The sequence below is a fragment of the Ornithodoros turicata genome, chromosome 4 (assembly GCF_037126465.1).
Source record: "Ornithodoros turicata isolate Travis chromosome 4, ASM3712646v1, whole genome shotgun sequence".
In the NCBI taxonomy this organism is placed as follows: domain Eukaryota; kingdom Metazoa; phylum Arthropoda; class Arachnida; order Ixodida; family Argasidae; genus Ornithodoros; species Ornithodoros turicata.
The window spans coordinates 77,096,094-77,240,272 of record NC_088204.1 but is presented as its reverse complement, the minus strand read 5'-3'; the positions used below and the strand labels follow the sequence as shown (position 1 = coordinate 77,240,272).

The 144,179-nt window shown below is 47.5% G+C and overlaps 5 protein-coding genes across 10 annotated transcripts; 4 read left to right on the top strand and 1 right to left on the bottom strand.

Annotated features, from left to right (window-relative positions):
• Positions 1 to 7,150: 7,150 nt before the first annotated feature.
• Positions 7,151 to 15,321, bottom strand: LOC135391968 (ubiquitin domain-containing protein UBFD1-like). 3 transcript variants are annotated; one of them, XM_064622556.1, is made up of 11 exons: positions 15,213 to 15,285; positions 14,720 to 14,737; positions 14,397 to 14,534; positions 11,250 to 11,399; positions 10,597 to 10,632; positions 10,351 to 10,497; positions 9,799 to 9,827; positions 9,032 to 9,097; positions 8,825 to 8,930; positions 8,288 to 8,370; positions 7,151 to 7,371 (listed from the first exon to the last, which is right to left on the bottom strand). In XM_064622556.1, exons 1-11 carry the CDS (start codon positions 15,265 to 15,267, stop codon positions 7,273 to 7,275), a joined length of 927 nt encoding a protein of 308 aa, XP_064478626.1. In that variant the 5' UTR covers positions 15,268 to 15,285; the 3' UTR covers positions 7,151 to 7,272. The 3 variants fall into 3 exon arrangements, with proteins under 3 accessions (XP_064478626.1, XP_064478627.1, XP_064478628.1); XM_064622557.1 differs by lacking the exon at positions 14,720 to 14,737 and having other exon boundaries at positions 15,213 to 15,321; XM_064622558.1 differs by lacking the exons at positions 14,397 to 14,534; positions 14,720 to 14,737 and having other exon boundaries at positions 15,213 to 15,303.
• A 13,001-nt stretch (positions 15,322 to 28,322) lies between these two features.
• Positions 28,323 to 38,794, top strand: LOC135393498 (gamma-aminobutyric acid receptor subunit rho-1-like). Its single transcript, XM_064623908.1, has 7 exons — positions 28,323 to 28,465; positions 29,278 to 29,528; positions 30,464 to 30,546; positions 32,372 to 32,533; positions 33,850 to 34,175; positions 36,596 to 36,828; positions 38,471 to 38,794. The coding sequence occupies exons 1-7, from the start codon at positions 28,433 to 28,435 to the stop codon at positions 38,619 to 38,621; spliced, it is 1,239 nt and encodes a 412-aa protein (XP_064479978.1). The 5' UTR covers positions 28,323 to 28,432; the 3' UTR covers positions 38,622 to 38,794.
• Positions 38,795 to 58,329: 19,535 nt separating this feature from the next.
• LOC135391967 (glycine receptor subunit alphaZ1-like) lies at positions 58,330 to 67,860 on the top strand. Its single transcript, XM_064622555.1, has 8 exons — positions 58,330 to 58,403; positions 62,108 to 62,175; positions 63,083 to 63,309; positions 63,361 to 63,443; positions 64,331 to 64,483; positions 64,672 to 64,856; positions 65,731 to 65,871; positions 67,527 to 67,860. Exons 2-8 carry the CDS (start codon positions 62,119 to 62,121, stop codon positions 67,812 to 67,814), a joined length of 1,134 nt encoding a protein of 377 aa, XP_064478625.1. The 5' UTR covers positions 58,330 to 58,403; positions 62,108 to 62,118; the 3' UTR covers positions 67,815 to 67,860.
• A 2,276-nt stretch (positions 67,861 to 70,136) lies between these two features.
• On the top strand, positions 70,137 to 97,326 carry LOC135391966 (uncharacterized). Its single transcript, XM_064622554.1, has 3 exons — positions 70,137 to 70,185; positions 93,032 to 93,219; positions 96,908 to 97,326. The coding sequence occupies exons 2-3, from the start codon at positions 93,033 to 93,035 to the stop codon at positions 97,171 to 97,173; spliced, it is 453 nt and encodes a 150-aa protein (XP_064478624.1). The 5' UTR covers positions 70,137 to 70,185; position 93,032; the 3' UTR covers positions 97,174 to 97,326.
• Positions 97,327 to 103,039: 5,713 nt separating this feature from the next.
• On the top strand, positions 103,040 to 119,015 carry LOC135391965 (uncharacterized). Of its 4 annotated transcripts, none has more exons than XM_064622552.1 (2): positions 103,040 to 103,187; positions 117,979 to 119,015. In XM_064622552.1, exons 1-2 carry the CDS (start codon positions 103,179 to 103,181, stop codon positions 118,471 to 118,473), a joined length of 504 nt encoding a protein of 167 aa, XP_064478622.1. In that variant the 5' UTR covers positions 103,040 to 103,178; the 3' UTR covers positions 118,474 to 119,015. The 4 variants fall into 4 exon arrangements, 3 of the variants coding, with proteins under 3 accessions (XP_064478622.1, XP_064478623.1, XP_064478621.1); XM_064622553.1 differs by lacking the exon at positions 103,040 to 103,187 and adding an exon at positions 110,717 to 110,923; XR_010422144.1 differs by lacking the exon at positions 103,040 to 103,187 and adding an exon at positions 114,198 to 116,203.
• Positions 119,016 to 144,179: the final 25,164 nt, after the last annotated feature.

The following is a 144,179-nucleotide window of genomic DNA, read 5'->3' as shown; positions in this document are numbered from 1 at the left end:
TTTTAAAATCGGCTATTTCAACAGCGGAGTAGTAGTCCGCTTACATGGCGGTGGCACGGACTCTAGCAGACGACTCGCGTTGTTCGCGTATTCGAGTCGGGCCGAGAATTCAGGGTTAAACGTCACTGACTCGCTGACGTCATGACTCTCGCCCGAAACGCAGTAAACGAAAACAACCGCGGTAATGCTGCGTGACTACTGATGAGGCACTGCTCGGCGAAAATATTATGTACTATGGCTCCTGACAGACTTCTCGATGAATGAAGCAGGGCTTCGTTTTCAGTGCGTTGCTTATAGAAGGTATAAAATGGGTCTATTCGAAGCGTCACTTGCTGAGCAATAAACGAGACGCTTCCGATCCATTGTAAATGAAACAGCGTATCTTATCGTTAAGCGGATCAGGAACGTTACACGACGGTCACGTCAAGACGCCGAAACGTCGGCTTTGAACATATCTTACGACAAAGTGTCCGTTACTCTTTCGGCATAAACTCAGTCTCACTGGGAACCCCATCTTCGGTGCTAGCCGCTGTCGTGAAGGGCTTCCGAGTAACGTCCACCGCGTCCGCCGTGTCGATCACCGTCGCAGGCCCGGTGGTCGACGTCGTCATCTCCGGTGAAGTCTCGCTCGTATCTTTCACGATGTGGGCCGCCGTCGCCGCACCTTCCAACTCCTCGACCGGCTCCATCGTCGAAGAGATGACGAAGAAGGCTGCGACGCCGCCCATGAAGATGATCATGAACGTTCCTGCGAGAACTATGTTTGGATTGGGCCCCGTCGTCCAGCCGGGCGGCGGAGTATGGCGGATCTTGTACGCCGGCTTCCCCTGGACAAGGTCGCCTTCCTCTTCCTCTTCTTCGTATACACCGCGTGGACGAAACCATGTGGGCTTCGCTGCGGGGGAACTCAACGGCGCTGGTGATACAGGTCCGCGCTCCTGGACTATTGGAGACTGTGGTTCTTCGGCTGCCATCATGGAGATGATCCCGGGTAGAACGTTGAAACAGCAGGTGCAGTATAAAGCGAGCCTGCCGGTGAACTGAACGTCCCGTGCTGGATCAGCGCGCTCGCGCGAGAACACGGCACGTGACGATGGCGATAGGAATTACTTTCGAAGTAGATGGCGTTTTGAATCGAAGAAAAAGAACGCGGTGTGCCACCGGATGCGAACTTTTAAAATCAGTAGCACATATAGTTGACATTGACGTTGAGCGTGGACGTGCGGGACATCTCAGTAAGATATCCAAACTATTGTTGGGAATGGACTTACATGTTCAGCTGTGGTGATGTGACTTGGGCACTGACCATAGCAGGAAAATCGGTGCTCGAAAGCAATGTCGATCCTCTCTTCATCTGTCCATGCCATACACGGTCATTCTCCGGTCTCGCACGTATAAGATAATTTGATATTGCTAAATTGATATTGATAAATTGATAATTTGATATTGGATTTTGAACGCACCCGAGAAACGTCATCATGACCTTGGTAGACAGACTGAAAGCGAAACAGATCGGAAGGGGAGGGCTGGGTTCCACGAATGGGCATTTGTTCGCTTCCTCCTACCGAAAGAAAAGTAAGACCGAAGGTCGCGCCCCTTTCAGGGATCATCGTAATCCCCTGAAGGCCGGAACTTTCGGACGCGACCTTGTTCGCCCCTAGCTTTGAGCGTAGTTCAACTCTACCAAATTGGTGGCGCTGTCGAAGGCTATGACGTCATTTGTTTACAAACAAGGAGAGGTCTATTGGACAGATTGAGAGAGGCCAGCAGGAAGGAGTGGGGGGCAGGGTGGGTTAGTATGCTTCCTGGGCAGGCTTCAGGGAGAACTGTGCAGACATCTGCCTGGAAAGACCGCACATCCGGTGATAGTATTCGAACCTCCCAGTCTAAAGCACGAGCTTGGACGAGGCACACTTAATGAGTGTAGTTTCGGTTGCGTTCAACGTAATGTTGCAATTCTTCGTGGCTTTGGAAAAAGCAACGGATGTCAAAGGTAGTAGACTGCCTAAATAGCACAAACATACACATGGTTGCGGAATTTCTTAAGAAATTATTGGAAGCTTATGAAGGGGGAAAAAGATAACTTCGAGAGATCGTATGAGGAACATTTTAAAACTTAGGAAGGGAGTTGCCTCAGGACAGAAGACGCCGATATTTCGAACAGAGACTGTTGTTCTTCTGGGCGTCTTCTGAGAGTCTCTGTTCGAAATATCGGCGGCTTCTGTCCTGAAGCAACTCCCTTCCTACATCTCTACCGGTTCGCTGGATTTCTACCCATTTTAAAACTTAGTTTTGTATTGCTAGCCTCGCGTACTTTTGTTGCCTTACGCATCTTTTAAGCCACTCACCTCTGTACTACTCCGTGTCAATAGGGTAAGGAACGCCCAGAAGGCATTCTTTATTGCTTTAAGCGCGTCTAAAATACAACACATAAGGAATACCAACACAAAGTTCACTTATTCAGCTATTTAGCGCACTTCATCGGATGACCAGAACTCCAACGAAGTACTGTCGTCACTTCCGCCCTACGTAACCTGTGTGTGCAAATATGTAACTAATATGCAAATAATACTATCCCAAAGAGCGTAATGTTGCTCTATATAAAAGTGGCACTCTCGAATGCCTAGGACTGGCTATATGCCTGTGAATGCATCCACACCACTTATTTATATTGTTTCGTACATTCATTCCTAATGAACTGAACCCACAACACACGGGTTTATACGGAGCCGTACAAAACCTCTGAACTCAGCGAACACATCACGTCACCGTCAACGCGTCCGTCTCCGTAGAGTCCTCGCTGCCTTCCCCGAGAAGACGACCGCCACGTCCGGTTGCATTCTTCGCTCCTGTGGTCGATGTCGCGTTCTCGGTTGCTTGAGAGACATCAGGAGGTGACGTTACACCGTCGCCTGTGTCTTCAGGATGCGACGAGACGAAGAGAAAGAAGCACACAACAGCCAGAACTATGACGGCGACAAAAGCCGCTGCGAAAATGACACCGAGCCGGAGTTGGTCGTCTTGAAGCTGGGCGGGCTTTGGAACGGGCTGGACATCGTCGGGTTCATCGTCCTCGTCCTCGTCCGGCTGCCCGCCGATGACAACCTGAACTGGATACCTCGAAGGTGGAGGTACAGCTGACGGCGCTAGTCCTACGGGAGGCGCAGCACGGTTGAGGACTGCGGGCCCTGCCATGATGATAATGACGATATCGCAGCTTGGTCATTGGCTGGGATTGCCGTCCTCTTGTTCTTCTTCTTCATCATCTAACTGGATGGTGTCTGGAGCTATGTGGTCTCCCTGGTGGGCACCTGCAGCTCCATTTCTTTTAAGCTTCAGCGTAGTGTGAAGACGTGCCTCCTGAATATAAGGCCTATATGTCCTGCCACCATATATAAGTCCCGATGCGACCATGCATTCAGAAGTTACTGGACACTGAAAATATGGCAGTGTGAGGAAGGCGGCTTCGCACTCTCCCTCGGTCCCCGCAAGTACGATAATCGTAGAAAATGCGTCTCTTCACGGGAAGGTGCCATGCGTAACCAGCTCCGGTGGCGCAGCGGTAACGCGTGCGTTTGGAGACTGGGAGGTCCGCGGTTCGAATCCGCGGGCCGGCTGTGCCGTCTGGGGTTTTTCCTGGGTTTCCCTCAGATGTGTAATAGGCGTATGCCGGCACAGTTCCCCTGAAGTCGGCCCGTGGACGCAGCTATCCTCCCCCCGAGCGGATTCCACTTCACCCTTTCCTCTCCACCACCTTTCCCTTCCCGAGAAACATGCCGCCTAATCAGGCAGGCAGACCTCTCGGGTTCCTCCCAGCGACACTCCTCATCCTCCTCCTCGTGCCATGCGTATCTTGTTCATATGGTAACTGGCTGCTCCTCCGCAGGAAAATTCCCCGTTTGGCACCGCTGTATCGAACGTTGTAGTGTGCATGTTTCTTTTGTGAATATCATTACACCGAACAAAGTACCATGCTCTTGAGACAATTATGGCTTTGTGTATTGGACATATGGGCGACAATATTATAAACAGCGTATCAGAGGCGGCTTATCGGCCCCTTTAACACATAGGAATATCTTTTCGTTTTCCCTGCCCTCACTTAAACACGAACTCGGACCTGCACAGACTCTCTTTCCTGGATTTGCGTTAGTAGTGACGTTAACGTCTAGCTGGTTTGCGAAGCCAACAGCTGCAAGCAGTTTCATCGCCCCCTTCAGCGCTGAGCACAGAATGTGGGGGTACTGTAGACCCTCGGCACTGGATGTGCTGGGTTGAGTGTTGTGATCAGAAAATGTCGTCACTGTACGATACCCTTCCTCCTCCAGTAGCTTGCCGAAAAGTACGAAAAGTAGCTTGCCGAAAAGTAGCTTGCGAAAAGGGTTATCGCCATCGAAAGCCAAGTCGATCGGTAAGGCACCGACGTGACCACAATCAGGGCCGGCGAGAGAGTGGGGCAGCCAGGGATGGCGCCCCGCGTCACTTGAAGGGCTCGCGGGACCCAAGATTTGTCGTAATCATATCTGCCATCTCATGCCAATCATGTCTGCCGCCTCCTCCCCCGACCGATGTTTCCGTTTAGATTAACTCATCTCGCGTAACAGGGAAACCATGTATATAGCATTTATTTGGGGGCCAACTTGTACCAAAAGCGTCGTCCAACAATTTTTTTTTTTTCAAAGATCATTTCCAAGTCCCCCTTTAAAGGGAATGTTCGCTTCCTGATGTCGTTGAAATAAAGATGTCTAGCAGGAGCACTGGACTCGATACAACTGTTTCCCCCGAGACAGACATATTTCTAGAGTTCCCTTCGAATTGAAACCAGTTCAGCAGCTGCTCAGAGACTGCCATGCCTGGTCCCTTCTGGTCACACGTGAGGTGTCTCGGATTCCATCTTGCGCAGACTTTGCGTAAGTGCTTGTGAATGGTGGTCTCCACACTGCCGACACTAATATTACGCTGGGCTGCAATGTCTCTTAACTGTTACTCTCCGGTTCTGGAGGATGGCTTGCTCAACGCCTGCGATGTTTACTGGCGTGACTGCAGTCGGACGAAAGTAGTCCATGCGGTTCATTCGTCACCTTATCCCGTCCTTCGCAAAACGGTCTGCACCATTCGTACTCTCTTCCCCTTCACATTGTTCTGTGCCTATAATTTACGCAAAATCTCGGCTGGTTTGACGTTTCCTTCACAAGGAACTTGATTACGTAACGCTGTTTCACAGCTACAGACACACACTGCCCGCCGCCATGGTAGCTGCCGCTGACCCGAGGAAGATTGCACGTCCCCCGAAAGTTTTATTCAATTACGCTTACTCAGATTTTTCTAGAGCAAAAGTCTCGGCCGTCAACCTTGAACGACCCTTGTGTAATGCCGACAATAATACATTGTACAGCTTCAGTCGGCAAAAAGTGATGGGGGATTCGGTAAATCAGGGAATACACAACCCGAGGAAACAAATATCTGTGAATTGACGCTCGGAGACCCAGCTCTTTCCTTACCGCAGGAAAAGAGGCCATTTTTGGGTGTGTCGACAAATATATTTTTTTGCGGCTCACATATCACTTCAGAACATGTTGCTATAGAGGAAAATGTAGCTAAATGAATGCCATATCGAATGATAAAAAAATTCAGAAAGGAAGCTATACCTGCATTTCCAAATTTAATTTCGGAACACAAAAAAATCGGCACAAACAACGGGAAACTCGAACAAAATATGAACCTAGAAACTCCAAAATATACAAAATGTGGCGAGTTTTGTCAGAAGTCATGTCTGCAAATATCAACGGCCTGTGTCGAGAAGCTCGTGAGCTGTGGAAACTAACGTCAACACCCGTGCCGTACATGCCATTAGGTGACAGAGTGACAGAGACCGTCATAACTTCTGTCCTCGTTACACATCTTGATATTTCACTGCTTTTTCATTGCTCCCAGTTGGTTTTGAGGCAGGGAGAATTGCAACAGTGCACGTTTGACATATCCTCATGTTCAGGACAAAAATTTGATTGGCCAACATCTTCACAGTTGTTATTATAATGCCATGTTGTTCAGGTTGTTATAGTTGTTATTTGTCTTCTCATCAAATAAATCAACCCCAAATATGCTTAAAACGCGAGTAATACGCACTTGCAAAAGAGGTACACCGCAGGAACCACGGCGCCACAACTAAGATCTCCACACCGCCTCAGTCAGTTTCCGCTACCGCCAGGAAAAAAGCTAGAAGCTAAACCGAAACTGTAGTGTTTATAGTATCCACCAGATGTCGCCATTTGTTGTCCTTTCATCTCTTCGTCTTTATATACTTCTGCACAGTTATTTACACAAAACTGACGTTTTTCGTCGCTTCTACGGAGTATATTGTAATGCTCTTAAGATCTCAATTCATGTATCCAGAAGTTCTGCTAGCACAACCAGTGAAAGTCTGATATAGAGGGGCAAAAAATCCAGCGAACCAGTGAAGAGCCTCGGAAGGAGAGCAGCTGATATTTCAAATATCCAACAGAGACTGTCCTCCTTCTGGGCTTCCATGAACAACAACAAGTCTCTGTCCAAAAAATCGGTGGCTCTCGAACAGAGGTTTGGTGCTTGCAATGCTCGTAGCGAGAATAATAGTACTAGGTGAATTTGTGATGGAATTGCGAATACTACAGGTCGCTGTGGAATTCAGTGAAGAACTGAATGATATTTTGGCAGGACACCACCACTTGCCACATACGAAACAAGGCCGTGCCGCTGGTTCAAATATTTCTTTTTGTGGCATTTCATGTGCAAGAAATTCATTTCAGAGATACTACACATTTGAACAGTCAAACCAGCACTCCACGTGCTAGAAGAAAGAAAGCAAAAAGGAATGAAATCCCACCACCTTACACGGATTTCTTTCATCTTTTGTTGAACAAAGTGATCTTCTCTTTCAAACAAATTTACTGGATGAACAAGTCCCCCCTGAACCTCAGCGCAATAGAGAATTCAGGCAGGACTCTCATAGATGCCTTGTTTGGTCACTGGCTCATGCCGTAACTAATGTTTGCCAGACTCCGAGTCCATTAATCTGAATTGCTGAGCATGCTTCCGTGATTTCTAAGCATTTCACCTCCCAGGATACGAACGCATCCCAAAGAAGACGTGAACTCGTTCACAGAGCTCGACACAATGACTTCTCACCACACTTTTACTTCTTCTCCATTCAGCATATGCACAAGCAGACATCATCGGTGTAAAACTGCAAAAATAATCCACTCTCCTCCCAGTTTTAACTTAATTTGTGCCCCCCCCCTATTTCCCTAGTACAGTTTCCTTGATGGCATCCACGTATTGCGCAGGAACCCAGTAGATCCAGTAACGAGACGCTTCTGTTGTGCCGAGCTGCAGAGCCTATGAAGGGGCAAACAATCTGTTAAAAAGCTTCAGTATGTACAAGGTGTCTCACAGATTGTGGAATGAAATCTGTAAAATATACGCATGTGACACACAAAGCGATGGCTGGTATGAAGTGACCACATCCTTCCGCCCACAAGGCGGGACCCATCCAGGGGAAGCGGAGGTGCTGTCAGTCAACAAATCCTACTCTTTTTGTTTTGCTAAGGCCCTGTGTAGTTGTGTTTCAACTCATACACAAAAGATCTTGTTTTGTTCCTGCGGGTACCTCGTATACAGTAGCCAACCGATTTTTTTTACTTTTTCGATACCTCAGACACCCACGGGGAACCGTGATCTGCGCCGTAGGATTAATACATTTTCACTACAATTATTTCGGTCATTTTGAAGTCCAGAGGCCCGATTGACTAAAACGCTTGCGGAGAAACACCGATACGACTATTTTCGGCGCTACAGCGGCGACTTCGAGACCGCCATCTTGGATTGTGTGCTTGGATTGGATTGGAATCCTAGGCGAGACTGCTCTAAAACTTCCGAACGGTACTGCTAGTAGACTCCACGGCAGTGACGAGCATGTGCCGCGGCTTTTGGCTCTGGCACTTTTGGGTGTTAGGACGCCAGTCCAGTTTCTGTTTGGTGTGCCAGCGCTGTCTTCGATGCGTTGTTGCTATTGTCATATGCGTATGACGAACATAGGAATGCAAGCGGATATCATCACACGCAGGCGCCACGTGCGTCAGGGCACAATTACAGACTCCTTCGTGCGATTGAAGTGAAATAAAGTTTAATTTAGTGATCATTGGATTTTTCAGACTGCTGTATTATTCGGAGATATTTCCAGTCACCGCCAAATCTTATTTATATCTTATACAATATACTGCACAGTACTAATACTATGTAGCGTGCTATTTACCATGATGTGATACTCTTCGTGGCCTTCAATGGGTTCGCTAATGATGTTCTTGATGGTACTCATGTTTACCTTCTCTGTCCGATCTGTTGTAACAAAAAATATAGAAAGACACGCTAATTAATCACCATCACACACTAGGCCAGCAGCGCACAAACTGAATCTAGCTCTTGATCAAAACTTCTAAACCAACTTCTGAAAACTTCTGGGACCAGCAACGCAACAAATATAAATTTGCAAGACCAGTACAGTACGATGCTAAAACCGAATTCCACAAAAACTCTCAAAGTAGGATAACAAATCTGGCTAAAGTGGTCGTGACACCCTACCCCGTGTTATGGTGATGAAAAGCAAAAGACTGTTACTGCCGTTGATGCGAACCAGCATTTCAAGTCGTACACCAAATGGGGTGTAACAGACACACAGAAAATCGTTGCCGCAAATGCGGTACAATGTGTACACGATGTAGTGAACCGCATATATCGAGGCATCACAACCCCGCTAATGGTACACGCGTTATCAAACTGCAATCGCTTTCACCTTTGGTGCCGATCCAAATCTGGTCAAGCTCAAGTTTGAAGGTGAGACGGACTTTCCCTCCTGACCTGTTCACCATGCCCGAGAGCGGCATCACCGGTAGTGCGTCCTGCGACAACGTTTTATTCTGTTACCACACTCGAACAGCGGAACGGCGTTTAGTGCGAGCTCCCCCGTCTTTGCTGGGCTGCCTCTCGGCCGTGTTCTCACCTTAATGTTACGTATGCCTGGGATTGCGTCTTCAGGTACCCCTTTGTCTAAAATCTTCTGATGAATCTTTCGAGAAAGAGACAGACAGTCAAGCATAGAATTCAATTTAATACATGGTTCCCACTGAATTTTGGAACAAAAATTCGAGGGCCTTTCAAGAACCTTTTAAGACACAGTTTGTGACCAGGGCTTCAATATTTCACACCAATATTTATAAGTTACAGATATGACAGCAGAGAGTACCGGGGGCAGGCGCAGATTTAATGGAGGAAGGGGGGGCGACCGCCCCCGCCATACGGCTGTGTTGCCTACGTAAAAAACCTATCTCCTGGATGATACTGTGCTGCAAAGCACGAAATTTCCTTAAGACCGCTCCCCCCATGACAGACCCTTAAATCCGCCCCTGACAGGGGTGACAGGGGTACACAATAGTGATCCGTTCACAAATATAATACTGATGACTCCTTAATGTTAAAGATCATAGGACAGAAAGAAAAAAATCACAATAATAATAATTAATGGATAATAACAGAGGGCGATTCCTATTGCCAAGGTGACTAACTCCTGTACTGTAGTTATGAATCTGGATAAGCAGAATTTATACTAGCAGCTCCACGAGAACAAGAAGAAGATGCGAAATAAAGGGCGTTCGAGGACTGCGAAAAAATTCCAGGTTTTTTTTTAGAGCTTGAAAATGGCATTTTCAAATTCCAGGGTATTCGAGGACCAATGGGAACCACGTTAATATATGTGTCAGTATGCTGTACCTTTTGCCTGCATATGGGCTCTTTTGCAGCTGCAAGAGACAAATAAAACTACTATGAAACGAGAAACACACGCTGGGCTTCAAACTCTGGGCATTTCCAATTCACTTAGTTTCGAACTTTCAGCGTTTCCAATTACATATACAACCGCAACAACAGAGTAAACTGAACAAAAGGGTTAAAGCGACAAGCTTAAAAGACCAATGCAAGCCAACAGTTGAAGCATCTTCTTGGAAAATCCTCACAGAACAACATACCATCAGACCAGACATGAAGACAATCAGGAAGGAAGGATGATGAGTATACAGATGATACCGGGTGTATCGATAACCGAAGATGACATTTACGAAGATTTCAGCGGAAGTAACGCTGACACAAAAGCTTGCCCAGTGAATCCGTTCAACAGAGCTTTTTCAAATAAAAGAAGACAGGAAGTTTTAAGCATGTTAAGTTGGAAACACTGTAAGATCGAAACACCACAGTCGTCTGAGCAGCCAGCTGATGCACAAGCTAGAAACATGTTCGGAGTGGAAATGTAAAATGTGTGACACTTACGCTGTTTCGTTGTTTCTTTGAGTTCCTCCGGTGTGGGTACCTCGAGGTTGAGCACATCGTCCAACGTTGAGCCGACTACCATAACTTTTGTTCCTTTGGTGATGTTGACCTCTTGTAGCGTCTTGCTGTCTTCAACTTTGGGGGCCCCTGCACAGGAAAGAGGGGAAAAAGAGAGAGAGAGAGAGATGCATAGATATAAGTGCCTCACGAGCCGATACGCGAGGATATGGAGCCAGGCAGACATACCTTTGTATATAAGTTTTTGCATCACTGGTGGGACACCTGAAAAATTGTGTGTATTGCAAGATGTGTTAAACAATATAAATAAGGTTAAATTAGGATGTTGAAAAGCTGCAAAAGCTGGACCACAAATAAAAGATAGGGTACGCGGATTGCAAATAAGTGCTGATCAGGATTGTAATGAAGCCAAGAAGTTGTGTAACTCAGTGTTGCCAACTGGGAAAAGGCCAAACAAGCTGAATTTTTCAAAAATCAAATAGGGGGAAAAAACAGAGCAAGGAGAAGAAAATATGTTTTCGTAAGGAGCAATCTCCATATATATATATATATATATATATATAAAACCTGAATTTAGCAAATGGTGAACCTGTGGTTGATTGACAACCTCTCATCAATTAACTCAGTGTTGCCAACCAGTAATGGCTACAGGTTGCTAAGGAAACTCGAAAGCAAACTGATAAATAAGAAAACAAACAGGTAAGTCCGAAACAACTGTAACAAAGAAAAAGGAAATATGTAAAAATGGACACTAAGTTGAAAATCATCTAATAGCAAACATACTAAAAATAAGTTAGTTTAGCAACTCTTCATTACATCTGGCTACGACGACACCCACTCAGCACGACCACACGGTAAGCTGCGGACAACAACTGACACACCTGTAAGTTTCTGAATTTCTTGCTTGAACGTGGACACTTTTTCTGACAATGCGATGCTGAGATCATATTTTTTCTTGTTGAAGATGACTGTCAGTGGCACAGGTTGAGAGGGCTGTTGATCGTCTATGCTATTTGAACTTTTACTGTCTCCTGTAAAAAGAGTATTGCAGTACGGAGTTACCAACAGAGAAAACAAACAGTATTAAATGAGACAAAAAAGAAAAAAAAGGGTACACAACAAACAAGATACACGACAGAACTTGTACAATATTGAGGGCTCTTTCAAGACACGATAAAACACAACTAGAAGTTCGTAACAATAATGTGACAGCAATGGGAGTGATGTCGATAAATTTTAATTATCAATAACTGGCTGCAAATTTCCGTGAAATATTTTGTGCCGCGAATCTGAGCGTTGTAAGAAAACATGTGACAGCACTGTCTTAATTTTGGTTTGGAGTCGAGGTCGTCGCTTTAATGACCAGAAAACGTCACCAACCCTGAAGCAATATTTTTAACGAGTGTCGTAACCATACGGTCAGCGTTGCACAACTGGTGACAGAGTGTTAGCAGACGATACCGGTATGAACGGTAGGCTGGGAACTGGGCACATCGACCGCATCAAGCCCTTTGCGAGCTCAGTAAAATAAACCACCAGTATACCACAATAGACCTCTCTCTGTTTGTAAATAAATGACGTCATAGTGTTCGACAGCGCCACCAATTTGGTAGAGTTGAACTACGCTCGAAGTTAGGGGGCGAACAAGGTCGCGCCCGAAAGCCACGGTCTTGAGGGGATTACGATGGTCCCTCAAAGGGACACGACCTTCGGTCCTACTTTTCTTTCAGTAGGAGGCAGGGAACAAGTGCCCATTCGTGGAACCCAGCCCTCCCCTTCCGATTTTTTTCGGTTTCAGTCTGTCCACCAACGTCATGATGATGTTTCTCCAATAGAGGTCTGTTGCCGTCAGCTCCTCTCTATCGCCGTTTGACGCACCAAGTCGATGTAAACATAGAAAGCAGTAAGTTTCCAAAATAAGACAGACAAATTAGACATTGTTTGGGACCACTATACATTCACAAATTTGTTGTAGAAGTTCATGAAGCAACTAACATTTGTAAGCATAAATTGTAAGAATGGCTCAAATGGACATCATAGATAAACGCCTACTGTTCTCTGCACCTGCTCTAGCTCCCCTCTGCTACCGCTTAAAAATTATCCTCGAATTATAAATTGAAGTAAATGATAAATTATAAATTGAATTAAATTGCCTTGCAAGTTTGCTCATTTTCCCCTCTCTTGCTTATAGGCTTCTTGAATTCGTGGACACCACCATTTGGTTGATACAAGGCTCCATAAAAATTTGCCGATGATGAATTCGACTGATCGATCTGGAGCAAGCATCCGAATCTGCTACAGAGCAACAAAATCTGGCATGGAAAGAATGAATATGAGAAAAAAAACAACTACTATGTTCCTGCAAAGGAGCTGGCGGAGGTAATCGCCCACATATGGCAAACTCAGCGAGTCGGCCCAACGTTTGCAGTCTCGTAATACTCAGATCTGATGACAGTGAATTGTTGGAGTTCCATCTAAATCAGAGCTTTCTTGGAAGAACAAGAAAGAGCAATCCATCGCAGAGCTAGCTGATCTCAACCGACGACTCAAAAACACACCTTCTCCGCCGTGGAGCAAAAAGTGCTGCTCCAAGTCAACCGGCCGAAGAGCAGAGCCCTACACAGGTGGCCTCGCTTGATCCTGCCAGCAAAAGTTTTTATTCCTAAAGTCTGCTCAATGAAAGCAGAACTGAAACCTTAAGAGCCATCAGCGAACATGGTTTTCTACAAGCAGCAACAAAACGCCAGACAAGTCATCCGGTCACTTCACGCGACAGTCGCTATAGCGTCGGATGCAACTGTGATGAAGCTGTGATTTTCTGAACCTGTAGGTTCAGTTTTGAGCCTTTTCTTGCATGGAGCACATGCTGGTACAAAACTCACCCCTGCCAGGGGTGAAACCCACGTCTTGGCTAGTTTTGCGTGTCTTGTATTCACACTGGAAACAAGTAAGGCTGCGCAATTATTCCTATTTATCGAATCCTGAATCAAACAATTCAAAAATTCTATTCAAATTCCTAAGGGAATAGGAAATTCTGTATTCGTATTTTGAATCGAAGCAAACTATCTTTCGCAAGCATAATATATTGGTATAGTACCAAAGCGGCACTCATAAGCCCAAAAACACTGGAAGAGTGGGTATAAAACAAAATGAGTCTCGCTTAATACCATGTATACATGCTGTATGGCTGTTTATGTACAGCACATGCGCTTGGTCCTATATATAAGTATTTGCTTCAGCTACACTACTACTATTCACACTTTGCATTTGCTTTAGTTTTGAAATTACTATTTGCCAGTGATGGCCACTAACTACTTCTACAGTAGTTTAACTATAACTACTAACTACTTTGCGATGGAGTAGTTTAACTAGTAGTTCAACTACTTGTCAGGGGAGGTAGTGAAAACTACTTATTTAACTACTGCAATGTATTTTAACTACATTTATAACTACTTAAAGTTGTCCAGCAACACCAATCCCATTCTATAGTGCTCTTGGACACCTAAATATGAATCACAAGCAGTGATGGTGACATCACTGAATCACAAAAGTGAAGTGATGATGTATCAGTGAATGAAGTGATGAAGTATCAGTGAATCACAAAAGTGAAGGTTTAGTACACATGCACGGCACAATTGCTCTGCACCTCCGTTCTCATCAAACCTGTAGCTCAAGGTAAAAGTCGGAAGCACAATCGTGCCGTAATGCTTGCTGCCAAATCTGAAGTAGTTGGCGCCTGCAGTAACGTAACTACTGTAGTTAACTACTTAAAATAGTAGTTTAACTAGTAGTTGCCACTACATTTCTACAAGTAGTTGATAACTACTTTTTAACTACAATCTGGTAGTTTAACTACATGTAGTTAACTACTGGCCATCACTGCTATTTGCACAGCTCTACAATACAGGGTACCACTGTGCAGGTCGTCCTCCTTAGTCTATGCGCATTATCCCAACAATCGACTTTTGTGCGTTTGAGATCTGTACATGTGAGGTGCTTCCATATCTTAAGAAATGCCAGAAGCTCACCCTGATGTACTTGTGTGTTGTTGAGCAGAGAACCGTTTCGAGTTTCCTCATCACATGCAGTCTTTGCGATTTTTGGTTCAGATTCCCCGCTACCCTTGTCTTCAAGTTTGTTGACGTCGTCTTCTACAGAACTCGGTGCTATGAAAGACGTTGCAGAAGTTGAAGCAAACATTCTTCGGCGAAAGGGGTAACTTTACAAGATGCTTTGAATTGCCAAAGGTTGGTGATGCGACAACAACGAGCATAGACATGAATCGAGCTACAGTGCAAAATGTTTCACAAGTATTCTCAAATAAATACAGAGGTAAACAATTGCTACTTACAGTTTGGACGTTTTAACGCTGGTCAACAATAAAAAAAAAAACATTCGAAAGGAACATGAGCAAATTTACTTGATGTTTGCACGTAAATTACAAACACAGTGCTGCCCAAGGTTTGGGATGAAGGGCAATACGGGAAAAGCTAGAAGACCGAGCTAAGGCTAAGTTGTTTCAGTCAAACCAGAAACGAAACAAATTGTTTTGCTGTCTGTAAAAAACCGTCGCAGATGACCTTATGGTTCAGCATAATTGCTCATGAGGTCATTAACCAGTCATCGACAGATTATTCCCAGAGAAATGCACATGTGACAACAGCGAAAGTGCTTCGTCAGCGAGTTTTTGTTTGTTTCTCTTGCTGGCGTCGTAAACAGAGCATTCTATTGCAGACGACAACTCGCAGATGGTGTTTACATTTGTCACTTCTTTTACGGCAACTTATTTTACGTTAAAAAAATGCTCATCCATAAAACGGCGAAGAGGAATACGGGTAGCATACCGTTGTGAGCGATATTTTCTTCCATACCAGATGTATCGTTGTTTTCAGAAGCCATCTTTCATGACAATTATAGGCCAGCGCTTACGGGAAATAATATTTACATACGTATTCTTCCCTCCCTGCATTAGTCGATTTCAATAATAATAATGTGCTTACATTGCAAACGCGGTGCATTCGAGATTTTTATGGTACGATCAAGGAAGCACTAACATAACGTAAAAAAAGGAAAAAGCATTTGCTGCAGGACGACGCGGAAACGCGCGGGAGGTTCAAATCGTTCATATCAACGTCAACTTGCGTAAAAAAAATAATACCGACTAGGAAATGCGCAATTTTGTGTTGGTATTCTGGAGTCTGGACATCTTTATTTTCTTGGTTTCCTGCGCATAATTTTTCGGAGTCATAACTGCATCAATGATTTATACAGAATTTCAGGAATGTATGGATACTCTGTGCATCAATCGGGGTATTTGGGCAAGTCATTATAGCTTGGCCATCCACAACAATTTGAAGCGTTCCCTACATTTACTCCTCGATCTGCATTTACCGCATCCACCATGGGAGTCGTATTTCTGTATTCACATACTAACTTATTACCTTTCAGCAGGCCGCATCGACATCGCCCCTGGGCCTTTTTGAAATTTTGATCGAAACACGGGAGGAACGCGCATACGAACCAGCGGAGGAGCGACTTAGGGAAGAGGGGAACATGCATGCAATGTCCCTTGTCTGCGATTTCAAGGTTTCGCTTCCCGTCATGGGCCTTTTACAAGTGCCGCTTCTTGTCGGCAATTTACTAATAAATTCACGTTTGCCAGGCGGCCTTCATGTTCACGTGAACTTCATTACACGACAAATGAGGCACGCAGTCATGACGATGACGTCAAAATGAATTACTGAGGGCGATAGGGAAGGTAATCACCATAGAGACTCCCACGTATACAGTCAAAGCGTGCTGCACATTTCGTAGCCCTTTCCTTCGGTGCACCCTCGTCGTGCAAATGTTTACGTTGCGGTCGATTGCAGCGCCGCATTCGATTCGAGCGCCTCTCTGGTGGCTGCATGCTCCGTTCCAATCCAATTTACGGAGCAGACGACACCGCCATGGTCATCGCTGTGGAATAGATCGTCTGCCAATTGCCCGCTGGCTTTGTGACGGCCCGATGTTGGTGGGGGCTGGCTAGTGTCCGCATTTGTCGACAGTGTCCGTCGTGCGCGGGCAGCGGTGTCCCTACGCGCACGACATATCGTCTGTTAACCGTGGTGACCCGTACTCCACTCTCTTGGTGGCTCCTGGTGTATATGGTGACCGTTGGCACCACGTTTGGTGCCACGGTTGCGGAGCCTTCGGATTCATCTACTGCAAGGTGAGGTCCCCTTCAGTTCAGTGCATGTCTTTTGAATCGGTAGGTTTCGTAATAATGCCCTGTAGAATGGTGCATACAACTGGAATAACCTTACGCTACACTCTTAGAAATGAACTTCACCACATAGCACGCTCCTAGCCAACCATCATCCCGAATGACAACGTTCTCGCCCCTGATTTGTTGAAAACGGGAGGAGGAGCCTATTTTGTGCCGTGCATAATGGAGGAGCGTGCGATGTGGTGAAGTTCATTTTTAAGAGTGTAGTGTGCACCCACCGGTTCAATGCAACACGGACACAGAGAAAAACATACTGCACGTTGAACGATGATGTTCCTCGTTTATTAAATAGCACAGGGAATGAAAGATTGTCACCGACTTAACGCGACGGGAAATAACAATTTATTTAGACATTTTCGTCTCCTATGCGGGAGACATCGTAGGAGACGAAACGTCTAAATAAATTGTTATTTCCCGTTGAGTTAAGTCGGTGACAAATTTCATTCTCCAGTTATGACGCCCGGCTTTTGGAATATTTTCGCTTAAATAGCACAGAGAAAATGCGATGGCGTTCTTATGTGTAAGCACCCTTAAAAGTGAAAAAAAAAAAAAAAAAAAGTCCCGAAGGTGGACAAAACGCGTTCACATAGTACTGCGGTTGTCTCCTTTCAAACTCAATTCGAAAGTAGAGAGCCTTTCCTGCATCCCTATAGGCGTTGTTGTCTGGAGAAAGAATGGTAGAGATCATGGGGGCCGTCAAGATTTTTTCCACGCCCGAGGGAGGGGGAGGGGGGGGGAGGCCGTTGCCCCCCTTCCCCCCTTTCCCATGACGGCGTCCATGGCAGAGATCCGTTTTGATTGGGTGGCTCAGTAAACCGTCGCCACAACAGATTATCGGTTGCTCACCAATAAATCGGTTGCTCACCAGCTCCCGTGGCTCAGTGGTTAGCGTGCTGGCCATGTCATGTCGAGACTGGGAGGTACCCGGGTTCGAATCCCGGTGCCGGCTGTGCTGTCTGGGGTTTTTCCTGGGTTTTCCTCAGACGCTTTCAGACATATGTCGGCACAGTTCCCTTAGAAGTGGGCCCAGGACGCACATTCCCCCAGGGCGTGAGTCGTGACGTTGCCCACATACGTGAGGCCGACAACGGCAAGCCCTATCACCACCACCTTATCGGTTGCTCCTTTTTATTAAAAGAGATTAAAAAAAACAGTGGTGGTAGCGTGCTTTTTTTCAATTTCCACCAGTGTATCACGCACATGTTCTGTCATGTTGTTGTCGCCCCCACCATTCGACCGACCGCTGCATTGCAAATCGCACAACTTTACCGTCCACCAATGAGAGGATTCCGTGCTTCACCTGCCGCGTATACTAATCACTGTCGGCGATATCGATTCGTTTTGCGCGACACATGTAGACAGGTCACGAAAGAGTGATTGATTGAAATTTTTGAGCTGATAACGTCTTCATTCTCTATGAATTTCGTTCCTGAGTGTCGCCGGTCAATATAGAGTGGAGCACGAGTGGGACTTCCCTTATTTAACGAAAGCTTAGTTTTTCTTTCATTTTTTTCTTGTTTACGTTTCGTTCGGAACTACACCCAAGCAGCACAATGTACTGGAAGTCGAGTGCAATAGGGGTGGACGGTATGTGTCTTATCAATGTTCTTTAGTTTCACGAGTCTGTTCAAGGCCTTCCACCTCTACCCGTCCACCCCTATTGCACTCGACTTTCAGTGCATTTTGCTGCTTTGGTACAGTCGTGTCTCGCTTATCTCTAACTTAATTAAACCGGGAATCTCGTTATCAGGTGTGCGTGGTCGGGAACGAACTTTCAAACGTTGTATTTTTATCCGGAATCCGTTATCGCGTTCGTGCGTGACGTAAGGGATAGCGTCGGACGCTCCACGCATGCGCAACACATAAACAGAGCTTTGCGCAGAACCACCGCGCTATGTCCCTCACGTACGCAAAGGCGATAACGTATACGTTTTTCTAAAACGCACTAATAGCGAGCCTTAGAAGATCGGAACAACCTTAGAGAAACGATAAGATAAGGGAAGTTATCAAATCCAAGCTCAACAATGTGACGTCACCGCTTTCAAGAAGCGCCGTGATTTGCTTATCGTGTTTTCGGAGCCGTTATCGTGAACACCTTTCGATCTACTCAAACTCCCTGCTAGAAAGTTTTAGTTCATCTGCGCACGCGCAAAACATAAAGGGAGCTTAGTGCGCAGAACCACCATGCTATAGTGCGTCAGCTCTCAGAATATCACTGCGCCGCGGATAGGATGGCTGGACACAGTGACGTCACGCTCCCCGCTTGCGCAAGATAATGTAATCCATCATGCTCACTCTGCAGAAAGTGCGCTCCCTACACTCTTAAAAATGAACTTCACCACATAGCACGCTCCTAGCCAACCATCACCCCGAATGACAACGTTCTCGCCCTAGATTTGTTGAAAACGGGAGGAGGAGCCTATTTTGTGCCCATTATGCACGGCACAAAATAGGCTCCTCCTTCCGTTTTCAACAAATCAGGGGCGAGAACGTTGTCATTCGGGGTGATGGTTGGCTAGGAGCGTGCTATGTGGTGAAGTTCATTTTTAAGAGTGTACTGATGGCGCGTCGTTCCGCGAAGCAACTGTGGCTATAAGCGGCATATACAGACGTGGACAGATGGAGAGAGGACAGCAGGAAGGAGTGGGGAACAGAGGGGTTAGTATGCGTCCTGGGCCGACTTCAGGGGGAACTGTACCGACATTCGTCCGGAACGTCTTCGGAAAACCCAGGGAAAACCTCAGACAGCGCAGACGTACGGTGACAGGATTCGAACCCGTATCACTTCCCAGGCTCTGCGGGGTAAGCGATCATCCTAACCACTATGCCACGGGAGCTGGTGAAACCAGGATATGATCTCGCGATCAAACCCACTCGCCTCTAACACACGACACATGTATTCATGAGCCACACGATCGAAGGCCTTCTTTTAATCAAACGACACTAAAACACAAGGTCGTCGCCGACTATGTGCCCAGAGCAAGTCTAGTAAAGCCTGCGTATGAAGCGTGATGATGGACCGCTCAGGGACAGCACATGCCTGGAAAGAAGGAACTGTACTAAGTTACTAAGTACTAAGAACTGTACTAACTGTACTAAGAACTGGAGAAATGCGTCGCAAAATAACTTTCGATACAATTTTGTTGTCAGTATGAAGCAGTGAAACGGGACGATAGACATTTGGGTCTTCTTTTTTTGGAAGCATCCTTGTACAACAAGTGGACAATGCTCTCCGTCATGGACGGGCAGAGTAGACGTCGTCGTGCCAAGCACTAATTGAAAAAAAAAAAAAAAACTGTCAAAGGCCTCCGAAGAGTGGGCCAGAAGCATTTATAAAACTCAGCTGGGAGGCCATCGAAACCGGCAGACTTTCCAGTGTGAAGAGCTTTGACGGCAGCAGTATATTCGTCCTCGGAGAACGGAGCTGCGCTGTGCTCGATACGTCTTGCGTCCGGCAAAAACGCTCGACCATCGACGTCGGGAGGCTGCACTTAGTGATCGCACTCCATCGGCGTGCCCGTGAGCCGAACCGTCAGTTGCAACAAGTTGCTCGATGACACCGGGACGCCGACGGAGGTAATGGCCACGCAAAAGGAGAGAGTCATGTGCTTCTCGTGACCAGCGCTCGACAGTCTGTGTTGCAGAAAAATGGTCCCAGTGCATCAAAACGGTAATCAGAAGTTTATTGAGAATAATAAACTGTACAACATGTCTGGAGTAGAAAACGTCTTTAGGACAAAATCTTCCAGCGAACAGCACCGCAAGCGATGCTGCCCCGACGAGCGTTCGATAGGCCGCGCATTCAAAGACACGGCCCACCCGGGGGCAGACCGCGTTACCATTGGGCCCTTCCACTTATATGAAGTGTGTATTGTCATCAAGCAGGCGAAAGTCCTATGGAGGTATAGTCCCCTTTGCACTGACACTAACTGGACGTTACAATCCCACAAGCTAGATAACAACAGTCACTAGGAGAGTTTGCTTTTCGTACTGCCCGTACCAAGCGAACAATACAAACACGGGAGAGTCGCTGCGGAGGACAGTATAGTCCTAGCAAGCTGGCTAGAACTTGACTTGCCACTCACCCTGAACGTGACGGAAAAGTCGAGTAGACGTCAGCCAGCGGCGAGAGCACTCCAGAAGGCCGTACAGTGCTTCTTCACGGGCGATGTGGCTACGATGACAGCATGAAATATAGCTGCGTCTCCGAAGTCGGATCCAAATTTGAAAAGTATAGAGGATCGGCTCTAGATCTAAGAAAAGACCTTCCCGGAACAGCACCGCAAGCGGTACTGCCCCGACGACCTTTTTATCGGCGCTATGTATTGGCATCGGAGCGGAAGACCAGCCGGCGCTCAAAGAGAGTGTATTGGCATCAAATGGAAGGCCGGCCACAGGGGCCGGCTTCCTGTAGCAACTCGGACAGACTCGAACAACATTCTGAACACCAACTCTCGCCCAGCGACTAAAGCTGTTTAGAGATTGCTATACGTGTCCGTTTCGCCATGCAACAGTCCATGACACTGGAAAGCCGCTAGTGGGAGAACAACACGAGGACGTGGACACCTCATAGGTTAACATAGAACTTGCCATTGTCCACCCGGAAGAGAATGTCAGAGGTCACCCAGCGGCGGTGAAACTCAACTGCTCCAAGCACCGCTCGCTCTCTGCAAAGAACTCTGCGAATACCGGTGTTAACTAGCTGGATCACCTCCTGCACACTGCGGCTCTGCTGGGCGTGCACTCGTCGACAGCGTGAAATCCACACTTGATAATTTATTTCGACTACCAAGAGCACAAAATGCCGCCTATCCCGCTGCGAGACATGGAGGCGGTACAGACCACGAACGGAGCTCCACTCAACATCCGTCAGGCTATAGAGGCCTGCAACACGATGCCACAGGGCACCCGGCAACAAACATAAACTAAAAGCATGTTCTGCTGACTCTCTGTACTCGTAAAAGGGACAGCCGGGTGACGTTACACCAAAACGCGAAAAACGCTCACGCAGCGGCAACAGGTCACGCGCTAAGCGCCACCGAAGACCTGCACGGCTGGCGTCCAGCCAGCCCGCAGTGGTCGTACGCGACGCTATGAGGCGCTGAATACACGGGGGATGGCCCATCAAGCGCAAGAAGTGTCATGTAAAGGCGCCGCACAGGCCATGATGTTACGTCATCACCCGGAAAAGAAGCTCGCAGACTGCGCATTGCCACGCGGCGTATGCCTTCAGGTGGGGAGTCACGAACTCTAAACATGAGCGTGTGTGTCAGCACAGAGAAAAAAAACAAAAAACGAATGTCGGGCCCTAACAGAAAAGTTATTAGACCCTGAGCAGGATGCTGCTGCTCTCGGAGACTCTGAAAGATCGTGCGCAGACCAAAGGCAAGGCACTTCACTTTGAAATCGGGCACCAATAGGCCGCGCCATCTATGCGAGGCTGATACATTCGACCTCTTGATACCCATTCTACAGACGCCCCCAGATAATCTGAAACGCTGCACGTGTAGCGGGCTGAAGAGCAGTCCGCGGAGGGATGGAAATATTGGCTAGATACCAATATTTGCTCAGAGACCAAGACGCAGCAAGACGCGCTCGGCAGGTATAATGGGGAGTACGAGCTCTTTCAAGTGCCGGAGGACAGGAACATTACGCATATGGGCACGTGACCAGGAGCTGGGAGAAACTCCTGAAGGCAGGAAGTCATACCCAAGTCATACCCAAGGCAGGAAGTCATACTTCGTATTGCCAACTGTAGGATGGGTGTGTATTGTCATCAAGCAGGAGAGCTACCTATGGAGGTAGTCCCCTTTAGACAGACACTAACTTTACAGTCCTACAAGCTAGATAACAACACTCTCTAGGAGAGTTTGCTTTTCGTACTGACCATACCAAGCGAACAATCCAAACACGGGAGAGCCGCTGCAGAGTGCAGGATGGGACGCACGGCATTCTTAAGACAGGCTCAAGGCTTACATGATGATTACTGCATGACACATACTTCCATCATGACGTTACGATTTTCTCATCGTCTGGTTCCGCCGGTGTGCAGTAATACACGCGACAAGTACCAGCATCACTATAGAGTCAAGAATATGTGCTAGCCGGCATGACAGGAACATCAGGAAAGGGTATTTTCGTTTTCAGTTTCCGATACTAGACTTTCAATTGAGTTTCCATTACATTTCCCGTACTGGAACGGATGTTATGCAACTTTCCCTGACACCTTTCTCAGCAGTGTCGGCCCCCATTCTGAAGTGCTTTAGAATACACAAGGCGTACACGCCGCACAAGTAATTTCACTTCGGCGAAACCGTACCTCTTCCAGAATTCAACTGAAAATATGTAGAAACGCGTCTTCACCGTGTAGAGTTCCCTTCTGGAATTCTGCAGGCCTGCTTCAAGGGCCGAACCGACAAAACGAACGTTATCAGCAGAAAACAGTACTCGAAACGTCGTACGCGCGCGCTTCCGTGCTGTGTTCTAGGGCAGTGGTTCCCAAAGTGCGCTTCGCGGGCCCTCGGGAGCCCCCGAGAGTGTTCGTGGGGGTAAGCGACGATCGAAGGCAGCCCGGAGTCCGTCTCGGCGAGCGCTGGTCACGTCATCTCTGAGGGGGACGATATTGATATATGACGATATATGATATTAAAGAAGGCAGAAATATACCACCATCTCATTTCCTGCACGGCGGTGCCTTGTTTGTTTGTTTGCATTTTCTTTCTTCACGTCTCTTATATCGGGTGTCTCAGTTAAATCCCTGGGCTAAATAATTCGTGAACCGGTGCACCAATCGAAGAACTTTCTTTTTTACAAGTATCTGTCCGATACCGCCTACAACCCGCGCACCGTGTGAATGAGTTGGAGCCGCTTATTATTTAAATAAAATTTCAAATGCGTTTCGTGAAAAAACATAACTTCTAAAGCAGGGCGCCGTCGGCATTAAAATGGGTACTACCCCTTTTGGGACCTTCAGTGGACACCTTCTAGAGAAAAATCTGCCACCGAAGCGAGTCATTTGTTGCAGTAATTAATTGGTTTCGGTTTACATATTTTTGTCTCGGCTGGTCGCGGCGAAGCGCAAAGGGACGTAATTCATTGGTGTAATTCATTGGTGGACATGGGAGTGGAAGAGCGTCCTTTTGCGCTTCACCGCGACCAGCCGCGACAAAAATACGTAAACCGAAACCAATTAATTACTGCAACAAATGACCCGCTTTGGTGGCAGATTTTTCTCTAAGAGGTGTCAACTGAAGGTCCCAAAAGGGATATAGTACCCATTTTAATGCCGACGGTGCCCTGCTTTAGAAGTTGGGTGTTTTCACGAAACTCATTTGAATTTTCATTTAAATAATGAGCGCCTCCCACTCATTCACACAGTGCGGAGGTTGTAGGCGGTATAGTACAGATACCTGTAAAAAAGATAGTTCTTCGATTGGTGCACCGTACTTAACGGGGGTCCCCGAATGGATTCTCAGCGGTTTGGGGGGGTCCGATACAACGAGAAGCTTGGGAAACGCTGTCTTAGGGGTGTATTGTGTTTCTTTGCATGTGGTTTCATGAAGGGTTGCGTACAGGCCGGCACAAGCTAGCGACGGATTCGCCCTGAAAATCCTAGGTTCCCACGTCGTCGTGCCCCGTTCAGACCACGTATTATAGCGTATTCCATTGGCAGAGCTGGGTCAAGTTTTCGCCCGGAGAAGGGACAAAAGCTGTTCCATTGGCAGAATCGTGTCAGACGCCGAATGTTTCATTGGCGGAGCAAGGGCAAAACGTTTGATCGAAGGAGCAATAGTTTTTGACCCACAAGACCAAAGCTAACCCGGGAAAGCACGGGCTCACGCGCTATGCGCAGCGCGTGCTTCGTACCTCGAACGATTGTTAGCATTCCATTGACGAACAGGAAGGCGAGAGAGAGAGAGAAAGAAAAAAAAAAATGAACGTCGCATAAAAGATCCATTTCCCTATTTCAATATCAGTCGGTCGTCTTCACTTCCGTTTCCGGTAATGGAGGAACATGGGAGGCGTTCCGGTTCCCTTACCGGTACCGATCCCTGGATAAATGTCCCGTGAGCCGCCTTCAGTTGCACGAACGTTAGGACGCCGGGAAAATATTGTGAGAAGATGTGCGCCTGAGACTGAAGCAAACAATAGGCGCGTTAAGTAGCGACTCTTGCGCTCCAAAGGGAGTTACTCTGTCTAGAGTCGCTAAATAGGGGTACGGAGTAGAGCCCTGCGCGGATGAGATTTTTGGCATCCGCATCCGACCCGCATCCGCAGCATACACAACAGTTTACATCCGCACCCGAACCGCTGACCAAAACGCACCATCCGCATCCGATCCGCAAAATCCGCACGTTTCGGAGGACGCGTAAAGACCGCCGCAAGCATATGATGGCAAGCATGGAGGCACATCCGAAATTATACCAATTTCGGGTATGCCTCCATGCTGTCACGGAAGGACTCATGACGACAAGCGACGGGAAACGTTTCAACAAACGCGATATGGAAAGACTTCTGGAACGCGTGGAACGCTACCTCGTCGGTGCACGTGCGGTTCGAGGCGTCAGAGTACGTTCTCTCCTGTCTTGGCCGTGCATGGTCAAAGGTGAACCCGAGCATGTGCTCGCTGTCGCCGCGCAATGCAAATAAATTGCTAGTGGAACAATTACAGCACGCGGTATACCCGCATCCGATCCGCTACCGATCCGCTGCCTTCGTAACCGCATCCGATCCGCACACCGTTCTAAATTTTCATCCGAATCCGCAAGTATCTTGCGGATATCCGTGGATATCAGCGGATGGTGCAGGGCTCTACTACGGAGTATCGCATTCGTTTTCCGCGCCGGAGCCGCCGTTCGGTGGCCGCGATTGGATGAAGCGTGTCACATGATTCCTCTTTCCAAAACCATGTTGAACCCCTCCATCCAAAACCGGTTTAATCGACAGCGCTCTGTTCTCCGGCGGGGAAAGGGTAGATTTGCGTCCCACTGCTAGGCGACGGAGCCGTGCCGGACCCAAGATGGCGGCCGCGCTCGCCGGCGTGGCTCAGTGTCACTACTCTGCGCACTATTTAGTGACTCTAACCGTGTATTCACACGAGCGACATTCCCCCAGTAGCGGAAGACGTGAAAAACGTCATTACTTTCTGCTGTCACGTGAGCGCGAGCGCTCAACGTCGTGTCTTCACCTACACTGCTTACCCATGGAGAATATCCTGCGACGCAACCACAAGATATTCCGTAGCAGACGACAGGAAAAGACGCTGACGGTGTCGTCTGCTAAGTGTCGTCTGCAAAATGCGCAGTACGTCACTCGCGATATTCCGCACCGTGTGAATACTCAACATAACACGGGACGGAACTTCGGCTCTGTGAGGCAGTGTTTTCGCTTTTTCTTCTACTAGAATATTCCGTGAGGATGTCGCTCGTGTGAATACACGGTAACTGAATGGTCTAGTGGTCTATGGCCTAATCCCACAAGGAGCCTTTGCTTGGCGCTCCAAATCCTCGACTGCATGGGAAGGTCCACGCCTCGGCTCACAGCTATTTCCGCTTCGGGGTCTTAACAAACAATGCAGGCACTCCATTTTTAAAAGCGGAGCATTGAACAAATTGATTTTTCCTAAAAAGCTGAGCCGTCGCGTTCTGCGACTTGGCCCACACGCACGTTGACGAAGGTGATCGGTGATGGTAAGTTTACCGACGTGGATCGATCACATATAGTACTTGTATAGCGCGGCACAATGGACACGTATTAAGAGAAGGGATAACTGCCTCTACCATGCAACTATCCCGCCTTTATCCTTTTTGTGGATCGATCAATTGATTCTTGATCGATCCTTCTCAGCATCGTTAACTGCTGTAGATTCGTGCAGGTTAAACGAGGTATTGCCGTGCAGTGCAGCGCTGGGCAGGCACAAAACATGTCTTCTAGCCTGCGAAACTACGTCAGTTCGCTTCCGACCCCGTCTTTTTGGCTCAGTGACTCCGCTTTTGAGATGGTGTCAGAAATATCGACTCGAGTTACGAGTACCGGAAGTGGTTGGAGTCATGACTCTTCCGGCGCAGGGGCCGCAATTCAACGGGCCCATTGGCGTTCAGTTCTTGAACCGCGGTCACTCAGCATTTCCCACGACCCCGTTTGCTTCAGCGTACTTTAGGGTACCCTCTGGTGGACGTGGTTAAATCCACGGGCCGCCTTTCCCGCTTCCCCTAGCGGAATGTCCTCGCATAACGTTTCAGCAAGCGCGACTTTGACTGGATACCGGGAATGCCAACATGTCGTTATAACGCCCTGCTGTTAGGTCATGGAACTCAGCGAATTTTGGAAGCCGAAACCGAGCCGCGTACCTACTGTAACCTTCGTAACTGCACTCCGATAGAATGATACACATCCACCGCTGACACCAGAATCAGAGATCTGTGCAGAGTTCTCATCTCGGTGGGGGGGACACCCGTAACTGATGACTTTTTGGGCATTTTGCCTATTTTGAGGGGCGTTGTAATATCTTTGGAAGGCATATTAGGGGGTTGACGGGGGTGCTTCGAAAATGCGTGATGAGAAATGCTTTCGTTCTCTTGCAGCTGTCGGGCTGGCGGAGTCCTCAACTCCATCATTCCCGAGGACTATCACAAATCAGAAGCTCCCGTCACAAATGGCAAGTCGCACGTGCATTCTCAGCAAACTAAACGGTAGCTCTGTGCAGGGCGGGCAGTCGGGGATGGCGACCCGGGACCCTGGCTACTTCAGGGGCCCGCACGACCCAAGGCCTGCCGTAATCATACAAAGAAGGAATACTTGCATGACCCATCCCCGGCCCCGTATTTTCTCTCGCCGGCCCTGACTCTGTGGCTAAGAAGTGCTTCTAACTCACGCAGCGCCATTTTTTGTGGTATAGTCTTCAGTGACACAACCCCCGACACCTGACTATAGCGAGTACCAGGAATGGGGCCCTTGCACACGCAGTAACCGGTCACGAAACTATTTGGTCAGAGATACGACAAGTTGGGCGTGATCACTTCTCCTACCAGGCCTCGTTCACATGGCCGGCACAGACACGGTTTCACATTTTCCGTATAGCCACAGCTATCCAGAACGTTTCACGATCGATGTAATGCTAAAAAGAGCTCGCTCAAAGACCTCCTGCACGATTTTTTTTGTTTTTGTTTAGGGACTTTTCTTGTCCACGTTTTTGTCAACAATGGATAGCAAAGACCAACGCCCTGACCCGCAAAGGTTTCGGTTTGGAGCTTGGTGCAAATAGTGGTACCGTGATGTTACACGTAGTCTGCGCAGTGTGGCGACATGTTGAACGTGCCGCAGGGTAGGAATGCAGATAATTTGGACCACCTGGGGTTTTCTTGACGTGCGCCGGAAATCTCTGACACACAGTGTTTACCTCCAACACATTACTACCGCACTCGGTCGGGAACCCGCGCGATCTTGTGCACAGCAAGCCAGTACGCTGCCGACTGAGCTTGGTGCAGGTGTTCCGATAATGGAACCGTGCGCGATTTTCTATACGTAGAGTCGTCCCATACGCGACGCACGATCTTTGCCAAACGGTATGTTGTCATATATCGGTAGGCAAACAGCTCGGTAATATGACCGTACAGCTACTACAACGAAAACAGAACAGCTGGGGCGAGCAAGAGGGCGCTACGTCCCTCGTGTACTTCTGGATCCTTTTGAGTGGTCATCAGTGTGAAAGCGAACAAAAGCTTCTCGATCTTTGTCTGACTCATAGCCTTCCCACTAACAGGGACACCCGTCCAGGTGTACGTGTCTTTCCAGGTCATGGACATCGATGACATTAGTGAAGAAAACATGGTGAGCATTAGACCGCTTTCTCGTGGACGCCGCCATATTGAAAGAGCAGCGCCGTCTAGTGTGCAGAGCACGTTGAAAACTATCTACCGCACACGCAGGAGAGAAGGAAGGCATCACAGTCCGTTTGCTTCCACCCTGGTGTCCCTTTCCTCCTCTCTGGTGTGTGTTAACTGCAAAAGCGCTGGGCTGAGGCTGGCTGGAAAACGGTGTATACTGCGATGCAATGAGTGCGTGAATGTACTTCACTGTACCAAACATGTGCAATAAGCCTTTGCGTATCCCGGGCGCTTCCATGTATAGAAAGCAGAAAAATAGGCGAAACCTCTCTCTCCTCCTTTATGGCGTCAGAACGTCACTGAACTACGTCACACGTTGCCGACCTATCAGAAGCATCTATTTTGCGGCTCGGCACCTTATGGCATTTAGCATTCCCAGCCAGTCCCAGACATCCAATGAGATCAGTTGTGTACCGCGGGGGAAAGCCACAACGTAATCTACCATACATAGTCTAATAGCATCAAAAATGTTCATAAAAATTCAGCAGTGGAAGTGGTGATCGTCATGGAACGTCAAGTTGACATCAACACTTTCGTTGTGAGAAGCCAGGGGGCGCAGAACGCCTGAGAAAATAGCGCACGCCGCTTTTTGTCTTAATTAATTAATCTGTCATTCTGTAATGTTAAATTTATTAAAATTAATTAATCTGTAATTAATCTGTCACTCTGTGCTTGTCGACCTCCGCAATAAGCAAGCATTTTTCGACTTATTTCGACACGACATTTAACGATCGCGTCGCGACTTGTCTTTTCCAGGCGTTCCGCATCCACATGTTCGTGGTGGACCTGTGGCGGGACGACCGGCTTAACCTCACCAACCTCCCCGCCAAGTCGTCGGTGACGTCACGGGGCAACCGGGTGCGCGTGTTGCCAGACGAAGCGCTGGACGCCATCTGGAAACCCGACCTCATATTTGTCAACTCCAAGAACGGCTACCTTTTTCAACATTCCGTGCCCAACACTTTCATCAAGGTTCTCGACACTGGACATTTGTACAGATCATCTAGGTCAGTCTCATCGCGTTTTCATCAGTGCATTGTGCGGGCTTCGATGTGTCCACCATACTTCGATCTCTCAGAGCCGCCATGGTAGACACGGTATCCATGCTTGCGGTATAGGAAGTAATCCAAGTGCACCAGGCAAACACGGCTCGACTTGGATTGGATTAGATTCCAGGAATGCGGTTACTAAACTTCACTAACGTTACGCGACCTAGCGTTGCAGCAGTGTTGGTCGCATCTGTGGTGGCGGCTTTCTAACTCAGTCCAGGCTGTGTTGTATGTGTGTATTGTTATACAGTAGTACTAGATCTACTTGCCGAGGTAGACCGCCTTACTCATCGGGTAACGGTGTGTATTGTCATAAAGTAGGGAACAGCATGTGCTGTCATTAAGTAGGGAGGAAGGAAGGAAGAAAGAGTAGTTTTTAAATACTTCCGAAATGAAGAGTAAACGTTACGTTAACAAGAACGGAACAGAGAAATAGGAGGCAAGGTAGCTGGTAACGATAGTTCACACGCAGAACATCTACGTTGTTATGGTGTTACTTACAAGCAAAGTGTCTTGAGAAGTAACTTGTGTACTTAGATAATTATGTTAAATAAAATATTCTGATCAGGTAGCTGGTGCGAATATGTTGAGGGAAACATCTTCAGTTTGAGGAGTATGCACACGGAGCAGACTGGGGGAAACACGGAAAAACTCGTCCGTTCCTTCCGTGTTCCGTGTCCCTGTACTTACTCCTCAGACATAAGAAGATGATCCCCTCACAACAAGAGTGATCTGAGCTGCAAATATTTTACACTGGAAAAAGCATCGACTGTACTCTGTTCATCTACGTATAGCTCAAACGCTGCACAAAAACTTTAAAGATGAAGGAAAAATGAAATTTGAATAATGTCAGGCGTGGTACCGTTCAAAAAGGTCCACCATTACTATTACAGGTACCTCTTTCAAGTAGACTGTCTCATGGAATTACAGAAGTACCCAATGGACACACAGAAATGCTATCTAAAAGTCGGTCTCAGTAAGTAATCGAAGGTGCTTTGTTGCTTCCACCGCTCGAATTAAAAGAATCGATGGTCCTACGGCGACTTGAACGCCTGGTACGTCTGAGTAATAGTCAGCGCGTAAACGCTCGGGGTAACCTTCCAGACAACAGCGGAAGAATCACGAAATGGACGCGCGTACTGCCCAGCGTTCATGGAGGAAGAATATCTATAAGAACGTTGGTGCTACTACATGTAACTAAGTGAAAAAAAAAAAAAATAGCATCGGCTCTTTGGCTGCACGTTGAACATATGTTTATAAGTCCCAAACGTCGCCACACCAGCATTGGACAGCTGTTTCGGCCTTATTGGGCCTTCATCAGCAATGCGTAGGTGGGCGGTGTTTGAGGGAGTGGGCTTCGGAAGGTCACGTGGAACGTGACGTCCTCCCGTCAGGGTGAGAAACTCACCTCTGAAGGCCCAGAGGTGAGGGCCCAGGGTGAGGGGCCCAGAGGCTCAGAGGTGAGTTTCTCACCCTGACGGGAGGACGTCACGTTCCACGTGACCTTCCGACGCCACTCCCTCAAACGCCGCCCACCTACGCATTGCTGATGAAGGCCCAATAAGGCCGAAACAGCTGTCCAATGCTGGTGTGGCGACGTTTGGGACTTATAAACATACATGTAACTAAGAACGTTGGTATTGACAGCAGCATGGTTCGATATTTTAACTCTGTGCAACGGGGGAAATACGTTGGTTAGAAAACACACAGCACTGTGGCAAAGAAAAATTAGGTGCACCGAAAAAAGAAATGCAGGGGTGGAGGAAGGGGGGTGGGGGACTACAGGGGCTACTGTAGACCCCAAGCGTTTGTGAAGGGGGCGCAAACTTCCCATGGAGGTGAGGCATCAAAGTGTTATCTCAGGTGCCGCATGCGAATAAAATGTCATAAACCCTTTTCCTGAATCGATCAAATTGCCAGCATAAAAAGTCAAGGCTTTGTGGATTCATGCGGTAGAACTCACGGCGACATGACCTGAAAGTGTGCACGGGGTCCAGGGTGTTTTACGCAACTCTCAGTCTCATGTCCATACAAGACAAGAAAGGGGCGCCGGCTGGGATCTGGGATCCCCCTGAATTCAAGACGTTGCGCCGCCCCTGAAGAAAAGTCGATAATGACTCTGCGCCCACAGCGAGCTTTGTTTACTGAACAGGTATTCACGTCTGGAAGATGAGACTGTTCTTCACGATGACCGTGGCGAGTGTATTCAAAAGGGCAAATCCGAATTGGAGTCCCCTTAGGGCAGTGGTTTATCCAGAATTTCGTCTCCGGGGGCGCGTCGGACTCCGCAAGGGGGGGGGGGGGCGGAGGGTGACGCCACAACATCCAGGCTACTCCATTTATTTTCCTTGACGAAATATTGCGTAATCTCACAAAATTATTGGGGCGTGTCTCCCAGATCTTTGGGGTATTAGGGGTGTAGGGAAGGTATGGATAAATCAGTGCCTCAGGGTCTTGGCGTAGAACGCGATCATCTTAACGACGGGAGCTGGCTGACCTGACCAGGAACACCTGACCGACGCTGTGGCTGGGGGTTTTATGCCCATAGAAATACATGTAGGAATCAAACTTGTCCAGGTTATTGCTTTGTCAGATACTCCAACACTCCTTGCTACCGCTAAAATGATCACACTATACGTTGTGCGCAGTTCGTCAGGAGGTTCGTAAACAATACTATAAACCTCACCCCTGGGCTCCCCCATCCTCAAAACTTGAGTAGCTTGTCCAAGTCTTAAACCGCATGACATAAGACACCAAAAGAACTCTCGCATGTGTATCACTTTTGCCGAATTTTCTTGCAGTGTCCACGCCTGAAGACTTAGCCACACTCCACTGGATGGACAGTCCCTCTAGTCCGCACCGGAATTTCTCCGCTTCCATCCGCTTACTAGAAGACATCAAGCCGCTGCAGTTCGACCTCAAGCCTCCTGTCACTCACTCATCTGTGGAACCGTGGATGTTTGGTATGTCGCCGTTTCGCTGAGAACGAGTATGAGACTGTGGGACCCGCGGAAGTCGTCTCTTCCATGGAAGTCGTGCCTTCTCTGCAGGGCAATCCGAACAGCAGATATGTCGAACATAATTGAACTCTACTCGGTGACCACTATGCTACGTATATAGATATCGCACTGCTATCAAAGGAAATGAGCGAAGCCGTTTTCTAGTTACGGAAATGTCTTTCAATTGGTCGACAACAGAGCCGCGTTACATACGGTGTACATATCCTTGGTACGCCTCGTCGATACATATACGTATCGGCTGCTTTGTTTTCGGGACGGCTGGGTCTAGTTAGGACCGGGCCTTTAGTTTCTTTTTTTTTTCGGTAACTGCACTTTCAATGGTGAAACGGGTTGTATTTCTTAGGTTGGTGTTCCCCCTTGTAGTCTTCTGCTGCAAACAGTGTTGTAGAGGTTGAAGAGCAAGGGAATTAACAGGGGAAGGAAAACAGGAGGTTGAAATAAACAGTTCTTGGGGCACGGGTGGCGCATGTAGCTGTTCCTTTACCGAATCTGTTGTACATTATAAGGGCATGTTTCAAGTTTCGAGTCTGTTCGACCCTAATGACTCGATCGGAAGCCCACGCATCCGTACACCCGTACTTCCGACGGAAGAGTTGGTGTCCCGCAAACCCGGTACTGCGCAGTACACGTAGTATATTGTAGAGGGCACTGATTTAACCCGTTCGACCCCCAAATGCTTCGTAGGATATAGTGGTATCTGCTATTCTGTCATGCCGAGCATCTAGACAGAGTTCCCTGTCAGGCCTTTATCACGCCCTACACTCTAAATCTTTTCACACCTTTAAAGACGTAATAGCGTGCATGGCGCACGCCTTTTTAGGTGTAATTTTGGTAACATCATAATGGAGCACGGTTTCGCACAAATTTTCTTTACTCGAGTGTTGTCTGTCCTCCAAAAAAATTCAGTCTTGCAACATCTCAACATTGTTCAACAGTATTGTAGACACTTGCGCGTGCTCGATTATCGATAGCGATGCATATATGCATTAGCTCGTACCTACGATATCCAAAACATAATGAAAGCAAGATTTGCACTGACACTTGATCTTTAGTAATGCTTTCCGAATTTTGTAAAATATCATCCTGGAGATGCAATGTTAAGCAACCAGATTGAATGTGCATAGCGCATACCTTTAAAGGTGTGAAAAAGTTTACAGTGTATCGTGTACACTTTCCCCAGCACAGTCACGCCTCCGATGCCCACGATGCACCGTATCAAATGCTGAAAGCGGCACCGTCTTTGTTGTCCTCTTCTATAGAAAACTACACGTATCTGTACGCCAATTTCACGTTCGTGCGGCGCCTGACGGCATCCATCGTCAATACCTACATCCCAAGCGGTCTGGTGGTCAGCTTGTCTTGGCTCACCTTCTGGCTCGATGTGTCTGCGGTTCCTGCTCGGATCACACTAGGTGTTACCTCTATCCTCACCCTGGCCACTCAAGTAGTGCAATCGAGGTCATCTTTACCACCCGTGGATTACCTCAAGGCTGTGGACGTTTGGCTGTTTGTCTGTCTAGTCATGGTGTTCGCATCACTACTGGAGTACGCCATTGCTTACAACGTGGAGAAGATTCTGGCGATGGTGAGTTTGCCTTTCTAGTTATTTGCTTTACTAGTAAAATTACATTTTCACTGATGCTATTTTAGGCTTACGTCGCAAAATAATGTTGAGAAACGATCGTAACACCACGAAGCTAGGGACAGTAAACAAGAACGACAAAGCAAAACTAACCCGTCGCAGTTAGTTGTGTCCTGTCTTTCTCGGTCAAAGCTAAACCTAACCCTACTTTCCCTACCCCCTAGTAACCCTAACCCTAAAAGTAACCCTAGTTTCGTAGTGCTACAGTACGACACAGTCAGTCATGTACCAACAGGTTGCAATTCTGGAATTGAGCTCGCCGACAAAGTGAATGTCTTTTTGATTTCGGGGCAGTTAATCACTATTGGAAGTCCGTACACATATAGGGGAAAATACGACCTGAATTGGATTGGCAGTCTAATGACTTCACTCATGAATTCATTCGATTGTCCGTCAGGGGCACCCAACGACTAAGATGTGTTTCTGACACGATATGTGTCAGAAATCACGCCCAGACATACAGCGCCGCCTGCAGCTCGCTTTAAATAATGTCCGTACGCACCTCACGCACCTTGGGATGGACCATTCACCCGAAAAGTGTGTCGAGCTGCTTTTCACGCGCAAAGCTATGGTCAGTTTCCCTTTGGGTTGGTGCAAAGAAACTTGAGCCGGTACGCTTCCACCGCTTCCTTGGCGTGGCAATCGACTCGGGCTTGCGCTGGGCTCGGCACATTAAACACCTTGAAACTAAAGAGCAGCGATGGCTCCCAAGCAATTCAACATTTTTCTGGCTCAGGATGGGGCCGAGATCAGCGTTCCCTGCTCGCGTTGGTGAGGGCGACTGTGCTTTACAGCCTTCCTATTCTGCACAGGATATGAACAACATCATTAGATACCCTTCGGTCCCTGTTTGCTCGAAGCCTTCGTCGCTGCCTCGGAGTTCCAAGAATGGCTGAAACACGGCAAGTACTGGCTGAAGCTGGTGAACTCCCGATTGAGGTTCTACGTGAACGTGAAACGGCTCGGCACTTCCTACGTTTGCGTGCTCACATTCCCCGTCACCCGCTCCTCAGGAAAATTCGATACCGCCGTGAAAGCGACTTCTATCGACTAGCGCAGAGGACACGCCAGACTCTCCCTGGCTTCATAACTAAGGACACTATACCGCCGGAAGCCCCCTGGTCTCTACCGGTCCCGCCCACTTTTGTACGCCTCCCAAACCTTCTGGAAAAAAGAGATCAGGTCCCCCCTCAAGTCCTCCGAGCTCATTTTCATGCTCTGGTAGACGAGAAATTTTCTACGTTTACGGCAGCATATACCGATGGCGCATATCCCTAAACAACAAGTCCGCCTCAGCATTCGTCATACCATCCGAAGGCGTAGTGCACGGACGACGCCTTTCACATCCAATCTCCCCCACGGGTGAGGAACTCTATGCCATCCTTTTCTTTCTACAACACATCGCTGATTTTACGCCGCGGGAATGGGCAGTCTTCACAGACTCCAAATCTGCACTTCTAGCTATTGAAAATTCCGGCATACGAGGTCCATCCGCACCCCTAGTCACAGATGTGTTAATGGCTTACCACACTATCTATGCAGCAGGCCACAGGCTAGTTCTCCAGTGGGTTCCAGCCCATTGTGGTGTCGTGGGGAACGAGCAGGCCAACAGCGCCGCAGAAGCAGCACTCTCGTATCGGAAGCGGACCAGTATTGTTCTGCTGAGAGGAGACTGCCGTTCCATTCTGCGACGCCTCGTGACAACCCTGGCTTCCCACCAATGGACAACCGACATCCCCCCCCCCCCCTCTATGTCGAGTAGAGCTGATCCAACGCTGGCTTTCCGCATGCCACGGAACACCTCTCGTCAAGATGCTGCATTAATCCACCGAATGCGCCTCGATGTGGCCTTTACATCTCAGTGGCGTTACCGCTTAAGACAAGTTGACTCTCCCACCTGCTGCCACTGTGGTGCTCTTGAGGATCTGGAGCACATTCTTCTTCATTGCCCCCACTACCAACCTTCCCAAACCGCACTCTCCGAGTCTCTTCGTCAGCTGGACTCTCGCGCCTTCCCCCTTATCGAAATTGCTTGGTCCCTGGCCCAATCCAACCCAGCAACGATCCGCGCTCAAAGCTCTTTTGGCATTTCTGGACACAATCGGACTTCGCTCGTTATCCTGAAGGGGCTCATTATTTTATTCCCCACATCCCCACCAGCAACAATGGGGTAGAGTATCGCCTCTGGTGATGAACCTCCCCACTCTCCAAAGTCGAATAAAGTTGCTGTTCGTCGTTCCCATTGTTGTCTAACCAACCTTCTTCACCCGCCGCGTTCGTTAGATTCGTTCAGTTCGATGTTAAATGAACTGTGCATCACACCAGACAAAGTAATCCGGATATTCCAATTTTCGTATTTGCAGCAACGGAAGCGGCACTCGTCTCCTCCGCCTCCACCGAGCCGCCTTCCAGGCTCCGCACGAGTGACGCCGTACGCCTGGAACAGAGACGGCGTTTCTTCTCCTCCTAAGGCTACAGCTTCGGCACCTGTTGTTGCCAACAACAACCACATGGCAACGCCTTCCGTCGTTTCATTGGCCGTTCCCGGCTACATCGCCGGTGTGGAGAATAACAATATCGCACCCGCTGCGTCCAGGTACGTCACCATGTATAGCTTCATAGATAACGGAGAGTAACCGGCATAGGCCGGCGCAATCATGATCGCAATGCCTTAGCAAAGCCCGATGATCGCGATCGTGAGTGCGATCACGAAGCACTGGCAAAGCTGCCGCGATCATGACCGCGGCGACCTACACTCTTAAAAATGAACTTCACAGCATAGCACGCTCCTAACCAACCATCATCTCGAATGATATCGTTATCTGCCCTGATTTGTTAAAAACGGGAGGCGTACGCCTTTTTGTGGCAATTATGAACAGCATAAGTGTCACAGAAAAGGCGTACGCCTCCCGTTTTCAACAAATCAGGGCAGATAACGATATCATTCGAGATTATGGTTGGCTAGGAGCGTGCTATGCGGTGAAGTTCATTTTTAAGAGTGTATGGTAACCGGTACCAAACCACTGTCAGAGGGTCAGAGAGAGAGAGAGATAAAGAGCCAGAGATAAGGATAAGGAGTTAGGTTCCGGGTATGCGCACTGAGGGCCAGTTCTCACTTGGCGACGCCCGACGCGGCGTCGTGAGCGGGCGGCGGAAATAGACGCGCATTTCCGGAGTCGGGAGAGGAGAGACGTCGAGTCAAAAAAACTGCCATGCCGACCTTCTTTCACGACGTCGGGGAGAGCTGCCGAGAACGACAGCTGGCGACCAATTAGGTGACACAGAAAGGCCACGCCTCCTGATTCTTCGTCTGCTTTGGACGACGAAATGCCTCTGTGGTGGGAACATGAAAATCGTGCGCGCTGACGGGGCGACGGAAATGCGCCTCTACTTCCGCCGCCCGCTCACGACGCCGCGTCGCGCGTCGCCAAGTGAGAACTGACCATGAAGGACCCCTTATCTGAGGACTATCATGGGGCGCGTTAGGTTCGTGCTCCGGGAACATTCCCTCTTTCAGGGGATCACTTAGCCCCTCCAAAGTGACTTCCGGTGCACGTTCCCGGGTGCACCCTGCGCACACCTTTGGTGCTGGGGAGCCAGGGAACGCTGGGGAAGAGCGGGGCCAGTTCCGGAGCGTGACGCACGTTCCGGTGTAGTGCCTTTCGAAATGGCGCAACCGTTGCAACACGTTGCAACCGCCCATGCTCTTTGTGTTTCCGGAATCATCGGATGTCGGCGGTAAATAGTTATAATATGATAGAGGACTGGCTATGGTCTACTGCTATGTTTACTTAAAAGCAGACGACAGAAGAAAGCTCCATAGGTGGCGCGCGCTCACCGGCTCTGGCGCTCGGCTTCCGGATAGCCTCACAAACACCATTAAGTAGAGACACCAAGGGTTTGTCCCCCTGAAAACCCGGGTTATGGCGCTCGGGAGCCTGCTTAACGCGCCCACGGCGGCTTCTGACACCATTTGCTTTCCTCCAGTCCCCTCTTCCCCAATTTTTCTGGTAGCCGTGACTGTTGGGTGGAGCTCCTGTTTTAGAGCTGCAAAATGGCGTCCACACAAACAACCGCGATATTGCATAGTCATGATATGAGAATAATAGTGATATTGTTTTATTGCGTGCTGGAGGACGGGTCAGCCAAAATGATAGTGGAGAATCGTGATTAGCGCTATATAAGAACGCTAACGTCTTATCGGTATCTTCCCTTCTCCCCATCCACACATACATTAGGAGGTCCACGATCCACCGCATCTTTCAGCGTCGCTTCACCCTTGGTCAATTGTGGCAGAAGACCAATGTCCTGGACAAAGTGTCCAGGATCGCCTTTCCCGGTGTTTTCTTTCTCTTTATGATCATCTACTGGCCGCACTACCTAAGCTGAAGAAATCAACCGACTCCAAGTATTTCTCATCGTCATCATCTATTATTCTTGTTGTTGTTGTTGTTGTCATAAGTGCAAATTGTTCTCAAGTCTGTGAAGATTACTCTAAGTGTACTTACTGTTGCTCTTGACCACGACCTAATAGATTATAGCGTCCATGTCATTTGCACCGATACTTTGTTTCTTGCTTCTTCGATTGCAATATAACATTGTACTCTAGCTTACGTTAGGATTTGTACGCAATTTGTGCATGTCCCACAGGGTATGTGTTCTTGCGAAAATTTTAAGTTGGTTGTCGTCATCATTCTTCACACTCTAACGCAAGTTATACTGCTAAAGTCGTGGTGGTGGTGATGGTGGTGGTGGTGGTGACCGTTGTCGACCTAACGGAGGTGGGCAACGTCACGACTGAAGCCCCGGGGAATGTGCATCCTGGGCCGACTTCTAAGGGAACTGCGCCGACATATGTCTGAAAGCGTCTGAGGAATGTCGTCTCGTACGATAGTGTGTCCGCTTCTGCCGTTCAGAATTTCAATTCCAACTATCCAATAATGGGGATCCCGTGGGAAGCCCCCAGCGGATCTTGAGGATGACCCTGCGTAAGAGTTCTACATTTTATGACATGATCGGTATAACCTGAGAGGTCGTAGACGAAACACAACTCTTCTTTACTGTCCGCCAGATCCTCCGGATCTGCTTTCAGAATTTTTTTTTTGCTCTATATAACTTCGTAGATAATTACAAATTACCAATTTTACACTTCAGAAATGTACCCTAGCAAGTCGCCTTCAAATGGAACCCGGTACGATTCTAACGTACGTAGTAACCAACAAAATGCTCATGATCCTGTCTTCTGAGGGGTTCATCAACCATATACGGGTGAGCAGTTCACCACATATATAGAAACGAATGACATCACAGATATTATATTTACAGCGCCGCGTACGCTTCTTTTCCCTTCATATTAATTGTGACTATATACCATACTGTGCCCTGAGTTAGAGTGTATCTTCGGACACATCTTCGTGTTTCCTTCAAAAAGTTCTTGTCAGTTCTTATGCAGCTGTGAATGGTTTTAGAGCTCTGCGAAACAAAAAATAAGAAAGCTTTATCTAATTTGAAGCGTTTCTTTGCCCTCTGGTATGCTTAAACAAAAGTGCAATAAAACCTGTACATGCCTCTTGCACATGCCTCACTGAGTCTTCACGTATACTCGGACCCCGGACACCCCCTGACACCCCCTGACCATGGAACTTCAATGTGCAGCCATGAATCGTCCTCTTTCAGGCAATAGACATTCTGGAGTTATGAAACAGTGTGAGGTGTCTGCGAGAGACCTGACTATAAAGATCTGCTTGTGCGGCATCGTACAGTCAAAATCATACTTGCGCGCAACAGGTTAGCTATGGCCTTTGAACGCGATTTGTGCACCTGATGACGAGATGTGAAGCTGATGGAACAAATCACTGTCTGTTTGTAAGGATGGGTGTATACACATGTACAGGGGACGGGACAGGTGACTTCGTCTAACACTTGCGATAAGAAGATGAGAACCGGAACCGAAACCGAAACCAGTACGGCTCCTGTACGTGTGTGTGTGCTTGGTACGACCGGCTTAATGTCTTGGTGGTCACTAGGTGGCCGAATTGCGTGGAAGATCACAGCTCGCGCGGTGCACAACAGGTGCGACTACACACTCGTGTTTTCGGGTTGTATATATGCGTTTTGAAAATCGGGTTTTATATCAGGAGATGTAAAATAGGTTAAAATTGAATGATATCGGATGGAAAATAATAGTAACAAAGCGCTTCTCGTTGTTTATATGAACACCAGATGCCGAGCAGCTGAGCTGAACGCGCAGTGCATAGCGTTCTCCAGTGCACGTGTTGGTGGCTGAATTTGCATTTTCGGAGTTTTTCGGCTTTTACCCGAAGTGACGATGATGCAAGTCCGGTTTTACAAGGTTTTATCCTAAAGAACAAGGCTCCAAGTATGACTGGGCGCTGTCTATTCGAGTTTTGTGCATCAGCAAATGCACAACGTCATTCAGAAAGGGAGAGAAAGAAAGAAAAAAAGAGGGAGGTAATGATAGCGATGCGAAAGAAGTGTCCAAGTGCTGACCCAAAAGCACGTGAAACAGCTCAGCCGTACAGAACCACCCGCTCATATGATGTACACGTTTAGTCGCAACATTTGCATTCAATCCCCCTAATGCCCCATTCGTGGAGTGACAACCTGCTCCGCTGTCTTCTCCGCAATACGCCCACTTCATTCATCTTTCGGTAGCTGCTCAAAAGTCGGACAGGGGAGGACGTCATTACTTCTCGTCCTGTCATGTCGCTGATGTAAATGAAATATTGACGAGCTGCGAGTGACATTAGCTGCCGTGTTGGGATATTTGGAGCTGGCAACCTTGACCGAGCCGGAAATTGCGCTCTCGACATCGATTTCGTCTGCAGAGAACAAAGGGCACAATCTTTTTAGATGCGGTATCAGATGGCGTATAGTCCTATACGTGCGGTCGACTTGGTGGAACTTTATAACTTCGTCAGTCTTGCAGAGACGCGTATAGGTGCCGTCGTGTTAGGCGAAAATGGTTAGGCGAAATCCTGTTAGGCGAGCATAGATAGATGAGAGGGTTGAATGAAAAATCACATGGTTCGTATCATAACCGTTCCGGCAATACGTACACTGCGGTGCGTAGTCAATCAACCATGGTAGAAGGAATAGAAGCAGGCGCCTCAAAGGAGGGCTCGAAGAAAAAGAAAGAAAAAGAAAACATCAGAAGGAGGAAATTAGGACTACTTGTCCTGGGACACACATTCGATTCGTGCTAAAAGTACGAGAGCGGCGCGCAGTCTTTCCTTATTGGCTGCCGGACTCCGACGTCACGTCATCCGTCCAATAGCAAGGCGCGCGCCTCCTTTTTCCTTTCTTTCTTCCTTACGGTTATATTTAGCGTCGCTCGCTCCGCACGGCAGTCACCCGGTGGCCTTGACTCTCGCGCCGTTGCAGACGATTCTCGGCAGCCAATAAAAGTGTTCGGCTGATCTGACGTCACAACACGCCAGAAGGAGCTGGGAGAGAGATCGGTCCCGCGACGCGAACTCTTTCTCTCAGAAACTGCGCCCTTCTCAAAGGAAATACTTTGCGCAACAGTTCCTGAAGGTATAGCGTGTTTACAGCACAAGAAAAGAATGTTTTGGGGTGCATTCCATGTCCCTTTATAAGGGTTGCGACACCATATCACAACTTATGCCAAATAAATATGAGATACAATCATCTACACCGGCATCGGTGGATTAATTGGCAGCAAGTCCGCCTACTAATCACAAGAGCCGCGTTCACATGAACTCGACAAAGCGGATCGAGTTGGCTCTAAAGTCCAGTTGAACTCGACTCGATGCTGTTTACATGAACTCGCTCTAACGGGAGACGATCGCAGCGACGCGTGGCGTCGCGTCGCGTCGAGCTGCCAGCGCAGTGGGAGCGTCTTCCGGTTCCTGTTTCTAATCCCGCCTGTCGCCACCTGCGTAGAGCGATGGCAGTACTCGATCCCACAGTTCCTCGCGTCTGGCCAACTCGACCCGACGGCGTTTACATACACTTCGCCCGTCAAGTCGAGCGCGGCACCCCCCCCCCCCCCCCTTGCTGTCGGGTTCACTCAACTCGACACGACGCAGAGTCAACTCGACTCGACGCGGCTCACATGAGCGAGTTAACTCGGCAGTTCAACTCAACCCGCTCCAGTCGAGTTCGTGCAAACGCGGCTAGGGTCGATTCGATCCCGGCCGATGATCACAGTCACCAATGAGTGACCGGCGTTTACATGAATGCGACAGAAGCCCGTCGACTTGACTTGTCGCGCTGAATGCGCTCCGGTAAACGGTCAACTCGCTGGAATAGCGCATCGTATTCAATACGCTATAGCCCAGACGGAACACTTTCTCCTGTGGACGTCCGAAACAGATCCCAAAGTTCATCTCCGGAAATCTATATCCTTCGGATATCACTGGGATCCTGATACATGGACGTCCCAGGATCTGCATACACAGGATGTCCGGTCGCAGCTCTTTCAAGAATTGTCCTAGTTAGATCCCTGTCGGGACGTTACACGGATCATTTATTGCGCGCGCGCGAGAGAGAGAAACGGGTGGCAATGTAGCACTGCGAAGTTTGACTTTCGATGTACCAGCTGAATGTCTCTAACCAAAACCAGTAGGAAACACAGACGTCTTGACCGCGAGTTAATACACCGAGCAATTTCTCACTTCGTTGTTGTGTTCGTGCATAATCGAATTAGGCTTAGGCAACTCACCCATCATTTTGATTCACAGGCGAGAAGGTATCTGGAATATGGGGATGCTCGCGAGACAAGCAGTACATAGTATCTGTTCTCTCTTTGGAAGGAAATGCACTGCCTTTCGAAGAGAGCTGGACTGGGTGGTCCTGTCGGAGCTTCTGTATATATTTTTTTCTGATTAAAACGCTGCGTTCGTTCTCTGTCACGGCATGTACGAGAAAGAAAGAGGTTCAACAGAAATTAAAGGGTGCGGAGGCGGGGATTAAAAAAATGGCAGGCAGAAAAATGCTGATTTCTACGAAAACTGAGGATAAATGTCTATCTCCTCTACGGATGTTTGTATTTCCACACAACGTGTGCATGTACATAAGTAGGTCCGTGCAATGTCCAGACATCTCCATGTAACATCCTGTGAGGACAAACGACGGATATTTGTGGGAAGTCCGAACCGTGGCCACTCGGAGATGTGGGAGACGTCCATCGGAAAAATGTCTGCCTCCCAGGGAGATCCGAATTTCCGTGAACGGATATCCACTGGAACACCCCGGGAGGTTTTGTTCTGTTTGGGAGGCTGACGCGGAAGATGCGCATCGAAAACAAAAGAAGGGCGTGCACTGCGGTACGATGAAGATGTCGTTCAGGTGGCTACAGGCCCAGGGTATAGATCTTGTAGACCAAGAAGAAGTGACAATGTGACACATTGGGGCTATGGTCGGGCGCTAGCTTCGATGCGTATCCATGGAAACGGTGGCGTATGCGACTTCCACTCGCTTCCCATTCCCTTCTGTCGCATTCATGTAAACGCGGCTGGGAAAAACTCCTCTGGCTTTGACGTCACTACGGGCGGCTCCGCCAATGAGACAGTGCGGGAGGTGTCACGTGCTCCAGCTGCCAGCACAAACGGCCGTAGCTTTATTCGCTTCTCTCACCTCAGAGCTTGATACGCTAGGGTGTCCGAGTGTTTATATCTCCCGCAAGTACGACACGTCTTCTTTTACTCAATACTATGGCGTGCCGTACAATGCATGTACGATGTAATGAATCGCACGGGCTGTTGCAGCAAAGTTTGCACAGCGCCATTTCGGGCTCAAGCGGCCGCGGATCCAAATACTAGGGAGTTTCGTCAGCGGGCTCTGCGTGGTGTTTCAAGCGGTATGCGTCGAGGACAGCTACAAAACCTGTAGGAAATCCACAGCAAAAGAGGTGCATCGTGCCAAGTGCGAATAACTCCGGGCCATGTAGTTGACAGTGCCACGTCGTCTGCTAAATTACCGCGCGTTTCATATTGTGGGGCGCTGACGTCGCTGCTCACTCGCGCCACCTGGCCGTCAGACATAAACAAAAAATTCAAAAGCAATAACACCATATTTCACCAGAATTCTTGCTCGAAATATAGGCTGAATCACTCTCTACTCTATATAGCTCATAAAATATTACCGAGCCATTCTGTGTATGCACTAATGAACAAACAGCTCTTCTCAGCCAGTGTACTCTTTTTGACACCCTAAGGTCATTAACAATAACAAACGACGCCTCCAGGCTATTTTTTGCCACGCAAGTGTATCAGGTGCGTGCCTCACTGTTGCCAGCCGTCGTCACGCATACCATTCCGTCGATAGGGGAGAAAATCAGTGCAGAAAAATATGATGTACCGCTATTTTTCTATATAAACATTGCATGTCACGTCGTTGGATCGTTAAACAGTGCTTACCGGAGCTGCCATGAATGTGACACCGGCACGTGTATGTTATCGACACAAGTAGCTGCGTTCACAGGAAGGCCACACGAGTCGACTTAACTGAATAATTCGATTTATCGTCTGTATGTAAATCGATGTATATCGACTTAATAGAAAAGTCGACACAGCAAAGTTAAGTCGCTACGCTTGGGTTGATCAGACAATTGTCGACTGAACTCCACCGTGTAAACCGCGTCACCTATCAGCCACTTCCCATAGGGTGTGTTCACATGACGTCAAACGAACGCGTTTGGCCGAAATGGTGGTGATCACCTTTTCGGCGCAGCTGCCAAGATTATCTAGCATTAGCTCGAAAACGAAGCCTTGAATGGTGTTTTGAAATCCGGTCGCGTTCGTACCCTTCTTTTACATCCCGAACACACTTCGTCATTGTCGTTCTCACGTTTTCTTCTATGAAAACTATGGTTGTCGCATTGAAAAATAGCAAACTTTCTCATCTTTGAATGCCGCTAGCACGGAAAGTGACCACCAGTGGGAGGAGCTTATGATCATGCCACGTCACTGCCACGTCACAATGTGACGTAGGTGGGAACTCCCTATACGTCGCTGCCGGATGCCTAGTTTTCCCTCGCCTGTAATAGCGAATTCGGGTGGTCATTTCGTAGCAAAACGGCCGAGCGCTCGGAAATTGCTAGGTCGGCGATCGAGCTGGATCACGTGACCGTTGCCACCCGAACGTGATTGCTAGGAATCTAGCGGTTTTAGGTACTTGGATCACGCTAGGGGCGTCGCGGTCGCAAGTCTTCGAGTTCTGTCGTCTGCTAAACCACGTGATTTCAACATGCGGGCCAATGAGGGCACTCGCCACCGTTGCAGTGCAGATGTGACGACACCGGATACAGTTGAGCAATCGGCTGCTCGATCGTTTTGAGACCGGGCAAAAAAAGTGCTAGCTAGCAAATTCCGAGCGTTCGGAAAGCGCCACGCGAACATGCGAGATTTGCTTCATTTTGACCAAGCGAACATGACTGCTCGAGATCTGGCAAAAAAAGTTGCTCCAAAATGACCACCCGAATTCGCCGTAAATAGAATAGGTGAACAGAGACAGAAGAAGAAGAGGATTTCTACGCAGTGTGTCCAAAATAATAAAAGTGACGGTTGACGCCATTCTTTTTGTAGTTACCCACGAAAAGAATGGCATGCCGAAAGACTTCGAAAGTATTTGAGAAATAAAAGAAAGCGATGACGAAGTTGTGTGTAACCGTATCTAAATTTCAATGTTACAACTCAAAAATGAGGGCGTCGCTTCAGTGGAGGATGCGTTGACCGAATCTAGGGCCAACACCGCCTAGATACAGAAAGCCTGCGCACTCGTCGACGTGACGTAACAACTAAGAGTCAGCCAATCAGGATCGTGTTTTCAACGGCCGCAGCCTATCACGAAGGTGCTTTCAGCGGCCGTGGTCATGGAGAAGAACCACCGTCGTCTGCGAGTTATGAACTTATGATTGAACGTCCCGGCGTACCAAATGGGAAAAATTGGAAATAAATCGCAAACCGGAACCGTACTCTCCGGATCTGGACTCTCGCCCCCTCTCGCTCACAAAATTGATTGGTCCCTGGCCACATCCAGCCCACCAACGCTCTCTTCACCTCTCTCAACGCCCCTCTCACCTCTCAACGCCCTCAAAGCTGTCTTCACCTTTCTGGATACCACAGGACTTCGATCCTTATTGTGCAGGGGCTCATTATTTCATTCCCCTCATCACCACCAGTAATGGGGTAGAGCATCGCCCCTGGCGATGAAACTCCCCATCCATCATCTCACACAATAAAGTTGTTGTTATTGTTGTTGTTGTAATATTCTTGCTGCAGGTGGTATACTGCATGTCTCTACTCTGTATGCGTGGTGTGTGCAAGCACGCGATAACTGATTAAAAATCACTGCTCCGCTTCAGAAACATTGATCAGAAGTTGCTTACTATCGGAATATGTATCGATTAAAAAAAACATTTGGTCTGGTTTACTGAAGAATTACCTTACCAGCAGATATCAGTATGTACAGCTTGGCGAAGCAGAGTCACTAAATAAGCTATGGCGAAGCAGTCACCTAGGTTGGCAATAAATAGTGGTGTTCCGAAAGGATTATCAGCCCCTATTCCTCTTCTTTATCGGAGAATTAGTCGATCTAGTGGAGTATTTACAAGCGACTTGTATATTATACGAGGACGACACAAATATCTTTGTCGAGGCCAATGATACACGACCACTGTCTTCTAAAGCTAACGCAGTTGTTCTTCCGAGATATTCGACATCGTTACCTGCAAAACAGAGTTGTAGCAGATGCTAGTAAATCCAGCTACCATTATATTTCATCCTTATCAGCAAGTAATTGCAACTACCCATTTTAAACTGCATTTTGAGGACGATGAGATAAATAGAGCCTTCTCTACAAAGTCTGGGTGTTTTTCCGCATGAACACCTCGACTGGAAGCCACATACTCTGGATCGTCAGGCCAAGATTGCTCCTGGTGTACAATTGTTGAACATTGAATGCCTAGGCGCCAAACAGTGAAGAACGAAACATACTGTATTCTGCTGGCAGCATAATAGACGATTTTGAAAAGATGCGCGCGCCAACAAGCGCGCGCAAAGCAGCATGGGAACTTTGAGGGATACTGCTCCGTCTTCTGCTTCGGTTATGGTTTATCACGGCTGACGCTGTTGCTGCGCACACCGGAAATGTTGTTGTTGTTCTTCTTCTACCTCCGCCTCTGTCCGTCTCGTGATGCTTGAAGGCGCTCTAAGTTCCCGTGAGCCCTTGCGTGCCTCAGGTGAAACGTAGTTCCCACGAGCCCCCACAGGTGGCGCTTGCTTTGCCGCAGGTGGCGCTTTATTTTTGAAGCGTGATGTGGGCAAGCTTACGCTTGTCCCATCCTACAGTTGGCAATACAAGAAAAATGATACGTTGCTTCCCAGAATTTTCATTTTCATTGTTCGTCGACACTTTATGCAAGGTACTTTTGGGAGCAAAGTTGGTGTCTTACAAACACTTTTCAAGTATATCTCAATCAAATACTTTTAGGAAGCAGGTATAACGTGTATTCATTCCTTACGTTACTCCTAAGATGCTTCCTTTCTTTTTTCCGGAAAACGGCATGGCAGAGAAAAATAAGATATGAAAAGAAAAGGTAGAGAAAAAGACGAGGATCCTGAAAGGTTTGTGGTACGGACAATGAAGAACCGCACGTTCCAGATTTTCCAGATGTACGAATGTTTGAAGCAAAATACGCAGATTTTATAGTTCTACAAATGTGGATCTGTCTACCACATAGCTCCTATGGAGATGGCTATACTCAGCGACCACTTGAGATTGAAGAAGGAACGAAGGACAAAAAAAAAAAAAAAAGGTAAAATGAAAAGGTAAAGAAAACAGTGAAATTACTGTCGCTCGACTGTGCGAAACCATAAAGTGACCAAGCCGCATACACTCTTAGAAATGAACTTCACCGCATAGCACGCTCCTAGCCAACCATCATCTCAAACGATATCGTTATCTTCCCTGATTTGTTGAAAACGGGAGGCGTACGCCTTTTTTGTGACAATTATGAACGGCATAAGTGTCACAAAAAAAGGCGTACGCCTCCCGTTTTCAACAAATCAGGGCAGATAACGATATCATTCGAGATGATAGTTGGCTAGGAGCGTGCTATGCGGTGAAGTTCATTTTTAAGAGTGTAGGTTTCTTCTTTGCTTACTGAGGTTCTTCAGCATTACAACCTTGTTTGTGCGTCTGTGTCCAAACAAATCCACCACAAATATAACGGCGGACGGCAACGCCTACCGCGAAAATGGAGTGGCACAACCGTTCAGCGAATGTTTAGTAAATCAATTTAAGAGCTCCCTCCTCTTAATGACACGCTGTCACGCTTTTCCGTTATGGGATCCGAGGTTCTCTGTCCACATCGTATCTATCGAGCTGTAATCACAAAGCCGTTATAGATTGCTACTTTTCTTCCCTCCGTAGGGTTAACTGTGGCGTCCCACAGGCTAGGCCTGCTTGGGCAGCTATACTTTTCTGCATATTTAGATAAATGACAAGTGGATTTTTGTGCCACTTTTTTGGCCATCCCTCATGTACATGGCACTTCGCCTAACAATAAATAAAACTGAAACATAATACACATAACAAATCAGGAAGATTTTATTATCTATGCTGGTGATACAAGCTTGTTCTTTACAGGTTCAGCTCCCGAACACGATTACCAGTAATGCAGACCAAATACTTCACAAGGTTGTGTCATGGGCCGATGCCAACGAACAACAATAAAACGAAAGCAATCGTGACTCCTCTCAAGACCCATTGCCTATGTCATTGTCTATTGCTTATGTAGAACATAGCTTATGGCAAAGTGTATATATACTAGTACAACATATATTCTCACGTGATTGTGTACTAGTAAATGGTACAACAACAACAACAATAAATGATGGAGAAGCGATGATGACATGGAATGTATGCACTCTTAAAAATGAACTTCACCGCATAGCACGCTCCTAGCCAACCATAACCTCGAATGATATCGTTATCTGCCCTGATTTGTTGAAAACGGGAGGCGTACGCCATTTTTGTGACAATTATGAACCGCATAAGTGTCACAGAAAAGGCGTACGCCTACCGCTTTGAACAAATCAGGGCACATAGCGATATCATTCGAGATAATGGTTGGCTAAGAGCGTGCTATGCGGTGAAGTTCATTTTTAAGAGTGTGGTACGTAAATGGTAACTTAATTTCTGTCATACAAATTGCGTAAAGTCAGCTTGTGAAATACATGCGTTCTGTCAGACAGTTTCTCCTCCCCTGTCCAATGCCACGTATATGCCTGATTTGTGTGTGGAAGCCACGAGCTCGTCAAGTCACCATGGTGACTTTTTCTCACGGTCTCTCTCCACAGTACGATGCGGAAATAAATCATTTCAGTCATTCATTCACGTCCACCTGAATGTCGATCATCTGCCACTGTCATTTCCCTTCCTTTCATTACAGCTTCCTGCGGTCAAGATTACGGTCTTATTGCTGCCTTCTCCATACATTGCCGACTACTACTATATAGAATGGCTCGCACGACTTCTTTGTCTCACGCCATGCCGTGCTCCCGGGTCATTTGTTGCCAGACGGCCGTTTCCTTTGTCTACCTGCCACTGTCATTAGACAAAAATACGTATAGTGTGCCGTAGAATACTCCACTTAAGTTCTATTTGAGTCGCGGCTCGCGCCGTGACGGTTACCGCGGAAGACACGTGTGCCGAGTGTTGTATTTTTCTGCTATTGGCCCCAGATGTTCCTAATAGTGTTTGTGACGGCCAGCCCTTTCACCCTCACCACTACCACCACCACCATTGAGGAGGTGAGGCTTCAAAGCCAACCCTAGTTCCCCCTCCACGGTCTTGAACTTCTCTAACGGCGAATAGACCTCTGCCTGTTTGCAAACAAACAACGTCATAGTGCATAATGTAAAAACCCCGAGACTAGGGAACACGAAGGGACAGACACAACACGTCCCTGTCCCTGACACAACAGACACAACACTGTCCAGACACAACACTGTCCCTTCGTGTTCCCTAGTCTCGGGGTTTTTACATTATGCATCATCTTCACCAGCTCGCTTGCTTCCTAGCCATTTTTTCAACGTCGTAGTGTTCGACAGCGCCCCCAATTTGGTAGAGATGAACTACGCTCGAGCTAGGGGCGCGAACAAGGCCGCGCCCGAAAGCCACGGTCTTGAGGGGACTACGATGGTCCCTGAAAGGGACGCGATCTTCGGTCCTACTTTTCTTTCAATAGGAGGCAGCGAATAAGTGTCCATTCGTGGAACCCAGCCCTCCCCTTCCGATTTGTTTCGGTTTCAGTCTGTCAACCAACGTCATGATGACGTTTCTCGGGTGGATGTCTATTCCCACTGTTCGATCCGGGGCTGGTACTCGAATCCGCCCAGGGCAAGCAAATCCGTCAAGGAGGAACCATATACTAACCTTACCCTTAGCCATATAATAGCCTTTTTTGAAGAATGACAACAAGTCTTGAGGAGTTTGGCGTAAATACTATCACTCCACAGGTGAGCATCTGCGCCTTCCGTTTGCCCGTTTCTTCGGCGTCGTCTCAGCTCCCAACATCCATCAGCCGACGCTTGTGTCCAGTGTGAGATGTCCGACCAGAAAATCAATGTCGTTTTCCTGTCGCTACCGCGTGCCAAAATTTCACTCCCAGCCGATTCGTATACACAAAAACGCGACTCCAGGAATGGGCGCCGCCATTATACTGCTGCCACCCCGTGGTAGTCACGGGAACTGTGCACGTCTGGACTGCCGTGTGCCGGTTCCTTCTTTTTCCCGTGTTTGTGTTCGTTCATTTTCGTCTTCTTTCGTATACATTTTCATGTTCTTTCGTGTTCATTTCATGTCCGTTCATTTTCCCCCGCTCGGGAACCGGTGTATAAAACATATCGCATCGGTTAGCACTCCTCAAGTGAACAATTGTGCATATCGCACGCGGAAGCAAGCAGTCTTCTTTTCCCTTGATCTCTGGAACATTGATACCCTACTCAGATATTTACAGGGTGACTAAAATGTTACGTTATCGTCAGTCATACTCATTAAAGACTCATTAAGGTCATCCCAATGGGAAGAGCGGTTTTGGCAGTCCAGTCGTCGCTCTGAACGAGGCTAAGGAGCGCACGGAGACTGGTGGTTTGAGAGTAACGCGGAACCGACCAACGACGGGCATCTTATATCACGAAATTCCCCGGGACATTACGGGAAAGGGAGAGTGGTTCCAGACGAACTGGTTCGCGTTGTAGTGTGCATTCTCAACTGATGGCGCCACACGTAGGATATCAACGTTCCTAGATGAGGAACTCTGAAACTTTTGCTCAGCGAATGGAAGCATGCTTTGAGATTTGGTTGCAAAAAAAGAAAAACTGCTCAATTTACAACAGAGCTATGGAGCATCCAAGTTACACAAAACAAACAACAACTTTGTTTTAATGATGATGTTTGGTGAGCTCTACCCGATTCAGCTTTCAGGAGCTTCCGGAAACCCTTTACAAGCTCCCAGAAAAACCTACAGTTTCTGTGGGTTGACCATTCACTTGAAGGTGCGCAAGACCCATGGAAAATGTCACACTGTATACAACCAGTGGTGGAATTCGGGCCCAACACCTACCAATCTTCAGCATGGCCATGTATAGCCTCTGCCAGTGAACGGACGTTGTGTCCACTCGGTCATGCTGCTAGTGTGATAAGCTGGATAGCGCACTTGATAAGTGGACGCTTGCAGTTCCAGAGCCTCTCACTTCGACTACAAGCTTCTTTCATGCGCAACGATGGAGGCAAGGCCTACAGATCTGAGTTCCGGAACCAAAGCGAAACAGAGGCGACTGTGCCGATGACGGAGACGGAGACTTCAAAGGGAACTCTGCTGATATTCAATCTATCAATCAATTGATCAGATTTACATATTCGTCTGGCAAGTCTGTCAGAAGACCTAGTGAAAACCCCGGATGGCACAGCCGGTGGTAGGATTCGAACGCATCACCTCCAAGTCTTCAGACCTCCAAGTCTTCCTCCAAGACCTCCAAGTCTTCAGCACGACCTTAGGTACCACGATCTTTGGAAAGAAGCCGCAAGACTTCATGGTCTCCGATTCTCCAAGAGTGCACAGGTGACGTCCTACTCTGTATCTTTTTGTTTTGTTTTGTTGTTACCGTGTTATCACCGCAAAGCAACTGTGGCTATGAGGCGCGTACAGATGTAGACAGATGAAGAGAGGACAGCAGGAAAAAGTGGGGGACATGGGGTGGTTAGTATGCGTCCTGGGCGGACTTAAGGGGGAACTGTGCACCGGGAGCTTTGTGTCAGTCTCCTAGAAACAGCGGATTGCACCTTCACGATATCCGTTCTCGAAACGGCCCTCTGTTCTTTAGTCATCGATCGTAAACCGGAAACGAGACAACGACACACGTGTTCCCGTCATGCAAAAGTAACATAGCTGTATATGTCGAAGCCGGTCAGGGTTCTTTTCATATTCCGATGAATCGTCGTAACGTATGCAGTACGTGGAGCAGGCATCACCGTCAATATACCGATCGTTTCGGAAAGGCAACAAGGTCGAAAATGATGGATTGTGATGGTGGGGGCAGAGGCCTGCACGGCGAGGCCACTAAATGCGTTCCGAAGCATCGATAATTCAATATTCGTACGCATGCCTGGGCAAATGAACGATGATTAGGCGTGACAAGATAGCGTGCACGTATTCCACACGTGTGAATGGTACATGGAGATGACAGAGGAAAACATAGTTCGCAACATAGAACCCATGTAAAGCTTAGAGATCAAAGTGACAAATAGAGACATCGTAGCAATAGAGCTGACATAATGTATAAAATACGCAGGGGTGGCATCCAGTGTATTGCTCCATAGACGAAAGAGTGCTGGGCGAACGCAATGCATTCTCAACGGGTCATGGTCACACACGTCACAGCACACGTCGCCTTAAAGATGGCCGCGCCCGCGATCGGCGGCCAAACCGTTTGTAAACATCGCGTTTGCCCTTTCTGTGGGCCGTGTTGGACGCATTGCTCGAAGCATTGCTTCATTTATCAAACAATCTATCAGGATCAAACAGGATATCAGGATTCAATACAGAATACTTTCGCCAAACGGTACCTCGTCATTGTGAAATTCAATTTACAGAAACACCCTCGAAAACCATCCACAAGCGGTGCGGCTTGACTTTGCAGGCCCGGCCTGATCTCCCGGCGTAATGTAATCACGGTCAACAGAATAGCGAGCTCATTTCTCACCGAAAGCTTGTTCGCCACGGCGCGGCGCTCTTTGCGCCATAGTCACCACACGTAGTCGTGTGTCATCTCATGACGTCACTACGGCTAAATCTCCTATCTTCAGAATCTTCAGGCTCCGACGGAGCGCCCGGCTCTCCTCTGGCAACGTTACTGCCATACGCGTCTTCCAGGGGGGCTCACTTTTTGCACTCCGTTAGCGCAGCCCCACGAGACATACCCTCCGACTGCTCCGATTTTCGAGAAACAAAGAGGGAGAAGACATCTCTCCCATTTTCCCCTCTTTCGATCAGCGTCACGTGACTTCTCCACCACGTGGCCCTCCTCGGACGCCGGCGGCGTTGCCTGGAGACGAGTGCTCTCTCCAAAACGTGACATCATTCTAATTTGTGGGCCTACGATACCGTCACCCTCCCCTTCGTCATCGAAACTTGTGGAGACTCAGCAGACCTTCAAAAATTGAGAGAAATACACAGCGTTCGTAAACAGGATTGAAATTTCGCGCATAGAGTCCTTGAGGCACCTTCCTTTTATGAACAAAATAAAATAACCGCTGTCTTCCGTGTCCGAAGTGGCACTTTAAGGAGCTCCCGGAAGGAGTTGAAGGTGTTTGCAGAGGGTGTGGCCTGTCTCAAAAGCCTTTGCCTCCCTCATACACAAGAGGTGAGCTACGATCACACTTCTTGCGCCGGAGCGCACGTGATTTGTTGCGCAATTCGCCGTAACCACTTCTTCTTCTTCTTCACTAACTGAGCGGGAGTTCGAACTTGGTGGCTGTCCAAAAGGGCGCCTGCAGCTCCATTTCTTGTGAGTTTCGCCAATATGGCAGTGACTATCATACGTGACACTCTGTAGTGAGCATCACATGTACTATTGTGTTTTCTTTACACTTGTTCCTTACTAGCGGCTCGATATGCCGCTATTCTTCAAGAATGCACATAATGCTTTCATTGCCTTGTCTTGTTGTTGAGGGCCGGACCAAGGTTCAAGAATCTTGTAGAATGGACTGTTGTAGAACGGAAAACTGAATGGACGGTTGTCAAGTTTTTCCAGTGTCGTTTGAAGTTTTCTTCCATAGATCCAGGTCTGACAACAAATATTCCTGTCAGCCTAGACAGAACTATTCAAACAGCTATTCACAGGACCCGACTGGGACAATTATATACGAGAAAAACCCTTCACAAAATGAAGCTAGCAAACTCCCCACTCTGCCGTAACCACTAACGAAAGGTTTACGGAGGGGGATTTCAATGCCTCTTTAAAGTAAACGAAGTAATACTGTTACGGACAGCAGAGCGCGGCGATGGCAATGAGAATGCGCGTGACATGAGTCGTCGTCGTTGTCGTCGTCACAATACCCCCCGAAGTCGTGACCTCCTGGGTACGATGGTCAACGTCGATGAGCGAAGACATTAGGTCGTGGAGGTGTGGATGTGGATGTCAGTGGGCGAAAGGTGAGGAGACGCGCTGTGCTGCCTGCAGTAGCCCGGTGCCTCCGGTCCGCTTGCCATGCCTAACCGCCACTGCACGCTGCCGTCCTGGGCGTCGTTTATCCACGGGGCTGGAGATCGTCTGGTCAGGTCCGTCGCTGTCGTCTGATCTATCGCGTCGTCGGGGCGGGCTGTGGGGCCGATGGCCATCACAGCAGCGCTGGGGCAGAGACGCAACAGCAGTGCAGGAAGGGAGTCACCGGTTACGTCCTGTAGGTGTTCTTGCAGAGGGTGTTTGAGGGGCAGCGCGCCCGCACCTCCACCAAAATGTTACGGACAGCACAGCGTGGCGACGGCAATGATTTAATGGACATAATGAGAATGCACGTGACATGAGTCGTCGTCGTTGTCGTCGTCACAATACAACTATGTATATGAGAGGGCGGTACGCGAGATAAACACGACCTGAGTACAAAGTCTGCAAGCAAAACACTATACCTGGCTTGAATTAGATGTTGACCACATTTCCCTGCGTCTAGGGAGATAGGCGCAAGGGACAGAAATAAACGGACGAGACTAATCTCAAACCAGCAATAAAGCTTTATTCCAGTACATGTAAAAGGAACAGTTTTTTTTCTTTTTTTTTCTTTTTTTTGCTTGCATGTTGTGTCGGTCCAGCTGCCTTGTCAGGCTTCTGCCTTTACCGGCTGGTCTACATTTCTGTAAGACCAGAAATGGAAGAGTAAAAAAAAAAAGAAAAAGGCAGAAGGGAAACGTGTAGGGAGCATGTGCGTATCAGCTCCACCTAACCTTGCTCTCGTCAAATCTTCACAGACGCATCTGTGATGCGTGACGCATCGGGGGCAGCCTTTTACGTCACAGGTATGTATACGGACCACGAACAATCCTACACGTTGCCTTATCCTGTGTCCTCTACTGAGGCGGAACTGTATGTCATCTTCGCAGCCCTAGAGTACATTGCTGGCTTGCCACATGAGAAGTCCTGGGTTGCCCTCACTGACAGCAGGGCGTCCCTCCTCCTTTTGCTGTATTCCCACCCCACCATTATACGCGACCTACCCAGCATGATCATCCAGGCTCTGCGCAATCGGCTCTGCGCAATTGGTCACGTTCTTTCTCTTCAGTGGATTCCCGCGGTCACGTGGGCTTGTCCGGTAACTCACGCGCAGATGCGGCGCTGCACGACGTGCTGCACAAGTTGTGACTCATGCTACGGTACATCTGCCCCTTACTGTTTCTGCTCGTTGTATGTCTATACGCCGCCGGTGTGCTGCTCGGGCCCAAGCGTTCGGAGCTGAGGCTGCCTCATACAACAGTCACCTGCAATCAATCGACCCCGCAATGACTTCTTTATTACGTGTCGCTGCACTCGTCACGCGGAATCGATCCTTCATCGTCTCCGTCGAAACGTCGCCCGCACACCGTTGCAACAGTTCAAAATGGGTCAATCTAGCACTCCCCTCTTCACTATAGCTGTGGCGTGGTGGGTGATATTCCCCACTGCATCATCCCACACTGCCTGCAACACCTTCTGCACCGTGACGCCCTCTGTCGTCGTCTATCCAAACTCGGCTACGACACTATGACTCTGGCTACTTTACTGGGCTCCGTTCGTCAGTCGACCCAGTGGGCAGTCACCACTGTGCTCCCCCGCTTTCGCCACGCTTCGAACTTTGTCAACGCCTTGTGATTGTGTGACCGTATGTGTGACTTTTCAATTTTCGTTTTGTGTTCTTCCTTTCCTTTTCTTCTTCGCCTTTTCCTTTTCTTTCCTTCTTCTGGGCACCGTCCTCATCATTGGCGTGGCTCCTGTCCTGAGGCAACTCCCTTCGTACTACCATTCGAACCCGGGAGGTACCCGGGTTCGAATCCCGGTGCCGGCTCTGCTGTCTGGGGTTTTTCCTGGGTTTTCCTCAGACGCTTTCAGACATATGTCGGCACAGTTCCCCTATAAGACGGCCCAGGACGCACATTTCCCCAGGGCGTCAGTCGTGACGTTGCCCACATACGTGAGGCCGACAACGGCAAGCCCTTTCACCATCACCATCACCACCACCATCACCACCACCACCTTCGTACTACCATGCCAATGATGAGGACGGTGCCCAGAAGAAGAACGTACAGTCTCTGTTCGAAATATCGGCGGCTCCTGTCCTGAGGCAACTCCCTTGGTACTTCTCTACCGGTTCGCTGGATTTCTAGCCATCTGGGTGCTTTTCAGGGTTTCCTCACACGCTCTCAGGCAGTTCTCCATGAAGTCGGCCCAGGACGCACTACCCAGCCATATCAGGACAGCAAAAAGCTCGGCAGAAGGATACCACGACTACCGCCGTTATTTTACCGAACTCCCCTAACTTTAATCGCAGGGACCTACCGATGAAGCATGATGGCCTTATCTGTCACGGCATCTTCAGAACTTGGACAGCGGGGCACAGCGGGGAGAGGGCACAATTTCCTAACAAATCCCTTTGCTTTCCTCCATTTCTCTCTCTCCAAAGTTTCTTTTTCCTGTAAATGTTTCATATGCTTCATGAGGATACCTCGAGGAGGTTTGGCGATGCGCAGTCAGCACGTTTGGATGGTATTATAGCGCAGCACACTGCTCACGCGTGTCTGTGTATGCTAAGCCGACTTCGTGGACAATTCTGTGGATAATTTTGTGAAAGCGCGTGAGTAACGCCTAGAGAACAACCCTGACAGCACAACAGATTGTTCGCAGCATTCCTTAGAGCGCGAGGTGTAGCTATACTCTGACTCGCAGACGACACAGCAAAGCAGACGACAGAGTTGCTCGTCTGCTTCCAATTTGCTATCTTCACAAAGCCTCGCACGCGAAACCGCAAGGTTTATTCTTGGGTTCCGTGTACTTGCTTTATACGGACGCTCAATGTATACCACATTTTACATTGGCATCGCTGGAATAGACCCCTGCGTACAATGAAAAAATAGACCACATCGCAGGCGCTTAACGACGCGGAACTTTATTTTACCGTGAGTATACCGTGTCTAAATAAGAAACTTAAGGATGTCCTATGAAGGGCACTATGCAGCACTGCCAGTGACCGACAACGCATTCAATCGATCCGTTTCTTCCGGAAAGTCATCACGCTTCGTCGTCTGCTTGGCCGGAAAGCCAACAGGTTTCGATTTCCAGAGCGTCGCACGCACGAGTGCGCATGCGTCAATATTTATGACGTTGATGATGCTGCCACGTGTTACACGTCGATGCTCCGTTAAGAGCCGGTCAAGGAAACATGTCGCGGTGCCAACCTGATCATGTCGTTGTCGTTCTATGTACGTTCGCTGCTGTGTGTCACGCTGAAGAAAGGTAAGCAGCATGTCATGACGTCATTGATTGGACGTAATTAATTGATAACGGTTGATCTCTAGCTTCAGGTGCACGGATGACCAATTGTGGAGCTTGTTTGTTTCCGCGAATTACAGCAGGTCCGACCCGCCGACAGTCGATGGTAAGGGGCGAACTATTTCTTGTTGCGTTACGTTGGATCCCATGGGTAAAGTCGATAGTCTCTGTTGCTAGCGTGCACGACGGCATGGTAACTGGGTTTAATAGGTCAGCGGATAGATTCACTATGGTACAAAGAAGTTAGATTAATTGCTGGATGAACTGTTTGCTTAGTACGCAAGTCATGCAGACATTCATTCGTGTCAACAGTAAAGCCATCGGCATCGCTGTCAAGGCGAGAGGCACTAAGTATGGTGTATCTAGTATCTAGCTCACCATACACTAAGGAAGCGGTGGGACGGTGACAACAGCCTACCCAGAGCAAAAATTAAACCTTGACGCTTTCAACCCGAGCAGCACAATGTACTGAAAGTCGAGCGCAATGGGGGTGGACGGGTAGGTGGATGACCTTGAACAGACCCGTGAAAGCAAAGAACATTGATAAGACACATACCGTCCACCCCCATTGCACTCGACTTTCAGTACATTGTGCTGCTTGGGAAGTTCGAAAGTTTTAACAAAGATCTCTCTTGCCTCGACGACGTGTGTAGTGATGGTGATGTGATAAAGAAAAAAATAGGAATGGGGACCTGTCTGCTGCTCTGTTCTTTTGGTTGTTCTCATGATTGCCTGAAGATAGCACCCAAGAAAATGTCCAGACAGGACTATTGGTGCTGAGGTTGACCCCCCCACCCCACCACGCGGTCTGCCACACATCTTTCCTCTGCTGGTTGTCATGGTTGCCATGACAACGAGCGGTCTCTAGTGTGTGATGTATGGCAATATGGCTGCAGCTATGCGGCGTCTGTGGCATCCATCCGCATTTAATGCACATTTAACACCGCTCTATAGTATGTGTAGCAGTAGAACGACTGTAATTTACGCGCATAATGTAACAGCTAGCCCAGCCCCACGCGTAATTTCCGTTACTTCAGTAAAGAGGGTCTGAGTGGACATTGTGTAATCCACAAGTTGTGCGAAACCTCATTTAACCTCTTGTATATTCTTGACCCCATGATATAAAATGTCCGAGGATAGCTAATAAAATTCTGTGCTGACACAGAAACACGGAGCTGTGAGTTCTAATACCTATTTCAAGGGACTATCGCATCCGTCGCGGTCGATTTCGAAACTACAGTGCCATTTTACTACTCGAGCATCACCGACGATGACGCCGTAAATCCGATGCGAATCAGTGGAGTTGTTTCTATGCAATTTGATATAATACACGGAAAGAGCAGACGACGAATGTTGAGGGCATTCCGGAATTCCCTCTCCGTAAACGTCGCTTGGACAAGGCCAATCAGTGAGCGCCCTTTCACGCGGACAGGGCCAATCAGGGAGCGGAAGGGAGACCTTGGCGTTTAGCGTCGGACCGCCGGGCGGGAGTGATGGTGTCTGCGGTCGCGGAGAGGCATCAGAACCCTGTTTCTTGTTAGCGTTGTACGTGCTTGTACAGCCAGGAGCGTAACACCGCGTGTTCCACGGAACATGGTCATGTCAGCACTCACACTGCTAAGCGAAGGTCGGCGTATTTACCGTGGTCTTTTCACTTAATATGGTGCGGCGCGAACGTGAAGTAGATGACCTCGGAGACAATGGACCTTTTCCATGTACGTGTCGCCCCTGGTGTCAAAATGCAAAACCTCATATTTTAACCCCAAATGAACGAGTGGCACTTTTCGGACTGGCACGTCGCGTGGGAAAGTAGCGAGAGAAGATTGAAAAGCGAAGGCCCAAAAGAGTGAAAGCGTATAGACCTCTCCCTGTTTGTAAACAAATGACGTCATAGTGTTCGGCAGCGCCACCAATTTGGTAGAGTTGAACTACGCTCGAAGCTAGGGGAGAACAAGGTCGCGCCCGAAAGCCGCGGTCTTGAGGGGATTACGATGGTCCCTGAAAGGGACGACACCTTCGGTCCTACTTTTCTTTCCATAGGAGGCAGAGCCCAGCCCTCCCCTTCCGATTAGTTTCGGTTTCAATCTGTCTACCAACGTCATAATGACGTTTCTCGGGTAGAGGTCTATTGTACTGATTACGAGTACAAAGCGTCGTCAAGTGTCGACCTCGAACGTCTGCGACACCTTGACGTTGATCACCTACCCCGAAACGTGGCAGCCGTGGCTGAGCATGGCGCAAATGCTTACTCGGAAAAGGTCCATTCACCTACGCTTGCGCTCTCATTCGTGAGCCCGGCTTACGTCATTCTGGCGTAGCTGCAGAGTGAGTGCGAATCTTTAAAAGTCGTTTATTTAATAAGTACGCTGTTTTCGGAAAAGAAACTTGGCCAAGCGGACTGTGAAACCATGCCCAACATTACAGTATTGGTCTCATACTCACCTTTCCGGGTGCGATAGTCCCTTTAAAGGAGCCCAGAAAGCCATCCAAAAGATTTTCTGTTTCTGCCGAATTACGAAGGCATGTAACTTGACGTGAGAACTAACACAAAAAAAAATTATCTGTACGCAGTATTTTTCTTGGAATAAAACGCCCCCGAACATCGACGCGCGCGTTCTCGCTCGACTCGCTCTGCAGGCCGAAACGAGGAGGAGGAGGAGGATTGTGATGTCGTCAGGGTTACAAAAGAGACCGCGCTCCAATCGGGCGCTCAAATTGGCTCTTCGCACTTTCTTTTTCTTTTTCATTTCTACTCCCAGTTCTCTGTCTCTGTAGCAGACGACGCTTCTCGAAACAAGCACAAGCAAACCAGTTAGCGGGTTGTAGCGCGATGACGTCAAATCGACTCTGGTGGCTAATTGCGGGCATTGCCACCGTTGCGTGCGGTCGCGATTTTCAAAATCGAATTCCGCGATATGTATGCATCTGTCGAGTGAATCACTTCTCATGGTGCGTTTTAGCAGTCAGGTTAACGGCTTGGTTTGATAAAATGGCCGTGACTGAAGCGCTTTCTGTGCTCCTTGTGTGCTCCTGTAAGCGCAAGAAGACCACAGTCACTCACCTGCATAGCACAAAGGATACTGCTTCACCTTGTAGTACCTTGTTACAAGTATGTAGAGATGTTGGTGTACATCAGTTCGGTTCATCTTAGTTTACGTCATGGTGCCCAGCCCATGAACAACCACATGGTCTTAATAATGTTGCACAAAATTAACGTACAAAAGTGAGGAACACGGAATGTTGAACCTAAGCGTTAATAAGCACGAGAAAAACTGTACTATAGAAACATTGACGCACGAAAAACACATTGAATAGACCTCTCCCTGTTTGTAAACAACTGACGTCATAGTGTTCGACAGCGCCACCAATTTGGTAGAGTTGAACTACGCTCGAAGCTAGGGGAGAACAAGGTCGCCCCCGAAGGCCACGGTCTTGAGGGGATTACGATGGTCCCTGAAAGCGACGCGACCCAGCCCTCCCCTTCCGATTTGTTTCGGTTTCAGTTTGTCTACCAACGTCACGATGACGTTTCTCGGGTAGAGGTCTATTAACTCACGAGCTGCTTACCCTAATGGCAAGGCGATCGAAGTAATCAATGGAAAGACAATGCTGCATACACGGTTACATTTCAAGAGGGTGCAAATCGATAGCTTTTTTTGCCGTTTACGAGAAGCACCATGATGGCGCATAGAACGCACATGGATGTACGAAAAATTTCTGCCGCATCTGTTTATTCGTTCCGTTATTTGTCCTTTTTTGTTCTTTTTTGTGTGCACGTAAACGAAAATAACGTTTCTATCGCATCGATAGGCTTACCAGTCATGGTGAACGTCTCCATGAAGATAATGGACGTCGATGATATCAACGAAGAACGAATGGTAAGAACGTCTTGTTGTCATCCTGCTTTTTTTTCCTTTTTTTTTTTTTTTGTAGGCAGCTGGTTCGCTGTGGTTCCTGATTACATCATCGACACCGATGACGTGACCTTGTACCTACCAAAAGAAGTTAGGATAAGATCGGCACGTTTTCATTACAAGGAAACATCACATTATAACAAGATGCTGCATATAAACGACTTGTTGAATGCTATTCTGAGCCGTTTCAAAGCTCTTGTCGTGATGGTACTTCGTGATGATGTGACGACGGGGGAATATATCTGACCGGGAATCAGAGATGCAGGGGTTCGAACCCCGCACTATAGCAAACTGTGGAACAGCGTTTTTACTGAACAAGCATATATGTATACTGCTGCCCACACACAGCCTCACAGTAGTGAATGTCTTACGCCTTTGTAACTGCCTTGAATTTAGCTTTTTCGATTTTTTTTGTTTTTTGTTTTCTCGGAGTAGCAGAACTTGTCAGGTGACAAGTTCAACCTCTCCGTATTATTTTTAGTCCGTCCAACTCGGACACGAGCGCTTATCTATACAATGTATGCGTGCCGTTTTCGCCGCTTCCGGTATGGTGCCAAAACGACATCCGGTTTCACAGCAAACACGCTCTGCGCCAATCACTGTGCCGATTGATACAGTTATCGCTTCTGGTTTGAGGAGACATTGGGTCGTATACGCCTTTTTGTGGCCATTCAAATTGTCACAAAAAAGCGTACGCCTCCCGTTTTCAACACAACAGGAAAGCGAAAGATATAATTCTGCATGTCAGCTGGTTCCGAGCGTCCTTAGTAGCAGAAGGACCGGAAGTTTTCGTGGCACCGGAAGTTGCGGCTGGGGCTTGTTTATGTTTACCCGAGAACATCACGAATATAAACGCACGTTGGTTTCGCAGGACTTCCGACTGCACACATACATCGAAGAAAGTTGGCGCGATCCGCGTCTTAGGACTTCCATCGTGCGAGACTGGAAGTACCCGGTCCTTCCCGAAAGCGTGGCTGCGCTAATCTGGAAACCAGACGTCGTATTCTCCAACACGAAGAAGAGTTCCGTGTTCATGCAGTCAGTGCAAAGCATCGCTATCAAGATCGATAAGAACGGCAGCATACGTCGCTTCACGAGGTAACGATTAGATGACATTGAGTGAGACGTCACGACTACACATTTTACTAGATATCTCTTCCAGGTACGATGTGTGATGACATTTCATAATTATCCGCTGGATGTTCAGCATTGCCACTTCAAGGTCTCCTTGCGTAAGTTGGTTGGTCCTGGACGGACGAGGCAGTCAGTTGTTCTATCACTACGTCCACGTCTAAACGGCTCTGATAGCATAAGGGCGTCGCCCGACGTGTCGGAAGTAGAGGCGTATTTCCGCCGCCCCGTCAGAGCGCACGATTTTCATGTTCCCACCACGACCTACGAGATTGTAGTGACCACGTCATAATCTGCAACCCCTATGAGGAGCCCGTCAGCACGATCCGCTAGGGGCGCTACTCATCGGTCTGCCTCTGGTCTGCGAGATCTACATCATGATTGGACAATGGAAATTTGAATTTTGAACGCGCAGAAACGGACGTACGACTGCCGTAGCAGACGACAGCAACAGCTCCTATGAAAACGCGTAGACTGATGATGATAATCAACTTTAGAAAGAAACATCGCTCGTGGGACATCCATCGCTTGTACAAAAATGCTAGGGTAAGCTAAAGTACTGTAGAAATTGAGGAAGGAATAACCGGGCCGATGAATAGCGCCACCGCTAGCCTCAAAATGCGGCGCTGGGAAGGGGTCCGTATGACACGGTCGCTATAATCTAGTATGTCGTGGTTCCCACCACAGTGGCATTCCATCGTCCAAAGCAGACAACAAATCAGGAGGCGTGGCCATTCTGTGTCGACACCTTATTGGTCGGCAGTATATCGTTCTTGGCAGCTCTCGCCGACGTCGTGGAAGAAGCTCGGCATGGCCCTATTTTTTTTTTTTTTTGGCTCGACGTTTTTCCTTTTCCAACGCCGGAAATTCGCGTCCATTTCCGCCGCACGCTCACAATGTCACGTCGGGCGTCGCCAAGTGAGAATTGGCCCTTAGTATCGGGACCGGTGTCTTTAACGTCGCTCAGCAGATGCAACGCGATTTTCAGTGGCGAGCCCTAACTGGCTGACTGACCTCCAATGGGAAGGTGGTATTCAAAATGGCAAGAGCAGCGGGATTCGTTTCGTCGAGCGAATCGAGCCGTTGCAGTTCAAAATCAAGGAGCCCAAAGCGCATCGCTACAGCGAAGTCTTCCTAGGAGGTAACACACTTCAGACCCGTCTCCATGCAATGTATATATTCCTGATTTTATATTCCCATACTTTATATATTCTCACACGACATGTTTTGTCAAAAGATGAAAATATTCCGTGCATATTAAAATCTGAAAGGCATAGTACTCAAGTGGATTCTCTTTTATCTTTTTTCTTCTTCTTCTTTGTATGTAAGAAAACTACACCTACTTATTGGCCAACTTCACCTTCGTGCGGCGCCTGACAGCGTCCATCGTCAACACGTACATACCAAGTGGCCTCATAGTTGTCTTGTCTTGGCTATCTTTCTGGATAGACATCACGGCTGTTCAAGGCCGGATCAGCCTCGGAGTCACTGCCATATTAACGCTCACCACTCAGGTACATTTCTTCACTCTGCATACAGAGGTCTTGTAGTCCACTTAAATGCCATACTAGGAAGCATTATAAGGCTGATCCACACTGCTGCGTTCACGGTTGCACTTGACGTCCGCTGACAGCGAATCGTTGCAAAGGAACATGCTTCCCAATGGAACGAAGGTACACATAAGACGCCGTACGCAGCCGTTAACGCAGTAATGTGAATCAGCCTGTACTAGAGAGTGCCATAGTCTACAGCAGACGCCTCCCCAAATAACTTTTCGAGCAGTACATTCGCGAATGGTCAGGGCTCGTGACGTCACGGACCTTGTGAGTGCGAGAGTGGAGAGTGGAAGAAGCATCGGTTGTTTTGCTATTTCCTATCCGTTGGGTCGCGCACGCGCAAATTTCATTGCTTTAGAACTGAGCACGTAATGAAAGATGCCGTTACTTTGACAGAAATTCAAAAGAAACTAGATTCATATGTTGCGTCGTTCGTCGACGACTGCGGACTGGGACTTCTTTTTCGCTAGTGCTCAACGAACGAGGAGCGTTGAGAACAGTAGCAATTGCCTGAAAAGCGCTATCGAAGCTACTGAGGACAGCCCTGAGAAATTTCCTCAACGTTCGTATACAAGAGGGCTTTGGTGGGGTGATAAGAGGATCGCTAGCACGATGTAAGGGTAGCATATCAGGCTAGAAACTGGAGGACTTGTGTACGGCCGCCACTGCTGATGCCGTTTCATCAACTGCACTTCTTTAATCCAAATGTTCACCCGTGGGCGTTCTGAGGTATTGGTTCTTCCGTGTTTCACTGGCCACGAGTCCTACAACGTTGCCTTCTTTGGCTTCTGCAACGTAATACACTGGGTTTTGTCCTGCGCTTTACTTATAGGTCGTACAATCCCGTAGCAATCTGCCTCCTGTAGACTACGTAAAGGCCGTGGACATTTGGCTCTTTGCCTGTTTGATGTCTGTCTTCGCATCTCTGCTGGAGTACGCCGTCGCATACCAGTACATCAAGGCTAAAGGACTGGTGAGTATGTTACAGGGTGTATCATCAGTGTTGTCTCCAGGATTGCGACGTACAAGTAATTATGATCGATTAAATCGATTACATCGCGAGTCGTTAGTTCTCGTAACAATAACTGCTTCTTCAGAATGGTTTTCCGAGCTCCTTTACTGTAGACAATGCCTTTATGCTGAGTCGTGTTTGTTTTCAACATGACCGTTTAAACTTCAACGTTATCCAGATATTTCGTGCTAATGTAGATTCATTTCCGCTTCGCTATGTCCTGTAGCTGCCGCAGTAAGTCCAATGTATTGTTATTGCGTGTAATTGAAATTTTAGCTCAAATAGAGTCCACATGGTTTAATTTTCGTCCGTCACATGTACCCATAGCAAGCACAATTTTTAGACTCCGACCAGCTGACTCGGACCTTCAGGCGGTATTATCTGCATGTTACATAAACAAGCGTGACGCTCATAACAGCCTCAGTTATATACTGTTACAGGTACGTGTCTGCACCAACTGTGATCACACTTAGCATTTCATAAGCCTAACAAACTCCGACTTGGCATGCCCCAAACAATTATCAGTCGACCCGATCGACACTCGGAGTCCATAGGCCCGCCCGCTATTAGCCTCGTAGAAAATACGGTAACGCCCACCAGGGCCGTCAGGGTAACCAATAAATGAAATGAAATACGTATAATGCGAGGAAACGGCCCTGGAAAATTGGCAGATTTGGAAGCGATTTTTGTCGCTCCCCAACAAATTCCCATAAATGCGACAGAGAACAAACGTCATTAAGCGATGAGGCTTTGCTTATATAGGTGGCGTTGATACAGTATACAGTTGGTACAGTATAGAATCGTGCATTCGCACGAACGAGATTCTCACGGAAGATTCTAGTGGAAGAAAAGGCAAAAAAAAAACTGCTCACGGAGTCTAAGTTCCGCCCCGTGTTATGTTGAGCACTCACGCGATGCTCGAATATCGGGAGTGGCGTATTGCACACTTAGCAGACGACACTTAGCAGACGACACCGTCAGCCTTTTTTCTTTTTCTCTCTGTCGTCTGCTACGGAATACCTTGTGGCTGGAACGGTGTGCAGTGCATGTGAAGATAGGACGTTAAGCGCGCGCGCTCACGTGACAGCAGAAAGTTATGACGTTGTGTGCATTTTCAGCTGGAGTACTCTGGGGCACGACCTACTAGATTATAACGACCACGTCACGATCAGAAAACCCTATGAGGAGCCTGTCCGCACGATCCGCCAGGGGCGCTACTGATCGGCACAACACGATTGGACGATGGAAATTTGAATTCTGAACGCGCAGAAGCGTGTGTACGACTACCGTAGCAGACGACAGCGATAGCCCCTATGGCCCCTATGAAAACGCGTAGAATGATGATAATAATCAACCTCAGAATGAAACATCTGTGGAACGTCCACCGCTTGTACAGAAATACTAAGGTAAGCTGAAGTACAAAGTATTGTAGAAGTTGAGGAAGCAATAACTGGGACGATCAGAAGCGCCACCGCTACCTTCCAAAAATGCGGCGCATAGAAGGGGTGCGCCTGACATGGTGGTTATAATCTAGTAGGTCGTGCTCTGGGGTATGTCGCGCGTGTCCATACACAGTATCCTGCACAGAACGCTGACGTCATTTCCGTTCATACCAGGGCCGAACGGACAGCATAGATGAAGACCAAATGTCCGACGGAGTGATGCTCGGAGGCGAAGACGCGATCATGCAGCGACTGCAGCCTCAGAAACCCGTGGCCACAGACGTGCATGACCACGACGAGGAAGAAGATGAGGCGATGAATTTGTGGTTGGCCCTCGTCAGCAAACTGAGAACTCTGGAACAGACCAGTTCGAACATTTTCGACAGCGTTTCTCGCGTTCTGTTCCCATCCTTGTTTATTTTGTTCATGATGATTTATTGGATTTATTATACGAGAATATGATATCCATAGCGTATAGTGTTTAGGCGGCCAAATAAATAGAGTATTTTAGGAATAGAGCTAAGCTCCCTTTGCTACTGCTCGTGGTATAGCTGTGGTGTCGTTATGGCTTGGTCGCTTGATACGGCGGCGTGATGACGTCCTTGCTGGCGTCACCGGAAACTGTGCCAACTGTAACTGCAGCGCACCTGATGAAGACAGAATAATCATCCAGACAGCATAACCTGTGCCTGGAGCCCGTGTCATTGCTTGGTCTCGGATGGTAACCTACCCGGCATGATCCCAGCTAATTCCACGCTATAGGTGTTGGGTCTAGGCATCACTCAAAGTGATAGCAATGGTTATACGAAGATTTTGACCTACAGCATTGAATCTCATCCCTTTCCCTTGGGTTTATACGCAGTCCTTTGCTGGTTACGTTGGAGGTCAGTGAGTACCAGATCCCACACGCCACTGTGCGTATACAGTGAACCCTCGTTATTATGACCATGGTCGTTCCCGAAAAATTTGGTCATAATTCGGAATGGTCATATTAACGGGGGGTCATATTGCAGAGGTTTCACTACATTGTTTCCCAAGAGCATGGTCGTAAAGCGCGTATGTCAGATTATCGGGGGTCATATTAACGAGAGTTCACTGTACAATGTACAGTATAAACCATGGCCCTTTGCTTGCACGGCTTTGCTTTGCTCACGTGGTCCTTTGAAGCTGCAAAGGAGCAAGCCATTGGCCAATGGCCGCACAATGGCGTCTTGGTTCTGGAGCTCGCGAGGGTATGCAGAAAAGACGTCGGCTTATTCGACGAATAAAGTACCTCCTGTGTGCGCAAAATCTCCTGGGGTCACTGCTATATACGGTCCACTGTTGCTGCGCTGACACCATGCGTCAAAGCGTTTTGCCTTGATTCAATATGGATGCTGTCATCTCATCATATCATTGACCCCTCCAACCCCCTGGTGCTCTGTGCAACATTTAGCGGTACAAAGTGAGTCGGAGTATAGCCTGCTCCGCGCCTGTGGATCCACGATCTCCTCCTATTCGACGAATTCCAGCTCGCTCTTTCTAGAGCACTCAGTCAGTGTCCTCTCTCTCATCGGTTGCCGAACAATTTGAGGGCAACGATAACGCGAATAAACAGCACCACAGTACCAGCATCTGGGCGATATTGCTTCTGCCGAGGAGGAACCCATGGACGATCCAGACGGCTCGTCAAAGAGACCAATGCAAGCATAATGTCTATAAGCACGGTAACCTAATCAGTAGTGAGCTTTACGAAGAAAGCAGTCGATGCCGTTTAATGGCAACCAATCGACTTTTCTGAATTCAACAAAGGAGCGAACGTTAACATTTATATTTCAATTCTTTATTTAGCACACCTTCAGGGCGTTGAAGCATTAAAGAGAGTTGGACGATAAAGTGAGGGGTGTTTTGTACGCACGTGCGATTACCCTGTATCGTACAGTTTTTAATTTCATTATTTCGTGTTAGCGCCGCGAAGCAACTGTGTCCATGAGCGGCGTACAGACGTGGACAAATGGAGAGAGGACAGCAGGAAGGAGTGGTAGAAGGGAAGATGTGTTTATTAAAGAAGAAAAGGAAAGGTTAGTCAAACAAAGAGCCGGCTTGCTATTAAGAAAAAGAAAGACAGTGGGGGGGGGGGGGGGCGCACCCAGCAAAGCCGGTGGTTTCGAACCCACAACCTGTATCATGTATAGTAATCTTCTATAGGAATATTCCATAGCAGTCGAACGCATATAATATATAGTATTAATAAAGTATAGTAGTATTAATAAATTCAATTTAAATTTAACAGTGCACACGTAATCACTGAAAACGATGAAAACAGGGGAAAAAAAAGACGTAAAAGAAAAAAAATTAATGAAAAGAAGGCTAAGAATAATATTCAATATAGGCAGCATACATAGTAGTTTGAGGCATACAACAATGAGTAGCAAACAATAGTGATCAATAGTAATCATGAAATAAGTCGAATTAAGTAAATAAATATGGATTTGTCATTGGAATCGATGCACGATATAGAAAACTGGAAGAAATTAGAGAAATGGTTCGCCACTCGTGCGAGAAGAACTGATAACGAACAATCTCCTCGCAGTAAGCGGGAATGCAAGGCGGAAATACTGCCAATGCATTACTCGACCATCGGCAACACAAGTAGCATCCACGAGCTACCTATAACATACTCGATAGATCCGCTCTTTGTGACGTATCTCGACGTCCACGTATCTCGAATGTTATCGCACTCTCCTGGATAAGGGCCACGAACGTCACCACGAGAATATATTTGACATACATGCCGTGCTCTAATGCCTCGACAGTATTTTCTCTGGCTGGCACGTTGGTTGCCCGACAGAAGGTAAGCAGTTTTTCCTGTCTTTCTTTTTTCCTTTTTAAGTTGGATTTGGTTGTTGGAATTTTGTTGGATAGTCGTTACGAGCATCCTTTATTTCTGTCACAAAAGCTAAAACGTTTAGAGAAAATGTAACGTACTCTTAGCCAACAAGAGGTATATATAGAGAGAAATACATGATGACGATGATATGGGGATGACTTCCGCTCATTGAGCAGAATGCTACCCCATTGCAACAAGAGGTAATATGATACTATATGTGTATGTTTCTCTCTGTGAAGGATCGACAGCTCTATGCTATGGTGTGAGAAGTATACTATGATTTTTTTTTTTTCAACACTCAGCACCGTCTTTGTGTGCGAGACTGCATTTTTCACTTCCCCATTAATAACCTATAACCGATTTTTAGTAGGGCTTATCTGTCAAGAACATTGACGTAACATTATTATTATTATTATTATTGATGGGTCAGGGTTGGATACTCCCGCATCGTCCACAGGGTCGCCCCCACGTGTAGGCATGCAGAAGATAGCGCTCCGGGCGAACGCATTGCGTTGAGGACAGGTCACATGTCATTGCAAACGTCAGCATCACGTGACCATTTAAAAACAAACAAACAAACAAGACAGCGCGGTTGGTGTTTCTGTGCATCGTTTTTGTTGACCCCTTCCGATATCCTCGCAGCAATACACGTACATTTGTAAATGAAGCTTCCGTGCTATGTAGTGCTGACCACTCTCGAAGACCACTTTAGAATCATGTTGCCTACGTCGTGTGCCCAGGACTGGTGGTGATTTTGCCACAAGCAGCCGCTTCAGGGGAGTTATCAAAAATGACAGGTGTGGGGAATCCCAGTACGGTATGTATCTTCAAAAGCCAATGAGGGCACTAAAGTTTCACGTCGATGTCATGCCTTTGCCGCGACTACTGTGAGAGAAGGAAAATCTCCCTTTGTTTCTTTTACCAATCAATCAATCAATCTCTTGATGAACCATTATGGGCTTCAAGAAAACATCGAATGATTTCCCTCCGCTCCGCTCCTCTCAGGAGTACGCTCCGAGTCAAGGTCGGTTTTTGAGGCATAAAACCAGACTCGAAGGGCACCTTGAGTATCATTTAAGAATACGGGCCTCTATATCACCAACTATACAGAGCAAAATGATTATCCCCTTTTATCCCGAATACCCTCGCGTGAAGCACAATGGGTGCACGATATAACGAACACCACGTGTACCATACCTTAATTTCATCTAGCCACGCATATAGGAAACTCCAATGTACGACTCACTGGCTTTTACACGCATCCACAGTGACCCGTCATTTCAATAGTCGCTAATAAGACCCATATCCATAAATCACAACCCGACGCTTCGGAAATGTAGAGCGCGTACACACACACACACCTATGTGCCCGCACAGCTGTGGCGGCAGCCTTGAGGAAAGCGTGTCACGGACTCGCACAAGCAGCGCTGTGTGTGATCAGGGCTGCCGCCAAAATGCACAGCTGTTATGTAGACTCTTATTACATTGTTTTGCCCAAGTTGCATTTTCGCTCTGTGTACATCTACCAAGGGAAGAACTTTTAGCCGCTATGCCTATTTCTGAATGTCACGCCCGTCATCGTGCCGGCTGATCGCCACGAAGACTCCACTGGTACCAGCCGCTGTGTGGAGAGTGATAAGCCCGTTTTGTGAGCCATGTACAGCCGAGGTAGCTGGAGTTCGTGTTTTCGCGTATTGCAGAGGTGATAAAAACGTAACGGTGAAGTTCCTCGACTGTCTCGCGTTGCATGTAGAAGAGGTGCGGAGGTGATGGGTGTTCCGGTGTCGTTTTGGTTGAGCGATTAGCGGTAAGTTGTTATCACTACGTATTCTTCGTAACCGCACTTGGCGGATCATTTGACATTGCCGACGTCAAGTTTCAAATTAGTTTGCCGAACTGAACGGACATATAAGGACTAGCGGCCAGTTGCCAGCGTTAAAATTGTTCTAATGTTGTGCTCACTTCAACACGCCATGCTTCAGACAAAGTCGGTTCCTTGTTCCCGTGTATTTCGTAATCATGAGGTTTTCGAAGCGTCAAAAATGTAAACCACGATGGCAACATGTCCCTGGGCTTGTGGGGAAGGACAAAAGACAAAACACAAAAACGGACAGCACAAGACAACCACTTCTGTGATACCACACAGACTTCCGCCTGTAAGTGTGCTGGGACAGATACCTTCAAAATTCTTCGCAGGATACGTCTCGTCCGAACTTCGACACGATCTCATGGAAGGTGTCCGTGGAAGTGTATGACTGTTTTCCCGCGCTCCTGGCCTCAAGGTTAACGATATTTCCGTCACTGCACGTCACCCCGTTATCTTTGATCATCAGAGCAGTGTCGAGCCAAGGACAGAGATTCGACAAGGGACGATCTCAAGACAGTGGAACGTGCTCTGCAGTTCTACCATCGACAACATTGCGCGCCGCTCGAAAAAGAACTGCTGGATTTCTTCGGCAGTGTACGCTCATCGGTTACCGTCATCATCAGGTCGTCTAAATGCCAGGCCACCACACTGATAACATTTTTAGTGTTCAGCACTGCCGATGCCTTCAGCGCCTAGACCTGCTACGTTAACTACCCTAGAACGGTTCCTGGTGACGACGGGTGGTTTACTCGCTTTCATCGGCTTCGTGTGCGTCGGAATAGGTCTCGCTTTTACGAACCCACCGACGGTGATCGCCGGAGCCGTGTGCACGCCGGCCGGACTGCTCACCTTCGCGGCGTTCCTGTTCGTGTACCACAACGCGGGAAGGTCCTTTCGGACTCCCGTCTACGTGCCTAGTGTCTGCGAAGCCATTGAACTGAACGGATCTGTGGAGAACGTACGACGGGGGATGCCACCGCAGTTGCAAAGGGCGAGACTCGCACACGCGTCAGAACAGCCAATGAGGCCCATCATAGAAGAATACGTCATTCATCTGTAGCATACGTGGTACCATTATCACAGTAAGTTGCATTCCTTATATACGTGGGAACGTCTCTAACGGATGATATCTTAGAATGTTCTCGAGATCTACTAACTTACACGAGATCTACTAACTGTTCCCAACCGCCATCATCATCATTACCATTTTCTTTGAGAGTTTTTCTTTTTAATTTTTACTGTTTTTATCGGTCGTCTGCTGACTGCAAGAGCCGACTCACTATGATTGATCATTCAAGTTTTCAAAATGTTAGGCAACCAGGATGAACGACGTCGATGAACGAGTCTTGCCCTCCCGGTGGTTCCTGACCACGCGCCGGGAGGGGTCTATGGCCAAATCGCTCAGTACAGGTATACTTTAAATTCACGGTTATATATAGACATAACGACTCCGTTTGACCGCGCAATACTTTTAGTTAAATCGCGTGTGAACCTTACTGCTCGTGAAGGACGCACGAACAGTTACACGACTGCACGGAATACCTGGTGTTTTATGCGTCGTCGAGGTGCGTCTCTCGCTCTTTTCCTCGCCGCGGTTTCCCATCGAAGCAGATAGTAAATCACATTTTAGAAACGCACATCAATTAACGAGAACAATAGACTGAATGGGAGAGACACTGTCAAGCAAACAAGCGGAAGACTTAGCATATAGGAATCGGAAGCGACATCGACGAAGGAAGTGGAGGGAAATTACGTTCCGGCGTGACAACAAATGTGTGAGTTGTGAATCTGCTATTACGCTGTAGACTTAGAGACAACAACAAATATATCGTGACTATGACCTGGGGTGACTTAGAGACGTAGAGAAACACTCCAACATATTGTCGTCATCTTGCTTATTGTTTCGGGTGGATGGATTGTGGTTCTAGAAAAAAAAAATGGAGTGTTTGTTGTTTCGTCAGATGTGCTTATATATCGTTAATATACGCAAGGGGTGCGTCCCGAGCTTAACTAATGGTTACAAGTGAGCACAGCCACCAAAATCCTGCAGCAAAACTTGGTCATTACGGGATTCTCGAACACAGGAGAGCACAAACACAGTATAAAAGCACAGTGAGAGCACATGCAAATAGATATATATTCATAAATGTTTCCATATAATATGGTGGCTTTGGCGGTGAGCCTCGACTAGATATCAATATGTGGAAGCAAGAACGCACAAATCTGGTCTGGACACTTTGCGATCTCTTCGGTACACCTTCACATGTGACGAACGTGATGACGAAACTCCTATAGGTACTCAGGGAAGCGCACTAAGTGTGCTGTAGAAATGTAGCAAGAGAAGTGTGTGTTGCAGTGTACGCCCTTGTGACAAACATCGAGGGGAATGTATACCGTAACATAAAATAACTTGGAATCCTTAGCAGATGCCTAGAGCTACGACCTCTTTCCAGCAGCACCGCTATCCAAAAGTAAAAAAAAAGAAAACATTATTATTTCACCGACGTGGTGGCACTCAACAATGAAAATCAAGGCAAAGTTCAACGCGCAAGATGAACACACAAAACGAGCCTGGGAGGTCAGTGAACACTCGCACAAACGAACGAAAAAAAAAAAAAAACCATGCAAACGGAACTTTCCGAGGAACACCTGCGCAAATCTACCACCATACGCACAACACACGCCGGCCTCCATATGAGCTTGCCATTCCCTCCTCCTGAGCAGCTTTCACCCAACGTGTACGCATCACCGGCTGCTGCAGCGTGCAGCGGCGTCGGTTGCAGCGTACTTTGCACCGGTTGTTCCAGATAGCGACTCCGCTTCTTTGTGCTGCGTAAACCGCGCCTGCGCAGGCATCAAGAGTCAAGGTGGGGTCCAGGTGTGCCGTACTGCAACATTCAATCGTTATATTCGTTGTGTGTTCGTTATTCTGGAATTGCAGAAAGTCTACCTAGTCAGCATCGGCAAGGAATATAGGTAAGAGGTCACCGTCTGGAATATTATCCGCCCGTTTGATCAAATCTCTAAGTTATCGCAGTGTACGGTAATTTGTCGACATCTATACTTGTTAGTGTTAATTATTATACTGTTTATTGACTAGTATAATTAAGTTTACGGTGGTATTGGAACGTGTGACGATTCTGCTCGCGACTTCTGGAGAACGTCGTGGTCTGTCAATTCGTGGCGCAACGTTGTGGGGTGCGTGATTGTTCGACGTGACATTTCAAATTGTGCGAACATAAATGTGTTCTCTCTGTACTTTGAACAGCTAAGCCTAGAGGCCTGATGCGCCGAACTGTCTAACGCGTTGTCGATGTACTGAAAGGACGAATATGTTTAGGTAGTTCTCATTGCCCAATAATATTTGCTCACATCTCCCCAGCCGCTTGTAAACAAACGACACAACAATGCGATATATTTAACAGTATCTAGTAACTTTCTATCTAGTAATGTTTCTCTTTGCTGATGGCTAACATCTACATTTCCCATGATGCCTTTTGCCACATGTCAGTTACATACACCTACCTCAAATGGCGTATGGGAAAAAACGTTCTCAAATTAATTACTCTTTCGCCTGAAGGGAACAGGTCTCGCCTAGAGTGGTGGCAGTCATAGGATTATGGGTCTCTCTCTCTCCCTCTCCTAACCCCCTTTCCTGTTTTGGAGATATGAGACTCCTGGTCTAATTGAAGAAACTTTTGAAGTGGAAAGATATTGGGCAAATCAACTGTGTTCGCGAGGCAGACACCGAGCTGTCGCAAGATGATTAGATTAGACGAAAGTCTGTGCAAAAGAAAGAAATCTTCTCTGACGCGTGTGTTCCCGCAAGAAGCTTTAATCACGTTTCGGACACGTTGATATTACGTTATCCGTAAGACTCATATGCAGAACAATGTGTCTGGCGCCAACTCAGATATCGCTTCCTTTAAAGTTATCTTTTGTCTTATCGCTCGCAATGTATTACCTTGATTTGGGGCAGGTTTTTGGGCACCCAAACAAAAATAGATGTATTCCCAAGCAGCACAATGTACTGAAAGTCGAGTGCAATAGGGGTGGACGGGTAGGTGGAAGACCTTGAAGAGACTCGTGAAACTAAAGAGCATTGATAAGACACATACCGTCCACCCCATTGCACTCGACTTTCAGTACATTGTGCTGCTTGGGTTGTTATTGCGCGTGCTCGGGGTACTACACGTGCACTATTATACCCTTGTTCCGCTTGTCACATGGACAGTCTTAACCGCCGTTATCCGACCAAACCGCGGTTATCGTGAACCACGGTTTGTTGTTTTCGCACGGCAGTTTGTGACACGTTAGCAGTGACCACGTGATTGTGCCACAAGCGCCAGGTGTATTTTGATTACGCTGCGTATCGTGAAACGAAAAGGCCATAATGGTAATGAAAACGCTTAACAATCATTAAATACATGGTACGCACATCATTATATGCGCGGGAAACGTCGCACGGGCAGCGCTAACCGTGGTTAAGGCCAACCGTACAACAACAAATAAATCGTGTCTATGACCTGGGGTGATTCACCACTGGAGAGCAGTACACTACCCCATTCCTCGCGAAACATTAGATGTCAGATGTGAGAATGAAGTTAAAGTTATGATGCAAGTACATACAGCAATGGAGCTCTCCTCCACTGACTGCGGTACGCCACAGAATAGAAGGTGAAGAAAACACACACACATATAAGAGAAGCACCAATGGTCACGAGATACAGAGTAGGACTCTGCAGCGTCTGGAGCAAACCGGTAGACAAGAGGAACTCCCAAGAATACCAGAGGACATCGGCGGTGTGGCTCGTGGCTCTGACATGGGCCAAGAATTGCAACCAGGTTGAAAGTCTGTCGGCTATAGCAGTACTCAACTGAGCACAGAGTTGCTGCCTCTCCGTTTCGTAGAGCTCACATTCTGTTAGGACGTGCTCAATATGTTCACTACGACGCCACATTTATAGCATAGGCTGTTGTCGCAGTATCCGATGCGGTGCTTGAATTCCACCGTCCATTTACTTGATTACCTCGCAAAACCAAAGTAGCCAAGCTGTGCTTCCTATAACCGCGGCTAGCGGCGTAACTTTCGTTCCGTCTGCCTTATGACTGCGGCGAATCGTTGTCTTAACTTGCCTTTAACAGGCCTTAACGGTTACCTTAACTGCGGTTAGCGTGGTGTATTAGTTGGCCGCAAAAGGAGGTACGCGTTCTTATCGCATGTACCCGCAGGAGAGCCGCCGAGACATCGTCGCGTCCACGAAACGTGCACGTGACACAGGATCTGGTTACGAAAAGGCTATGACGTGTATTCCTAGAACACTTCCATGTACAGGTAGCCGCCTTGCTCTTACTGTCTACGTTGACAGGTTTGCAGCCCGATGAGTAATCTTGAGAAAGAGACCGTGTGGCAATCTAGAAGGATTATCTCTCGAACAGAATAAAGTGTAGCCGAGGCGGTTGATAAGGCTTGATGTGCTGTGTTGCAACCGTAAGTAATGTCGTTGCCCAACGACATATATATGTCGTTGTTCCTCGGCAGGATTTCCTATTGTTTGCGGTGACCAGAGGGCACGAGAATGAATCTCCTGTTCACAATTGACTTGTAGGAAAACTTCTATCCGGCTTTGCATTATTAGGCAAATGCAGAGGTGATTTGCAAAACGAGCTAGGTCTTCGGTACGAGCACGCCACAGGCGGTTGTCAGTGAGTCAGATTCGGGAATATTGTGACGTCACGTACCAAACCTATTTAAGCAACGTGTAACCACCTGCGCATCTTTTGTCCTGACGAGGACAGCCCATGCAGCACAATGTACTGAAAGTCGAGTGCAATACGGGTGGGCGGGTAGGCAGAAGGCCTTGAACAGACTCGTGAAACTAAAGAACATTGATAAGATAAATACCGTTCACCCCTATTGCACTCGACTTTCAGTACATTGTGCTGCTTGGGAGTGCCACTGTCGAAACGTCGACCCCTCGCCCATTTTACTTTTTAACATCTCCCTACGTAATAAACTAGTGTTTGTAACTTTCGTAAAATCTGTTTCCGCTTCTTTTGCTGCAACTTCTGTAAAACTTCGTGGCCGTTTGATAATCTTTTTACCTCAACCTATACATATATATTGCAATTATTCATTGATTGTGCAGCAACAGAACAGAACATACACAGACGGGGGTCCATAGCAAGCTAGTGTGTTTCTTCATCGAGAAATAGACGATCTCACAACGCTTCTGCACATGCTCTGTGACCCTGACGGCGCCGAAAGAGGTTCCCTACATATTCAATAGATGGCGCCGATATGTGTCAGCTGTAGGGTGCCTCGATACTTGTGCTACTTGCGCCATCTTTGTAAAGAGGGCGCAAGTATCGATGGCGCGCGCCGATCGTGTTTCGCTGGATAGCCGCTAGGAGACGACGCGAATGTGAAAAAGGTTCATTCATTTCCCAACAAACCTTGTGTATGTGTGTTCCTCTACTTCTTCTTTCTTTCTTTCTTTTTTATTTTTTGTTTTCCGTCAATTTGGAACACTCCGGCCCTATGAACCGCTAGCAGGACCTTTCACCCCCCCTTTCGGACACCAATCTCAATTTTGACGAAAAGTAGGCATGGCTCATATCGGATATCAGGTCTTGAAATGTGCCCTGAGCCGTTTGCACAAAATAGTAAGAATAATGATGAAAACTCTATTAACTATTAACTATGAGTGTCGGCTAAAGATTAGCATTGCAAAACTTTTCAGTTCTGAGTGGAACTGTTTCACCCTCCACCTCTGTTTGTTCGCAAGTAACTGGTTCATTGAACCATGAACTTAAATACTCCCGAGGAAACAAGAACCAGGAAACGTACACTATACGCCAGAAAAAGAAGTAAAGAGAAAAAAAAAACGTCGACCACCACAACACAAGATGGCGTAGAAGCAGACAAGATAGTGGATCATATCCACGATGAGTGAGCTTGGGCAGCGAAGAAACACAGACGACAGCTCAAGTCTGTGTGCGGTGTTTCTTCGTTGCTCAAGCTCAGGCTCTACTCATCATGAATACTAAAACGTTTTGAGGGCAATAGCCCTCGACTCTCGATGAGTTAGGTACAGTTTCCCGCATCTGTCTCCTAATCACAAGGCTCGCGGGTTTGAACCCTGCGAAGAGGCCCCGTAGTGTTTCGCGGCAAGTGCCCATTCGTGCAGTCTAGCCGTCCCCTTCCGATTTGTTTCGGTTTCAGTCTGTCTACCAACGTCATCATGACGTACGTTTCTCGGGTAGAGGTCTATTGCTGGTGAACTTGCGCCATATTTGACCGTTTGCGTATTCCGTTCTGCATATTATACCGTTTGCCAACAAAATTCAAGGAACTCGCTCTCCATTTTGACCACATCATCATCATCATCATCATCCATTCATCTATGTTGTTGACCGAGCACTCTATTTAGCATCGTTCATCACCTCATCATCAGCACACATCTCATCCTGCCCCATTGTGCCTTGGGGTAGTGGGCCGCACCTTACGTGGCGAATTTCCCCATTCATTATCATTAACATATTTGTTGTTGTTGTTGTTTTTATTTGACCAAGCACAACTGTGGGTAGCAGCTAGACGGAAATGTGTCAACACGCGTCGAAAATACCACTGTTTTTCAAGGCTTGCATATTCAGCGGTTACAACGACCATTATGAAGAGTTACATTCAGTACGGTCGCTCTGGAGAAAATGGTCGTTCGACAGTTCACTCGATATTCTTATGTGAGCAGTACATTTTTTGTTTTATTTTAGGGGGAAAGGCATTTGTTTTCTTTCGTGACGTCATACTTGGACTGCACATAGCGCCCTCTATTTTTGTGCCCCCTTCGTGACGCACAAAAGCGAATAAAATGTACTTTTCCACATAGGACCTTCGTGTGTTGAGGGATGAAAGCCAAGTCGGGGAGTGTTTTTTCGCGCAGTGGATGAAATATGACATCCTAAACTAACTGTGACGTCAATGGTCATTTGAAACCGGAAGTTCAACGATCTCATACCTACAAGGCGTACACTTTTTGTACAAGGTGTCGCACTGCGCTTTTTGCAGCGTTCACGTAATTTTGTGTGTAATGGCCAGTGATGGCCAGTAGTTAACTACATGTAGTTAAACTACTAGTTAAACTACCTGATTGTAGTTAAAAAGTAGTTATCAACTATTTGCAGAAATGTAGTGGCAACTACTAGTTAAACTACTATTTTAAGTAGTTAACTACAGTAGTTAGGTTACTGAAGGCGCCAACTACTTCCGATTTTGCCGCAACCTTTACGGCACGATTGTGCTTCCGACTTTTACCTTGAGCTACTTGTTTGATGAGAGCGGAGGTGCAGAGCAATTGTGTCGTGCATGTGTACTAAATCTTCACTTTTAATGCATTAAAACAGGTTGCTTTAAAACAATGTTTAAAACATAGATGGGTAGAAATCCAGCGAACCGGTAGAATGTAGGAAGGAGTTGCCTCAGGACAGAAGCCGCCGATATTTCGAACAGAGACTGTTCTTCTTCTGGGCACCGTCCTCATCATTGGCATGCCAATGATGAGGACGGTGCCCAGAAGAAGAACAGTCTCTGTTCGAAATATCGGCGGCTTCTGTCCTGAGGCAACTCCTTCCTACAATGTTTAAAACAGGTTGTTGAACGTACACCATAGCTGACCTGTTCTGTTTCCCACCACTGTACTACCGCACATGCTTTATCTGTTGTTTTTTGTAACGTCCACAGTTTGATTCCAAAGAGTAAGGATTTGTGTAGTTTGTTGCAATCCTGTGAATGTGACCCTGTTGCACTTACTGAAACTTGGTTATCGCCGGATATAAGAGACAGTGAGCTGTTACCAGAGTGTCCTGGCTTTACCTTCTATAGCTGTGATGCATTCATCCCAGAATTACACAAATCACTACATCATATATTTCACAAATTCCAAAATTCAAAGGTTATTCTTCTTGGTGATTTCAACTACCCCTCAATTAATTAGAGATCCACCTCAGCCTCTGGCAGTGAAGAACGTTCTTTCATTGATTTGTGTGATGTGTTTGAACTTCATCAGGTGGTTCATGAACCCACCCGTGTAACTCCCACCTCATCAAACATCCTAGACCTAATCCTCCCTAACGACCCAGATATAGTAGGTTCTGTATTTTCTCCATGCGCCTTGAGTTGAGACAAAGTGCTACACTTTACAATATCTGTCCCCAGCGTGCCCCGTCGTTCCTCGTGCAAACGCATAAGATTATACGATAACGGTAACTACGACCAAATAAATTCTGAATTATCCAATTACTTGGCTAACTTTCTTTTTTACCGTTACAACTTACCGTTACAACTTTTACCGTTACAACTTTCTCGCTAATTTTGAACTACGGACAGTCGCGGATACTGATATTTATACAAATCCAAGATTAATGCACTTATTGAAGCCTGTATACCCTCCATTCTCATCAAGACACATTGTCATGACCCATGGTACAATCATGAAATCAAACTGCTCGCCCGTAAAAAGAAACGTCTGTACAGGCTTGCTAAGCGCTCTAAGTCTGCATCATCACTGCTAAAATATCAAGGGTGCGCCCGGAAATACAAATCATTGGTGACTTCTTCGAAACGCATGTTCTATAGCGAGAGCCTCGTTAAACTCTTGAAGCACAACCCCAAAGCATTCTACGAAGTTATAAACCCAAAATCTCCATCGGTAAACATCCAACTCAAAGATCATGAGGGTAATTTTGTTAGAGATAACCAATGTTCTCTTATCTTCAATAACGCATTCGCAAGCGTGTTCACCAACGAAGACACAACTCCCCCTGCCGCGCCTCCCACATCCATCTTCAATAGCATGTCACCGATGGCGATATCTCCTGCTGGCATTGAAAAGATTATCTCTTCCATCAAGGTTCCCTCCTCTGCTGGTTTCGATAGAATAAACAGCAAAATTCTTAAAAACACCAAGGCTCACTCGAGCAGATTTCTTGCTGCAATATTCCAACAATCACTTAATAGTTCATAGATGGGTAGAAATCCAGCGAACCGGTAGAGATGTAGGAAGGGAGTTGCCTCAGGACAGAAGCCGCCGATATTTCGAACGGAGACTATTCTTCTTCTGGGCACCGTCCTCATCATTGGCATGGTTTAAAGGGACAATTCGCATGAACCTTTAAACACGTCACATCTAACCCTTTAAATACCATGCCAATGATGAGGACGGTCCCCAGAAAAAGAACAGTCTATGTTCGAAATATCAGCGACTTCTGTCCTGAGGCAACTCCTTTCCTACTTAATAGTTCAGTTCTGCCAGAAGACTGGCGTCGGGGAATGATAATACCAGTGCATAAAAGGGGTGTCACTCATTCACCGCTGAACTGTAGACCAATCTCCATTCCCAGCGTCCCCTGCAAAATCATGAAACACATTATATATTCGCAGGTAATCAACTTCCTAGAGTCAAATGCTTACTTTTCCCCCTGCCAGCATGGCTTCCGTAAAAATTCCTCGTGTGAAACACAACTAGCTGGTTTTATCCACGACCTCCACACAAATATGGACAGTTCTACTCAAACAAATGCCGTGTTCCTGGACTTTGCTAAAGCCTTTGATTCTGTACCGCACGCTAGATTAATGGTAAAACTCTCACAACTAAGCCTTGATGCACATGTTCTCTCCTGGATTCATATGTTCTTAACTGACCGCCTCCAGTCCACTTTCGTGAACAACCATTCGTCGTCCTTTTGTCACGTATCATCTGGTGTCCCCCAGGGTATGGCCTTTGGGGTATGTGAATAAATAAATAAATATTGCTTGTCTAGTGAAGCCTCATTTGCTGTGAAATAATTCTGCAATTTAGTTTATCGCGTAGGCACAGAAAGAATTTCGCCGCAAGCTTTCTATTTGACGATCGTAGCAATGGCTTGAGCCAAAGTTTATCATTGCTTGTGTTTTATATTTAGGTCTCCAAGAACACTACAAGGGTTTGGTGTTGATGGACAACGTTAAGTAGTTATAGATGTAGTTAAACTACATTGCAGTAGTTAAAGAAGTAGTTTTAACTACTCCCCTGAAAAGTAGTTGAACTACTAGTTAAACTACTCAATCGCAAAGTAGTTAGTAGTTATAGTTAAACTACGGTAGAAGTAGTTAGTGGCCATCACTGGTAATGGCTAATGCTTTATTAAAATTATGCATCTGGCTCAGGTACCGGCTTTGATCTCTCCTCCTGCACTCGATACTTGAAAAGAAACTGCGCTAAACAGCAAACCATGTGTTCGTATAATAACGCCGTGCCGTATGATATCATTATCATGTCATCAATATATATCATGTCATTGACATATTCATGTGAACATATCCTTATATCATCCCATGTCACACGATAGTAGTCACCACAACGCTACCTTTTTGTATCTCGCAGCACCTCATCTCTTCACCATGCCATCGGACAAGCAGCTGCTGATTGAGCGCGGTGCCAGGTACCCCACCTACGTCAACGTCCTTCTCTTTTGCGGTACCATGGCAGCTTGTGTCGGCGTTGTGCTGTGCGTTTATTCCGTCACCTACACCATCAGCCACACCGCCTGGGTCATGGGTGCCGTGACCTTCGCCATCGGTGTCGTGCTCTCCATCACATCCATGGTGTACATCGTGGTGTCCATCCTGCGTGGAAGAACCGTTCAGGCTGCTTGGGTCCAGAATAGCGCCTCTCCTTACGAAGACGACTTCTCCACGGACTACTTTTTCACGGACAGTAATTTTGGCTTCGTGTACAAGCCCACGACGTACGCACCGGCCAGCTTAATGGTGTCTACGAAGCCGGCTCCGAAGACGCCCAACGCGTACAGATTGGTTTACGGGGTTGATCAAAATTAGGAGCGGAAAGTTGTCGTCTGCAAAAGAATATCTTGAACATTTCGGTTGTGATGCGCGAAATAAATGCAGTTTTACCTCAGCGAATCGTCACTGTGTTTCGTCTGCAAAAGCCGCCAAAATGATTTCTCACTTTTCAAACCCTTGCAGACGACATGCATGATTGCAGACGACGAAAACTGTGAACTGTCGTTAAATTAGCTAGAGGGAAAGATTGGCATGCTCTATTTGTGTCTGTTCCATTGTCCGAGCATGGCGGTTGTCATGATGTAGGAAATGATGTTGACTGCCGCGCGAATATTGGAGAGAAAAAATTATTTCTGCACTACCTCTCTCTCTCTCTCTCTCTGTATTTCTATTATCTCTAATGTGTCATGGCGCCTTCCTGTCCTCACTAAAGTCACTAGTCCTCACCTCCAGTCCTCCCCCACCTTGGCTCCTCCCCCACACAAGGAAATGTTGCCATCATCGAAGGCCCTCCAGCTCGCTTCCTGAGCAATGTTCCGTCAGGATAAGTGACGCGGAGTAAAGAGGAAAGCACTTTATATTTTTTTGTGAACGTCTAGTAAAGCTATATTAAGGTATTCTCCCTTTATATTTCTCCCTCGCTTACCTCTCGATTCTGATGTTCCTACGGTGCGCCGATTGGTGCAATAACACGTGACACTACAGGTGTAAATTTTATTTTCCTGCGAACGCGTTTCTAGAAGAAAAAAAAAACTCGTTTCACGGAGTATCTTGGATGTGATTGCTAGATACGACACTACAAAGGGTATATCTGCGCTCACCTTCACTAAAATGTGTACCGCCTCGTGTGTGAAAAAAAAACAAAAAAAAAAACCAAACGTCATGAAATGTTTCAAGTTGCAGCACTTGTAAGCAGTGCTGCAAACTCTGCGAAGGACAGCTCTGAAAGATAACTGTAGTCACAATGACAGCGATATTTGTGTGACAATATAGGCGGCTTTAAAAAAAACACTGTTTGGTTCATGGGCATGCGCAGTGATTATCCCCTTATTTCATGGGGCCCTAGAGGCGTGCTTGGCCACAATATTCTAAAACTGTCTAATAAAATGCATAAAAACATGCGAGACGTTTTGTGCATGCCTATTTCTGCGTTCAGTGTTGTTCCTGTTTCTGTTTACTAAATACGTGATCTATTTTCTACACATTCCAAACTTCTGTCGGGGAACGGAGCAGTCGTCGTGTCGTTGGTGTGGTTCCCCAGAAAGAAGGCGACGGTGTTTGCATTTGACGGTTTTGCGCGTTTTGAGTGCATGACTCTGTAAGAAGACAACGAGACTTATATCGCCTCACTGCTTTTGCGTACTAATAAAAGAGCGTCTGTGGTACAAAAAGTTTGAACTCGTATATTATGACTCCCGTTCACAGCTTCGCGAACGACTAAAGAGGCTGACTTTGTTGCATCCATGTCAGGCCTACCAATGCCGTTATTTTCAATAGTGTGGGCTTAAAAAGTGGGTTCTCCGATACAATGACGAACGTGATCCAACCCATAAAATATATATAAGAAAGATTTTCGCGTTAAAGCGTTAAAAGCAGATTGCGAAATTTCACGAACAGTTCAATCCAACGACGTTCACGGGAAGAGGGTAACGGTTGTTCCTGTTGAAAAAACTAGAAATTGTTCCCGATAGACATCGTCCCCATTTGTAAGCAAATGACGTCATATAGTCTTCGACAGCGCCACCAATTTGGTAGAGTTGAACCACGCTCGAAGGTAAGGGCCAGCAAGGTCGCGCCCGAAACCATGCACTGTCTTGAGGGGACTACGATGGTCCCTGAAAGGGGACGCGATTTTCGGTCCTACTTTTCTTTCAATAGGAGGCAGCCAACAAGTGCCCATTCGTGGAAACCAGCCCTTCCCTTCCGATTTGTTTCGGTTTCAGTCTGTCTACCAACGTCATGATGACGTTTCTCGGGCAGAGGTCTACTAAAGTACTCCACTTTTTAACACACGCGCGCTTGAAATCGGCCCCCGGACCTCTTTTCGACGTTCCTCCTTGTGCTTCTTGTTCCTGGGGTCCTCAGTACGTCACAGAAAGGGACGTCGCGACGGGTCATTGGCGCACGGTGCGGTGACATTACGGATGACGTAGTCGTGCCCAGCGGAAGCAGGGTCAAGCTTCACCGCAGAATAAACTCCTGCGGCCGAACGCAGTGCAGCGTCTACAGGTGTACAAGCTTCATATAAGTTTGATAGTTTGTTTAAGCGCTCTCTTGAGAAAAACAATCTCTTGCCGAATGTAAAGATTCGATGTTCAGGAACACCTCTTCTGTCAAAGGGAAAACACATGGAGGTAAGAAACTAAGGAGAGGGCTATAAGATCGGAGGGCCGTGGGACCCCTCTAGCGGTCGCTCCTGGCAATACCACGCCCATCTAGTTGCCCAGTCACGTGATCCCCACATGTTTCGGCGTTATGGCGGTCAGCGCGGAGACTTGGAAGTTTAGCAAACCTCATCTTCAGGAAACCTCTTACCTTCAAGGGGTCCATTCGCACAATACTTTGAATGTTATGGGGTGTTTCAACATCTGCCGCGTGATAAATCACAGCAAAAGTTGAGCAAAACAGAAGAGAAGCAAGGCAATGTTACGATGACGTACGTACGTCTTCTAGCGATTTTGTGATTCATTGCTTCCACACTGAGATGATCTATCTTCTATTTCAACGGGTGTGATAACTTTTAACTCCAAAGACGTTATGAAAGCGAAAACAAGTTATTAGGCCGCAGCTCGTCTCTGTATCCAGGTAAGGTACGCCGCGGGCATGGAGGACGCCATGTTTTATGACGTCTTGCCGTGGCGTTTATGGGTCACGTGTGTGGGCAACTAACCACAATGCCATGCGCGGGTCACAGCACGCTCGCTTGCATTGGGAGAGGCGCTTAGGGCATCTCCTTAGTTTCTTACCTCCATGGGAAAACATCGTTTCAAGGTCCCTTTAAAGTCTACCGTAAAGCAGCGAGCAATTTGCAGACTTGTTGCTGATAAATGCCTCCAAACACAGCATAACATGACACCAATTCGATACAAAGCGACGTTTCGATGATGACACCCGTACAAGCGTCGAAGCGCCAATTTTTTATTGCTTTGTTTTTGCGTTATGCGAACCTGTGTATGTGCTATAAATAAAACGTTATGTCTCCTGGCGTTTGGTCTGCGTTTAACACGCGATGAGTCGCTTTTAAATATTTCAATTCGTTGTCAAACTTTGAGTTGAAAAAGTTCAGCGCTTGCTTTGTCCCTGCACTGAAGTACACGAGAGGTGTAGACATAGTTCAGCTGATGCATCTAGAAAGAATGAGAAACAGCAAATGGCAGGCCGTGTCGTCTGCTACGGGAATCGACTTCACTTTCCTCTTGCAGGCTACGCCTGTAGTAGGGAAGTCGGAAGCTCGTGCGGATTGAGGTCAGCACTCCTCCAAAAGGAATGGGGATGTGCTGGTGCAGCCCTTCTGCACGAGAAAAAGAATGCGAAAGTGCTGCGCTCCTTTAACTACAGTTCACGAGTTGCGGACAAAGAGAACGCACCTGACAGTGCTCGTTTGTTAGCGCAGCACTAATTTCTGGAGCTATACCGAAAACAGAAACCTGAGTACAAAGGTTTCCAACATTTCGGTCCTCACTTGGCACGCACTCGTGCCTTTTGTCTTCCATGGAGTCACTAAATGGGGAGCAGAGTAGCGACACCGCCATCTTGGGTCCGGCGCGGCTGCGTCGCCTAGCAACGGGACGACAATCTCCCCCTTCTCTGCCGGGGAACAGCGCGCAATCGAGTCAGCTCGCAACCGAGGAAACCTGTTTTGGATGGAGGGGACTCAACATGGACGGCGCGTTCTTGGAAGGAGAAACCACGTGACGCGATCCGCCCAATCGCGGACACCGAACGGCGGCTCCGGCGCGGAAAAGGAATGCGATACTCTGTACCCCTATGTAGTGACTCTAGTCTTCCGTACGTAAAACGGTGAAAAAAAGCTTTGCCATTCGTAGAAAATGTGTTTCCCTTCCTCTTGCCACGGAACATTCCTCGCATGACATGCTTCTGCCTATATGGAACAGTTTTTCGCGAGGCAAAAGTTTCACCCGTGGAATTGACGCCTCTACCCAAGAAACGTCATCATGACGTTGGTGTAGACCAGGTCCCCCAAGGTCGCCATTTTCCCATGTATTTGTTCCTATCCCGATGCGTGCAATGCCGGAGGCCGCCCTTAGATACCCCATTGTTACCAGACGTTGGCTTGCGTTAGATTGTAGCGTGCTAAAGATCCAGTTGAAGCACAATCCAAGCCAGGCCAAGTCACCGAGGGAGAAATGGACGACTGCGCCTGCGGCGCCTGGTACGACAGGTACGCTATGTGATGCACGCAGCCGTGCACCAGATCCTTCCGATCGCTCAACACGTTTAAAAACGGGACCAAAAAGTGAAACACGACACAGAAAGTTGTTATAAGCGTTTTATTTGGACATATAAAGACTAGATTCATTCGCAGAAACAATAAAAACATTTTGCCGCTAAACTTAGCGCGCTGAAACGATCCGGAACGGCAACAGTGGGGTATCTAGTGGCGGCCTTCTTCGTTGCACGCTTTTCCGAGGTGAGTTTGGGGGACCTGGTCTTGACAGACTGTAACCGAAACAAATCGGAAGGGGAGGGCTGGGTTCCACGAATGGGCACTTGTTCGCTGCCTCCTACTGAAAGAAGAGTAGGACCGAAGGTCGCTTTCCCTTTCAAGGACCATCGTAATCCCCTCAAGACCGTGGCTTTCGGACGCGACCTTGTTCGCCCCTAGCTTCGAGCGTAGTTCAACTCTACCAAATTGGTGGCGCTGTCGAACACTATGACGTCATTTGTTTACAAACAGGGAGAGGTCTATTTGCCAATAGTAAAGGGCAACGCTGCTATTTCCCAACGCATTGCGTGACAAATTTTTTTTTTGCCTTGTTCTGTCGCGTCCAATCGTATGCACGCGTGGACTCAAAATAGCGCCGCTGAAGTTCAAAGCCGAGGACGAAATAAACTGTGAGAATGTCAACCGCTTGGTTGACATTCTTAGAGTCTGTTTTCGTCCTCTGCAAACGTCCCGTAGACACGCACGTAGACAGCACCGCTGCGAGTCGAGGTGAAAGAAAACGAAAAGAAATAAATGAAGGCCTTTCTTTTGATAACGCCTCGCATGAGTCCATCTATCAATCAATAAGAGCCATTCATAACTACAGGCACGGACAGCAGCATGTTGTTTGCCCTTCGATTTCCTCGTAGCAACGATAGCAGAAGGACGTCAACAATAATTGCCGCAGGCCACCGCTAGGAGTGTCGCCTGTTGCTTTTCGAGTCGCTCGTCAAATCGGCGCGTCTGTCGTCTGCTTTGTGATCGGCGTTATCTTTGTTTTTATTTCATCTCCATGTCACTGCCACTGCTGAGAAAGGGTTATATTTAAAGCAATCAACGAGATGTTCAAAGTCGGAGACATAGAGGATCACTTATGAGTAAGTGTGTTTCTTGTTCCCGCTCATTGGTCCCTATCGTATATTTAAAATCAGACGTAAGACACTAAGAGCAACAAGACAGCGAGAAAAGTATTTATAGTATCCTGAGTGCGTAGTCAGACTACCCTCACACATATACTCTCCCGCTGTCTGGGATACACAATGTGCAAACATGTGCACTCCGACAATGTTCCTCTTTATATTTTTTTTTTTTTTTGCTCGTCTAGATAGCCGTCAGACTGCTGCTCTTCATTTGTTTACGTTTTTGTCACGTACGTCTCTGAGGCTGTCACAACAACGATAACATAAAAGCTTCTCTTGAAGACAGACCATAAGCCAATTAGGGTCATGATGAATAACCGAAGCACACACCGGCTTAACGTATAAGAAATTAGGAGACTGTGACGTTTCGACGCCCATACGGACATCATCGTCGGACAAAACAAACAATCAGCATACTGCGCCGCGCTCGCTTTTAAAGCTTCAAAATAAACAGTAACAAGTACAAGTAACAAGTAAGTAATAAAAAGTAACAGCCACAAGGGGCCTCTCTCTGAATGTTTGTTTTGTCTGATGATGATGTTCGTATGGGCGCCCAAACGTCACAGTAAAGCTGTTTGCTTGTTACGTTAAGCCAGTGTGTGCTACAATTATTCATAAAAGTTTCTGCATGCAAATTGTTAATTCTAACAAATCGAATCGGAACAACAACAAAAAAAAGAAAAAGGAAAGAAGGAAAATAAAACCGAAACGAAAATTGATGTTTAGAAATAAGAGTTGCCAACCATCGAGGAAATATTGGGGAAATGTCCGGTACATATGCACCAGGAAAAGGACAGCTCTGAAAGTTATCTGTAGTGACAATGACAGCAATATTTGTTGAGTGTCTCGCTGCCAATATTGCTCTCAAGGCGAAGCACCCGGAACACTTCACAAGCGCTCAAGGACCAAATCTAGGAAAACACTGTCGTATGTCCCAATAATGATGATCGGAGTCACTGCGCAGATCATTTTGATTATGAATAAGTGACCTTTATAGCCAGAGGTTTCGCTACAGTGGCGTTACTGTCAGCAGCTTCCGGCCTTTTGTCCTGTCAAGCATCAGGGCCTTCGTAAAGAAACTTCCAAGTTACGCTTTGTGGTATCTCAAAACAGTTTACAGTGCCTTTATCTTTGATCCCTTATATCTATGTATATATGCCAATATCCTTAGATGCCTTTATAAATAGACCTCTACCCGAAAAACGTCATCATGACGTTGGTACACACTAAAACCCAAACAAATCGGAAGGGGTGGGCTGAGTTCCACGAATGGGCACTTGTTCGCTGCCTCCTATTGAAAGAAAAGTAGGACCGAAGGTCGGGTCCCTTTCAGGGACCATCGTAATCCCCTCAAAACCGTAGCTTTCGGGCGCGAACTTGTTCGCCCCTAGCTTCGAGCGTAGTTCAACTCTACCAAATTGGTGGCGCTGTCGAACACTATGACGTCATTTGTTTACAAACAGCGAGGGGTCTATACATCTGAATTCTCGAGACGTCTGCAAAGGTGCAGCACCTTCGGGTGGTACGGGGACCCTTTAGCTCACTTCCTTCCTGCCCCACTCCCCTTCCCCCACAAATCTTTCCCTTCTAAGCTCCCTGTAGTGACACGATCCGGTAAAATCGCAATCGGATGTCAACGTGTGGTTCGACTTTCTTGTTGAACGATATCTTGCGTGTGACATCTATCTACTATAATGATTATACGACCGCAGGGTGTTACCCTGTAAAAGTCTACCCCCGTGCAGGTATGCCACGTTTCACAATTACTCAATCCAGATAGAACATTGTGCTGCCTACTTATAAGTGTTCCGAACGAGATTCACTCATGGTATATCTGAGCATGATTGAGCATCTAACGCAGTTACAATGCGAAACGTACGAGTTCTGTATTCGAAACAACCAAAATGGTGGCGTTTCGAAGGGAGGTTGAAACGCTCCTCCCCAGAGGGCGCCGTGATCGCAGTGTGCTAGAGCCGTTTATAAGGAGAGAGCTTGGCCATTCGTTGCCTGGAGATGGGGGGCTCGCCTTGACGTCACACTCGTCAGGGCTCCGCCCCGTTGGCCGGGATGAAAGCTGAGCCGCGGCGGCACGTGGAGATATCAAGGGTGAACCTCCGCTCAAAAATGGCCGTACCGGCCTTGGCACCACAGGGGTGGCATCCAATGTATTGCCCCATAGGCGAACGCATGCTGGGCGAACGCAATGCATCTTGGACAGGTCATGGTCGCACGGCACGGCAAACGTCACCGCACACGTGACATTAAAGATGGCCGCACCATTGATCGGCGGCCAAACCGTTTGTAAAAAATAAAATAAAATAATAAAATTTAAAAAAAATAAAGAAAACGTTTGCTCTTTCTGTACGCCGTTTTGGACGTTTTTCGGTCCCGGTAATTATTTTTATCCGATAATGTCGCAGTAAAACGCGCTATTTTGTACTTGAGGGCTCTTACTGTTGACCACTTCCAAGGATGTGATGACGACCCCGGGTAAGACACACTGAGTGGATGCGATGTACTTAAACTAAGGAGAGATGGGTTATCATGTCGCGGAAGAAGGACCGTATGATTACGCTGGCAAAATACGTTCATCTCTTTGCTTTATGCCGATGGGAATGTTTTCAAGCACTAAAACGATACGCAAAACAAAATCACATGACCTCAAAGTTACGCTCTCTATGACGTGTGACCAGGACAAGATGGCGGATTCGCGAAAAGCACTCGCTTAAGGGTAGTTACAACAATGGCGGGTTTGTGTCACCCCTCTGCTTGGCACCGCGGAGGCCACTCCTATGATGTCACCACCAGTTTCGCCAAGTTAGATGATTCCCCTCCAGATCTAGAGGCTTGGTGTCGCCGTCTGAAGAGGAGGAATTGTGATTTGGAGGCTGGAGGCGGGAAATCTGGAGGTTTCGTTTTCGGTTTACAAAATTTATGAAACAGCGCCCAGAAGGCGTATGTCTCCGGAACAATCCTACCACAGGAAAACATTTGAATGGACTTCGCTCTCTTTCTTCTGGTCCTACCATGGTCCGACGCCGAAGTAGAGAGGCTGTTCACTGGACGTTTTGAATGCCGTTTTGGGTGTCCATATTGGACTTACAAGAAGCAATAAGGGCTGCCGTGTCTGTGGACAACCAGGAAACGTCCTGCGCTCCATTGAAACTATGACAGCGTACAATTCAATCGTCACGCGGCCGGATCCGTGTATTTCAGCGAGTAGTTCGCAAGCTGCAGATGTCCAAGACGATATCCTCCTCTCCTCTTTTTTTCCTTACAAACAAACGATATCCCAAACTCGAGCTTGCCGATGTCTACCCATTGTACAGTTTTGCACAAAACGTTCCATCTTCCATTGAGTATGGTTGCCAAGGATGGCATGTCGGCACGGGGAAACTTTAATAGGGTGACACCCTGTCAACTGTACAAAAGTAATGACAACAATATTACTGAATGAAAACCAGGCTACGGCTCCAGACTGTCTTTTCAATGACGACGAGATGTTTTCTTTCCGTCAGCATGTTCAGCAGAGCCCAGTCAACAATCGTTCACCCCATCCCTTACACCGGTCCATCACCGTGGCGTTTTGGAAGTGTCATCTTTCTCGGCTTCTTCCTCAAACTCTTGGGAATTCTCTTCGTCTTCTTCGGTTTCAACATCATCACCCCTGAACTGCGACTCGTTGGATTCGTCCTCATCCCACTGGGTGAGTCAAGAGGATTCACAATTACTTGTATATACCACCACGCGTGGCTCTGTGGTTGGCGCGCTTGCTATATGTCACGTCGAGGTTGGGGAAGTACCCGGGTTCGAATCCCGGTGCCGGCTGTGCTGTCGCGGGTTTCCCCTGGGATTTCCTGAGACGCTGCCAGACATATGTCGGCACAGTTCCCTTAGAAGTCGGCCCCGGACGCGCATTCCTCCCAAAGCATTAATCGTGACGTTGCCCACCTTTGTGAGGCCGACAGCAGCGAGCTCTTTCAGCATTACCACCACCACCACCACTACAATTATTTATTGGAACAGCCATCGAACCCGGGAAGTGATCCAGGTTCGATGCCAGACGGCCCCGTTTTTTTCCCTCAGGCACTTTAAGAGAAATGCCAGCACAGTTCCCTGTGAAGTCGTCCCAGGACGCGAGATTGCTCCCCGCGATAGTTGTGACGTGGCCTGTCACGGCAAGCAGTCCCATCGCCATCGCCACCACCACCACCACCAATGCCTTTTTTTTTTTTGTTCAACGCTACCCGTCAGACATGGAGCAAAGAATGACAAGGCGGTGCCATAAAGCGTATTCAGGACGAGAGAAAAACATGGAAAACTATAATGGGGCGACTAGGGCAAAACTCGAGGCAAAATTCAGCTTCTTTGAAACTGTGTCACGTTGAACATGGTGGCAATTGATGTTCTGATGCTGGAACACATGGAAAGGACAAATGCATACAAAGCCTCAAGTACCCAAGAAAGTAACGATGAAAGAAGCAAGTCGCTGGGGAAGGTGTGTTAGCTTAGCCATAGCCTCCTATATACTGTATATATCAGTATATAGGAGGCTATGGCTTAGTTCAATTGGTAAGAGCCCTGGACCGGTATTCCCGAAGATGTGGGTTCGAGCCCTACAGCTGGCCAACTTTTCAGTGACTTCCTTCTTTCATCATTGTGTCACGTTGTTTGGGAAGGCAAATGCCACGACCTTGAGTGTCATTCTGACCACGACCTACTATAATGGTATAGTGCTAGTAGTATAGTAGTAGGTCGCGAATCGGACAGTCTACCGGGTTTCCGAAACCAACCTCGAATCGGCCGTGGGGACAACATTCTAAAACCGAAATCGGCAAAATAATCTCGTGGTTAGAAAAAAAATCTAATGGTTACATCTCGTGGCTTGCCTTTTCTACAACAACAAACATGCATGTTGCCTTTTCTACCTTTTCGGTGACTGAAGTGCCTGAATAGAAAAGAGGGACGCCCCATTGTTGTCGTCGGCATGCTTCCAAGTGACGCCAAAAATGATGGAGAAGGATTTAGGTTGAAACGAAGGGCAAAATACGTTGTAAAAGTCACGTTACGAAAGAACACCAATCGCACGGCCGGGTGTAACCCATTGCACGGCTTTTGCACGACAGACCTCTACCCGAGAAACGTCATCATGACGTTGGTAGACAGACTGAAACCGAAACAAATCGGAAGGGGAGGACTAAGTTCCACGAATGGGCACTCTTTCGCTGCCTTCTATTGAAAGGTAAGTAGAACCGAAGGTCGCGTCCCTTTCAGTGACCATCGTAGTCCCCTCAAGACCGTGGCTTTCGGGCGCGGCCTCGTTCGCCTCTAGCTTCGAGCGTAGTTCAGCTCTACCAAATTGGTGGCGCTGTCGAACACTATGAGGTCATTTGTTTACAAACAGGGAGAGGTCAATTAGCGAGTTTTAGCGCATCGGAAGAAATCTAGGAAGACGACACAGTAAAGGAAGTTTAGCAATGTGATGTCACCCACTCTAAGGAAACAGGGTGATTGGCTTATCAGGTTTTCGGAGCCGTTATTGTGAACACCTTCCGATCGCTAATAACTCCCTAATAAAGAGTTTTGGTGCATCGTACGCTATCGCCTTTGTATATACGGCATGGGACAAAAGTTTACGGAACACAAGGGTGCCGCATCATCGTGGCTACAAGCAGAAGCGGACACACATACTGAGAGATGGACACAATAGCCAGTCACCTGTTTCTTACTCGATCTCTTGCATATATCTAGGAGGAGGCTGCTCCAATAGAGAAACACGCCAGTGCCGTGCTCCGTAAACTTTTGTCTCAAGCTGTACATGAGCGATAGCGTTGGTGGTTCTGCGCATGTGCAAAACGTAAAGAGAGCCTCACGCATTATTAGAGTTTTAGTGTATCGTACGCTATTGCCTTTGTGTACGTAGGGGATAGCGTAGTGGTTCTGCGTAGTGCGCGAAACTCTCTTTATGTTTTGCGCGTGCGCATAACCACCAACATTATTCCTTACGTACGCAAAGGCGATAGCGTACGATGTCGTTCCTGGAATGGCGAAAGTGGTAATGGATCACGTGGGCCCATATGAATCGAGCGGGTTTCTCCCTATATCGTGTTATAACAATCGCCTCCTTCACATTGTTACTGCCATCATGCAACCACTATCAGTGAGTTATGAGACAGGTGTGTATAGACGGATGTCCAGCTTATCTGCCGGCGTTCGGGGAAGACCTGTTGCGACACTCGTTGCGACACTCGGTATACAGGGTGTCCCAGAAAACGTGTCATTGAATCATACTAACAAGAACTAGGCCACCTAGAATCATGGGGTCAACGGCATTTGTTCTCACTACGTTTTTGCCACCTGCTGATGTGAATGTCATGTAACGTAAGGTTTATTATGTAAGTATTTTAGAACTGAACTCGGAATTTTGCCAAGTAAAGGTCACTTATTTACCCCACCAATGTGAAGAGCGTGGCAAATTTACTTAAAAGCTATGGTCTCATTCCTCTCTAGAGGCAACTTTGTACCAGTCCTGTAGCTCTCATTTTCGTCCGTTGGTGGTGAAACTGGTGCCATTCGGAAGCTATGATTCTTGACTTGCGGGGGACCGTCTTCCAATTTTCGGCCAGGCATGCGGTTGCGGCGCCATATGGCCCGGAACATGCCAATATCTTCGATTATGGGTGGTCTTTCTGGCGCATCTGGCGCAATCTGGCGCAAAAGGAAGAGCAGATAGCGGCGCGAAATTTGTTGCATTGTGCTGTTGTATGATACGTGGAGGGTGGACCGTCTTGCTCTTACTGGTATATGACGCCGATAATCGGGAAGCGCCTTCAGAAAAACATGAAAAAATGCCTTTCTTTGGCCTCCTGTTTCGAGGTGTCTAATGTGACCACTTGACAGGGATATTGACGAGCTATCCCACCGGAAAAATAGCCGAACATCGTGCTTTTCGGTGCAACAAGAGCATAGCGCTCGACTACTTTTTGAGCGCAATCCTTGTCAGTACGACGAAAAGAGGTTGCAAAACGCAGCCCATAGAGTGATAGTAGAAAGAGATGACACAGGCATGGCTTATCGCGTGCGGCTTCCGCTGGAATCATGCTTTCCCTCTCCCAATTTCAGGAACTGTCACTTTTTTTTACTATCACCCTACTGGGATTCCGACCTCATTTCGTCCTACTGACAACGATTGCACCCCCTCACATCAATCCTCCCTAGAAGATTGGTTGACACTGATGGCAGAGAATTTGATGCAATAAACCAACTCGACCCGCTCTTGTCGAGTTCATGTAGACGCGGCTAATGAAGAAACTGTCGTATAGCGTATACCGTCAGTTCCGTTGCGTCACCCATTGAATAGTGGATGTGTTTACCTGACCGCTTGGGCATCGCAGGTATCTTCATCTTCACCGGAGGCATCCTGTGGGGAGCCATGGAAGGCTGGAAGTATCGAGCAACCATTATGACCATCCACGCCTGGGATCCTCTGGCAACAACGGGGATGTTCCTGCACGGCGGAAACACATCTTCTGTAACTGTGGTGGAAGACAGCAGGGAAGGGGTACACTCCGCCTCACCCGTTGAGCCAAACAGCCCCCTGGTGGGTCTACAACCGGTCAACTTTACGAAACAGGGTGCAATTCAGTTGTACGCGACGTGATACGAGCACGTCCGCATTGTTTGGAATCTGCGTCAATGAACGTTTGTGCCACAGCTAAGACAATGGATGTGGATACCAGTGTGTCAGTCTTGCAACGACGGCAACGAATGCTCACGATTAGAACTACCAGTTGATTAAAACAATAGATGTTCACGTTCGTTTTGTGTTTCTCTTTCTACTCCTCCGAGCACAGCATCGGCCACCCGCTCGAGTGGCATTATCGGGCCAGATGTCCAGAGAAGAACATGCACCAAGAAGATATCACGGGGAACACGAGACCATCCAAAGAAGTATCAGTTTTTATCTTCGCTTTGTTTTGTGTTTGCTTATTAGTAAACTGCACAAAGTATAACTTGATTACCATCTTGAAAGTAACGAATTACTTTTATGAATTACTCGGAGTATTTAGTATTCTACGGCAAATACTTTTATAGCTAAAGGTTATAGCTTATTTTACCAGCTCGCGTGGCTCAGTGGTTAGCGTAGCTGGCTATGTCACGTCGAGACTGGGAGGTACCCGGGTTCGAATCCCGGTGTAGATCCCGCTGGGGGTTTTTCCTGGGTGTAGATAAGACGCTTTCAGACATATGTCGGCACAGTTCCCTTAGAAGTCGGCCCAGGACGCACATTCCCCCCAGGGCGTCAGTCGTGACGTTGCCCACCTCCGTGAGGCCGACAACGGCGAGACCTTTCACCACCACTTATAGCTTACTTTCTTGCTTTCATGTAGTAACATTTCTCAGCAGACTTAATACGTGCATATTTCCTTGCGTATCTTCGCATGCTCTTGTATACACGGACGCTCTGAAAACGATCCTGAAAAGGCAGTCACGGCTGCCAGCGCCGTGTATGCCAAAGGGAGTCTGGCCATTAGGAGGAGAGCCTAAAAAAGAGGCTCGACCTGTCAATCAAACTGAGGCGCATTTCATTGGTTACAGTTTTCCATGGGAGCTGCCATGACACCAAATTTTTTCCAAAGAACGGCGAAGCGGAGATTTCGTGACAAAAAATTTTCACAGACTACTTTAATTTCATACTGTGAGTATACATCCTCATGTGCGCATCTGCAAAATTAGCTTCAACTTTCGCTCCGCCATCATTATTCACGCGAAAATGGGATGTTTCATCGCTAACGTTAGGCCTAGTTAAGACCGTGAGACCAAGAAAATAACACGAAGGACGACCCTTATACGTAGGATTATATAATTGCGTTTTATTTATACGTACATACATCTTTGCTCATTTTTGATTCGATCTACTTACATTACGTGATTTAAAACTTCGTATAGCGGCAGTCGTCTGCTACGAAGAAGCGGTTGAAGCTGGCGAAGTACCTGATGGATGTAACAATAGACAACTGTATTTCGACCTGTGATTGGCTAGATACCTTAAAACGTGGGCGGAGCCTCAGGTATAGGCAGGTCCCATTAATGGCCAGACTCCCTTTGGCACACACGGCACTGACGGCTGCTGTCTGGCAACGCCATGTACGCGGGAACGCCTTATCACGCCGCTAGCGGGGACCGTCGGACACCCGTACTACAAAGACTAGTCCACATCGCGATGCGAAAGCGATAACTAGCGACATTCATAAAAATGAGCGCCAGGTTCCGTTTCAACAGTTGGCAAATGTTTCAAGCTTGGCCATCTGAACAATGTGCGACACTCGTCGAGCACTGTCGAGTGCTTTGTCTCCGTTCTACAAATACTGGAAGCATCCGGATAGCGAGGCGCGAACACATTTCAATGTGATAACTAACTGTCAGCAGATAAATAAAGGCGCGCAAAAGCACGACGTGGAGAACGAACCCTGCCATAGTGGTTCGATTATACCCCTTTTTTTTTTCGTTTCTGTTACCGCATCCGTTACAGGCCCATACTTGTTTCTGCTTCAGCAGTAGCAACCAGTTTATTTTGAGATGATGAAAGGGGGGGATATGTTTATTAAGAAAAAAGAAAGGAAAAGGCAGCCAGACGGGGGTCGGCTTGCTATTCCAAAAAAAAAAGGAAAACGGGGGAGGAAAAGAAAAAGAAAAGGGGAAGAAAAGGAAACGAAAAAGAAGAAAAGAAAAGGGGAAGACCGAGAAGAAATTTGGAGTTTCATCGCCACAGGGGCGATGCCCTACCCCGTTGCTGGTGCTGCAGACTTGTGCCCGTTACTCGAAAAAAGTAATTAATTACCGATGCATCTTAAGGCGCAACATGCACACACGGACAAGAGGGAGACACACACTCGCGCCTAATTAATTACCGTTACCGTAACTTCTACGCAAAAAGTAATTGATTAACGTTAACAATTACTCGTCTCCAAATATAATTGAGTAACGAGCAGAAAAGTAACGCGTTACTTCGGTCGTTACTCAGCATTCACGCAAATTGTACCCGTCTTTGTGCGCCTCAGAAAAAAAAAAAAAAAAGAAGGAAGCAGACGGTTCAACACCGGAACAGCTTACAACGAAAAACAAAAACGCGTAGGACAGGTAGATCTGTAAGTCTTCTCTATTTATCGCCCAGGAAGCCGTTGACCCCATTGTGGAAGAACATTGCGTGGAACTTTCCCATGACTCACTAAACCTCCAAAGCTTCAGGTACCACCACACGGGTGTAGGAAGAGATTAGAGAGAGAGAGAGAGACCCTGAAATTCCAGAACGTTATTACAGTGACATCCGCTTGCTATAGTAGAACGGCAAAACAGAGGCTGACGGCACGAGGGGCATGACTTGGGGGCAGAACATCTGAAAGATAAGTTAATCTCTGCCAGAAAAGTAATTAATTACTGAGTAATCATTTACTTCGAAAAGTAATTGATTATTCGAAAAATTACTTTGACAGTAAAGTAACTGATTATTCGAAAAAATTACTCAAAAAAGTAGTTGATAACAAGTAACCAATTACTAGTAACGCGTTACGCACAACTCTGGCTGGTGGTGATGTGGGTAACAACGTGCCGCCATCCTAGGCAGGCAGATCGCTCGTCTACCCAACGTTACTCTCTCCCCTCCCCTCCTCCACGTAGAATGAAACTTCGTGAAGTTCACGCCGACGATGAAACACAAATCCGGGCGTTAACAACACGTGTGGGATGCCCAAAACGGTGTCTAGTAGTGTGCAGTGTAGTGTAGTGTAGTGTAGCGTGTGTGTGTGTGCGTGTAGTAGTAGCAGGGATGGGCATAAATACACTTTTCGGGTATTTAAATATAAATACAAAATACTACATGTTTTCATGCATTTAAATACTGCCTATAAATGCTTTATGATGAAAGTAATTAAATACAAAATATAAATACATTAAGACAGTATTTAAATACTGTAACTACTTCCGTAAATACTTTGAGGCGTCTAGGCACATTATTCTTTTAAATTAGTGTAACATGTAACCAAGATACCCTTCATTGCTGAAGGCTAACAATGTGGAACTCGAGAGAAGCACACAAATACGGGAGGATGAGATATGTGTATTTAAGTGTATTTTAAACATAAATACGCCTAAAATGGTATTTAAATATAAATATAAGTACATTTTTCTTGCCTGTATTTAAATACATATTTTAAATACATGTATTTATATTTTAAATATTATTTTAAATTCTATTTTAAATACAATGTATTTAAATACTGCCCATCCCTGAGTAGTAGTGTGTGTTTTATCCACCCGCGATCTTCAGTTGCTCGGTAGATCATATATAGCGACTCAAAATGTGTGTCGATGAAAGAAGGTGGCAGTGAAGAAGGTGGCGAAGAAGAACGTGGCAGTGAAAAAGTTAGCAAGCTGTAGGAGGTGTAGCTAACACACCTCCCCAACGACTTCCAAGGGTGTGTCGTCTGAAGGGACAAACCAACCACTCTCTCACTCATCCCACTTTCACTCTTACATGTTTTCTCACTCATACACACATTCATACGACGGGATCGACGCGAGCGGCATCCGTTGAGAAAGCCCTGGACTTGACCCTGGAGCTGACCTGACCCTGGACCTGGACCCTGAGAGACCGGTAACCCAGAAGATGTAGGTTCGAGTCCTACAGCTGGCTAACCTTTTCAGTGGCTTCCTTTTTTCGTAATCAATTTCTTAAGCACTTGAGGCTTTGTATGTATTTGTCCTTTCTACGTGTTCCAGCCTCAGAACATCAATAAACCTCTACCCGAGAAACGTCATCATGACGTTGGTAGACAGACTGAAACCGAAACAAATCGGAAGTGAGGGCTGGGTTCCACGAATGGATACTTGTTCGCTGCCTCCTATTGAAAGAAAAGTAGGACCGAAGGTCGCGTCCCCTTCAGGGACCATCGTAATCCCATCAAGACCATGGCTTTCGGGCGCGACCTTGTTCGCCTCTAGCTTCGAGCGTATAGTTCAACTCTACCAAATTGGTGGCGCTGTCGAACACTTTGACGTCATTTGTTTTCAAACAGGGAGAGGTCTATTGCCATCATGTTCAAAATGTACGTTACAGACTCTGGCTTCCATGTTTACTACGTGGTCTCTGGCATCAGCAGCACAAGATGTCTTGCACGTACACATATCAGGCGGCAGTTTTAAAAGGTCATGGCACCCAAATGCAGTGGATCCCTAGTCACTGTGGCATTGCAGGCAACGAGACTGTTGACGATGCTGCACGCCGGGCTCTTCAACTCAGGCGCGTCCAACTGACGCCCGTTTATTTCACCAAGGGTGACGCGGGGCGAATGCTATGCGAGCTCAAGCAACAAATGTGCAGCACCTCCTGGTTAACAGGGTCTGCTCGGGACTCGCTTCTGTACAAGGTCGATCCAGAGTTACGCTTTCGAGTACCACCTTCCTTCACGCGACAAATGGCGACCGTGTCCGACATAGCCCATATAGGCTACGGGTCAATGTACCGTACAGCCCACGTCTTCTCTTCAAACTGGGAAGGCGAGACTCTCCGAACTGTAGTGAGTGTGGCGTTGTAGAGGACGTAGAACACGTCCTTCTCGGGTGTCGGAAACACGTTGATGCTCGAAGGGTATATTAGAGACGAGCCTCTCTCGTGTGGACTCCCGAGTCTTCGACGTCGCGAAGCTGTTAGGTCCTCCGTCGCCCGACAAGGCGCTTCCACACACAATCGGGCTTATATGGACGTTCTATGACTCGCTGAATGTGTGCTGTGTGTGCCCCCAGCGATTCCGACATTTTACACTCACTTCCACGAAACATTTGAACTGCCATGTTGAACTCCATCATTTTAACTCTTTCATCTGTTTGTACTTTCTCTGTGTATTCTGTGTACTGGGGTAGCCAGTTCGACATCGTCGTAACTCACATCCCCATTTTTTTTCTTTATCACATCGCCATCACTACTGTAAATGTGACGGAAGTTGTCTCAAATACCTAGGTACTAAAATACAGGTCTGCAACGAACTGCAGTCAGTGGGCCAGATCGACTAAGTCATCCGTTGCGAAATTACAAATTTTCTATACCTTCCTGTCACAGCTAACAACGTTCCGCGGAACTTTCAAATTTTTGTTTTTCATCTTTCTTTTTTTTTTTTTTGGTTCAAAGAACTTTTAAACTTTCAAAATTTTGTTCTCGCGAAAGGTACTACCTCTCGCGAAACTTGTCAGCAAAGTGACTTTGACGACATAGTGTATTCAACTTTGGCAATGAAGTGCAACAACCCCCTTCAAGCTCACCTAGAATAGAACTAAATCAGTTCAGGTAAAAACAGGACATACGATATCGTTGGGTGTCGTGCGCAAAACAAACAAGACCGGACAGGAGACCGTATATTGCGCATAGAGAATATATCACACCGCGATGACGTACGTGCTGAAAGGCCCCTTGCCTTACGCGACTCGGTGATAACTACTCTTATCTCGATACATAAGCGGCATTTAAGGGTGCCGTTCTGGGTGCATGCGTACCCGAGAAGAGAGTTGCAGGTGGCTTTCGCATCGGGTGCTCGCACGTCGAAGGCACGCCACTAGAAGTATAGTCAAGAGGTGTTCTCAGCTTCGGTATCTATAGTCTTGGCACTCACTGCAATGTCCGAGGTGAGTGGCTTCAATTGCTGTATCTTAGCGAGATAGGCGCCACTTGACTTTGTTTCCAGAGCTGTGCCGAAACAAAAATATTTCTTTGCTCGTGCGTGAAACAAGAAACGCTGGCTTCAAAGTTGATCCCACATCTTCTTGCCATGGCACTCGATAATTCGGATTGCCTTTCTTGATGTAACACTTACAACGTCCAGAGTAAAGCGCGGATTCAAAGCTGGGACAGCACGAGGGACACGCTCCTGCACTCTTAAAATTGAGTGGGGTTGGGGGGGGGGGGGGGGTCGAGGTAGCTTGCCGTTGTTGGCCGCACTCAAGTGGGCATCCTCACGACTATAGCAAAAAAAAAAAGAAAACGGGGGACAGGGGAGTTTCAAAGTGAGGCATAGGCAGGAGGACCGATACTGATGGGACGGAGGCACACTGTATATGAGAGGTGCACTAGAGTGGTCTCTCCGCGAGGCCCGTTTCTTGAAGAAAGCGCACTAGGTCGCGAGTTTTTTGAAAGTCGTTCTGCATAAGAACCTTCGGGGAAGAGGACGTCCGTCAGTATGCCAGTCCTGGCGTGGGGAAGATGAGTTTCCCGCATAGTATGGTATGCACGGCATTCTGTCAGGATATGTGCGATAGTCTCCGGATGATTACAGTGACCGCAACTGGAGTCCTCTTCCCTGGAGCCGATCTTGAACAGTTGCGAGTTCGTGAACGCAGATCCCGTGCGTAACCGATGGAGCATGAACTTCATGGAGCTTAAAAATGAACTTCACCTCCTAGCCAACCATCATGTCGAATGACATATTCCTCTCTCCTGATTTGTTGAAAACGGGAGACCTACGCCTTTTTGTGACACTTATGCAGAAATGTTAATTGTCACAAAAAGGCGTATACGGCCCGCCCTTTCCACAAATCAAAAGTGATAGAGGTGTCACTCTGTAAAATGGTTGGCCTTCAGCGTGCTATGTGGTGAAGCTTTGTTTTAAGAGTGTGTCCTCCTCCTGTGGCTCTGTTTACAATCCGCGCTTACTTTGAGTTGTCATGCGAACAAGCACAGCTTTCTACCTTGCTGATATACTGTAAAAGCGGTTAATTTCGCGGTCTTAATAATTCGCGAATTCGTGCGGAAGCGCGTTTCGGGAATATTTCGCCGGACCTTAATTTCGCGAATTTGTGGTGGAAGCGGACGGAAGTGCAAATCGCGGGATCGTGGAGGTCGGGGGTTCATGACACAGCCGGCAGTGTCATAAAGCCTCTACGTGCCGGCTGGCTTACAGAGGCTTACCGTGAACTCAAATCTTCTAACAATGACATATACGTGCTGGTGTTGTGAAAGCAGGTATCTGCAATGCCAAGTGATACACTACGCGAACAAACTAGTGATGTTGAAGTGGCGTTTCAATTATAGAAATGCTTGACAAGAATGAATTTGTGAGAATAAAGTCGTCAAGTAAGTCGGTTTGTCTTTGTGGAGCCCATATCGTCGCGAATTCCAGTGCCCATACTTCTTCATCCCCGCTACCTATATTTCGCGGGACCTTAATTTCGCGAAAAAAAAAAGTTTGATCGCGAAATTCGCGAAAATGAAGTCCTACTTTTATAGTAACCTACTACAACCCCTACATTGTTGGTCGGTTTATTTCGCATCGCGTACTCGGCGGCTCGGCATTCCGTGCTGATGCCTTAAACGAAAGCGAAACATATCCGAGAGCTTTTCGGTATTGATATGTTGCGTACAGACTGAGCTAAAGTAGCTATGAAGCGACATCGAACGTAGCTGAATACCCCGTTTCGTTCATCTGGTCTACCCGCAGTCACCGTACACAACTGCGTAATAAGATTTACAAAAAAAAAAAAACGCAAATAAAGCAGCCCCATTGGCCCTTCCAGATCCTCTCACACGATGACAGCAGACTGGTGTCATGATGTCATTGTCTTTGTTCGAGAGCCTAATTTGTTCCACAGTCCGACGCCGCCGAAAACGAAATATCGATGGTGGTGACTTTTATCACTCCTTCAACTTGGTTAGGGTGTTGACACACACAAGTCACTACTGTCCGTCCAACACACGCAAAAAAAAAAGATAAGCATGCGAACATGCGAATATAAACGAGCAGCTGTCAACACTTTACTTCTGAATGCACAGTCAAGAACGTCCTTCAGGTACCAACTACACCAGACTACTTAGCCCCACTGTGAGCAGCTCAATAAATCTTATTGAAATCCTGCAGATGCAAACTAAATGTCTACGTAAATCGTGCGCTAGCGATTTTAAAGTCTGCGTCTGGAGGGCATAGTCCGACCTAAAAACGTCATCTTCGCCAAGACCAATTACAATCGCCATCATCGCGCGCGCCGTCTTCTCGCGAGCACGCTGATCCAGCACGGGACGTTCAGTTTACCGGCAGACTAACCTAGTGCACACCCATCGTTCAACGTTCCCCCTTTCAATCTCCTGCGTGTGATGGAAGCCGAAGAACCACTGTCCCCAATAGTCCAGGAGAGCGGACCCGCCTCGCCAGCACCGTTAGATTCCCCCACAGCAAAGCCAACACGTACACGCGGAGTATACGAAGAGGAAGAGGAAGGCGACTTCGTCGAAGGGAAGCCGGCGAACAACATTCGCCGTGCGCCGCCGCCCGGTTGGAGTACGGGGCCCAACCCAAACGTAGTTCTCGCAGGAACGTTCGTGATCATCTTCATGGGCGGCGTCGCTGCCTTCTTCGTCATCTCGTCGTCGATGGAGCGTGTCGAGGAGTTGGAAGGTGGGGCGACGGCGGCCCACGCAGCCGCCCAACCATCGGACGTGACGGAGACGGGCGAGACCTCACCGGAGAAGACGTCGTCGATCACTGTGCCTGCGACGGTGGTCGACACGGCGGATAGTGTGGACGTGACCCAGAAACTGTTCACGACAGCTGCTAGCAGTGATGATCTTAACGGGACTGAGTTGATGCGGGAAGAGTAACTTAGGTGAAAGAGACATGTGTGGTAACGTAAGACGTTCAAGCCGAACGTTTCGACGTCTTGTCGTTAACCATCGTATCGTGTTCCAGACAGACTTTGCGAGCATACTCGCTGTTTTACTTACAGTGTGTCAGAAGGATCTTGTTTATTGCACTGAACGTGACGCTTTAAATACATGTAAACTTAAACTGCATATGATGTGTTCTATGCTCGGTTTTAAAGGAGGTAAGAACTCCTATCTGCAGGAATTTAGTTACACGGGTGTCATAGTGTGAAATATTGTTCCACGGTTCGTAATTCGATTTACAATTTATTGTCCAATACTGCTCCTTCATAACCTGTGCAGCGTTAATACAGGGTGGTCCACCAACCATGATAGAAATTCATAGTAAAAAACGCAGGCCCCTGAGAGACATGCGGTCAAGGGATTTTTTTTTCTGCCAATAACTTTTGCCACATATTTGTAACATTTTTATTTCATTTCAATTGACGGAAAGTTAATTTCTTGAATTGAACTCCGAAATTTCCCAAGGCAACCTAATGTTTTCCTTGCGGAAACGGGTTGCCCGTGGTCATTTTACTCAGTATAGCACATAATCCCACTCATAATCCAATGGCAATTGCCGAAATAAATTCGCCAAAAATCCGTGGAAATGAGCCCTTGGCTCCGCCTCTTTTTTGACGGCTCGTAGTCGAGCGCAAAGCTGCGAAGAAAGGAGGTTATATTGACACGCCACACGAGGGGGGAAAGGTTACAAGCCATACCCACGGAACAAACACACGCTGTGAGTGCGGGAATCACAGCTATCTTATCCAAAATGAGGTCACCCGACGGGCTGTAACCCTTTCCCACCTCGTGTGGCGTGTCAATGTAACCTCATTTCTTCGCAGCTTTGCGCTCAAACTACGAACCGTCAAGAAAGAGGCGGAGCTAAGGGCTCATCTCCACGGATTTTCGGCGAATTTATTTCTGCAATTTCCATTGCATTACGAGTAGGATTATGTGCTATACTGAGTAAAATAACCACGGCACGGGGAACCCATTTCCGCAAAGAAAACTTTAGGTTGCATTGGGAAATTTCAGAGTTCAATTCAAGAAATTAACTTTCCGTCAATCGAAATGAAATAAAAATGTTTCCAATATGCGGCAAAAGTTATTGACAGAAAAAAATCTCTTGACCGCATGTCTCTCCGGGGCTTACGTTTTTTACTATGAATTTCTATCATGGTTGGTGGACCACCCTGTAGAAAAACGCACCTTTGCGGGGACACAGGCGAGTAGGCGTACCGCCATCCAGATACCTCTATCCATTTTTACGTCATCTGAAGAATTGTAGCACCCAATCAGACGCCGACGCGGAGGTACACATAACGTTGTGCTGTACACTCTTAAAAACGAACGTCACCGCATAGCACGATCCTAGCCAACCATCGTCTGGAATGATACCGTTTTGTCCCCTAATTTGTTGTAAACGGGAGATGTACGCCTTTTTGTGACAATTAAGAACAGCATAAGTGTCATAAAAAAAGGCGCACGCCTCCCGTTTTCAACAAATCAGAGCAGATAACGATATCATTCGAGATGATGGTTGGCTAGGAGCATGCTATGCGGTGAAGTTCATTTTTAAGAGTGTACGTGGTGAAGATACCGACCTATCAGATCCATCTATACAAAAGGTATCACAACCAACAAGTTCAAATCGCCGTTTGGAGCCGACACAGTCGGCGGGCTAGCTTGGTAGAGTGCCCCTTTAATGAAATGACACTTAATACACTGTTAAAACAGAACTTCACCACATAACACGCTCCTAATCAACCACCATTCGGAATGGCATCATTCTGTCTCCTTATTTGCTGAAAATGGAAGGAGGCGCTTACCTGGGACATATTATGCATGTCCCAGATAGGCTCCTCCTTCCCGGTTTTGAACGAATCATGACACAGAATGATATCATTCGGAATGGTAGTTGGCTAGGAACGTGCTATGTGGTGAAGTTCTATTTTAATAGTGTACCATTCATCAGGCAGCTATAGCTCATCAGGAACCACCATGAAACTATTTTCGCTCAACGGTCTCTCGTCACGGCGCGATTTAATTAAATCAATCAATTTAATTAAACAAAACCGGCTAGGAGCGCCGCGGTATACCCTTGGAAGCCCAGTAACCCAGCTGCGCTTTGCCCCGGGGACCTTCAGCACTATACGCAATGAAGTTACGCGATTCTGGGTCGCCGCCAACGGAGTTTCTTGACGAGACATCGGCCGTTTCGTGGAGGCCGCGGAGCCATAAACTATACACATCTTGGTGGAAAAGAGCCAGAAGTTCAATGGCTGCACGCATAGTGAATGAGCCGTGCTTGAACAGCCCCAATTAGGACGAGACGAACATCCGCAGCTATAGATTAGTGCGGCGAGCTTCGTAAGGAAATTCGTGGGATGTCACGTGGTTAAGCCTAATCCCGGATATGTACGTGTATTCGGGATTAGATTAACCGCTAAAGCCACGACTCGCGGTTTTTCGCCACCCGATACAGTAGCTTCCATAGCCATTTAGGTATTAGCGAAAAATAATAATACTGTGCGATATTGCTAGTCACGTGATAACTTGGAGCAGGACTGGGGGGCTCCTGCAATGTGTGTGCATGTGTGTGGTTTTTAAATTACGTGATGGTGGCGCTGCAAAGCAACTATGAGTATGAGCGGTATGAGCAGCGTATATACAGACGTGAATAGATGGAGAGAGGACAGCAGGAAGGGGATGGGAACAGAAGGGATAGTATGCGCCCTGGGCCGACTTCGGGGGGAGCTGTGAATGCCGGGATTGGGTAGTGACGCGGGTTCGAGTCCCGACACCGGCTGCGCGCTGTCTGGGATTTTCCCTCGGTTTTCCGATACACTTTCCAGACGAATGTCGAAGGTTGGCACCGCGATACAACTGTAGCTATGAGCGATGCACGGACAAGCCTTTCGGAGGGTTCCATTGGATTTGACTACCAATCCAGGTTTTTGAAGAGGGCAGCACGTATAGGAGTGGGGCTATTGTACGTCCTGGGCTGACTTCGGTGGCAACTGTGCTGCTACCTGTCTGTAAAGTGTGCCTCTGCCTTTACCGCGACCTTGGGGCTACCATCAACCAGGGGCACTATCCTCGTCAAAGTACTCGACTTCGATTACTTTGTGTCTCGCCCCTCGCGAAGAAGGCGTGAAGAACAGAAATGAATGTCACGCGCGCCCTCAACCGATAGTCGAGCACTTGATAGTGCAGTCTTCGTGATAAAGTAGATAAAGCATGAAGAGTGCGGGATCAAGTGCTCGATTATTGGTTGAGGACACGTGGTATATTCACCTCAGTTCTTCACGCCTGCTCTACGTAAAGCCCGAATCCCATAACAAGCGACACGCAGCAGATACACGCGAGAAGCGACAAAATCGACGTCACTGCCGCCACACGAGCGTCAAAAAAGCTTTGTCGCGGCTGAATATTTCTGCATCTACTCCTAGTAGATATTTGTAGCATGACGCTGAGTTCGTTGCCTGTTGTTTGACAAAACCAGCTAGATTTGGCGGCGTGAAACAAGAACTGAACGCGTGGGCAAGGGAAAGGGTGGAGAGGGCAACCAACAAAAGTAGCAGACGAAGAAGTGGGCGGGGCGTTGGGGACTTCAACCGCAGCGCCACTGCGTTACGGCGACTATTACATAGCACCTTCATTACAAGTTCTCCTCGTTTTGACGAATGAAATACTCTTTTTGATATATTTATGGCAATTTACAACTTAGCTCGAATAAAATAAGCATTGGTTCTCCAAAAACATCATTTCTCGGCGAGGAAATGTCGCTGCTCAAATGGACCAGGAAGTCGCGCCATGACTAGACGCGACAGCGACAAATTCTGCAGCACGTCGCGTGTCCTTATAGTCATCGTAATAAGCTCCTTTCGCGAACTTCTTATTTGGTGGAGGTGCGAACGCTTTCTTGTCTCTGCTAAATCCTGAAATGTTTTCTGCTTCCGAATCCAGAAAGAAAATTGCTGCCTTTGCTTCGCAATTTTTCCAATTCAATTACGCAAATTAGCTTAATTAATGCGTGATACGAATTCAAACGGCCTCATGCAGTCTGTGGCAAAAGTCTATAGGAGTGTATTCGAATAAGTATTCCATTCTTCGGAATTGAGCGACGTCCTCTCGTGGGGCGCCCTGCATACATATAATACACACATTTACATTATCACACTCATTTCAGAAAGAAGACTTGTGGACAGTATGTTGCCAACTCATAAATAACTGGTAGCTGAAGAGCAGACGTCCAATGTTTTCAATTTTTCAACAGCATAGTGATGTTTGTTTGTGTCACTTATCTTGTCCGCGGGATTTCTCTTCTCGGAAACTCGCTTCTCTGAACGTCCATGCGATAGGGACATCACTAAACGGCACGAGCCACACCACGTGATCCGGATCCTCTCATGTGCTCAGATGCGTGATCCTGTTTCCGTAGTACTGCTATTCAAAGCAGTATAATAATACCGGCAGAAGGATAATCTTACAGGCAGTCGGTCTACCCCGTCTGTCCCTTCACTATCGCCAGGCCTGGCGGGACTTTTGCACCTTGCGGAAGGCTCTTTTTGTTTGTGTTTCGCTTTGTCGTCTGCTAGTTTATTGCCCATTATTCTGCAAGGAGGGCAACGCAGCTGTTAAGCGCGACGAGCGCGCGCCAGTTTTCGTCTGCGAGCGTTTCTCATCAAGGATTTGTGATTCTAAGGGATGCAGTATGCCTAGGGTGAGTCCTTCCTTTTTGTTTTCCTTAATGGTAATGCGCAGGAAGAAAAAAACTACAAGACTAGAAGGCAACAGCTCATGTGGTGACGTACGGTGTCAGGGGTTTGCGCAGCGGTTTGCTCACCTATAAGGGGACGCTGTAAGTGCGTAGAGGTGTGTGACACCCGCTTTTTTTTTTTTTTTTGAACGTTTTGGGAGGAGATGGGGGTGTTGTAAAATCTTTGTGGGATGTCGGAGGGTGTGGTCCCTGCGGTAATACTACTGCGTAATCAACCGAGCCTGAGGTTCGCGTACAAACACAAAGCCTGCACGCCTGAATGAAATATGGCAGCCGTCGAAAAAGACAGACAGCTGGGGAAATCTGCGATGGCATTTTCCGGATGACTGCCACGTATTTCAACCTTTCAACAGGACTGCGTATAGGTACGGGTACAGTACCGACGTTGCAGTACCCAGAGAGTTGATTTTAGTTGCTTGGATCGCGGTCAGTTTTCGCCGTCTCGGAACTTCATTGCAAATAAGGTGAAAAAAAAAAAAGACACGGAATTGTCCGAATAGCGTGAGCCGTAGAGAATTGTATTTAGTTTTGTTACTAGGTTTGGAGCAGGGGATCGTAAGTACTAAATTGAGTACCGAGACAGTTCTAATGTAATTACTGACGTCCAGTTGCCTTTCTCTTGATTTTGCGATACAATTTTTGGGAAAGGGCATCTAGTACCCACATGGCTTGGTACCAGGGGTGAGAAGCTACACGACACGAAGTAATACTCAGTACCTAACTGGGCAACTAACGCATTTCCTCGGAATTATATTTTCGTGGTTCGTAGCTATGCAACGCCTTTGTATGATAGAGCGATAATCCAAGACGGATGCATGTCGGCACGGTTTCCTCCGAAGTCAGCCCAAGACACAAAGTAATCCACCTGGTGGTGGTGGTGATGATGGCGAGAGGACTTGCCATTGTCGGCCTCACAGAGGTGGGCAACGGCACGATTGACGCCCTCGGGGAATGTGCGTCCTGGGCCGACTTCTAAGGGAACTGTGCCGACATATGTCCAGCTGCCCCTCCTCTCTCCCACTCTGTTATCCAATAGTAGTCACAGCATTATTATATCTAATCTCTGTCTTGGCGAAAATATACCAGTACTACCTTTTTGACTGCAGTGTGTCCTCCATTTTCATGTCACGCGGTTTTATGACTCAGCAGGGAAATGCTAACTTGGCTTCTGACTGAATCCTTCCTGCGCATCGCCTCTTCAGTGCCAAGGTTACGCGCAAGGAACTGCTAGTAATTACCGTGTTACTGCTGCTTGGCAGCAGTGCCGTGTTCGCAGCTGCCGTGTTACTGCTGCTTCGCAGCAGTAACACGGAATACAACAGACTTATGGTTTGTGCAAAATGAAGTCACACAATCGAAAGTTGCTTAAAGCGAGCAACTTTCGGATCATGAGAAGCGCATTTTTTCTCCTCGGGCTCATTGGCCACGGACGCAAGTTTTCTTTTTGCTTTTTTATCGTAACGAGAACAAAAGTTGCGATAGATACTTATGCGAAATATTTATTTGCATAAATATCTGTCGGCACACGGCGCCTGCTAACCCCCCTGTCCCTCACTCCTTCCTGCAGTCCTCTCTCCATCTCTCCACGTCTGTACGCCGCTTATAGGCACAGTTGCTTCGCGGCGCTAATACAACATATCTATAATTTACCTGCTAAGGGAATTCGTCCAAGCAATACGGAAAAGCGTAACGCTTTTCCTAAAAGAACAATTGCCTATCGTACTCAGTCTCACCTTCAACGTTCTACTCCTCATAACTGCCGGTTTTCGGAGTTTATTTCTTAACATATTCTGTACAGATTTTCGGCGTTTATTATTTCCTAGCGATTCGGAGTTTTTCGTCGTCTGTTTTTTACCTCAATATATAAATGCCCACAGTGCCGTCACGTTGAGTAGAATGTCGGTAGTTATAGAGCTTGTAGAGCTCCTAGAGAGAGCTAAGTAGAGCTTGTGCTCTACTTAGCCGTTTTAAACGTGCTCTCCCGGCTAGATGGCGCTGCGCTTTCAATATGGCGGCGTCCACGACAAAACAGTGGGCGCGTTAAGTGGCTGCTCCGGAGCGCGAGTGTTTCGCGCGGGTTTCGTACGCGAGCGCGCTCTTCACGCACCTGCTTTTGGAGGGTGCACGAAAAGGGGGCATCATGCTCCGTCACGTGACCCCCTTCCTCCTCTCCACGAAGGCGAAGAAAGAGAACGCAGGACGTGGGGCGGCAGCAGAGCAGAGAGGGTAAAAAAAGAAAAAGGGATCAATAGCAACACAGCCAGCGTACGTGTTCAAGCGTCCAAGTGCCGTTTAATAGCTGCTCCAGGAGCACGAAACTTGGAGCGCCCGAGAAGGAGTAAGAGAGCAGCTACTTAACGCGCCCAGCGATGACTTTTCCTGCCGAGCTCTTTTTCGTCTACTGGTGTCCCCCAAAGCAGAGTTTTTCGGAGAATTGCTCGAAATTTTGCCGGCGTATGTTTTTCCGACTCAACCTGCCATAATATTCAACTAAAAGGACTCTCGAAATGAACGTCCTGGACCGTCCCCCATCAAAGATGACGTCATAAATTTCCAGTTCTATTGTAACTGAAAATCTGAACACCACGCAGGTCTCCAATGAGGTGGCCACAAAAAGATAAGCGGTGATACGGGGCCGCAGCGCTGTCCTTCTTGAGCTCCATCTGTGCAATGCGGACACTCGAAACTGCTGACACTTGAAACTTATCTGTGAAAATAACAACTCTCTCACGTCCTGGAATGGGATACGTGACTATTCACCCCTTCTTTTGTGACGTCACATTCTACACATAACAAAAAGAGTTTATCCTGCGCAACTTACTCCTAACAATGCGAAAACATAGCCCACACACACAATTCAATCTTCGCATCAAACATTGTTCGCAACTGCGCATTGTTTTGCACAGTATTGACTTTGACGTTGTGAATGGCCGTTTCCGTGACGTGTGTCCTCCGCCAGGAGCTTGGGAGGGATGTCACCACAGCGTGTAAGGTAGCAACAACGAGTCAAGTCCGGTATTGACGGCTCTTTCTCTCTTTTTTTTTTTTTTTTTTTCAACCGGTCTCTGGCGATTTACTGAAGCAGACGGCAACCCTACTTTTCGGCAGTGATGGCCAGTAGTTAACTACATGTAGTTAAACTACTAGTTAAACTACCTGATTGTAGTTAAAAAGTAGTTATCAACTACTTGCAGAAATGTAGTGACAACTACTAGTTAAACTACTATTTTAAGTAGTTAACTACAGTAGTTAGGTTACTGAAGGCGCCAACTACTTCCGATTTTGCCGCAAGCTTTACGGCACGATTGTGCTTCCGACTTTTACCTCGAGCTACTTGTTTGATGAGAACGGAGGTGCAGAGCAATTGTGTCGTGCATGTATACTAAATCTTCACTTGTAATGCTTGTCTAGTAAAGCCTCAGTTGCTGTGAAATAATTCTGCAACTGAGTTTATCGCGTAGGCACAGAAAGAATCTCGCCGCAAGCTTTGTATTTGGCGATCGTAGCAATGGCTTGAGCCAAACTTTATCATTGCTTGTGATTCATACTTAGGTGTCCAAGAACACTACGAGGAATTGGTGTTGATGGACAACGTTAAGTAGTTATAGATGTAGTTAAACTACATTGCAGTAGTTAAAGAAGTAGTTTTAACTACTCCCCTGAAAAGTAGTTGAACTACTAGTTAAACTACTCAATCTCGAAGTAGTTAGTAGTTATAGTTAAACTACTGTAGAAGTAGTTAGTGGCCATCACTGCTTTTCGGATCACGTGGAGAAGGAGTGAGAGGGTGCATTAAGCGGGCCTTCGTTGTCTTGGTGACGTTAAACATGTTCCACGAATGCTTTCACGGTATCTTAAAAGGTACCGGAAACCAGTAGATGTGCGATCTCTGAAGATTCATCTATATATATTTTTTTAAAATTCCGTGTTATAGCGCCGCGAAGCAACTGTGGCTATATGAGCTGCGTACAGACGTGGACAGATGGAGAGAGGACAGAAGGAAGGAGTGGGGGACAGGGGGGAAAGGCTCATCAAAGGATAGCCTGAGCCCTCAGAACTCCTTACTATACAAATTTTCGTCCCCGTTGGACTCGTAGTCTTTTTGTTTCTGTTTCTTTTTGTAGAAAATTATAATTGAGAATTACGGTCAACACTGCATGCAAGTACTCATCAAATAAGCATTGTTCGTCAACTGAGGCGGGAATCTACATTGCATGCGGACAACACTGGGTCTAAAACGAAAGAAGCTGGCTACGTAGCCATCAGGAGCAGAGAGTCAGTCGGGGAACATAGATCTATGTTGCTCGATGAATTGGTGATTTACTTGCCCTTGGCGAAATCGACATCCCTGCTGCGTCTCTTTAATCTATGCAGGAAAGATTATATGAGAGTTTTCCACAGTCGACGAACTACAAACCCGGGTCTGGTATGGAGCGGTCTTTCTGGGCCCGTGCGGGTAAATCGCCCTGCCGGTGTGCTTCTTGTTTTCGGAATAAAGACTATTCATAATGTATAAAACAATCCAGGCCCAGGCCCGGTGCCGAACAGGTATGGGTGGCCCGAACCAGGGCCGGGCTGGCGGGTTTGGCCCATGTCACTCGCTGGTACACCTTACGGAACTGCCCCCTAAAAGGCTCCAACCCTGTTCTACGCACATAAAGTTTTATCGCTTTTAGTACGCTTCACCGAACAGGCTAGTTTTTAACCTTGTTTAACCTTTATTCGAGCACAATTCCTGCCCACGAAGAAAACAGAATTGTTCTGCCCTTTCCACCCTAGTGCACTCGCACTTTCAGCACACTGTGCTGCTTCGGCAGGAATAGTTTTAGGAGTTTTAGTATACCGTTGATAAGGTTATCGTTTCTATGGGAACCAATCGTAGTCGCGCGTGACTCAGAATCTTATCCACTGATTGGATCCGGTTGATACGGTTTGACGCAAGCCACGTTATCAACGGTCTGCTAAAACTCCCTAATATCACTCGCGCTACGGTATTCCCGCATTTTATCGAACGGTCGCGCCGAAAAGAAAAGTGTTTTCCAAGTGAGATAACATAGTGTGCTTGCACAAGTGGCAGGGAGACGTATAAAGGACCAGGCTCGCCGCGACAGATTACAACTGTTTTTGCAGCCACCGTGCGATCACTGCGAAGGGATATAACTATCTGTTGACAGCAGCAGAGAAACAAGGGGGCATTGGCATACTTGAACCTGTTCCGTACAGGTAAGTTTCAAAGGCTGCGGGCAGGACAGTGTAATTAGGTGCAAGGACACCGATATAGCATTGAATAATTCATTTGGAAATGAAATTTGGGGTAACTCGAGGAAGTGGTGTCGTTAGTGCTCTGTTTTGCCAACACCGATCCCAAATTTGTGGGTCTGACCTAGCAATTTGATGGAATGGAACAAAACGCCCTGACACGTCTTCAGCGAGGGAACCACCGGGAGGAATTCTGTGCCTACAGTTTCGTTTTCATTCAGGGTCAATTCAAACGGTGCAACTTCGTTTCACCAACGGTTCGACAGGGATATTCCCAGGATTTTCATCTAGGAGGGGGGGGGGGGGTCGTTTTTGGACTTTCTGCCCGTTATTTTGGGGGGTGGGGTGCAAGATTTTTTTAGGGGGTTGCGGGGAGTGCTAGGAAAATCCTTGGGTTGCGCGCAATTCAAGTTGTGGGCTCCATCACACGCGAGAGCAACTCGTCGCATCGTAGTATTGAACGAAATCGTGAGATGCCACTAGAAAATGTTATCGTCATCATCATCTTCATCTTCGTCCAATCGCACGAGAGCGCGAAATTAATGATACTGTTGGCTGTTTGCAATGACGTTTTGAAGAAAAAAATATCGTGAATGTTTTACCTGAACCGTGGTGTGGAGCTTCCATGCTCCTATAGCGTCTTCGTTACCCGCCCCCGCTGGGCTGCGGAAATTACGTCTCGGATGTGACGCCACCACGGCAACCCATAGCGATTGGACGTCTTCCAACGAGGAGCCAAATGATGAGACAGTTCCCGAGAAGAATCGCTCGTTGGGCGATCCGTCCTGCAACTCTCGCAACCGGATTGCGCAACGCGTTCCCACGGCGTAACGTAGTTACATAGCCTAGTTGTGCGCCACTAAAGTCGCGAACGTCGTGCGAATCGACCCCTCGTGTTAGCATCTCGAAGCAACTGTCGCTGAGGTCGGCGTACAGATGAAAGGAGGACAAACTACAACAACGCACGTTCGAGAACTCTCGGTTGAACGGAATACATTAACACCTCCCCTGGCGCCGACGAAGGTCAGAGTCGTCTGGTGACGTAACACCCTCACTTATCACCTGCTATCTGATGCCTCTGTCATAACCGGGAGGGACGACGCGTGGCAGATCCTGGCTGTGCCCCAGATAAGCAGACTCGCACATCAGAGTGTTGAGAAAGTGCTGTGCGAGGAGTCTTGGTCGAAGCATCCGCACGCTTGTGGCAGTTCCGAGGTGTAGTACTTTATTCTGGGGGTGTGTGGCATGGAGTCTGTCTGAGCTGTCTGGAAAGAGACGGCACTCCAGTGAAGTCAGTCCAAGACGCATACTAGCGCCCCCCTCTCTCTCCTTCCTTGAGCAATCTCTCCATCTGCCCACTGTTACAGGAGTGAAACAGCGCTATTCAAAATTCAGCAAAATTCTTTGATGTGCTCCATCAAGTGAACGTGAAACAAGTTCTGCGTTGGTCAATGTGCACTTTGAAGCATATGCTTCTCTCCAACTGTGCCATATTGGTATTGTGGCAGACCCTAGCATTAATAAATGTATGCATATGCACTAACACGTCAGCAATATGTATCCACCCGAATCGTATTATGGCATAAGCGCTGGCGAGCTGATGGAGGAACTCATATTGAGAAGGCCGTGCGCTTGAGTCGTTCCCTCATTTTTTCGGGCTCTGGTCTGCATTTTCCAGTGAGGAAAACCACCCGCATTTAATTCTGTCGCCGTTTAATCCACTGCCGTCTTCCTTGCAGGTGACAGCCATGACCAAAGTGCACGTCACCGCCCTTGTGCAACGTCACGTCGCGCGTACCTTCAACTTGGGCCTCCTACTCATAATCATCGGTGTCGTACCCCTCTTCTTGAGCCAGAGCTCCAAGGTGCACACCCCTTATCTCTTCACCACCGGCGTCGGCCTAGTCACCTCTGGCACCATACTCTTCACGCTGTCGGCGCTCCTGATGCTCCTCGTGAAAATCACGCCCGGAGCCAGCGGAGGACCAGAGGACCTTCCCGCGTGCTACGAGCAGCAAATATGGACGATACCCGTCGACTCGCCTCCGAGCTACGAAGAAGCGTTAAGCATGTCTCAAAGCCGGCATGTGTGTGCAGATCATAGTCAGGGACGGACCGTTGTGCTCAGTGTACCAGGACAGGTGAGCGTTGACACCGGTGCATCAGCAGTGCTCCTTGAACATGGTGGTGCCAGAGACGCTGTTCTTCCTCAACAGCGTTGCTCAGACTGTTGAGAGACGCTTCCGAAGCGTGCGAGTGTGCCTTCGACAGAAGAAGTGTATAAGTGCAAAGTGCGAGTTCGCTAGACTGAAGGACAAAGCAGTCGGTGATGTCGCCAAGGCTGAAGTGACGTGGAATTCGTTTGGAACCGCTACAGTATTACTATTCACCTTCAGCAGTCAACTTGGCCAGCGTGTCGTGAATGAACGTGTAAACTGCGTGTAAGTTCGTGTACAATGACTGTGTTCTTGTTGCTGCTGCATTTTGTTCCAAGAACGATGGGCAAAATGAACTTCATCCCATCAGAACCGTCCAGTGTCACTACCGATGCGCACTGTTGAAATAGTGCATGGTGTACATGCGCCAGTGAAAGCGACATTTTGATCGGAGACAAGCTACGTAGATGAAAAGGCGGCAAAGCTGCCTAATCGATATCTGCGTTAAATGACCATTTACCTCGGGCCGCGGAAACGTGTCCAGGTGTCGTGAACATCGACGATGTTGCCTAGATCTGTAAATTCACCTAATGCAATCTCATAAAAAGTTTCTCTATTTATCTTGCCAGAGCTCTCAGTACTCTTACGTAACAATTTTCGTCCTAACAGCGCTCATGTTTTTTTTAAATATATATACATATATATATATAGAAAACTCAAAAATTGAAAATTACTGGCAACAGTGTGTCGAAGTTGCCTTCAACTGAGCATCGCTCGCCGGGTACGGCGACAAAACTGCATTACATATGCGTATAAAACTGTGTCTAAACCAAAGGAAGTCGGCTATGTAGTCATCGTGAGCAGCAAGCCAGTCGGAAACATGGATCACTGTTGCCAGACCCATTTGGGGTATATCTCCCACCAGACGTCGGCCCGACACATTTTACCACAATTTTACGAGCAAATTAAAAAGATTTAGCGTTCCTTGTCACATGTATATCGTGTTGTGCTGGGTTTACAAGCAACAACCTAGGGGGCCTGAATACTAGCTCCCTAGAAGTCGTTTTCGTGCCGCTGAAGTCGTCGTTTCTCCCCAAAGCGGTTGGCTATAGACCTCTCCCTGTTTGTAAAAAAATGACGTCATAGTGTTCGATAGCGCCACCAATTTGGTATAGAGTTACTACATTATTCTTCTACATCTCTTCGTCTATCACATCACATCACATCACAACATTATTTTTCGAAACCCCTGCCCTATTTAACAAATATGATTTTTCAAAGTAACTACCTTATTCACCTCTAAAATAATTCAGAACACATTTTCTTGACAACGATGGAGTATGAACAGGAGATGACACACACACACTTATTTTATCTCCCCAGATTTTCCAGGTTGTTTGTGAAGGCACGTTTGGCACGTCGTGGCCGCTGATCTTCCATTTTTGAGCGTCATGCCTGCGGCCGAAGATACAGCTTACTACAAACAATGAACGGTCGGTCACAGAAACAAGAAAGAAAAGAAAATACGTCCATGACGGTGGATTTATATTTTCTCCCAGTACTTTTCTAAACATGCGAACGAAAAGGTTAGAAGTTCGCTACCCGACAGCGCCGGCGATCGGCGGCGGTGCCGTGGCAGCGCGGCGCACACCTCCATAATCCTCTTCCTCTGTATGCTGGCGCCACCTGTGTGCGGCAAACTGAAAATGAAGCGCACACAGGAGACAATTGCGGCTTTTGAGTAGAGATGGGCCACAGAAAATGTGTGGGGTGATACTTCGCTTGATTTTTAGTTCTTCTTCTACGGGACCATAATGTTCACGCAAAAAATCGACCCTAATGCCCCCCCCCCCCCACCCCCATAAAAAAAAAGTGCTCGGCACCCTTCAGAAATTTCTTGTCGATGATGAGATATAGGTGTTGCTTAGTGCATCGTGGGAACAAGAAAGAAAACACAGCGTGCGTGTCGTTTTTCGGGTTTGCCAACAGCGAACCCATAAAACAGTTGCGGACAGCCATCAGCGTCCAGGATGGAAGCTCGGGGCTGTTCCGATGTCTTTTGAAGAGACATGTAGGTGTTATTAGGTGTCGATCTCGCTCTCGTCACCGATTTTGCCTACGCAGCATAAATATTTGTCAGGCGCCTTCCAACCTCATCATCTTCAATGTTCCACGTACAATGGGGTAAGGTAACGCACCACCGCGGTGAAACACCCCATCTCCTCGTCATCGTTTATTGTTGTTGTTGTTGTTGTTGTGAGGCGCGCCTCGCGGAGATGCGACGCCAACATCTGCATAGCCAATGTCACACGCTACAATGTTCGGCATAACAGAAGTTATTAAACCTATCCGCCATACCCAGCTGGGTCAAGTCTCACCTGAAATCTCACTTTGAGATTTCAATTTACGTTTCAATTTTCACATTTCAATTTAGATTTACACAGGGCTGCTACGACAGGGAATGCCTTGTTTGTCCCGACCGGCAACGGGTGGTTACCAAGGGTCATTCGTCCAGCAAGTAAACAGGTGTTATATATATATAGGTACATAGGTATAGGTATATATATAGGTAAGTACACAGGTGTTATACAGTCGACCCCCGTTTATCCGGACGGTGCCGTTCCCGGCGAAATCGTCCGGATACCGGGGCATCCGGATAAATGAAACGACCGAATAGAAACGTCCTACAGAGCAAGGTTTAATTAAAACACAGAAATCTCGTCAATGACAGCTGTTACATAGTAGTGTAGGCACTCGATTCCTGCAAACTTTTGCTAATTGCATGGAGTTGAGCCACGCTGTTGCGCTGCTCGAAGAATGTCAGTGCGGACGCAAAGTGTCAATGTCGGAGCCTTGTTTCTCACTGGCGTCATCGGCACTGTCTTGCTGCACATCATTGGAGGCAACAGCAGCAATCACACCGTCATCAATCATAGCTGCACACGCGTCATCATCCTTGTCAACGTAATCAGAAACCGCAGCATCATGTACGGCAGTCGCAGTGAGCCTCTGCATCAGGGATCGCAGCTCAGCTAGGGGAATGCCTTCATCCGCCAACGGGCCGTAAGCAGCAGGCCCTCGGGTTGAAGTTTTCCCCTCTAGAACCGGACAGTTGCTCGAGATATTTCCAAATGACTGGACTGGTCAACGTGACCCAACGCACACAAATAGAAAAGGGGGTTATCGTGCACAGTTATCTCCCCTACGGAGGAACGTAGGTCCCTGACGTGTGACGGAAATAACCCCAACCACGACAGATGGTCGTGACCCCAAAACTGCGAAAAGGGTGACGAAGCGGGGTCAGCGTCTCCTCTTACTCACCGTAGTCCGGATAACTGAAGCTGGATTACGAGAATTTTCGCCTTTCGTTCCCTGGAATTCTTGTCCGAGTCCGGAAGCTGAAGTCCGGATAAACGAGAACAAAATACATGGAGGAAAATCCGTTCCCGTGCCTTTTGTCCGGATACCGCGGGATCCGGATAAATGAAGTCCGGATAAACGGGGGTCGACTGTATATAACATATACCAGCCGCCGTCACGGTCAGAAGAAATCATTTCATACTCCTCACCGCCAATGGTGTTCGCCGTTCGCTTTGGACTGTTGTGTTGTCTTGTAGAATGGTGACTAGGGAACAACGGTGACGTCGGGAACAGTGGTGACGTCACGAATAAACCGAAACCAGATTTGGATTACCCGCACGATTTAATTCATTTTGTCTAAAACGAGGAACCTTTGACCATTTATATTTTACGCGGATGATATACGTGTGGAGCACAATATCGAACGCACTCACAATCCGAATACTGCCCGGAGTTCTGGACTGTCGCTTTAAAGGGACGATCTCGCACAGCCGGGGCGATTCCGAAACTTAGCCAAAACTACTTTCACGAGTACTGTACACGTGCAACCGTCAAAGTTTCATTCGGAAGAACCAAGTCGCTTTCGAGGAATTTGTCGAAACGTGCCGTAGTAGTAGACGACGAACCCTGCGCTTCTCTCATGCATACGTCACGCATGACGTTGGCCTGCGGCTACGTCGTCGTTGTCATGGTAATTGTAACTTGCAGAAGCACCTTGGGTTGAGTCATCCGCTTTGCTCTCGAAATAGGAACACTCAGGCATATGTCTCCGCGAGCGGAGAATGTAGTCCGAGCATTGATTGCGGGCCATAACTGTGGGGTCTCCAATAATGTGGCGCATAATAGGATACGTGGAAGCTAAGTCACGTGTTTTCCTCCCGCGAGTATTTAACGCGGTTTTTAAATAAACACGCGCTCCTTCTCCATGTACGTGGTCACCGACTCTTCATTTCAAAACATCATCAATGTGCAACGGGGAGTGTAATGTAAGCGCGTGTAATGTATTTTTGGTCGGAGCTGTAATGCGACAGCGCGCGCCGATGGCCGGCGACTTCATATTTGTGATTGTGGGTGGGGTTGTACTCGGTCTTTTAACTTGTCTCTGAGGGTTAACATAGTTGTTTTAAACCATCATGTTTGCCACTTCTTAGAATGTGCGTTTTTCACCTAAGAACTGAAAGAAAATGTACGAGAGTTGCCACAGTCCCCAGTAATTTCTGAAAGTCGTCTGCTCACGTCGATGCACTAGAGCGTGCAAAAGCAGACGATTTCTGTATCCTATCACGGACTTTCCCGCAGGGCGACGTGGCTGTTCTTATTGTTGCCAACACAGATCGCGGCATGTTCTGTGATCTTTATCAATTTAATTCGGTTATTTAATAACTGGGACGTGTTTTGTAGGGTAAATTCGCAGTATTGCATTTTCAACAAAGGGCAATCGAATGGTACACTTTATGAGGGGGGCAAGGGGTACGAGACCGTCCCTTTAAAGTGCACAACTTGCTCCGATCCGCGGGGAATACTTGGAGTCGCTAAATAGGGGGTACAGAGTATCGCATTCCTTTTCCGCGCCGGAGCCGCCGTTTGGAGTCCGCGATTGGGCCGATCGTGTCACGTGGTTTCTCCTTCCAAGAACGCGCCGTCCATGTTGAGTCCCCTCCACCCAAAACCGGTTGCCTCAGGTGGCTCGACAGCGCGCTATTCTCCGTCGGAGAAGGAGGAGATTGGCGTCCCGTTGCTAGGCGACCCAGCCGTGCCACAACCAAGATGGCGGACTCGCTCGCCGGCGTGGCTCAGTGCCGCTACTCTGCTTCCTATTTTGTGGCTCTAGGAATACTCACCCCTTCTTCGCCTGTATCCCAAGGGGCAACTTATACCACCATAAAATCACTCAACATGGCACACAGCACGCTTCTGTAACCCTGTTCTTCTAAACCACAGTAGCATTATCATAGCACAGCACGCTCTTGTACGTACGGTGAACGTACGTGTGGTGTACGTTGGCAACACTGGTCATCCTCCATCCTCAGCGTGAGCAGTGGCCCCGGATTACACGCGACCCGTGCCCGACTAGGTGATGCGTAAGTGACAAGACTACTCCAAGGTTTGAGAGGTATGACGCAAAGAAGCGCGCTAACTGCCTCTCGCCTGGCAACATTGTAGAAAGCGCTTGTATACGTATGGTGTGCCCTTCCCACGCTGTGACAACGGAGGCCTGAACTTTCCCGAACGTCCTGAACGCAGCGCTAACCTTTTCGTTTTCTCCCCAAGGACACTTCCTGATCACTGCGTCACTGTTTCAACATGTTGTGTTTTCCCCGTCTTGTTGATTGGCTTGTGTATTTACCGTACGGCAAAAAGAGAGGAGGATATGATTGGAGGCCTTGGAAGATACAATTCGATACACACACCTGTTCCTTATACACATATTGTGTGCATCGCAGTTGTCACGCGACGTCATTGATTGTTTGGTCACTGTGTGCGTCATCCCCTGTCGGATGCACCACTGTGCTCCAAATCCCGGTGACTGTAATACTACTCCTCAATGATGTTCTATCGATTGGCCGCGATGGTGACACTGTTACTGCAGCTCAACTTCGAGTCAGTATTATCGGAGCCAGCATGTGGGAAGAACTGTAAGTCCGCTTATATGGACTCTCTCCTTAACGCCGGTAAGGTGTAACGTACTCCAGGAAGTACTGTAGTCCTGTACAGGTAGTACTGTAGTAGGAAGTACGTAGTCCAGGATGTACTAAAGTGCCAAATCCTCGTGTATTTAGAGAGCATTCGAATAATTTGCTACCTACGTGTGACACATTGTATTTTGCTTGGCGCCGGCAATCGCACCCCTTACAACGACTGAGAGAAAACCCAGAGAAGCGCAGCCGTTGGCAACACTGGTCATCCTCCAGGCTCAGCGTGAGAGGTGGCCCCGGATTAGACGCGACCTGTGCCCGACTACGTGATGTGGAAGTGACAAAACTACTCCAAAGTTCGAGAGGTATGATGCAAAGAAGCGCGCTATCTGCCTCTCGCCTGGCAACGTTGTTCTAGAGCACTGCACGGGCTTACTCGAAAGCCCAAAGAAGCACGGGCTCACCCATGCCGGGTGAAGGCTCCTTTTTTGCAGGCCTGGACAGGGGCTCGGGTTTGACATTGTGGGCCCGCACATTGCCTGTCCTAGATCGGGCTCGAGCCTGTGCTCGAGCCCCACTGTTAGTTAGCCACAGTCAACCTTTACAACTAGCTACACTGGGTCGAGCCGGGTAGCCCAGAAATTTCTCGGGATCGAGCCGGTCCCGGACCAAGAGTGGAGCCGTCGGGCCTGGCGGGTAAATCAGAGGAAGGCCAGACTCATGCCGAGTCTGGGTCTAAGAATGCGGCCTGTGCAGTGCCCTACATTGTTCATTCGATGTTGTCTCTGTCCTTTCACCGGAGCTGGTTGTCATCCTTCAAGGTAGGCCAAAGAGACGGGGACAGAAAAGGGGCTTACGCGCCTTTGCTCGGAGACGATCGAACGGCAGTATACGCACGATGACGACATCTACTATTCCAGAACTTGAAACTACTCGTATGAAGCTTTACCGGTTCTCCCAACGATTCGTGAGAATGCGTAATGTTCGCTGACGACATTCATATTTGACGAACTGTCTTTGAGCGGGGTTGATAAAATAAAATAGATGCTTCTTCAGGAGTAACCTTGAGCTTGAGGACGGGGAGGGCACACGCACAGAACTCAAAACCAGCACTGAAAGTCAGTGCTGGTTTTGAGTCCTGCGTCTGTGTGTGTGTTTGTCCTCTCCGTCCTCAGGCTCAAGGTTTCTCTTGAGCACCTAATCCAGCTGGCCGCCATCCTTTCAGTTTTAAATAGATGCTTGGTTTTTATTATTTGGCACCAGGATGTTCACTTAACACAGCAGCCATATATGTGAAGTTATTGCCTCCCATTCACCCAAGTGCGGATCCAGACCCTTGGTTTGGGGAGGGGGGTTCGTCGGAGCGCGTAGGGGAGACGGAAATCCCAAGTATATGCTGACGTTTTGGGGGGCAATCGCCCAACCGCCTCCCACTCCTTTGGATCCGCCAATGCACTAACCTTCCCCATTGTAGACTTCTGCCGACTCTCGGAGTGACCTGTTTTAGCGGCGACCCAGGGCCACTCCCGTTGCGGAGCGGTTGCGTCCGGCCAGGTGCTAGATTATGTGAGGTTGCTGTCACCACTCCCACTGACCGTTAATCAAAGGACATTTGTGATTGTGTCGGGCTCGGGCCTAGTGACGGGTTGCCCTTCGAACGGCACTGAGAAGCTCTTTGTGGCGCCGTCAAGCAAAAGAGGGAAAGATTATTCCCCGAAATGGGTCGGCTGGGCTGGTAACAGCGGGGGACCTTCTGTTTGCGCGGGAGAGCTAGGGACCTTTTTCACAACGACTTATGCGCATGACCTTGAGGCGCCGGAGAGGGTTATCCCCGTCTTGATTAAATGGCGCAGAATGGGGACGACAGAAGTGGGGACCAGTGGGGAGACCGCACGAACGGAGCTCGTCGGTCCCACTCCGGACCGGTTTTGGTCCTGTGGCAACGAATTCCAACCATGAATAGTGCGTGCAAAAAACTGTAGAGGAGGTGGTGTTCCCTACATGAGTCCTGACCGGCGATGATGGAATGTCTCAGCGGGCAGATGTGCATGGCCTCACGCTAGGATGGTGCCGGTAGAACTGGCTGGCAGGCGCAGTGGCGCGCGGCAGCAGAGGCGCGTCGTCGTCCACGGACCGCCACATCACTCCCCCCCCCTCAGACCCGGAGCGATGCATGCGGTTGGTTTCCGCGTCGATACCGCGAAGAGGAGAATGAGGACGACTCGTGGGTGTTGGACGGCCGAGCACACGGCTTGTGATCGTGTGAGTTGATGCAGCAGCAGCGGGATGGCATGAACAAGACCGCTGCGATCCCAGCGGGTTCCAGTGATGAGATGTGAATGCTGAGTGCTTGGCTTCTTGGACGCTTGAGTGGTTGCTGATTGCGTTGAGTGGTTGCTGATTGTGTTGAGTGGCTGCTGAGTGCGTTGTGTGGCGTGGAGTGATCGTTGCTGCGTTGCTTGTTGCTGGGTGAGTGCGTTGCTGAGTGGACGACAGTACCGCGACCGGTGCGTAAGCGTGGATGCTGTTTGCCGCCAGAGAAGTGCCGGGAAGGACCATCGTGAAGCAGGTGGAGGCCGGAAACTCAGCTTACTGTGGTCTCCCTGCGGATCCCCGGTGGAACAGTGGTCCCGGTGGAACAGTGGTCCCGGTGCGACTTGCCTGCTAGAGGGTGGTTCGCTGCTGGTTTGCCGAAAAATTTAGGATGCTGAATGGCCGAATTACGCTGAACATGGTGTTCGTTGTTCGGGTCACCAAATGTAGAGGAGGTGGTGTTCCCCTACATGAGTCCTGACCGGCGATGATGGAATGTCCCAGCGCATGGCCTCACGCTAGGACGGTGCCGGTAGAACTGGCTGGCAGGCGCAATGGCGCGCGGCAGCAGAGGCGCGTCGTCGTCCACAGGCCGCCACAAAACGAATATTTGAAACAATCTACGCGTGCGAATGGTTCTTGGAAAAGGGTACTATGAGAGCTCCTTGTAGGACGAAGTTCGCGAAACCTTCTGTAAGAATCTATGCCGATGTTATATATTCCACGCATTCGTTGGTACAAGAATTTGGGTGTCTCTGTCCTAAATTTGTCCTGAATGCTGCCTAAGTTTCCTCTTTGCTATAACGTTGTAATAGAAGTGCCGTAACTGTTAAAAATAAATCTCAGTGCTTGATTTTGAATCCTCGTTGTCATAATTCCTCTTAGTAAAAGGAACCCATATAACAGACCCATAGTAATGAGACTTTCGGCCGTAATGAGACAACGTCCGTAATCAGACTTCGGCCGTAATGAGATACAATCGATATTTGAACACTAGAATGAGTAAGAAATGACCAGTGAGAGTGCACTCTTCGGGGACAGCCGATGAACACGGATACCCAGTTGGCATAACGTTTTGTTTCCCTGCCAGACGGTGTGGTTGTACGAGCAAAAGGAGCTGCACTCATGACGAAAATGGCCCAGGCGTGTTTCCATCGCATCGTTTCCTTTGCAGGAGCAACAGAGATTGCAAATCTACAGGCAAGGAACTTCAGTCCTTAGCATGTCGTTGACCGGTTCGATACAAGCTGCGAAGCCGCGACCATCATCACGAATAACATCGCTCTCGGCCGCCTCTGATTTGTTCAAAACGGGAGGCGAACGCCTTTTTCGCACCAATATACGTACTACACAAGTAGTATGTGTACGTCCCCCGTTTTATACAAATCAGGGGCGAGACCGATGTCATTCGGGATGGTTGGCTGGCGAAATGCGAGAAGAAGGAACAAATGACAGAGGCAGGATGGGTCGAACTTTCAACCTTTACTGTGCAAGCTTTGCTGTGTATTTTACTGTGTCGGGATGATGGTTGGCTAGGAGAGCGCATTACGGTGAAGTTCATTTTTAAGAGTGTGGGAGTAAATATTTAGCATATAATGATGTTAAGGCGACGTAATACAAAGAGATGAACGAGAGAAACTTTGGTGGAAGTTTGGCAGGAAAGTAGAGTGTTAGTAATTGATCTGATAAATCGAAGTGCTTATTTATTTAACTTTAGGAGAACAGAAAAATAAAAAAAGTATTCTGATCCTCATATTCTGGACCCTGCACTCGTTCCTGTGCCATAGTAACCCTTTCTTTCTCCACTCTCTCCAGAACTGTTCTGAACGAACTTGAATGGTTATGGAATTTTGGGTGCCCTCTAAAGATATCGCTGCAATGTGGCCAAAACGTTGAGGATCCTGTTTCTTTCTTGGCCGACAGTGTGTACTCAGAACGAAACGAGTGGCTGATTTCGTCGTGTTTTGAAAGACAAATGAAATAAGAAACGAATTGTTCTAGTTTACCGTATTTTATTACATTGGGAAATTTCGTTACGTTCAATGAAGTGTAAGCGAATGTAGCTCTGCCACGCTCTTCAAGCAACACGGCGGCCCAGGGTGACATGTCGTAGGGGAGTCGCTCCCCATGTGTCTGCGAATGCAGCGTGTCACAAGTCGAGACGCGAAAATGTGCGACCCGTCGCACGACGCGTCGTCCGTTTTGTCGTACATGTGTCTTGGCTGACACACCTTGACAAATCCGGTGTCTCTGAAACATTCTTATGGCTAATACGGGTGGTCTTTTCGTGGCAACACGGCCTGGCCTCGGAAATTGCTAGGTCTGTGCCGGTCGGTGCCCGCGCTGGATCACGTGACCTTTGCCACCCGAACATGAGTGCTAGTGGTTTTAGTCGCTAGGATCACGCTAGGGGCATCGCGGTCGCTCGTCTTCGGGTTCCGTCGTCTGCTAACCCACGTGAACTTCGACGTGCGAGGCAATCAGGGCTCTCGCCACGCTCGCTATACAGATGTGACGACACCAAATATAGTTGGGCAATTCGCTACCTGGTCGCTTCGAGGCCAGGTGAAAAAAGCGCCAGCTGGTAAATTCCTGGCGTTTGGAGGAAGCCACGCGAACATGCGCGATCTGGCAAAACTGGCGAGAACAGGCGGGATCTAGCGAAAAAAAAATATATATATATGTCACAAAATCACCACCCAAAATTTGCCATTATTCGTAGACCCCACATGACCAACTGCTTCTCAGAAAATTAGCCTCGCTCTTATCAATCTCATTATGATATAGCATTTCATGGGCTCGTAGTCCACATATAAAACATGCCAAGTGGCATCTGTTTAACATGTGAAATGTTGAACATGTTCCGAGTGGTTTGTCGCGAAATACATCCAATAGAAGCCTGTTCCGACATACAGCAGCACACTAATATAGCGCTACAAAATAGCGCTCAAAAACGCGCGTCACTGTCATCGGGCTTTTCTTACTTGCAAACCGGCGCTAGCGCTATAATTCAGCGGAAGTTCGGTGGTTGTTTCCGGTCCCTCCCATCATGGCGCCACCGGAGTTCGACAGCATCAGACATTTCGGATGACAAACTCACTTGTTCCAATGCGGTTGTTGTGCCCTGAAATGCGGAAGCAAAACGTCTCCACGGCTTCCGCGACGTCATCGCTGAAGGAGCTCCTCATTGGCCACCTCAAATCCAGCGCTGAAAAAGTTGACACGAGCTCAACTCCGGCAAGCAATGCATTTTAGCGGTTTGCAGCACTGCAAGGACGAAAATATAGCGCTGTTTTCTAGCGCTATTTAGCAAATCTCCCTATGTCGGAACAGGCCTCAGGTGCAGGCACCTTGTGCATGGCTGCATTAACACATGTGACACGTACCCCTTTGCTGTTACTCCAGACGCTGAGAAAGTACTGCAGAGCATATCAGCGTTGTCACGACCAGTTAAAGCATTTGATAACGGTAAGTGACAGGAGGTGAGTAATTTGATTATTTAACCAAAACGCGGCGTTACCCCGCTTGTAGGGCGTACATGAGCCTTTGGTCTCGTTTCTATGTCATTGGCTGACTGTGATAATTGCTACCTCTTTCCAGGATGCACTGGATAGCTACAAGTGGGAGATATCGGACTGCATCATGGAGGCCCTCATAGCTGAACTGGTTAGAAATTAGCCACTGTTCGTCTAATGGCTCGCTGACACCAGTAGATAACCTCTCGTGGTTTGTGGATCACCGATTGATAGCAGACTTTATAGACAGCTTTATGTTTATTTTTATTTTTTTTATATATAGAGAGAGAGGGGTTTCGTTTGACGTCGCCCCCGATTACTTCTCATGCGTATTGTGCCCTTAGTGGCATGTCATTCCTGGAGTGAGATGAACTGGCCTGAAGATTGTGTCCTGGGCATTTTCTCGGAAGTTTTAACGTTGTGCCGTATCTAAAAGGGTAGTCTAGCAATCACTACACATCTCGATTGCGTCGTAAAAATAGAGAATGAGGGCGTATCACGCCCCAAACTTTGCAGTACTCATAATGATATGTCTGAAGCTTTATTGTAATTTTTTGCAAGCATTACGGTCTTGTAGTAAGAAAAAATTTGAAATTAAACAAAATCACACGCCATGCCTGTAGTTACAAGGGCACTTCTCACTCAGTTCCACCATTTTCTTCTTTACCCTTTCTTTATCCATTAGTTTCTTTGCCTACTTTATGTTCACCTGATCATACACAGGTGGCGTCATTTACAACAGGTCGTCTATAAGACGACCTGAGTCCTTACGCCACTCATTACGTAACGCCGCCGTGCAAAGCATGCTTGAGAGGCTCTATCGGTTTTATCAGCCTATCAGCCGACGCGTTTTTCCCCCTCCTTGCCCACCACAACAAAATAGAAACTCGAACCAGTCCTCTCGTGACGTTACATGTTGCATCACCTGTGTGTGGTGATATGAAAATGAGGTACACACAGGAAAATAATAGCAGCTTTTGGGTGAGGTAGGTTGTTGGAAATGCATTTTGCGTGATTATTCTTGTCTTGTCTACAGCATCATAATGTTTGGGGAAAAGGTCCAGTATAACTTCAGACAAATGGCTATCAGTCTGCAAAGTTAGAGCAGGATAAACCGCAGTCTTCTATTTTTATGATTCCATTGAAATGTGTAATGATATCCTAGACCAATGCTGCACAATAATATCCACTCTTTCACCAAGCCAATAGTGCAAACCACTTTACTGTAGCGTTAACAGTCATGGTAAAGAAAAAAAGAGAGCGTGCACCTTCGAAGAAATATGTATGACTGGTGGGCCTTTCTCTGACCTTTCAACTCACATGGTGTTCAGATTTGTTTTTAAATGACTTACGGGAACAAACTGCATACTTCGTCTTTCGTTGTCTTTCCTTTTCTTTTTCTTTTTTTTTTCAGCTTGAGCTAATTATCGCGTCACTCGTTACAAGCGTAGCTTATTACATATTTCAAATTTGTTTGCAGCCCGACAAACCGCACATTCGTGAAGTCCTGGAAGTGGTACGCGTAAGTGTTGCGGACGCTCTGTCTGCCTCAGAATACATGGGACGCATCTTTGGATGTTTTCTTTTGCAGAACTGTACGTGGAAGCTTGTGCCAAATGACATCAACATTGGCCTCGCAAGCACAAGTTTCGCCATGGACAAGCTCATTGGCTAGTGCCAAGAGCGCGTGCTGAAAGCGTAACACCTTCCGCTGGAGAGAATGAACGTGTCTTCCTTAAAGGAGTTGTGACACTCTGATAGATGCGGTTAATTACATTATGCACACACTGTATCACACACTATAGAAAAACAATATTTTTCTACGGGCGCGTTTTCTTATTCTACTCTGGCAACTCTGAGCTACTCTAAGCCAGCGGAAATGAGACCCTATAGTAACTCTGTGTCGAAAAATGTCCAGGGTTAACCGGCTCCTAAGCAGCGTAACCCGGGGATATGATGTCACACACATGCGCGTGCAGCTTCGCCGTCTGCTATACACGACAGTTTGTCCTCTTCAGCTTGGTCTTGACCGAGTTTTGAGAGCATTACGTTTGGAGTTAGTTTATGAAAATGTTCCAAAGTTCTTTTTGTGGCCAACCAGAAGACTACTCCACTGTTCTGATCTAATCTTCTATCTAGATAGATAGAAGAACGTCATACCCAACTCGCGGAAGAGCTGAATAAAAAAAAACACCCCCGCACATGTCCTATAGGCCTGTTGCAGTGAAGTTTGCACAGCGCCATTTCAGGCACAAACGGCCACAGATCCCAACAGTAGGTCGTTTCATCAGCGTGTTTCGCATGGTGTTTCAAACGGTATGGTGCCAAGGAAGCTACAAAACCTGAAGGAAATCCACAGAAAAAGCGGTGCTTCTTGAAAAGTGCGAACAACTTGAGACTGTGTATTTGAAAGTGTCGCGTCGTCTGCTAAACTACCGCGTGTCGCACAATTTGGGGCGCTGACGTTGCTGCTCACTCGCACCACCTGGCCCAGAGAAACAGATCTATACTTGGCGATATGTACACCCTTGAATACATGTACACGTCAAGCTTTGACCAACCAAGCCAACGTGGAGCGGAGGGAGGAGAAGCTCAGAGGTGCGTGCGTCCTTCTAGCAAGACAGTCGTCGTGTGGTGACGTCATCTACCGTTATTGTTTAGAAAATTTCGTGTTAGCGCCGCGAAGCAACTGTGGCTATGAGTGGCACGTACAGACGTGGACAAATGGAGAGGATAGCTGGAAGGAGTGGGGGACAGGGGGCCTGGAAGAAGGAAACACACGGGCCGCCGTTTCCAACGGATGTGCGTAGGTACCCCCTGGCGGTCACTTTAGTCAAGACCGCAATTACTTCCTGTTCACCACGTGACCTTCTTTTCAGTTGCGGTCTGTATCGCTTTGTTACATGCCGTCGGTGTCCGCGTAATTAATTCTCGGTCACCTTTTGTCACCATTCACACGGAAAAAGGATCCTGGCATGAATCCTTTTTCATCTATGGAGGCGGCCATGTTGCTTGGGTGACCTGTGTGATCACGTGGTAGACAGGACCATCCTAGAAGACTAAAAATGTGGGCCTGTTTGTACATATCTAAGAGTAAAGTAACCAGCGGTAAGGATGCAGACGAGAGGAGTGGAGAGGGACAAACGCTCCAGCGTGTGTTTATCTCCTTCTACTCCTCTTAGTCTACTCCTCATGGCGTTTGGCGGCGCCTCTATGCGCAAGTTGAGCAATATACGCTTTGTATTCTGTTCGGGGAGCATCCAGATGACCAGAATGTATGATAACAATGTGAGAGACCGCCCTCCCTATCCCTTTAAAGCATTTAGAGCTCCTGGCCGCTATGCCGTATATATCACCTTACAGCGTAGAGCCCCAGGAAACTCCTTCGCAGGTGCCAGCCGACCTACGAGTGAGGAGTCCAGTTTTGCCACTTCACACTGTGAAGTAGGTCAGACAGCTCTTCGTAGAACAAAATATGAAGAACGAGTTTTTTCTCATTTCTGCAGGAAATTCATCGATATCACCGAGTTTCGAAATCGATGTACCGCTATGTGAAGCCGTCAGGTTGCAGTGCCAGCACAACTGGCGGCAGCGGCGCCGCAGAAGAGGGCGGCGCGTAGCTCTAGCCTCGACTGGTCCACCGAGCTTAGGCGTAGACCGTTCCAGGACTTCCCTCTCGGCAGGCGAGTTGATTGACACCTGAGAGTGCCACTACGGACTAAATCTCGTGTCTTCAGAATCCTACCAAAGTTATGTTACTGAAATCTTCTTGCCTCACTTTACATTCCTGCAAAATATTTTGGCTCTACGTGACGCGAAAGATAGAGAAAATTTATTTTTATTTTTGAGAACTGTGACACCATGTTATGCTCCGACGGAGCACCCGCCTCTCATCTGGCAACGTTGTTGTCCTTCGCGTCTTCCAGGGGGCGCACTTTTTGCACTCCGTTAGCGGAGCCCTACCTGACATACCATCCGACCGCTCCGACCTTGGAAAGAACACAAAGGAGGGAGAAGACACCTGTCCCGTTTTCCCCTCTTTCGATTAGCCTCGCGTGACTTCTCCGCCACGTGACTCGCCCCGGACGCCGGCGTCGTTGCTAGGAGAGGAGTGCCCTCTCCAGAATATGACATCATTGCAATTTGTGGGCTTATGATTACGTCACTCCCTCGTTGCGTCATCGAAACTTGTGGAGGCTCAGGAGATCTTCCAAATTTGACAGAAATGCACAGCGTTCGTAAACAGGATTGAAATTTCGCGTATAAATACTTGAGGCACCTTCTTTTCATGGACTAAATAAAATAAACGCTGTTTTCTGAGTCCCGTGTGGCACTTTAATGGTGGAACTAAAAGAAGCACAAAGACACAGTTTGGACCGGCGGTTGTCCCTGTTAGATGTGGGTGATTCTTTCGTTTCGGAAGTGTATTCTTTGAAAATGACTGTCGCCAGAGCAGACTCTTCCACCCGCAACACTGAGGAAGCCGTGGCACGTCTGCGATAAATTTATCCGCAGTGACCGACATATGACTGTCACAGACGTTGTAGACGACGCTAGTACAGCATTCGATACCGTAAAATCGCAACTCAAAATTTGCAATCCTGCACCGTGACAGTGCCTCGTTCACAGGTGAGTCAACGTAAGAGTTTCTTGGCTGTGTGTAAATATATTCCGTTGCTCACTCACCGGGTTTACTGCCCCCGACCTTGTTTCGTACTAATTCTTTTTGGACGTGAGGACTGAATGAAACAATGAAACGCCGCATTTCGATTAGGTTCGCAAGCCTCATTACGAAAACTCATTGGGAGAGACGCTCCTATGTGAAGCATAGTAGGAAAACTAGAGTAAGGACATCTCAACGACGCTATCTCGAAGATGACAGGATCCACTAATGGCCAGCCGGTATATATCTACTAATTCACTCGTTAAAAAAAATCATCAATGATCATCATGGAATAAAATCTTCAATACCTGTAATAGCACTTCATCTTCCGAACTGTCACTTCATTTGGTCTTGTGGGAAAGCTCGAAAAATTTTGATAAGATAACAGTGCATCCTAATTCTGTCCAGGCGGGTATGTAATCATAATCTTTATATAGTCAATATTGCAAAAATGTACACAAACTAGAAGTGTGAGGGCAAGCCCTGTTCAAGTTCACTTTACGCGCAAATGTATTCCCGATTATTATTGCGCCTGTTATTGAGACTTTATTATTATTATTATTTTTTTATTATTACCCTGGGCTTAGGCAGGTCCGTGCATCGTACCTCGACTATTTTTCTGAATAAAGTATTTATTATTATTATCGTTTGTTATTGCTGTTGTTTTTGTTGTTGTTGTTGTTACAAGGTCCCGATCTCTTAACCTCAGTCGGTTCTATCCTGAAGAAGTTGAAGTGTCCCTGCCTTTCTCCTAGGACCTCTTCCTCGTAACACTGCCCCCCTTCCTTCCTCTTGAGAATGACCATTGGACCATGACGTTGGTAGATAGACTGAAGCCGAAACAAATCGGAAGGGGAGGGCTGGGTTCCACGGATGGGCACTTGTTCGCAGCCTCCTATTGAAAGACCTCTCAAGACCGTAGCTTTCGGGCGCGACCTTGTTCGCCCGTAGCTTCCAGTGTAGTTCAACTCTACCAAATTGGTGGCGCTGTCGAACACTATGACGTCATTTGTTTATAAACAGGGAGAGGTCTATTGGTTTAATGCTGTTGGCTGGTGTTGTCGTTGTTCGAATTGAGGGATCGGATGACACACAACTACCTAACACATTCAAAACTCCTCGACATTTGCCACAGAAATATCAGCACTCATTATTATACCTAGACTTGATTCGATACCTCGTTTTGTGTTCGTCAGGGACGAACGGACATGCGGAGGAAAAGCGAATGCCGGTGAAGATAACAGTGTTGCTTCCTGCAGCTGCTCTACGTCAAACAACCTTTCACAAGAGACAATTGATCAATTCCCCCACCCCCTTTCCATCTTTCATCATCTCTCAATTTTTACAACATCATCATTGTGGTCCAAATCTTCAATGCGGGCTGTAACAGCTATTTTCGATGAACTCCTATCGATTAACAGCGATGATGGCTCTGTTACTAGAGCTCAACATCAAATCAGCGTCGATGGAACCAGCCTGCGGAAAAAACTGTAAGGTCATTCATGGACTCTCTGCATGAAGGAACAGCCTAGATCTCTTGACTGATTTTAAGATCCTTTTTTCTTTTACAAATGAATCAATCGATTTTAAGATCACGTGTGCAAAATTTCATCCAGAAAAGCGTGGTAATTTTTTAGGCAAATGAGAAAAACCAGCAACACGTTTGTACATATATTCGGTTTGGGTTTGATGGTGACCCAAGCTACTTGGCGGTGATCACAAAGGTACGTGACAAAGAAAAGTGTCGAAGATCTTATTGTGAGCTGATAAAAATCAGGATGTCTGTACCAGGCTTGACCGAGAGGATAACTACTTGCACATGTGGTGTTTGTCTGACAATATAATGTGAGGGGCCTGAATTTTGTTATTTTGAGCGCAAACATGTCTTGATTAGAATCATTGTTCTTCAGTCAGTATCTTATTGTCGTGTACGTCTTTTTTGTGTTCGCAAGCACTGGGGTTTTAACGTTTCCTGTGGATCACCAAACAGCTCGATTTTTCACTTTGTTCCAGGTCACCGGTTCACATATAGCTAGAGCATGAAGTTTTCGGGGGGGTTTTTTTCTAAATTCGGGGGATAAAAGTCTGGTAAATAAACATGTGCTTCAAAAAAACAAATACCATACTTTTGCCACCATTGAGGAAGGCTTTCGACAATTTTTAATTGCGGGAAATTTATTTTTTTCAATTGAATTTTGAAAATTGGCAAGCGAAACTTACTTTTCTTTTCTATAGAAATATGAAGTCCTTCACGGATAACCACAGACCCAACAAAAACTACGCATAGGATCGCTACAGAAATAGTCGAAAAAATTAGTAAAAGTTACGCTTTAGGGCTCTCAACGCAAGAACTGTCCCCGACCGGGCCGCATATTTACGATTTCACTGAACATCTGGCGGCTGCAAAAGTATTTTCCGAGATAGATCTCATAAAAGTGTACCACCAGATTCCTGTCGACCGGGAGCACATACCAAAGACGGCCATTATTACACCCTTTGGATTGCTTGAGTACGTCCGGATGCCCTTGTTGCGCAATTCCGCACATACCTTTCAGCGCTTCATCAATGAGGCAGTCCGGGGCCAGGATTTCGTTGTTTCCTACATTGACGACCTCTTAGTATTCAGCTCGTCACAACAACAACAAGAGCACAATCTCAGACAACTTTTCCGCAGGCGTTCAGGATTATGGCGTGTTAGTTAACGCGAAGAAGTGCCTTTTCGGCGTGCCCGAGCTCGAGTTTCTCGGCCATTACGTATACTCGGACGGTATTCGCCCTCTCGAGCACGAAGTCAAGGCAATCAGGGAATTTCCCCAGCCCTCAACTATTCGTCAGCTCCGACGCTTCCTTGGGCTGGTGAACTTTCACCGCAGGTTTATTGCCAACTTCGCAGCCATCATTCAGCCCCTCACTTACCTTCGTTCCCACGCAAAGCCGTCGTCCCGCGTCCACACGACCGAAGCTGCTGAAGCTGCTTTCACGGCCATCAAGCAGGCGCTGGCGGACGCCGCCATGCTCTTCCACCCAGGACATGGTGCGCCCACATGCTTCATGGCCATAGGCGCCGACTGCGGGGGGGCTCGGGAGCCCTTGCCCCCCGGAACATGAACTATGGGGGGCGCCGCCTCCCCCGGGAAGTCCCGCTAAGAGACTGACACTAGCCTTTGGGGGTCGGCGCGCCCGGGTCAAAAGAGCGAAGAGGCACCAACCCCAAAAATGCATCTTGCAATTTGTAAAATATGTATCCGCCCACCATACTCATTATCACAGTAGAAGGTGAGGCGAAGAAAGACAGAGGATGACAACACATAGCCTGAATTTCGCCCAAAGCAATCAGATCAATGAAACGAAGCAGTCGAAAAGGGACCAGCAGCTGCCAGTGAGGTGTAACGGTAGGATCTTCGGAACGCATATCCGTTGGGAGCGGGTTCAACTCCTGCTGCTCCATTTCATTGACCATATTCATTATATTGCGCGCATTTCGGGTCAAACATCGAGGATTCAATGGCGTTGATGGAATGTCCCAGCGGGCAGATGTGCATGGCCTCACGGTAGGACGGTGCCGGTAGAACTGGCTGGCAGGCGCAATGGCGCGCGGCAGCAGAGGCGCGTCGTCATCCACGGGCCGCCACAAAACGACTATTTGAAACAATCTACGCGTGCGAATGGTTCTTGGAAAAGGGTACTATGAGAGCTTCTTGTAGGACGAAGTTCGCGAAACCTTCTGTAAGAATCTGTGTCGATGTTATGTATTCCACGCATTAGTTGGGTGCCTCCGTCCTAAATTTGTCCTGAATGCTGCCTAAGTTTCCTCTTTGCTATAACGTTGTAATAGAAGAGCCGTAACTGTTAAAAATAAATCTCAGTGCTTGATTTTGAATCCTCGTTGTCATAATTCCTCTTAGTAAAAGGAACCCATATAACAGACCCATAGTAATGAGACTTTCGGCCGTAATGAGACAACGTCCGTAATCAGACTTCGGCCGTAATGAGATACAATCGATATTTGAACACTAGAACGAGTAAGAAATGACCAGTGAGAGTGCAGTCTCCGGGGACAGCCGATGAACACGGATACCCAGTTGGCATAACGTTTTGTTTCCCTGCCAGACGGTGTGGTTGTACGAGCAAAAGGAGCTGCCCTCATGACGAAAATGGCCCAGGCGTGTTTCCATCGCATCGTTTCCTTTGCAGGAGCCACAGAGATTGCAAATCTACAGGCAAGGAACTTTAGTCCTTAGCATGTCGTTGACCGGTTCGATACAAGCTGCGAAGCCGCGACTATAATCCCGAATAACATCGCTCTCGGCCGCCTCTGATTTGTTCAAAATGGGAGGCGAACGCCCTTTTCGCACCAATGTACGTACTACATAAGTAGTATGTGTACGTCCCCAGTTTTAAACAAATCACGGGCGAGACCGATGTCATTCGGGATGGTTGGCTGGCGAAACGCGAGAACAAGGAACAAAGGACAGAGGCGGGACGGGTCGGGTCGAACTTTCAACCTTTACTGTGCAAGCTTTGCTGTGTATTTTACTGTGTCGGGATGATGGTAGGCTAGGAGAGCGCATTACGGTGAAGTTCATTTTTAAGAGTGTGGGAGTAAATATTTAGCATATAATGATGTTAAGGCGATGTAATACAAAGAGATGAACGAGAGAAACTTTGGTGGAAGTTTGGCAGGAAAGTAGAGTGTTAGTAATTGATCTGAGAAATCGAAGTGCTTATTTATTTAACTTTAGGAGAACAGAAAAATAAAAAAAGTATTCCGATCCTCATATTCTGGACCCCGCACTCGTTCCTGTGCCATTGTAACCCCTTTTTTTCTCCACTCTCTCCAGAACTGTTCTGGACGGACCTAAACAGTCATGGAGTTTTGTGCGCCCTCTAAAAATATCGCTTCAATGTGGCCGAAACGTTGAGGATCCTCTTTCTTTCTTGGCCGACAGTGTGCACTCAGAACAGAACGAGTGGCTGATTTTGTCGTGTTTTGAAAGACAAATGAAATAAGAAACGAATTGTTCTAGTTTACCGTATTTTATTACATGGGGAAATTTCGTTACGTTCAATGACGTGTAAGCGAATGTAGCTCTGCCACGCTCTTCAAGCAACACGGCGGCGCAGGGTGACATGTCGTAGGGGAGTCGCTCCCCATGTGTCTGCGAATGCAGCGTGTGACAAGTCGAGACGCGAAAATGTGCGACCCGTCGCACGACGCGTCGTCCGTTTTGTCGTACATGTGTCTTGGCTGACACACCTTGACAAATCCAGTGTCTCTGAAACGTTCTTATGGCGAATACGGGTGGTCTTTTCGTGGCAACACGACCTGGCCTCGGAAATTGCTAGGTCTGTGCCGGTCGGCGCCCGCGCTGGATCACGTGACCTTTGCCACCCGAACATGAGTGCTAGCGGTTTTAGTCGCTAGGATCACGCTAGGGGCATCGCGGTCGCTCTTCTTCGGGTTCCATCGTCTGCTAACCCACGTGAACTTCGACGTGCGAGCCAATCAAGGCTCTCGCCACGCTCGCGGTACAGATGTGACGACACCAAATATAGTTGGGCAATTCGCTACCCGGTCGCTTCGAGGCCAGGTGAAAAAAGTGCCAGCTGGTAAATTCCTGGCGTTTGGAGGAAGCCACGCGAACATGCGCGATCTGGCAAAACTGTCGAGAACAGGCGGGATCTAGCGAAATATATATATATATATATGTCACGCAATCACCACCCAAAATTTGCCATTATTCGTAGACCCCACATGACCATCTGCTTCTCAGAAAATTAGCCTCGCTCTTATCAATCTCATTATGATATAGCATTTCATCGGCTCGTAATCCACATATAAAACATGCCAAGTGGCATCTGTTTAACATGTGAAATGTTGAACATGTTCCGAGTGGGTTGTCGCGAAATACATCCAATAGAAGCCTGTTCCGACATACAGCAGCACACTAATATAGCGCTACAAAATAGCGCTCTTTTCTCACTTGCAAACCGGCGCTAGCGCTATAATTCAGCGGAAGTTCGGTGGTTGTTTCCGGTCCCTCCCATCATGGCGCCACCGGAGTTCGACAGCATCAGACATTTCGGATGACAAACTCACTTGTTCCAATGTGGTTGTTGTGCCCTGAAATGCGGAAGCAAAACGTCTCCACGGCTTCCGCGACGTCATCGCTGAAGGAGCTCCTCATTGGCCACCTCAAATCCAGCGCTGAAAAAGTTGACACGAGCTCAACTCCGGCAAGCAATGCGTTTTAGCGGTTTGCAGCACTGCAAGGACGAAAATATAGCGCTGTTTTCTAGCGCTATTTAGCAAATCTCCCTATGTCGGAACAGGCCTCAGGTGCAGGCACCTTGTGCATGGCTGCATTAACACATGTGACACGTACCCTTTTGCTGTTACTCCAGACGCTGAGAAAGTACTGCAGAGCATATCAGGGTTGTCACGACCAGTTAAAGCATTTGATAACGGTAAGTGACAGGAGGTGAGTAATTTGATTATTTAACCAAAACGCGGCGTTACCCCGCTCGTAGGGCGTACATGAGCCTTTGGTCTCGTTTCTATGTCATTGGCTGTCTGTGATAATTGCTACCTCTTTCCAGGATGCACTGGATAGCTACAAGTGGGAGATATCGGACTGCATCATGGAGGTCCTCATAGCTGAACTGGTTAGAAATTAGCCACTGTTCGTCTAATGGCTCGCTGACACCAGTAGATAACCTCCCGTGGTTTGTGGATCACCGATTGATAGCAGACTTTATAGACAGCTTTATGTTTTTTTTTTGTTTTTTTATATATAGAGAGAGAGGGGTTTTGTTTGACGTCGCCCCCGATTACTTCTCATGCGTATTGTGCACTTAGTGGCATGTCATTCCTGGAGTGAGATGAACTGGCCTGAAGATTGTGTCCTGGGCATTTTCTCAGAAGTTTTAACGTTGTGCCGTATCTAAAAGGGTAGTCTAGCAATCACTACACATCTCGATTGCGTCGTAAAAATAGAGAATGAGGGCGTATCACGTCCCAAACTTTGCAGTACTCATAATGATATGTCTGAAGCTTTATTGTAATTTTTTGCAAGCATTACGGTCTTGTAGTAAGAAAAAATTTGAAATTAAACAAAATCACATGTCATGCCTGTAGTTACAAGGGCACTTCTCACTCAGTTCCACCATTTTCTTCTTTACCCTTTCTTTATCCATTAGTTTCTTTGCCTACTTTATGTTCACCTGATCATACACAGGTGGCGTCATTTACAACAGGTCGTCTATAAGACGACCTGAGTCCTTACGCCACTCATTACGTAACGCCGCCGTGCAAAGCATGCTTGAGAGGCTCTATCGGTTTTATCAGCCTATCAGCCGACGCGTTTTTCCCCCTCCTTGCCCACCACAACAAAATAGAAACTCGAACCAGTCCTCTCGTGACGTTACATGTTGCATCACCTGTGTGTGGTGATATGAAAATGAGGTACACACAGGAAAATAATAGCGGCTTTTGAGTGAGGTAGGTTGTTGGAAATGCATTTTGCGTGATTATTCTTGTCTTGTCTACAGCATCATAATGTTTGGGGAAAAGGTCCAGTATAACTTCAGACAAATGGCTATCAGTCTGCAAAGTTAGAGCAGGATAAACTGCAGTCTTCTATTTTTATGATTCCATTGAAATGTGTATTGATATCCTAGACCAATGCTGCACAATAATATCCACTCTTTCACCAAGCCAATAGTGCAAACCACTTTACTGTAGCGTTAACAGTCATGGTAAAGAAAAAAAGAGAGCGTGCACCTTCGAAGAAATATGTATAACTGGTGGGCCTTTCTCTGACCTTTCAACTCACATGGTGTTCAGATTTGTTTTTAAATGACTTACCGGAACAAACTGCATACTTCGTCTTTCGTTGTCTTTCCTTTTCTTTTTCTTTTTTTTTCAGCTTGAGCTAATTATCGCGTCACTCGTTACAAGCGTAGCTTATAACATATTTCAAATTTGTTTGCAGCCCGACAAACCGCACATTCGTGAAGTCCTGGAAGTGGTACGCGTAAGTGTTGTGGACGCTCTGTCTGCCTCGGAATACATGGGACGCATCTTTGGATGTTTTCTTTTGCAGAACTGTACGTGGAAGCTTGTGCCGAATGACATCAACATTGGCCTCGCAAGCACAAGTTTCGCCATGGACAAGCTCATTGGCTAGTGCCCAAGAGCGCGTGCTGAAAGCGTAACACCTTCCGCTGGAGAGAATGAACGTGTCTTCCTTAAAGGAGTTGTGACACTCTGATAGATGCGGTTAATTACATTATGCACACACTGTATCACACACTATAGAAAAACAATATTTTTCTACGGGCGCGTTTTCTTATTCTACTCTGGCAACTCTGAGCTACTCTAAGCCAGCGGAAATGAGACCCTATAGTAACTCTGTGCCGAAAAATAGCCAGGGTTAACCGGCTCCTAAGCAGCGTAACCCGGGGATATGATGTTACACACATGCGCGTGCAGCTTCGCCGTCTGCTATACACGACAGTTTGTCCTCTTCAGCTTGGTCTTGACCGAGTTTTGAAAGCTTTACGTTTGGAGTTAGTTTATGAAAATGTTCCAAAGTTCTTTTTGTGGCCAACCAGAAGACTACTCTATTGTTCTGATCTAATCTTCTATCTAGGTAGATAGAAGAACGCCATACCCAACTCGCGGGAGAGCTGAATAAAAAAAACACGCCCGTACATGTCCTATAGGCCTGTTGCAGTGAAGTTTGCACAGCGCCATTTCGGGCCCAAACGGCCACAGATCCCAACAGTAGGTCGTTTCATCAGCGTGTTTTGCATGATGTTTCAAACGGTATAGTGCCAAGGAAGCTACAAAACCTGTAGGAAATCCACAGAAAAAGCGGTGCTTCTTGAAAAGTGCGAACAACTTGAGTCTGTGTATTTGAAAGTGTCGCGTCGTCTGCTAAACGACCGCGTGTTGCACAATTTGGGGCGCTGAGGTTGCTGCTCACTCGCGCCACCTGGCCCAGAGAAACACGTCTATACTTGCCGATATGTACACCCTTGAATACCATGTACACGTCAAGCTTTGACCAACCAAGCCAACGTGGAGCGGAGGGAGGAGAAGCTCAGAGGTGCGTGCGTCCTTCTATAGCAAGACAGACGCCTGCGACTCGTGGTGACGTCATCTGCCGTTATTGTTTAGAAAATTCGGTGTTAGCGCCGCGAAGCAACTGTGGCTATGAGCGGCGTAGGTACCCCCTGGCGGTCACTTTAGTCAAGACCGCAATTACTTCCCGTCCACCACGTGACCTTCTT

Coding starts and splice junctions, on each gene's coding strand:
- LOC135391966 (XM_064622554.1), top strand. CDS start 93,033: ATGTTCAGCAGAGCCCAGTCAACAATCGTTCACCCCATCCCTTACACC. Junction 93,220..96,907: donor ATTCGTCCTCATCCCACTGG/GTGAGTCAAGAG, acceptor TGGGCATCGCAG/GTATCTTCATCTTCACCGGA.
- LOC135393498 (XM_064623908.1), top strand. CDS start 28,433: ATGGACATCGATGACATTAGTGAAGAAAACATG. Junction 30,547..32,371: donor CTATCTAAAAGTCGGTCTCA/GTAAGTAATCGA, acceptor ATTTTCTTGCAG/TGTCCACGCCTGAAGACTTA. Junction 36,829..38,470: donor ATCGCACCCGCTGCGTCCAG/GTACGTCACCAT, acceptor CACATACATTAG/GAGGTCCACGATCCACCGCA.
- LOC135391965 (XM_064622551.1), top strand. CDS start 117,176: ATGAAAGGAGGACAAACTACAACAACGCACGTTCGAGAACTCTCGGTT. Junction 117,263..117,978: donor CTCCCCTGGCGCCGACGAAG/GTCAGAGTCGTC, acceptor TCTTCCTTGCAG/GTGACAGCCATGACCAAAGT.
- LOC135391968 (XM_064622556.1), bottom strand. CDS start 15,267: ATGGCTTCTGAAAACAACGATACATCTGGTATGGAAGAAAATATCGCT. Junction 9,098..9,798: donor AGCCCATATGCAGGCAAAAG/GTACAGCATACT, acceptor CTTTCTCGAAAG/ATTCATCAGAAGATTTTAGA. Junction 7,372..8,287: donor ACGAAGAGTATCACATCATG/GTAAATAGCACG, acceptor GCCCCTTCATAG/GCTCTGCAGCTCGGCACAAC.
- LOC135391967 (XM_064622555.1), top strand. CDS start 62,119: ATGGTGAACGTCTCCATGAAGATAATGGACGTCGATGATATCAACGAA. Junction 62,176..63,082: donor ATATCAACGAAGAACGAATG/GTAAGAACGTCT, acceptor TTGGTTTCGCAG/GACTTCCGACTGCACACATA. Junction 63,310..63,360: donor AGCATACGTCGCTTCACGAG/GTAACGATTAGA, acceptor ACATTTTACTAG/ATATCTCTTCCAGGTACGAT.